Here is a 103,951-nt window from a genome sequence, read left to right on the forward strand (position 1 = left end):
CCTCCCTCCTGCGGTGCAGAGCTCAAGCCCTGCCCCTACATCCTCACCCAGGGCCCTACCTCTGAGACTCTCTCCAACACGCTGGGCCTAAACCCCACCCACACACCCTCAGGGCCCTACCTGCAAACTCGGGAACTCCACGCTCCACAGGCCTCCCTTTCCACGCGCTGCCTCTCCCCTTCTGTGCAGGTCCTAAGCAGAGGCCCCGCCACACGCTTGAACGTGCCCAGCCTAGGCTCCGCCCCCAGGGCCTTTCCCTGCTGCGTGGGTCCTGAGCCTAGGCCCCGCCCCATGCTCAAACATCACACCCCCACCAGCCTAGGTCCCACCCCACCCTAAACCCCGGCCCTACCTAAGTTCTACCCCCGCCTAAACTCCGCCCTCATAGCCAAGGCTTTTTCTTTCTTTTTTCTGCGGCGGTTTTGTTTTACCTTGTTGCAATTGTTTCCATTATAGTTTTATTTTTCCTAATATATTTTTTATCTTTCTAATTTTATTTTGTTTTTTATTCTTTGATATCATACTGCTCCTTTTTTTCTTCCTTTTTTTTTTTTTTTTTAACCATGCCACGAGCCACGAAACTTGTGGGATCTTGGTTCCCAGGCCAGAGGTCGGGCCCGAGCTCCTGTGGTGGAAGTTCTGAGTCCAAACTGCTGGACTAACAGAGAACCTCAGACCCCAGGGAATATCAATCGGAGTGAGGCCTCTGGGAAGTCCTCATCTCAGCACCAAGCCCCAGCTCTACCCAACTGCCTGCAAAGTCCAGTGCTGGACGTCTCAGGCCAAACAACCAGTAAGCCAGTACCACCCATCAAAAAAAAAAAAGAAATGACAAAAACATTGGTTATGGATGAAGGAGCAAGGTAAAACCTACAAGACCAGGTGAATGAAGACGAAATGGGCAACCTGCCTGAAAAAGAATTCAGAGAAATGATAGTAAAGATTATCCTTGGTCCTGGAGGGACAATGGAGAAAATACAAGAAACATCTGACAAGGATCTAGAGGAACTGAGAAGCAAACAAATTGATGAACAACACAATTACTGAAATGAAAAATGCTGTAGAGGGAATCAATGACAGCATAGCTGAGGCAGAAGACCGGATGAGTGAGCTGGAGGATAAAATGGTGGAAATAACTGCCAGGGAGCAGAATGAAGAAGGAAGAGTGAAAAGGGTTGAGGACAGTCTCAGAGACCTCTGGGACAACATTAAACGCACCAACATTCGAATTATAGGGGTCCCAGAGGAAGAAGAGAGGAAGAAACGGTCTGAGGAAATATTTGAAGAGACTGGAGTCAAAAACTTCCCTAACATGGGAAAGGAGACGGTTGGTCAAGTCCAGGAAGCGCAGAGAGTACCATACAGGATAAACCCAGGGAGAAACATGCGAGACACATACTTACCAAACTGTCAAAAATTAAATACAAAGAAAGAATATTGAAAGCAGCAACGGAAGGGCACCAGGTAACATTCACGGGAATCCCCAGAAGTTTAAAAGCTGATTTTTTGGCAGAAACTCTAAAGGCCAGAAGGGAGTGGCAGGTCATATTTAAAGTGTTGTGGGTGTGGGTGTGGGGGGCGGGGCAGAAACCTACAACCAGGATTGCTCTACCCAGCAAGGATCTCATTCAGATTCAATGGAGAAATTAAAACCTTTACAGATAAGCAAAAGTTAAGAGGGTTCACCAAACCAGCTTTACAAAAAATGCTGGGGGAGCTTCTCTAGGCAGGAAACACAAGAGAAGTAAAAGACCTACAATAACAAACCCAAAACAATTAGGAAAATGGTAATAGGAACATACATATCAATGATTACCTTAAATGTAGACGGATTAGATGCTCCACCAAGGGACACAGACTGGCTGGGTGGATGCAAAAATAAGACCCATACATACGCTGTCTACAAGAGACCCACTTCAGACCTAGGGACACATTCCGACTGAGAGTGAGGGGATGGAAAAAGATATTCCATGCAAGTGGAAATCGAAAGAAAGTTGGAGGGCTTCCCTGGTGGCACAGTGGTTGAGAGTCCGCCTGCCGATGCAGGGGACACGGGTTCGTGCCCCAGTCCGGGAAGATTCCCACATGCCACGGAGCGGCTAGGCCTGTGAGCCATGGCCGCTGAGCCTGCACGTCCAGAGCCTGTGCTCCACAACGGGAGAGGCCACAACAGTGAGAGGCCTGCATACCGCAAAAAAACTAAAACAAAAACAACAACAACAAAAAAAGCTGGAGTAGCAATTCTCATATCAGACAGAATAGACTTTAAAATAGGGACTGTTACAAGAGATGAGGAAGGACACTATACGGTGATCAGGGGATCAATCCAAGAAGAAGATATAACAATTGTAGATATTTGTTCACCCAACATAGTAGCACCTCAATGCATGGGGTGGATGCTAACAGCCATAGAAGGGGAAATCGACAGTAACACAATAATAGTAGGGGACTGGGCTTCCCTGGTGGTGCAGTGGTTGAGAGTCCGCCTGCAGATGCAGGGGACACAGGTTCGTGCCCCGGTCCGGGAAGATTCCACATGCCACGGAGCGGCTGGGCCCGTGAGCCATGGCCGCTGAGCCTGCACGTCCGGAGCCTGTGCTCCGCAACAGAGAGGCCACAACAGTGAGAGGCCCGCTTACTGCAAAAAAAAAAAAAAAAAAAAATAGTAGGGGACTTTAACACCCCACTTTCACCAATGTACAAATCAACCAAAATGAAAATAAATAAACACAAGCTTTAAATGACACATTAAACAAGATGGACTTATACTGTTTGGACTGATATTTATAGGACATTCCATCCCAAAACAGCAGAATACACTTTCTTCTCAAGTGCTCATGGAATATTTTCCAGGATAGACCCTATCTTGGGTCACAAATCTAGCCTTGGTAAATTTAAGAAAATTGAAATCGTATCAAGTATCTTTTCCGGCCACAACGCTATGAGACTAGATATCAATTACAGGGAAAAAACTGTAAAAGATACAAACACATGGAGGCTAAACAATACGCAACTAAATAACCAAGAGATCACTGAAGAAATCAAAGAGGAAATTAAAAAATACCCAGAAACAAATAACAATGAAAACATGATGATCCAAAAGTAGTTCTAAGAGGGATGTTTATAGCCATACAACTTACTTCAAGGAACAAGAAAAATCTCAAACAAACAACCTAACCTTACACCTAAAGTAATTAGAGAAAGAAGAACAAAAAAAAAAAAAAACCCCAAAGTCAGAAGAAGGAAAGAAATCATAAAGATCAGATCAGGAATAAATGAAAAAGAAATGAAAGAAACAGTAGCAAAGATCAATACAACTAAATGCTGGTCTTTGAGAAGATAAACAAAATTGATAAACCATTAGCCAGACCCATCAAGGAAAAAAGGGAAAAGACTCAAATCAACAGAATTAGAAATGAAAAAGAAGTAACAACTGACACTGCAGAAATACAAAGGATCATGAGAGATTACTACAAGCAACTCTATGCCAACAAAATGGACAACCTGGAAGAAATGGACACCTTCTTAGAAAAGCACAACCTTCCGAGACTGAACTAGGAAGAAACAGAAAATATAAACAGACCAATTACAAGCACTGAAATTGAAATTGTGATTAAAAATCTTCCAACAAACAAAAGCTCAGGACAAGATGGCTTCACAAGTGAATTCTATCAAACATTTAGAGAAGAGCTAACACATATCCTTCTCAAACTCTTCCAAAACATAGCAGAGGGAGGAACACTCCCAAACTCATTCTACGAGGCCACCATTACCCAGATACCAAACCAGACAAAGATGACACAAAAAAAGAAAGCTACAGCCAATGTCTCTGATGATCACAGATGCAAAAATCCTCAACAAAATACTAGCAAACAGATTCCAATAGCACATTAAAAGGATCATACACCATGATCAAGTGGGGTTTATCCCAGGAATGCAAGGATTCTTCAATATACGCAAATCAATGTGATAAACCATATTAACAAACTGAAGGAGAAAAACCATATGATCATCTCAATAGATGCAGAGAAAGCTTTGACAAAATTCAACACCCATTTATGATAAAAACTCTCCAGAAAGTAGGCATAGAGATAACCCACCTCAACATAATAAAGGCCACATATGACAAACCTACAGCCAACATCGTTCTCAATGGTGAAAAACTGAAACCATTTCTTCTAAGATCAGGAACAAGACAAGGTTGCCCACTCTCACCACTATTATTCAACATAGTTTTGGAAGTTTTAGCCACAGCAGTCAGAGAAGAAAAAGAAATAAAAGGAATCCAAATCGGAAAAGAAGAAGTAAAGCTGTCACTGTTTGCAGATGACATGATACTATACATACAGAATCCTAAAGATGCTACCAGAAAACTACTAGAGCTATTCAATGAATTTGGTAGAGTAGCAGGATACAAAATTAATGCAAAGAAATCTCTTGAATTCCTATACAATAATGATGAAAAATCTGAAAAGCAAATTAAGGAAACACTCCCATTTACCATTGCAACAAAAAGAATAAAATACCTAGGAATAAACCTACCTAAGGAGACAAAAGACCTGTATGCAGAAAACTATAAGACACAGATGAAAGAAATTAAAGATGATACAAACAGATGGAGAGATATACTATGTTCTTGGATTGGCAGAATCAACATTGTGAAATGACTCTACTACCCAAAGCAATCTACACATTCAATGCAATCCCTATCAAGCTACCAATGGCATTTTTCACAGAACTAGAACAAAAAATTGCACAATTTGTATGGAAACACAAAAGACTCTGAATATCCAAAGCCATCTTGAGAAAGAAAAACGGAGCTGGAGGAATCAGGCTCCCAGACTTCAGACTATAATACAAAGCTACAGTAATCAAGACAGTGTGGTGCTGGCATGAAGAAATATAGATTGGTGGAGTAGGATAGAGGGCCCAGAGATAAACCCATGCACCTATGGTCACTTTATCTTTGATAAAGGAGGCAAGAGTATACAATGGAGAGAGGAGAGTCTCTTCAATGAGTGGTGCTGGGAAAACTGGACAGCTACATGTAAAAGAATGAAATTAGAACACTTCCTAACAGAAATAAACTCAAAATGGATTAAAGACCTAAATGTAGGGCCAGACAGTATAAAATTCTTAGAGGAAAACATAGGCAGAACACTCTATGACATAAATCAGTGCAAGATCCTTTTTGACCCACCTCCTAGAGTAATGGAAATGAAAACAAAAATAAACAAATGGGACCTAATGAAACTTAAAAGCTTTTGCACAGCAAAAGCAACCATAGAAAAGATGAAAAGACAGCCCTCAGAATGGGAGATAATATTTGTAAACGAAGCAACTGACAAAGGATTAATCTCCAAAATATACAAGCAGCTCATGCAGCTCAGTATCAAAAAAACAAACAACCCAATCTAAAGATGGACAGAGGAAATGAATAGACGTTTCTCCAAAGAGGATATAGATTGCCAGCAGACACATGAGGGGATGCTCGGCATCACTAGTCATTAGAGAAATATGAATCAAAACTACAGTGGGGTATCACCTCACACTGGTCAGAATGGCCATCATCAAAAAATTTACAAACAGTAAATGCTGGAGAGGGTGTGGAGAAGGGGGAACCCTCTTGCACTGCTGGCGGGAATGTAGATTGGTGCAGCCACTATGGAGAACAGTATGGAGGTTCCTTAAAAAACTAAAAATGGAACTGCCATATGACCCAGCAGTCCCACTACTGGGCATATACCCTGAGAAAACCATAATTCAAAAAGAGTCATGTACCAAAATGTTCATTGCAGCTCTATTTACAATAGTCAGGATATGGAAGTAACCTAAGTGTCTTTCGACAATTGAATGGATAAAGAAGATGTGGCAGGTATATGCAGTGGAATATTACTCAGCCATAAAAAGAAATGAAATTGAGTTATTTGTAGTGAGGTGGATGGACTTAGAGTGTGTCATACAGAGTGAAGTAAGTCAGAAAGAGAAAAACAAATACCGTATGCTAACACATATATACGGAATCTAAAAAAAAAAAAAAAAAGGTTCTAATGAACCTAGTAGCAGGACAGGAATAAAGGCACAGATGTGGAGAATGGACCTGAGGACACGGACAGGGGAAAGGATAAGCTGGGACAAAGAGAGTAGCATGGACATATATACACTACCAAATGTAAAATAGATAGCTAGTGGGAAGCAGCTGCATGGCACAGGGAGATCAGCTTGGTGCTTTGCGACCACCTAGAGGGGTGGGATAAGGAGGGTGGGAGGGAGATGCAAGCGGGTGGGTATATGGGGATATACGTATACATATAGCTGATTCACTTTGTTATACAGCAGAAATTAACACAACACTCTAAAGCAATTATACTCCAATAAAGATGTTAAAAAAAGAGAGAGAGAAAAGAAAAAAAGAGAGAGAAGATGACTAGAGAATTACTTCCTAAAACCTGAGCAAGAGTATCAGAGAAGGAACTGAGTCAGGAGGGACTCAGAACGTCCCCTGAGTAGATTTCCCAGGGTTGGATGCCCTGGGAGACCCATTCACAGAAATTCTGTGGATGCCAAGTTAGGTTTCTGATGGTTACCAAGGACATATAAATTATCTGAATAAGTTTTCATCGACCAGAGGAACTAGAATTCAGTTTTGGCAAGGCTGGGATGCAAAAAGGCAGAACTAGGAAGTGGGATGAAGACAACTGACTTGGTGCTGTCTATGTGTCTCTGGAGAAACAGAGAAAAATCAAGACTCAACTTAAGATTCCCTCTCTCTTTTTTTTTTTTTAGTTTGTTTGTCTTTGGCTGCGTTGGGTCTTCGTTGCTGTGTATGGGCTTTCTCTAGTTGCGGCGAGCAGGGGCTGCTTTTTGTTGTGGTGCGCAGGCTTCTCATTGTGGTGGCTTCTCTTGTTGCGGAGCACGGGCTCTAGGCACGCAGGCTTCAGTAGTTGTGGCGCACGGGCTTAGTTGCTCGGTGGCATGTGGTATCTTCCCGGACCAGGGCCTGAACCCGTGTCCCCTGCATTGGCAGGCGGATTGTTAACCACTGCACCACCAGAGAAGTCCTGAGATGCTTAATTTAAAATGTGGAATTCCCTGGTGGCTCAGTAGTTAAGAATCCGCCTGCCAATGCAGGGGACACGGGTTCAGGCCCTGGTCCGGGAAGATACCACATGCCACCGAGCAACTAAGCCCGTGCGCCACAACTACTGAAGCCTGCGTGCCTAGAGCCCGCGAGCCACAACTACTGAAGCACACACGCCTAAAGCCTGTGCTCCGCCACAAGAGAAGCCACCGCAATAAGAAGCCCAAGCACCGCAACGAAGAGTAGCCCCCGCTCTCCACAACCAGAGAAAGCCCGTGCACAGCAACGAAGACCCAACACAACCAAAAAATAAAAAAACAAAGAACCCCCCAAACACCCCAACTCCATAGAGCATTAAAAAAAAAAAAAAAAATGGGGCTTCCCTGGTGGTGCAGTGGTTGAGAGTCCGCCTGCCGATGCAGGGGATATGGGTTCTTGCCCCGGTTCGGGAAGATCCCACATGCCGCAGAGCAGCTGGGCCCAAGGCCATGCACAGCACATGGCCGCTGAGCCTGTGCATCCAGAGCCTGTGCTCCGCAACGGGAGAGGCCACAACAGTGAGAGGCCCACATACCAAAAAAATAAAAAAATAAAAAAAATAAAAGGATGTGTGGGACCATGTTCCAATAAAACTTTATTTATAAAAAAATTATGTAAAGGTAGCTATAAACAACAATACAACAATGATAGTTATACTGTTCAAATGTGGTGAATATGACTATGGACACAGTTGCTTTCTGGAATTCTTTCTGAAAGTGGCAGGGCATAAATCAATAAATCAGTAAGTCAAAAAATTAAGTAGTTTCTACTTTTTTGGCATAGTAAATGCAACTGTAAGGTGGGTATTGTTTTTCCATATAAATAACATTGGAGAATTTGGCTGTGTTGTTTCCTGCTTGGCCTCAGATAAGTCATTGCTTTGCTTAATCACATGATGTAGTGGCATAAATGAAACATTTGTAAACATTTTAAAAAGCAAAATAATGATCCAAGTTCTATAAAATCTAAAATGAGCTTGAAAGCACTAAACATTCTGATTAACTGAGGAATTACAATGAACTATGAAATATACACAACACATAGAAAATATAACTGTCTTTTGTTCAAAATTTAAAACAAATGTCTTACCAATTATAAGGAGGTTTGAACAGATTCCTTTTCCTCTAGATACTTTTCCTTGTAGCAAGCATAGCCATTCAGAGTCATTCCACAGATACAAGAGCGGCCTCATGGCCATGGTTGCTTCACATTATACTTTTCTGGGTCATTGGCAATGCTTCAATGCTACATGAGGACTTCATTAAAAAACGTAATCAGATCCAGGGCATAGATTTCTTTTGAAGTCAACCAGCACATACTGAGTACCAGTCAGTTGAGCTGGGGCTACTGAGCGGGTTCACAGGCCAGCAGTGAAGACATACTCATCCAGCTACATCACTGCATGAGTCCTGTTGGAGGTGTGGACAAAGCAGGAGAGATAGAGGAAAAATAAATATTGATTCAAACGTAGGGAGGCACAGTCAGAGGAGGTCTAAAAAAGGAAGTGACTTTTGTTCTGGATTTTCTTCTGGTGGAAACCAGAGTGCAGAAACAAGCCCAGCAAAGGCATGGAAACATGAAATACACTGCATGTTGTTTTCAGGGAATGGGGACTAATTCATTGTGATGGAAGCTTAGGACAATAAAGGGCATAAGAGGATCTTTTAAAACCCAAATTCTGTGCTTACCTCTTTCTAGTGTTTGAGCGCTTGTACCTGGGGAAGATAAGGCACTGTCTGCAAGGACTGAGACCCCAATCCTTTCCTCTGGAAGCCTCAGGATTTTCCTTTGATCATCTCTCGAAGCATGTGATATCGTCTTCATGCTTTACTACAGGCCACCAGGAACAACTGGGAAGTCACTGCAGGCAGCTTCAGGTTTCACTCTCATGCCTAAAGGAAGCATCCTGTACTCTGAGAATCCCCAATGGCCAGCTCTTCTACAGTTTGGTTCTGGTGTGTAAAGCCTGGCTCAGTAAAGAGAACAGGAGGATGTTGGTAGAGCCGGTTCTGAGGTGAACTGACATCATGCTTCTCTCATAAACTACTGCTGCAGAGAATTCATAACACCAAAACTCCTTCCTTTCGGTGCCTGGAGAACACAGGGCCTTCGGGGAGTATTTCAAAATGCTAAGACCCCTAAGACAAACAAAAACTCTCTTTCTTTTAGCTCAGTAATACCAGTTCCTCAAACAGCATAAAATCATGGACAATCCTGGCATTTGGAACACGAAGCGAGGTATAGTAGTTTAGCTTTGTATACTTCTTTAGCGTATGTTAATCCACACGCATCTAAGTACTTAAACTCTGTTTCCTCACATAGGGCTAATCATTGCACCTACCTCACAGTGTTTCTGGAGAGACGAAACGAATTAATATATGTAAGCATTAGCGGTGCCTGACGCTATTATAATTATTGTCTCAAATTTTACTCAATTTTTCCCTCTCTACCACTATTTCATGAGCATAGAGGCTAGATGACTCATTAATTAGAAGCTTTTTTATGTGCACTCTGAAAATATTATGCTCAGATGGTACAGCCCCTGCATATTGCTCCCTAAGTGTCTGGGCTCATGTAGGTCCCCTATTGTTGCTTGCCTCATGAAAAGCAACACCCAAACCATGACCTGAAGAGCTTGAATGGCCTGTGTCTGTGTGACCAAAGGACAGAGTCTATCTTATTATTAGGTGTATGGTTTGTGAGGCAGGATTGACGAGGCAGGCCTAGTGTGTAAAGGAGACATAGTGATCTAACCTCAGTGAGAAAAGACAGTTTATAGGGAAGGAGCAAAACCACCATTAAGAACTGACTGGAGATACAACTCAACTCTAGAAGCACTGCTCTCCTCCAAGTTACTGGCACAGACCCACTTCTGGTGAAGGCTTTAGTCACCAGCCAGAGTTCTCACTGTGAGGTCAGAAACTTCATCTATCTTCTTCATCTGTATCCACAGTGTATATCCCAGGGCCTGGAACTGAATACATATATTCAGTAATAAATATGTGCAGAATGAACTAATTAATCAATTACAGGGTGAATGTTAAATAAGTCTGAAGACTTCAAGGAAAGGTTTGTACTTCGGGGCTGCAGGGTAGTGCTGAGTGAGTTCCATCATCTTTTTCAAACCGTAGTTTACTTAGAGGTCAGCAAAGAAATCCATCAAGTGATCTTTGGGACCCACTTTGGAAAGCCATGGGAAATGCCGAAACAGGCCTGTGGGCTCTCTTTTCCCTACGTAACCACTTCTTGGAATGTTTCAAGATTTGGTACACTTTGATCTCTAAAATGGAAATTAATACCAATCTGGCTTCTGTCCTTCAAACTTCCTTCCCTATTGTGCTTCCTTTTCAAAATCAGAGGAATGCCCTACATAATGAATGGAACCTTGATTTTCTTGTTGGGCGCTCCCAACAATAATTTGGGGCCAATAACTTTGGCTTCTCCCCCATGGACATATAGTACCTTCCAACCTCCAGACATACTAGTGAAGGACTTGAATTTTCCGGCTTCTTCCCTTTAATTTCAACCTTTAGGAATACGGCTACGGCCTTGTTCTAAACAATTCCCACCCTATGATGTGTGGAGCCCTGTGGATCAGCTACTAGGGCTGTGCTCCTGGCCCCCTCATCCCTCCCAGTGGATCCTCTTATCTTAAAGGTCCAACACACAATGGAAAGCAAATCCTTTGCTGAATTCTCAAAGGATGAGACAAAAGAGAAGGTGGCAATGGCAGGGATTTGGGATAGAACAGATAGCTCAAGAGTTTATTCTGAGCCAATGATGTTGGACTTTTAGGGGAACATATTACATACTTATTTCAAAGCTCTTGTTCTCCTAGTTTTCACATTTCTTAAGTGAAGGGGACATTTTTACTGATCATGTCATTCTTCACTTAAAATTCTATAAATGCCATCAACAGGGAATTGGTTAAATTATGGTACATCCTCTCCTCATCTTCCCAGACAGGATCAGTAACTTCTATTAGATGCTCTTATAGCACCCTGTTTTCTCCTACTTAGAAGTTAATTATATTCTTATTTTTATGATTATTAAATATCTGTCTCGCTCCCCAGACTGTAAGCCCAATGAAGGCAGGAACCATGAGGATGGGCATTGTGTACCCACTGCTTAGCACCACACTTAGTATACAGTAGATGTTTAACATCTAGATGTGTGATAAATGCAAACAATAGAATATTATGCAGCCATGTAAAAGTATCATAATGTGGAGCTGTTTATTGACTCATAATGTTAAACTAAAAAAATCAAACTATAAAGTAGTAGAGACAGCACAACCTTATTTTCATAAAAAGAATAGCTATGTATACAGATACCTTGATCAAAATGTTAATAGTGGTAGGATTATGGTTGATTTTATTTTCTTTGCAACTCTTCATATTATCTGAATTTAAAAAATAACATTCGTTAGATCCATTATTTTCTGAATTATACATCATTTCCATTTTGAAAAAAATCAAGTAGACATTAAAACAACTTTTTCTGTCACAAAACTTCACTTGAACATACAGTATTCAATTAGACAATATTGGAAACAACATGAATTTCTGATTCAAGTGGGCCTCTAACAAAATGATCACAAGGATACCTTTATTTCTGTGCAAAATTTAGTTTTTATTTTAATGTCCATAATTACCCATTAGTCTTCTCTCTCCCATTATTCATATTCCTTCTCAGGATATGAAGAATAGAATAGACCCTAACTTATTAATCTATCCTATTTTTTTAGCTGAAGACTAAGAAAGTAAAAAAAAAAAAGTTAAAAGGCAATGGACTTCTGAATGTAACACAATGTCAGTAGTTGCTACATTTAAAGTACCTTCCTTACATCGAAGCAAGGTTGTAAAGGTGAAGTTTTTCTCAATAAAACACTAAACCATTACCAAATTCTAAAAGTATATCCACTTTAAACAAATACTTTTAGTGGCCTTACTGGCTATAAAACTATAATTGGGCATTTTTAAGATTAGCTTATAATTTTCCCTTTTAAAAGATATTAATTTATACAAATAAGATATTTACAGATGATAATCTCTACAGAGCAACACACTCCAGGATATCTTAAAAGGTAAATACAATTGCACTTATTTTATACAATAATTTGCATTCTTGTGGGGAAATAGAAAATACTTTTGCATATAAATTCCTTTTCCCAACTAAGTATAATTGAAAAGTTTCATTAAGAATTAGTTTAGAGACTTCACTGATGGTCCAGTGGCAAAGAATCTGCCTTACAATGCAGGGGATGTGGGTTCAATCCCTGGTCAGGTAACTAAGATTCCACATGCCCAGGGCAACTAAGCCTGTGAGCCACAACTACTGAGCTCACGTACCTCAGCTAGAGCCCGTGCGCCGCAAACTACAGAGCCCACATGCCCTGGGGCCCGCACGCCACAACTAGAGAGAAGCCCGCATGCCACAATGAAGATCCCGTGCCGCAACAAAAGATCCCACATGCCTCAACGAGTATCCCACATGCCGCAACTAAGACCCGATGCAGCCAAAAGTAATAAATAAAATAAATTTTAAAAAGTTTATTAAAAAAAAAGTTAGTTTAAAAAAGAAAGAAAGAAATAGGGCAAATACTGTATATGGCGGCCTGTCTTTCAGTAATATTCATTTTGTTGTTCCTGCCAGTTTCAATCCATTGACACAAAGACCTCAGCACTATATTAAGAAGGCGTACTATGCCCAGGAGAACTATTATACCATTATTCCTTTCCAGTAAAATCTCTAACAGAATAGTGATACATATTGTGTCTCAGAACTGTAGTCATACGTTACAAATCATTTACAATACAAACTGCAATGAGGAACATGTGCTGCGCAGCTGGGCTCTGCATTTTCTTTTGAAGCTCAGAAAGTTCAAGGATGTCTTATCAATCTTCATTTCAGATCTAGTAGCATAAAAGCTGGGTTTTCTAAGTAGGATTTCCACAAATTGGAGAAGTGTGACATTGTAGCACCATCAATAATTCTGTGATCAGCTGACCAGCTCACATTCATTATCTGGGCCTTATAGACTTCCCCTTTCTCGTTAAATCGGGGAAGGGTCTACAAATAAGGAAAAGGACAGAGTCAGCCTTCACTTGCTCAAAGCAAGCTCTAGTAAAAACAATGGTGAAAGATTAGGCAAATCTCCCTTCCTATAATAGAGAAGAAATGGGCATCCCAAATGACTTTTGATAATGCTAACTACTACTCTTCCTATCTTTGTGAGTGTGTGCTTCAAGCTTTCAGAGTTTCCCCAAGATATTTCCTGTCGTCTGTATAATTTCCGTATGTACAGTGAACTTCGTTTCAGATTTCAATTATTTAACAGCTATTTATTGAGCATCTACCATGTACCAGGTACTCTGCTAGACTCTGGGGATAAAGCAATGAACAAAACAAATAACAATCCTTGCCCTCTTGGAGCTAACATTTTAATGGGGAGAGACAGATGATTAAGATAAATAAGTAAAATATATATAGTGTGTTAGACAGTGAAAAGTACAAATGAAAAAATAAGGCACTTTGGAATGGAGATAGAGATTATACACAGGAGGTGGAAATAGGGGAGAGGTTGCATTTTTTTTTTAACAGGTGGGCAGGCAGGGAAAGCCTCACCAAGAAGGTGTCCTCACTGAAGGCAGTGAGGAAGCAAGCCATATGGACACCTGGAGAAAGACGGGGGGAAGCATGGCTGGAGTGTTGGAGGACCAGCAAAGTTGGCAGGGAGGCTGTATTGAAGGGGCCGGGGTGAGAGGTGGGAGATGACACAGAAAGAGCAGGCTGAAGGGGGGCATGTTGCTAAGACAACAGTTATGCTTCCCAGTCTGCCTCTGACTTTTCCAAAAACAGATTTTAAAAAAAGTGAATTCATTGCAGGTTATTTTTTTAAAAATATATCAAAAGTGAATATATATCAAAAATATATTATCTTTTTATAATGATATAAAAAGATATACAAAATGCAAGATCCACCTCTTATTGTTAGGTTCAGTAGACATAAAATCACTCTGTCAAAGGGCAACGAAGGTTTCCGAGCCCTACTCTCCCCTTCTGTAGTTCTCCCCTCAGAGCCCGGATACAACAGTCACAGCCTGATGTGGGTCCCAGTCGCACTGAGTGGCACCAGTGTAGAGCCATGGTAGGCCGCTGCAGCTAGTTTGCCTTTGATTTGGAGTGAGGTGAGAAGCTATTGGAGGTTTCTGAACAGAATGGCCAGTCACTGAGAGGAGAAGACTTCAGGTGAGAGGGTGTGGTGGTGAGGGAAGGGGCAGGAAATTGGAGATGCCTAGTTAGACTTCTGAGTAGGAAATAAGAGTTTGGAGTTCAAAGGAGAGGTTTAGTCTGGTCTGGAGATATAAACTTGGGAGCCATCAGCATATAAATGGTATTTAAAGCCATGAGACTGGATCAGATAAAGAAAAGGGCCAGAACTGAGCCCTGGGGTCCTCCAATGTTTAGAGATCGGGAGATGAGGCAAAGGAGACTCAGAGGGAACAGGCACTAGGTAGGGGGGAAGCAGACTAGCGAGGTTTTCTGCAAGTCGCAGTGAAGAAGGTTTTCCAAAGAGGCAGTATTAATCAACTCAAGCGCAGCTAATAGGTCAAGAAAGATAAGGACTGAGAATGGAGGAATGTGGAGGTTTTAGTGACTTAAGACTATTTAGTGACAGTGTAAAATTTACAGTGAAAACAAAAGATAGCAAAGGAGAGATGACCCAAAGGGAGAAAGGAATGAAATACTGTCCCTACCCAACAAGGATTAACTACATTAAGTCACTATGCAGATTTATACTTTAAGAATTATGCTTCATAACCTGAAAAAACCATGAGTGAGATGATTCTGAAAAAATGCATCTCACACAGATAATTGTACACCAATGTTCATAGCAGCATTATTCACAATAGCCAAAAAATGGAAACAATCCAAATACTCATTAGAGATGCATAGATTAACAAAATGTGGTATATATTGTACACACAGAGTCTCAGTTTGGGATGATAAAAAAGTTCTGGAGATGGACGGTGGTGATTGTTGCAAACAGTGTGACTGTACCTACTGCTGCTGAACCATACACTTTGATTAAAATGGTAAACTTTGTCATGTATAGTTTACCACAATTATATACCTATATGTACAATTCAGAAGAAAACAAACTGCTTTCAGGAAAAGGGAAAACAAAACTTTGTTAAATAGGTATGATGGTTTGTTTGTAAGCTGCAAGAAGTCAGAATTCTGTGAGAATCAAATGCTGAATGCTTGCTGGGGGCGGACGAGTGATAGAGAAATTAATCCCTTAGAGAAACTTCTGATTTGGACAGAACAGTGTCATGCTATGTGTTCCTATTTTTCTTCCCTGTCTCTTCCGTGGGCCAGAAGGGAAAGTAGAGCTAGAAGTGGGAGTAACTTAGCAACCAAAGTACCAGCTGCTAGAAAGCAAATCAAAGGCTGAATGAAAGTATCTGTGAAGATTTTGGATGCCGACATGAAAGTAATAAACTCATGAAAAGCAAGTCTCAGAGATGTTCCATGTGGAAGCATTATAAATACAGAGAAGAAGAAAGGTTCTTCTGAAAACGTGAAGATCAAAATCAAGGTTAATGTAGTGACAATGACATTTAATAATGGTGGTATTGAAATAGTATCTATGAGCTTATTTCTTTAACTTGGGTGGTTCTCAACCCTGAGTTAATAGGGATGCCCAAGCCCCAGCCCCCCACAAATTCTGGTGCAGTTGGTATGGGGTGAGCTTGGGCACTTTTTTCACACTCTCCAGATGATTCTAATGTGTAGCCAGGGTTAAGAATCACTGCAACCCTTATTTTAAGTCAGTCTTCTATAACATGGCCACATGGGTTCTTGTTTAATATGTAAATTTTGGAGGTTCTGTCCCCAAGGCCAAGAAATCTGCATTTTTAACTGCACTCCCAATGATTCTTGAACAGAGCAAAGTTTAAGAAAAACTCTCTCAATGGTGTTTTACCGTTATAAATAATTTGGATTGGCTTACTATTCTTTGGTATACTGAAATAAAGATATTTTGATAGACTCAGATTGGCTATATTTGTGATTATTCATAAAGACTCACACCTGTGCCTGGCATAATCCACAATGGTTGATCCATACAGAAACAATCCAGATCACAAGTATTTACTCTACAGAGAGGCAGCCACTGGAGTTATAGACCTAGTTCTTAGGAAGAAATAATTGGCTTACTAAACCCAATACCATACTCAAACCTACAAAGTGAGGGGAAAAACCTCAGAAACGGTTACTCTTCTTTGTTTTTCCTACCCCAATTTGCTTAAACTCTTTTTTCAACTATGTAACAAACATACCTTAATTTTTCCCAGGGCCCCAATTGCCACTTCGGGTGGCAATATCACGGGTCTGGCGTAGGTACCACCAATCTAAAAAACAAAATAGAGTAGAAAAATTAAGCTTCTGAGGAACAAATGGCAAATTAAAGTTTATATTTTTAACTGAGCATATGGTCACAAATCTTAAGTTATGGTTTATGAACTTGAATATTACTATTACTCACTGATCCAATGTTGGAAAGAGTAAATGTTCCTCCTGTAAGGTCAGTGGTGCTGAGCTGACCTGCAGAGCCCAATTTCTGGAGGCGGTTCAATTCAGTGGCGATCTCAAATATGGAGCGGACCTGAATGTTTTTCACATTAGGTACAATCAAGCCCTGCTCTGTATCCATTGCTATCCCAATGTTATGAGAAGCCTAAAAATAAACAAACAAACAATTATACAGGAGCCTTTTCGTAAGCTAACAGAAAAGAAAGTCTCAACTTTTACTGCCTTATGAACTCAACTATAGAAAACTATTGTCACCATATTGGTGATGATTTAAAAGAAATAATTTTAAAAGATTTTTTTGAAAAAGATAAATTTTTTTTGGTAAGAATATAGGGCAATAGATTATTTCCATCCATTGTTAGTGGAAGTGTAAGCTGGTATATACTTTCTGGAGAACATTTAACAGTACATACCAACATTTACAAAAACGTGTGCTAAGGAGATAAATGCAAAAGTATGTAGAGATGAACAGAGATGCTGAGTCAGATTGTTTATAAGATTGAAAAAGTGCAAATGATCAAAATGCTTATCAATAAGTCACTGGCTAAACAAATGATAACAAAGCTATATTTATTGACATGCAATGATGTCTAAAACATATTAAATAGAAAATAGTTAAAAGAAAAACGTTTTAAATATAAAAAGATATATGATATTATATATATATAATATATATAATTCCTTTTTTCTTTTTCTTTGCGGTATGCGGGCCTCTCACTGTTGTGGCCTCTCCCGTTGCGAAGCACAGGCTCCGGACGCGCAGGCCCAGAGGCCATGGCTCACGGGCCCAGCTGTTCCGCGTCATGTGGGATTTTCCCGGACCGGGGCACGAACTCGTGTCCCCTGACATCAGCAGTCAGACTCTCAACCACTGCGCCACCAGGGAAGCCCCATATTTTTTAACTGTGTAAAAATAAAATCCTAGACAGATGTACATCTCAGCATAAAGTGAGTTATTTTAGGATTATGGGACTGAAGGTAAGTATCACTATTTTCTTGTCTGAATTGTTTGCAACAAGTATATACTTAATGAGGAAGTTGTATTAATAACACGGAAAGATTTTAGATCCAACCCCCCCAGAATGTAAAGCTCACTTCCTGGTTATATATTTCTAATAAGAAATATAAGTAAGGGCCGCATCCTCAAAAGAGTTCTCAGCCTTAATGAACTTTCACTCCAAACAGAAGAGTTCACTCAACGAATTCAAACTTTCAGTACTTTGCTCATTTAAATGATTCTTGTTTTATTTTATTTATTTTTAAAATTTTAAAAAATATTTACTTATTTTTGGCTGTACCAGGCCTCTAATTGTGGCACACGGGCTCCACAGCACTTGGGGCTTAGTTGTCCTGCGGCATGTGGTATCTTAGTTCCTCGACCAGGGATTGAACCCACATGCCCTGCATTGGAAGGCGGATTCTCAACCACTGGACCACAAGGGAAGTCCCTTTGTTTATTTTTTTAAATGGGTATCAATACACAAGCATGTGATTTTATTTTATTTTTTTTTTTAAATATTTATTTGGCTGTGCCGGGTCTTAGTTGCGGCACGTAGGATCTTCGTTGCTGTGTGCGGGATCTTCTTATGGCATGTGGGATCTAGTTCCCCGACCAGGAATCGAACCCGGGCCCCCTGCATTGGGAGCGCGAAGTCTTAACCACTGGACCACCAGGGAAGTCCCTAAATTATTCTTGTTTTAAAAACTGCAGGAATTCCATTTTGAGAGAGCTCTTCTGTTTGCGGAGAGGATATGTACGATGGGAAATGTAAACCATTGCCTCACAGCTGTATATTTCCATTATTTTAACCAGAAAACCAAAAGGCGTTAAAAATGGCAATCTGCATATCTGAATAGTATTATTAACCAGTAAAACCAACATCAATAGCAACAGATTTATCTTCAGTTTAATGTTTTACCCCATACTTTAATTTCCAGTTTGAAGAAGATCACCACTTGAGGTATAATAGAAGCTTCTTTAACCTACAAGCACATTTGCACTTTTATTTATCGCAGCACATAGCCAACCTTATATGTTATGTTCTGGCAGTTTTCATCCACAGAAGCATTAAGGATAGGAAACTGTAGTAATCCCAAGGAAGCAGCCTGTTTAGAGAGAGAAATACAATGTTAGCACTTTTAACTTGGAAAGGATAGGGGATTTGAAGCAATAAGATGGAAAGGATGGAAGGAAAGAACTCTTATTTAAGCTGAGTTTAATTGCAAGTCTACATGTACCAGGCATATTACTCCCTATGTTACCTCCCAGCAATGTGGAACTAGGTTACCCTTATCATTTAAGAATAAAAGATAAAGTAATCAGGGAGCTTGTAAACATCAAGGAGATTTTCAAACTATGCAGACTGACCAAAGTACCAAAAAAAGGTCTAAATTCTACATGTTTTCCTCACTTACATGTAGAGTCTTAAGGTTTCCGTGAGAAGCAAACCTGTAGTTCAAAGAAACATTGAATTAAACACAAAAAGGTAGGGCTTCCCTGGTGGCGCAGTGGTTGAGAGTCCGCCTGCCGATGCAGGAGACATGGGTTCGTGCCCGGGTCCGGCAAGATCCCACGTGCTGCGGGGCGGCGGGGCTCGTGAGCCACGGCCGCTGAGCTTGCGCGTCCGGAGCCTGAGGCCCGCGTACCGCAACAAAAACAAAAACAGAAAGGCAGTAAGCTATTTTCCTCTGTAGAAAGAACAAGTGATAAAGATTTGAGAGGCCAGTGTTCCACCTGGTGTCCTTGGCCAAGCGAAGGGCAGAGCTGGTGCAAATATTTACTTTAGAGCCCGTTTCCTACAATTGATGGCATTTGTGCCTTCTCCTGCCTTAATCTCTCCCTTTCCTTTTTCCTTTTTTCTCTTACTACCATTTCACTTCTGTCCATGTTCAGATTTACCTGTCTCCAATTCTTTATAGCTGTTTCTCTGCCCACCCAGGATCTAATCAAAGTTCACACACTGCATTTCGTTGTCATGCCTTATAGTCAGTTTAAAAAATAGGAAAATAGGGAATTCCATGGCAGTCCAGTGGTTAGGACTCCACGCTTTCACTGCTGTGGACCCGGGTCAATCCCTGGCTGGGGAACTAAGATCCTGTAAGCAGTGCCAAGTGGCACAGCCCCTAACCCACCCCCCACAAAAAAAGGGAAAATAAAAATGCTTAAAATTGTCCCTAAAAAGAATTCCCTCGGGCTTCCCTGGTGGCGCAGTGATTGAGAGTCTGCCTGCCGATGCAGGGGACACGGGTTCGTGCCCCGGTCCGGGAAGATCCCACATGCTGCGGAGCGGCTGGACCCGTGAGCCATGGCCACTGAGCCTGTGCGTCCGGAACCTGTGCTCCACAACGGGAGAAGCCACAACAGTGAGAGGCCCGCGTACCGCAAAAAAGAAAGAATTCCCTCTCCTACTGCCTTCATCTTGTCCAATTAAGAGTTCTTTATATGCATTGTGTTAAGTGTTATTTTTGTCTGTGGGTCAGTGGTCTTGACAGAAAAAAAGAAATATCCTTGAACTAGAGAGTTAAGGAAAGTTTTATTAAGCATTTGATTTGATAACTATAACTTTAATCTTCTTTATATAAAAATCCATAACTAAGATTAAAGTGTTATACATTAAAAACAGTATTTTGAGTATAATCCAAATTTTGTAAAAGGAAAAACAAGGTGTGTGTCCACAGATAAGAGGTCTTTTTTTCCCCCTGTACAATACTTTGTAGTATTTTCCAAATGTTCTAAAATTATATAGACTGGAAAAAATGTTATTTTAAAACAAAGCATATTAACTTTTATTTTCAAAATACAGATCAGATATTTCATTCAGACTGGAACAATAAAGAAAAACAATCATGAAATAAACTTAACATATTAAAAAGCTGGACTGTCCTTGCTGCAAAACAGACTTGTCAAAGGAAGCAGTAAGAGGAACTCAGTCTGAAACAAGAGGTGGCACTCTCTTCTCCTCCCCGTGAACTTCTCCACTGGGGTCTTCAACTCATTCTGCCCTCATGCTCAGGCATTGTTCTAACAGTGCTTCCCATTCACACTTTTTTTTTTTTGCGGTACGCGGGCCTTTCACTGTTGTGGCCTCTCCTGCTGCGGAGCACAGGCTCTGGACACGCAGGCTCAGCGGCCATGGCTCACAGGCCCAGCCGCTCCGCGGCATGTGGGATCTTCCCGGACTAGGGCACGAACCCATGTCCCCTGCATTGGCAGGCGGACTCTCAACCACTGCACCACCAGGGAAGCCCCCCATTCACACATTTTTAACTTTCCATTTTCCAGCTCTTTCCCTCAGCCTACAGACCTGCTCAATTTTTCCTTGCAGGAGAGGAGGGAGCAGATGGAACCTTTCTTCAATCTACTCCAACCACCGTATCTGTCACCTGCACCTATGCCCTGTCTGCCTATCTGCATATTTTTTCAGGTTTCTCCTCTTCCTTAATTTCTTTCATTCCCCAACTAACTGCAACTAAGCTTCTACCTCAACAATACTTTATTCAGTAAGTTCTGGCTGAGGCCACACATGACCTCTTCATTACCACTCCAATAGCCTGTTCCCATCCCTTATCCTATTTAACCTCTGTAATGCATATAACCATTATCTACTTTCCTCTTAAAACTTTTTTCTTGTCTCTCGGTGTGAGAGGCTGAATCAAAGGCCCCGATCTATAAGGAGCCTCCTTATCCAAGTCCCTTGGTAGCGCTCTTGCAAGCTGATGCTGAGCTTAGTCATGTGACTTGCCTTGGTCAATGAGTTAAAAACAAACTCAGTGCACACAGCTTGGGGAAAGTGCTAACATTCTGCTTCCTCTCTTCACCCCCGCAGTACTGAGACCAGGTGCAGGCTAGCATACTGGGTAGATGAGAGACATCCAGAAGAGAAATGAGTCATCCTCACTGAGGCCACCCTACACCAGCGGGCCCCTAGCCCATCTAGTACCTGTCTATAGACATATAAGTGAGCTCTGCTAAGATCAGCAGACAGGTCCTGCTCACCTGTAGATTCATGAGAAATAATACATGGTAATTGTTTCAAACCATGAAATTTGGGGGTGGTTTGTTATACAGCAATAGATACACTTGGCTACTAAGTGACTCTTTTCTGGTTCTCCTATTGTCAAACCACTGACCCCACTCAGCCTCTTCCATTGCCTTTGCCAACTCAGTTTCTACCTACCCCTTAAACACTGGTGTAAAACCCTTAGCCTTCTTTTCTTCTCCTTCACACATAATTTGGGTGATCTCATCCACGTGTTTCAATTGCTGTGTCTCTACAGATGACCCTCTATAGCTGTAATATAGTTCAGATCTCTCATTTACTGGCACCTACTACATCTCATGTTTATAGACCATCTCTTTCCCTGTGAGGGTAGTTGTTAAAAAGATGGACATATAGGAGAACAGCTTCTGCCTTACAAGACTCAGCATCAGTGAAGAGACAACTGAGTATAAACACGTTCAAAACATTGAGATAAACTGCAATGAGAAACACAAGGCCATTTAACTCAAACTGTGACCACCACTGGCTTCTGTAGGAGGAACCGGCTTCTGTACACTGGAGCAAAATTTGGTGTTTAGGATGCACATCAAGGGAGGAGGTGGCATTTCAGGTCAAGTTGTGTATTCCAGCAACTATGCGTAGCTTAATCTGACTATAGCGGAGAGAGTGACTGTGAGAGAGAAGACTGGAGAGGTGGGTGGTAGAGACGCATAGAACGCATAGAAATACTTTTTTATGCCACATTAACGCATTTAGAAACCATCCTGAAGGCAATCCTGAAGGGGAACCATTGAAAAGAACCATGGAAAGGGCTGGTAGGAAGCCACACTGGATTTAGAGACAACAGTATGCATTTTTGAGAAAAATGGACCAGAACCGAAAACTTAGCTTCTCCACTTGTTAGATGTAAATTCTTGACAAGTTTCTCAACTTCTCTAAGTGCTAATTTCCTTAAATGGAAAATGGGGATAGCAATATTTACATGTTAACATTATTCTGATCATTAAAAGGGATAATGTATACAGCACGCTTGGTATGGGGTCAGGCATATGGCGGCTGCTTTCTAAATCGTGGTTAGCGGGCTGCTCAAGGTCAGCTGACGGCCTTATTCTTTTGATACTGGCACCAAGGCCTAGTACTAGAAATGATTCCCAGAGGCCTCAATATAAGTTTGTTGAAAAGTGGAAGATCAATCCCAAGTCTCACTTTTCTTCAAATCAGGACTTTGCTGGAGTGATCCTTTCAGAATTAAAGGCTTTATCTACATGGCAGGACAATCCTCACCTAGGTCAGAGATAAGTAGATAAAAATCTGACACGGAAATTTCAATTTTATAAACTTCCATGAAACAAAGAGTGTACTTGTACATTTTTCTAACTATGTGATATTGTGAGAAATATATTTTTATTCAAATCCATAGTTAACACATTGCTCATTCACAAAACAAAATTTAAACGTCTTACTCAAGCCTTGTTTGAAATGACTAAAATCTTACCTTTAAGAAGAAGGGCATGAAGGAGAGTTTAATTCCACGAGCAAAAGCAATGGGTTTTAATTCTTCTCGCAGCTTAACCAGTTCAGTAAGGTCAACATCATCACAATACCCAAAATGAGGTATCTTCAGGGCTGCAGACATGGTCTTGACCATTGCTTTGTGAAAGCCTGGAAAACATTAAATATACATATATATATACGTATATATACATATATGCATATATATATGTACTTTATAAAAATTCTTTAATCCTTTAAGCCCTTTAAAAACTAAAATAGAAGGTTTTCTAATGTTACTTACTCTTAACTAATCTCTTCCTCTTGGAGCTACCATCTTCATTACATAACTTGAAAGCCAGTAATTTCAATGCTAAAGCATTGACTATAGCACAACACCCAGTGTCAATTGTAATAATATAACAGGTAACTGCTTTCAACACTGTGGTATATAAAAAATTCAAAAGGTGGCTTCCCTGGTGGCGCAGTGGTTAAGAATCCGCCTGCCAATGCAGGGGACACGGGTTTGAGCTCCCATCCGGGAAGATCCCACATGCCGCAGAGCAAATAAGCCCATGCGCCACAACTACAGAGCCTGTGCTCTGGAGCCTGTGAGCCACAACTACTGAGCCTGTGTGCCACAGCTACTGAAGCCTGCGCACCTAGAGCCTGTGCTCCGCAACAAGAGAAGACACTGCAATGAAAAGCCCTTACACCGTAACGAAGGATAGCCCCTGCTCACCGCAACTAGAGAAAGCCCGAGCACAGCAACGAATACCCAATGCAGCCAAACAAAAAATAATAATAATAATGCCAAAATAATAATAATAAATTCAAAAGGATGCAAGCCATGTATTTACACAATGGCTTCTTGCAAAGCCACTCTTCTGGAAGTTAATCATCCTAAGAATTTGTAAATAACAAATCAGAAGTAGTTGTTTTGAAAGCTAACAAAAAATAATATTTAAAATATACCGAGCAAGTCTTCAAACAGAAAAAATATCTTTACACAAATTTATACTCTAAGAAACCTGCTAACATGTTACTCTTCAAAAATTATCAGTATATATTAAAGCTTTTCCTAGAAAAACTGTAATTTCATCATGTTGAAGTAGCTTCCCCCCAAATAATTACTCTATTACCTTACATTACTATTATTATTACCTTTTATGGGTTCTGTTCTGTCTTTGCCTGTGAATACTGGAGGTTTTGATATTGGTATAGGAATAGTTCTCTCTTTTGGTTTTGGTGGAGGTGGCATACTTTCAGCTTTTGGTGAAGGAGGTAGTATAGCTCCTGTTTGCTTTTCCAGATAGCTGAGAATATCTTCTTTAAGTATTCTGCCATCTTTTCCAGAGCCAACAACTTCACTCAGCTTAATCTAAAAAATGACACATTTTAATGCTAAAAATAAAACTACCTAAAAATAAATAAACCCATCACTGAGGTCTTTAAGTGAAATTAAATGAACTGAAGGTAAAAAAGTATCTCTGCCCAATAAATTAGTATAAGGAAATAACATTTTAATTATCTTAATAGAACACTGCAAACTATAAATAACATTTTCATCTTCTCAATAGAATGCTATAAACTATAGCTACTCTTCATAAGTGATCATTTGTTACTTCTGTACTTACTGTTCATTTGCCCATGTGGTAACAATGTAATATCTACATTGTATATAGCTATTTATAAAAACACATTTTTAAACAGTCAACTATTTCTAAATTTCTTGCATAATTCTTATTTGATTTTTTTCTATTCTTGGAGACTACATAAGAAGAACTGAAAGTTTAAACAAGAGTTAAATACTGTAACAAATGTAGACCACTGTTTCTGACCTTGGCTACCAGTAAACATGTAATGGTTAAAATAATCATCCTATAAAAGCTCTCTTGAATTAGTTTTTTTTCTGATGGCTGTTTTAGAAAGATCAGTACAAAACACTGAAATTAACTTTATTGAGGCATACTTGGAATGTGAGTTCCTTGGTCCAAGTTAAGGGTCAAATAGTTAAGTTTTATTATTGCTTTCCACAGAAGAAACAATAGATGATATAATTCCACTTTCTACTGGGCACTCATGATACTTCTTAGAAACATTTGTGATCTGGCTTTACTTAATCACTTCCTATGTTTGGTAATAGAGATAAAATATTTCACTAAATTGAACTGTATTTAAATAAAAAGACACATTAGCTTGGATGATATCCTCACGCATAGTGTATATTAGTTAAACTCTCAAGGTTAAGTCCTATTTCATTTGTATTAATGCTTCTCTAATAATGACCACAAAAGAGTAAAGGACTTTATCACATCACATTTAGTTTATAACAAATGAACTCTAAGAATTTAAACATAATTTTTAGGTAATTACAAACAACTGTAAGTGCCACTGGTTTTTAATCTTAGACAAACTCAATAATTAATATACAAACTGCAAAAAAAGGGGGGAAAAGGTGATTTTACAATAATAAATCTGTTATTTAATTTCTAGTAATTCTAGTAATTCTAGTAATTATACAAATGCTCTAATTATACACATCTTTAGGGAAAGGAAAGCCACATCATATATTTCTACAGGTAGTCCTTTTATATAATTTTTTTAAAAATGGTAAAATGTTTATAGCTTTCAAAGCAATATATAAGATCGTTATTTCATCTGCTGCCCTTAACAGTGTAGTGTTCCATATTACTATTTCTATTTTTCTGTTAAGCTAAATCGTCTTCATGTTTGAACACATTCAATGGCTAATAAATTTTCATTAAGGGTTTATAACATAATTTTCCTAAGCATTTCCCTGATTTTGAACACGTGTGCCTTCTAATTTTTGGTTATATAAAACACTTTAATATATCCTAGATTATCTCCTTGGGATACTTCCCCAATGGTAGGATAACTAGCTGAAGGAGAATGAACATTTTAATGACTCTTATTACCTATTCCCAAAATGTAAACTTTTTCCCCCTCAACTGTAATTTAACTACTTCTCTCAAAAACAGACAAACAAAAGCCTGCATTGTGAGGCATAGTGGAAAGAACTCAGGCTTTGGAACCACACAGATTTGTGCTCAAATCCCCAGTTCAGCTACTTACTTGATTTTAGGCAACTTAATCAACTTCTCTACCTTTTCTCATCTGGGATAACCCAAACCAGTCTGCAAGGTTACTGTGCGGAATAGTGATAATGTATGTATACTGTCTGGCTCAGAAGTGCTCAAATAATGGAGGCATCAATTGTTGAGACACTATTAATGATTAAGAGCACTGGTTTTAGAGTCACAGAGACTCTCACAGAATCCTGGTTCCACCACTGGGTTAGCTGTGTGACCTTGGACCAGTTATTTGACCTCTCTAAGTCTTAGAAGGGCCCTTTGTCTCAGAGTTGTGAAGATTTAATGAGATAACATGTAAATTATTAGCACAATGCCTAGGAGCCATCTCACTTTGGAGGTAAAGCAGCAATGACTGCCAGGTTAAGAGGGAAAACAGAAGGCCAGGCTCCTTGATACAAGTCAGTATAGCTCTATGGTTTTCCCTACCTCCCTGGGATCAGGCAGATCCTTGGGACCACATCCTTGCCTGGCCCATTTCCCATCCCTTCCCTATACTGCTTCCTTCATTCCTAGTAAACATGATCACTGTCTCAATCAATCAATCATGTGTTCCCAAACCCCTGTCTCAGGCTATGCTTGTAGGGTACCTGATCTAAGACACTAGTATTTACCAGTGCTCAATAAATGGTAGCCCTTACTGTTATTAGGCTCTCAGGAAGAATAATAAATCCACACTTCTCAATTAACATGAATAATAAGTTCACAATTTTCTTTTCATTGTTCATGAGGACTTTTATGCAACTATCACTTTTTAGTAACAGACATTTTCATGTTTCCTTTAATCCCAACTTGAGCCATCTCATCATGGGATAGCTGGTAATTCTTCATAGATACACATGTATACCTTCTGTGTGATCTCACACTTAAATATTAAGAAAACTTACATTGTTTTCCATTGCAAGGCGACGAACTGCAGGAGTTGCCAGTGTTTTTTGGCCCTTTATCTCTTGGTGTGTGTGTTCATCATGGGACACAGCAGGAGTTTCAACAACATCTTCTTCTGAATCTGGTAACAAGGTAAAATTTTACTCTTTAGTAGAAAACTAAACAAGCTTAGTGTCTTATATAAATAAATTCAACTTAAAGTATTCAGTCAAAAAGCGTAATAGATGAGTTACTTCAGAATGGGAAAACACAACTGTAAAATGGAAAAACACACAAGGGTACTAGAGTGAGTGAGAGGGGTGTATGGGTACCAGGTACTGTTTAATGATTATTATTGCCTGCTGTTTACTTCATTTCTGTTAAAATTATGTAGCAGCTACAAGTTAAAAAATGCAAGTTTCTTTCATAAATTTTAAAACACATTGTATTGTAAACATTTTCCTAATAAATTTCTCAAATACATATGAAATGAGAATCAAATGTGAGGTAAATTACATGAATCATGTAAAATCTGTGACAATCTTAAATGCTTTCCTAAGACAATATAGCATTTAAATTTTTTCTTTGCTTTGAATATGGCTTAAGGAATGCTGTGGAAGGTTTTATTTTCATGGCTAATACTAATTTGGTTGTTTTATTCTCTAACTGTAGAGTAGTGATATAAGAAAAACTATCTTGGGCTATTACCATGTATTTTTACAACCAAAAAGAAAAAGGTTTTAAGAGCATTTAATTGTCAAAGTTGGATGCTAGGAAATCAGTGCTATAGTACAGCAGAATCTCTGTGGGAATAAGTAAACTAGAGCCAACCTCTGAAAATCAGCAGAAAACTGAGTTAGCTTTGACATTCTATTCTAAGCAAATAAAAATTTTCCACTGCTAGAAAACTATGGAAAGACATTCTATTCATTCATTCCTCCTCACTAGTCTATGAATTGGTCTGGTGGAGCTCTCAAATTTCCCCTACGGTTAAGGAAGAGAAAAAACAAACACTTTGTATTGAACATGAAGAGTAGTAGAATATTCCACCCCAAAATGTGATTGTAGGAGTTCAGGACATACCACCCCAAAATATGCCACTTTGGTGTACTGATTATTTTCAAGAGCTGTACGCACTTGAAAAACAACAAATGCAGGGAGAGGCTTACTCTGAACTCTCTTCATGTACCTAAAGACATCCAAAAGGAACTCAACTGTCAGAAACTCCCTCCCTAGGAGTTTCATCCAACCATGGAAGATTGACTCATCACAGGAGAAGAGACTAGAAATCAGCAACACATCCATATAAACTTTTGTCACAAACTATCATACCTCCCATATATTCTTCTAAGAGCCAATTCATCCTTCCTAAAAATCATCTACTCTCCCCTAAGAGGCCTACATCCCTCCTCCCCTTTCCCTATTAAGAAGGTATTTAAACCTGAATCCTAAAGCCACCTCTCTGAGTTATTCATTTTTCCTGGGTATCTCCCAGGTATACATGACGTCTACATATTAATAAATTTGTTTTTCTCTTGTTCATCTGTCTTTTATTACAGGGGTCTCAGCTAAGAACTCAGAAGGTACAGGGAAAATTATTCTTCCTTCCCACAATCACCTAGTATATATCGTATACTGCACTACATATGTAATATCTTAATCTTCACTCCAGTGTGTAAGATAGGTGTTATTATCCCCATTTTACAGATTAAAAAAAATGAGACTTGAGATGAAGAGACTGGCCCAAGGTCACACACCAAATAAACTGTGAAGAGCTGGGATTCAATCCTAGGGCTGACTCAGTTTGTGCTGTTTCCTTTAGTTCATGGCTGGCCCTAGTAGATTTTCTTTCTGGTCAAATAAGCTGGAATATAACTTCTACAGCTCCAGGCATAATTTTATTGCACTTTGAGAAGCCCTGTGCATTGTCCACATCTGTTGAAGTTACTGGAGAAACTAGTAAGAAAGATTAGCATTAGGAACTAAGATCCAAAGAAAACTAAGATCCAAAGAAAAATCAAGGGGGTTCAGTTGTAGGAATCCCATATGCATATGAATAATGCATATTTGCTACAGTTTGAGAAATGCATAAATGCCCAGACATATCATATACAAGTTATTATATAACAGTTCCAAAATATCATGTTATTTATTGCTACTTACCTTTCTGGAAAAAATTCTATATATCACCAAGTAGTACTGCCTTTTGGAATAACTTCGGTGTAAGTATTAAGTAATAAAACAAAGATTTGCAAGAAGTCACTCATATTATATATGAGTTGTAGCTGTCATGTAGTTGTGGGAAGAAAGCTCTCTTAATACTAAAATACTACCTTGCTAAGGACATTGGAAAGCCAGGGATGATTTAACAGAGATTTAACAGAGAATATCTACCAGAAAGCCATTTCCATGATCCAAGGGTTTCCAGTCTTTTTGTAACCTTGATCATAGAACTTATCTTAAAAGTGACCCAGTAGAGAAGAAGTAAATCATAAGGAATGGAGGGAATGTCATTTTCTAAATGGATGAGTGTTTGTGGCATGATGCCAAGATAAACGGAGTGATCAACATCAAATCACAATTTCGCACAGATACAAAAGGATATTTGGTTCAGAACCTAACAACTAGGAAGAAGATCTAGGAAGATGACCAGATCTTTCAGGCAGGAGAGAAAAGAACGGCTTCTAAATTCAACTTAGAGAGCTAGCGGCCACAATAACTTCTATTAGCATTTGATTCAATAACCTTAGCCCTGATAGAGATTGCACATTAGAAAAACAGTTACAGTTTTGGAGAAAGTTGCTGCTGGTTCAGTTTTGCTGATGCAACAATCTGTTCCTGTTACCGTGCCCTGTTACCTCGATGAAATAGAGATTGCAAGCTATGCAACTGGGAAACCAGCAAAGTCAAGCTGTCCTGGTTACTCCGGTTCAGCCTTTGAACTGTCAGCTTAGCTATAAACTGCGACATGTTTAACACAGGGGGAGGCCCATATTGCTACCCCCAAAATGTGGAATGCTTATTACTTTTTCCAGATTTAATTAAACATATGATTGTTCTATGCAATATGAAGAAAGTGTGGACAGTAAATCAGAGGATGACTAAAATAAAACCATGGTGATCTTGATGTAAAACCAGAGTTTGTGTAACAGAGTGGGACCTGGCAGTAACTCCTGTCGTTTTTCAACTTTTTGAAGAGTAAGTCCTAACATTTGACTCCTTCCTACTGTACTTCACATAGATGACTAAGATGAGGAAGAAATTATTAACAGTAAATTCTAGTTTGTACTTTCCCCTGAAGCTATTGGACATAGTTGTTTTCATATCATGAGCTTATAAACAGGAACCTAGTATTTTTATGATTGCAACCGATCAGACTTTGAAAAGCAGGAAGTTTTTTATTGTAAGAAAATATTCTTTTCAGGATTGTTTTTGGACATGTATATGGTAAAAATACAACTTAAAGTGTTTTAATATAAATGTTAAGTATTTGGCACAATATTTTGAGGAGCTTAGTTAAACGTAAAGGACTTCTGTGACTTTTCACATTAAAATGTCAAATTCTTTTCAAATGAGGCTTTGGGGAAAATGATCTTGATCATATTAGCTTTGGTTATAATTCCATTCATTCAATGTACTTTATTCCTTGCCTTTTAAAATAACTAAGTTTGATTCTGAGAAAATTAAGAATTCCAGTGTGATAAAGGCAATTTTTCTTTTATGCAAAAATGAAGTCTTAGTAATTTTCAACCTAGTTTCGTATTCCAGGTATGAAGTTGCCTTAAAAAATCATTTGAAACTTGTTTAAAACATAAATAAAAAAAAATAAAATACTACCTTGTTAAATAGCACTTGAAGAAATTTTCTAAGTTTTTTTATATGATTATACTTATATAGAGTATACTTTATATACTTATTTTCTCCTTTGATGTTCACAATAATGCTACAAGAATGCAGGGCACATTCTTGATTTTACCAATGTAGAAACAGACTCTAAGGGGGATGGAGTTAAGACTAAGCTAAAATTTCATGACTCTCCCCAGCTGATGTGATTTTCACTGTTCTTGCACTATACTCTAATATGTGGGATTTTATTCCTTCAGTAGTGGATTTAGATACAGTTTTTAAAACCTTAATTAAATTTTAAGAAAGAACAAAAGGACTCTGGTAAATAAGTTTTTATCATGAAGACTGTCAATTTAGTGTTGCTGGAATTCATCATGTGAAGAAAATTAATAATAAAATTATATTATTTCAGATTAAATAAGAGTAAGTTGAATTAGTAAAAATATTAAAACTGTGTGATTGCAATGGGAAATACTTTTTGAAATACCAAAGCACTCAAAGGTTTTTGAAAGAGTTGTTTTTGTAAGAAGCTTTAAACTTTTCCTCCCTGCAAAACTTCTTAGGAAGACTTTTCTTCATAGCACAAATCTAAACCTTAGTTTAGTTTCTGCTCAAACGATCATAAATTGAGAATTAATGATGTCTAAACCAATGAGATTGCATAGCATTTTCTTTCTCACTTCAAATTACTGAAACAGCTAATTCAATCAATTCAGTCTACAATTAGCTATACAAAATAAGGTTTTAGTTACGATGATAGGTGCTCATGTTAAAGGGTAAATGCAATATAACAGCAGAATAATATAAAAGTATTCTGCTACATCTTATGTCCCTTCTGCTATAAAGTATTCTGCTACATCTTATGTCCCTTCCTCTCTTCCCTTAATACTTCCCCATGGTGGCAAGACTCCTCAATTAGAGCTAATTAGGTATAGTAACTCTCCACTTGTCTGGTGGTCCAGCATTCTGGCAACTTAATGTTGTACACAGCTGTAGGTGCAGAACACCTAAAACCGTGCCACGCAGCCTCAGCATTAAAACCGTACACTTGCTCCAGAGAAAAGTCATTTATACTCTCAATCACAACCTATTTTCTCTTCTTAGCACATATTTCTTAACAACTTGGTTATCTGTATTGCCAGAAAGTTAAGAAGGAGAGTGATGGCCTGGCACAATGACAAGGCTAAGAGGTAGGCTGAAAAAACAAAAATCAGAGGCAGAATTGTGTTTTTCCCAGAAAAATGAATGTTCATTAACATGCCTTTGCATAATCAAAAAGATTTTAGGTTATACCCAATATCCTCCCTTTAAGAAGGCATAAAATATGTAGGTTTAAAAAATAAATAAATAAAACTACTGATTCCCATTAAATAAATGGTTTAGAAAAGTTCGGGTTCAAAAAGCTTTACTTGTTTAGAAAAGTGAGGAGTCATGCTACTTTTTAAAATAGAGGTTAGAGAAAGCCAGGTTAGCTGTAAAGAGAACTCATGGCAATATTCTTAAGACTGAGTTCACAGCAGACAACATACTGAGACATGAATCAGCTTTGACATAATCTTGATAATATTAATTAACTAAATTTCAATTTGTAATTTTTTTTTTTAAACAGCATAAATGAGTCTAGTGAGCTCTTTTCAAGTAGAGTCTACCTACAGTCAGAGCACTCAGAGATAGGAGTTGGAGGTCACAAATACTTTTTCCCTCATCAGAATTATCATGACACTCCAGTCTTGAAAAGCAGGCTGCAACACCATGTTACAAAGAGAGTACCATAGAATATTATTTAAACAAGCATTAAAAGACAGGATTTAATTTCCATTACTGCTATTAAGACGTCTACTCTTGATCCCTTACACTCTTGATGGTTCTATGCTACAATTATTTCCCACCTGTAAAATGGACATAATGTGTCTTATACTTCTAAAAGACTTTTCTTTAGGTAATTTTCTATTTATAGTATAATTGATTTTCTTGGCATTAAAATGAGGAACAGTATAGACAAATTCAGTATTACTACAAATTCTTGTTTAAGACAGGTACACAAAATATTTAGAAACTTTTCTTGTTTCCAGAATTTAAAAAGAGGCACATATAAATTTCTTAGTAAGTTGAACCTACTATTCTATAGGCTTGCTTATTTATTTTATGCTTCATAGTCATTCTTACAGTAAAAAAACAATAAAAATTACAAGAAAACATAAATATAAAAGCAAAAAGGTACACACACAAAATAAAATTAGCATGCAAGGCAATTATTCAGAATACACTTTGAATTGCAAATGAAATAGAATAGCTAACAATGATCAGTTCTCTGAGGAAAATTATCAGATAATTTTTACTCTGAACATAACCTATCCAATCCCATTAAGTTTTTACAGACATATAATAAACTGTACATACATAAAATATAAAATTTCATAAGTCTTGAAATATATATATACCCATAACTATCACCAAAATCAAGATAACGGACATATCACCCCCCAAAGTTTCCTTATACTCCTTGGTAATTCCTCCCTCCTAACCTTCTGCCTCCTTCCTACCCTATCAGCAGGCAACCACTAATGGGTTTGTTGTCAAAATATATTAGTTTGCATTTCTAAAACTTTATGTACATAGAATCATACAGCATGTTCTCTTTTATGTCTGGCTTCTCTGACTCAGCATAATTTTTCAAGATTCATCCATGTCATACAGGAAATTAATTTTTGTAAAAAATTATCTAGAAATAATATACCCCCTCCTGAAAAAGTTCTATGATTTTATAATTTGCTATATCAAGACTTATTAAGTTGGATTTCATTGGAGATACCAAAAGAAACTCTAAGAAATAAAAGGAAACAATAAAACCCCCCACAAATCCCAGCTGTTCACTTGTTCATATACAGTCAGCCCTGGGAATCCACAGGTTCTGTATTCATGGATTCAACCAACTGCTAATCGAAGATACACAGAAAAAAAATGTATGTAGGCTATATGCAAATACTACACCATTTTTTTTTTTTTTTTGCGGTACACAGACCTCTCACTGCTGTGGACTCTCCGTTGCAGAGCACAGGCTCCAGACGTGCAGGCTCAGCAGCCATGGCTCATGGGCCCAGCCGCTCCACAGCACGTGGGATCCTCCCGGACCGGGGCATGAACCCGTGTCCCTTGCATCGGCAGGCGGACTCTCAACCACTGCACCACCAGGGAAGCCCACTACACCATTTTATACAAAGGACTTGAGCATCCGCAGATTTTGGTGTCCCTGTGTGTGTGTGTGTGTGAGTGTGTGTGTGTGCTACAACCAATCCTTTGCAAATACCACAGGATGACTATAATTTGCTTTTGTGGATGGCCTAGATAGGTATCTAATCTGGTCTACAGCACTTGACAGGGTATTCTAATTTACTAACATCCACAATAATGTTCAGCATCTTTGGTTGTCTCAGTTTATGCCAAGAGTATAATTCTTTCCTTTCTAGGTCTTAACCGAATGAAAGAAAAATCTATACCTATTATCTTGTTGATCCATCAAAATAATTCTGTGTTTATTTCAGGTAATTTTTAAAGGTAAATTCTTTTTTGTTTTTAATATTCCTAAATCATGCCTTTCAGTAGAAATTTGGAGTCAAGATAATAGCACCCCTAGTACCCAGATTATGGTCTCTTATTTATTCCACATTAAAAGGAACAAGAGGCCCTCAAGGAATGGATAATTCCAGGACTGGGGTAGGAAAAGTATCAATATAAGGTGAGTCCCAGATCATCTTCTTGTGCCAAAAGCAAGGAAGGTTTTGAAAAGTAACAGCATCATGTTAAAAGAACACACAGAAGCCACCTTGAAATGGTCACCACTATTAATGATTTGAGCATTAAAAAGAATTATAATAAAAACATCAGGTCAAATGAAATATAAACAAAGAGAATGTTGGAAAAATTAATATCACCATTTGAAGGGCCTATTAAAGTAACTCCTTATTTTAATAATTGGTAAAGAAAGACTGGAATGTCTTTCCAGTAGGAACTGTATTTCATAGTAACAAATAGCCCCAATTGATGAAGGAAGGGATAGCTCCACTTTACAGAATAATGCCACCTAATAATGTTAAAGGAATCCAAAAATCATCATTCTACAACCACTAAAATAATTGTGGTATGGTTATGGCAAGGGTATGGTTATGGTTCCATGTTTAAACTTAGCATTATTACACCAGATCATCCAGACGTTATTTGTGTCCTGATACGGAGAAATATGAAATACATAATAGTTCCAGGATGTAGACTCTAGCCAAAATATTTAACTGCAACCTAGCCTTTAAAACTTACTTCTAGTTTACAGGAAATATAAAGAAGAGAGGAACAAGTCAAATACCACCATGAAGAAGCAACAAGTCCAAAAGATGTGACATTCTGCAAAACAAATTGCTACCATCTCTTCAGCAAGTCAGTGTCATGTGGGGAAGTAGGACCCAGATTAAAAGAGACCAGGTGCAATTTGTAGTCCTGTACTAGACTCTAGCTTGAACAAACCAATTGAAATTTCAAGGACATTTTGGTGGCAACTGGGGAAATTTAAATTTAAATATGGTGTGACTACCAGATAAAATGAAAATGTATTGTTATGAAAACATGTAGAGTCATTAACTAAGCAAACACATTAGAATGTACCAAATACAAGTCTGGTTAAAAAAATACCAAAATGCAAACAAAAATTCAAAGAAAAAACAGCAAAGAAAAAGCAAAAAATAACATACAAGGGAATCCCCATAAGGTTACAGCTGATTTCTCAGCAGAAACTCTACAGGTCAGAAGGGAGGGGCAGGATATACATAAAGTGATGAAAAGGAAAAACCTACAACCAAGATTACTCTACCCAGCAAGGGTCTCTTTCAGATTCTACGGAGAAATCAAAACCTTTACAGACAAGCAAAAGCTACAAGAATTCAGCACCACCAAACCAGCTTTACAACAAATGCTAAAGGAACTTCTCTAAGTGAGAAACACAAGAGAAGAAAAAGACCAAAAAAACAAACCCAAATCAATTAAGAAAATGGTAATAGGCACATATATATCGATAATCACCTTGACTGTAAATGGATTAAACGCGCCAACCAAGACACAGACTGGCTGAATGGATACAAAAACAAGACCCTTATATATGCTGTCTACAAGAAATCCACTTCATACCTAGGGACACGTACAGACCGAAAGTGAGGGGATGGAAAAAGATATTCCATGCAAATGGAAATCACAAGAAAGCTGGAGTAGCAATACTCATATCAGATAAAATAGAGTTTAAAATAAAGACTGTTACAAGAGATAAGGAGGACACTACATAATGATCAAGGGATCAATCCAAGAAGAAAACATAACAATTATAAATATATATGCACCCAACATAGGAGCACCTCAATACATAAGGCAAATGCTAACAGCCATAAAAGGGGAAATCGACAGTAACACAGTAATAGTGGGGGACTTCAACACACCACTTACACCAACAGACAGATCATCCAGACAGAAGATAAATAAGGAAACACAGGCTTTAAATGACACAACAGACCAGACAGACTTAATTGATATTTGTAGGACATTCCACCCATAAGCGGAAGAATACACTTTCTTCTCAAGTGCACATGGAATGTTCTTCAGAATACATCTCATGTTGGGTCATAAATCAAGCCTTGGAAAATTTAAGAAAACTGAAATTATATCAAACATCTTTTCCAACCACAATGCTGAGATTAGAAATCAATTACAAGAAGAAAACTGTAAAAAACACAAATACATGGAGGCTAAACAGGGCACTGCTAAATAACTTAGAGATCACTGAAGAAATCAAAGAAGAAATTTAAAAACACCTAGAAACAAATGACAACAAAAACACAACGATCCAAAGTCTATGGGATGCAGCAAAATCAGTTCTAAGAGGGAAGTTTATAGCAATTCAAGTTCACCTCAAGAAAACAAGAAAAATCTCAAATAAACAATCTAACCTTACACCTAAAGCAACTAGAAAAAGAACAAAGAAAACCCAAAATTAGTAGAAGGAAAGAAATCATAAAGATCGGAGCAGAAATAAATGAAAGAGAAATGAAGAAAACAATAGCAAAGATCAATAAAACTAAAAGTTGGTTCATTGAGAAGATATATAAAACTGATAAATTTTTAGCCAGACTCATCAAGAAAAAAAGGGAGAGGACTCAAATCAATAAAATGAGAAATGAGAAAGGAGAGATTACAGCTGACACTGCAGAAATACAAAGGATCATAAGAGACTACCACAAGCAACTATATGCCAATAAACTGGACTACCTGAAGTAATGGACAAATTCTTGGAAAGGTACAACTTTCCAAGATTGAACCAGGAAGAATTAGAAAATATAAACACACCAATCACAGGTAATGAAATTGAAACTGTAATTAAAATCTTCCAACAAACAAAAGTCCAGGACCAGATGGCTTCACAGGCAAATTCTATCAAACATCTAGAGAACAGTTAATTCCTATCCTTCTCAAACTCTTCCAAAAATTTGTGGAGGGAGGAACACTCCTGAACTCATTCTACGAGGCTACCATCACCCCAATAACAAAACCAGACAAATATCGCACACACAAAAAAATTACAGACCAATATCGCTCATGAATATAAGTGCAAAAATCCGCGACAAAATACTACCAAACAGAATCCAACAGCACATCAAAAGGATCATACACCATGATCAAGTGGGGTTTATCCCAGGGATGCAAGGATTCTTCAATGTATGCAAATCAATCAATGTGATACACCATATTAACAAATTGAAAAATAAAAACCATATGATCATCTCAATAGATGCAGAGAAAGCTTTTGAGAAAATGCAACACCCATTTGTGATAAAAACTCTCCAGAAAATGGGCATAGAGGGAAACTACCTCAGGATAATAAAGGCCACATATGACAAACCCACAGCCAACATCATTCTCAATGGTGAAAAACTGAAAGTATTTCCTCTAAGAAACAAGACAAGGACGTCCACTCTCACCACTATCATTCAACATAGTTTTGGAAGTCCTAGCCTCGGCAATCAGAGAAGAAAAAGAAATAAAAGGAATACAAATTGGAAAAGAAGAAGTAAAACTGTCACTGTTGCTGATGACATGATATTATAAATAGAAAATCCTAAAGATGCCACCAGGAAACTACTAGAACTAATCAATGAATTTGGTAAGGTTGCAGGATACAAAATTAATGCACAGAAATCTCTTGCATTCCTATACACTAACAATGAAAGTTCAGAAACAGAAATTAAGGAAACAATCCCATTTACCATTGCAACAAAAAGAATAAAATACCTAGGGATAAACCTACCTAAGGAGGCAAAAGACCTGTACTCAGAAAACTGTAAAACACTGATGAAAGAAATCAAAGATGACATAAACAGATGGAGTGATATACCATGCTCCTGGATTGGAAGAATCAATATTGTGAAAATGACTATACTACCCAAAGCAATCTACAGGTTCAATGCAACCCCTATCAAATTACCAATGGCATTTTTTACAGAACTAGAACAAGAAATTTTACAATTTGTATGGAAATACAAAAGACCCCAAATAGCCAAAGCAATCTTGAGAAAGAAAAATGGAGCTGGAGGAATCAGGCTCCCCGACTTCAAACTACATTAAAAAGCTACAGTAATCAAGACAGCATAGTACTGGCACAAAAAGAGAAATACAGATCCATAGAACAGGATAGAAAGCCCAGAGATAAACCCACACACATATGGTCACCTTATCTTTGACAAAGGAGGCAAGAATATACAATGGAAAAAAGACAGCCTCTTCAATAAATAGTGCTGGAAAAACTGGACAGCTACATGTAAAAGAATGAAATTAGAATGCTCCCTAACGCCATACCCAAAAATAAACTCAAAATGGATTAAAGACCTAAAGGGTAGGATAGGGAGGGTGGAAGGGAGACGCAAGAGGGAGGAGATATGGGGATATATGTATATGTATAGCTGATTCACTTTGTTATAAAGCAGAAACTAACACACCCTTGTAAAGCAATTATACTCCAATAAAGATGTTAAAAATAAAATAAAATAAAATAAATAAATATAGGGCCAGACACTATAAAACTCTTAGAGGAAAACATAGGCAGAACACTCTACGACATAAACCACAGCAAGATCCTTTTTGACCCACCTCCTAGAGTAATGAAAATAAAAACAAAAATAAACAAACGGGACCAATTAAACTTAAAAGCTTTTGCACAGCAAAGGGAACCATAAACAAGATGAAAAGACAACCCTCCGAATGGGAGAAAATATTTGCAAAAGAAGCAACTGACAAAGGATTAATCTCCAAAATATACAAGCAGCTCATGCAGCTCAATAGGAAAAAAAACAAACCACCCAATCCAAAAATGGGCAGAAGACCTAAATAGACATTTCTCCAAGAAGATATACAGATGGTCAAGAAGCACATGAAAAGCTGCTCAACATCACTAATTATTAGAGAAATGTAAATCAAAACTACAATGAGGTATCACCTCACACCTGTCAGAATGGCCATCACCAAAAAGTCTACAAACAATAAATGCTGGAGAGGGTGTGGAGAAAAGAGAACCTTCTTGCACTGTTAGTGGGAATGTAAATTGATACAGCCACTATGGAGAACAGTATGGAGGTTCCTTAAAGAACTAAAAATAGAACTACCTTATGACCCAGCAATCCCACTACTGGGCATATACCCTGAGAAAACTATAATTCAAAATGAATCATGTACCCCAATGTTCATTGCAGCACTATTTACAATAGCCAGTACATGGAAGCAACCTAAATGAATGGATAAAGAAGATGTGGCACATATATACAATGGAATACTACTCAGCCATTAAAAGGAATGAAATTGAGTTATGTGTAGTGAGGTGGATGGACCTAGAGTCTGTCATACAGAGTGAAGTAAGTCATAAAGAGAAAAACAAATACCGTATTGTTAACGCATATATGTGGAATATAAAAAAGTGGTACTGGGGCTTCCCTGGTGGCGCAGTGGTTGAGAGTCCGCCTGCCGATGCAGGGAACAAAGGTTCGTGCCCCGGTCCGGGAAGATCCCACATGCCGCGGAGCGGCTGGGCCCGTGAGCCATGGCCGCTGAGCCTGCGCGTCCGGAGCCTGTGCTCCGCAACGGGAGAGGCCACAACGGTGAGAGGCCCGCGTACCGCAAAAAAAAAAAAAAAAAAAGTGGTACTGATGAACCTAGTGGCAGGGCAGGAATAAAGACACTGACATAGAAAACGGACTTGAGGACACAGGAAGAGAAGGGGAAGCTGGGACGAAGTGAGAGAGTGGCATGGACATATATACACTACCAAATGTAAAATGGATGGCTGGTGGGAAGCTGCTGCATAGCACAGGGAGATCAAGTGGATGCTTTGTGACGACCTAGAGGGATGGGATAGGGAGGGTGGGAGGGAAGGCTTAAGAGGGAGGGGATATGGGGACGTATGTATACATATAGCCGATTCACTTTGTTGTACAGCAGAGACTAACACAACATTGTAAGGCAATTATACTCCAGTGAAGGTGGGGAGAAAAAAAAAATACCAAAATGCTTATGTACATGTGCCTAGAAAAATGTCTGGAATGACATACATTAATGTGTTAAGGGTGGTGATTAATGAGTTGTAGGAATGTGTTTTCATTTTCTTATTTTTGTTTTTCTGCATTTTGTAACTTTCTACAATGCACGCATCCTGTTTTTATAATAATAGAAATTAAATAAATAATAGGAAGGCTTTAATAAGTTACCTTCCAGCTTTTGGAGGCAACATGTTATAGCTGAAAATATTCTCGACAAAGACTCCGGACATCCGAGTTCTAAATTTGGCTTTGTCACAGCCATTGGGCAAATTACCCAGTGATTCTTCATTCATTAAACTGGAATACCTCACAAATAAGAATAAATAAAATACTAAGTGTGAAACATTTTATAAACTATAAAGTGTGACTATGATATTAGTTATTATATTATTGTACAGACTGCAGGACTAAGAGTCAGCCAGCCACTCTAATTCAGACTCCTTCTAGACTTCCAAATTACACTACTGAAATGTCTATCTCAGCACTTCTAGATAGATCGTGGGCTTAGGGTTGCATCACAGACTCTGCTCCCCCTGCCCCCACATCAAAGCTTCCTAGATGACATAACCTTGGTGTATCACAACAATGCCAAAGGGAACTTCTGATGTAGAGAGCCAGCTATCTGCTACCATAGGGACAGCGCACTGTTTTAATTTTCCAGGAACCTTCTCATAACGAATTCCCTTTTGTCAGGACATCTACTGCTTATAAGTTCTACGGTTGCTGCTGCTTCTGAATGCTAGTTTGCTTCTCATTCTGATTTTCCTCCTTTTGTCTTCTACTTCTCTTTAAGAAATTTGGCTTTCATAACCATCACCAATGAGTGTGTTTCGGTTTTCATATCAGCGGCAAACAGAGCAATCCCATTATGTGAGATTTAATCTTTGCATATTCCAAGTTTTACTAGTGACCAGTGTTTAAAGCTTGAATCTTTAATTCCCAAGAGAGCTTGTTGCTTCTTTGAACACCAAGGTTTCCAGAAGGTAGGCCTCCAGATAAATGAAGTATTACTGTACATGTTTTTAACATGGTAACTGGTCAAAAGATAATCATGCATCACGGAGTACCTTTCCTATTTTCCTGATTTCAGCTTCTAAACCCCCAAATCAAATCCTGTAAGTTGTTAAAAGTAAACTCCACTTACAATTGGTACCCAATGACAAAATGACAGCAGTAATCAATTTGGCAAAATAGATGAACATATATATACAGTACCTTTTAAAGCTTCCGTTTCTATGTCTACTAATGGCTTTCCCACGTAGGCAATATCATCTAGATTATAATATAGTTTTTTAATGACTCCGTCGTAACGACTAGTGATAGTAACAGAAGCTTTATCACTTTGAACTTCACAGATGCTATCAAACTGAGACACTGTATCTCCTTCTTTTACATACCTAAAAGAAAAAGATGTAAGACACTTTTACATGAGCAATGATAATACAGATCATCTTAACAATATAAATGCTACACTGAATTAGATCAGTATCCATCGAGCCCAGCATTTGGTCCCAGATAGTATACCAAAGAATGTTTTAGAAGAGACTACAGTGGCTTCCAGAGGCTCTTTGATGCCTCTTCAAGAAATATAAAAAATTTCAAAGTAATTAAAAATTCATAGATCTATAATCAAAAATTTTAATTAATTTGTCAGGTTTTCTGCCTCAAATATGAAAAATGTATTTTAAAAGTGTTATTTCCTTTTATTGTCTTAGGCTTTATCAAATTTTAATAATGCCTATTATTTCTAGAATTAATTTTTTTTTTTTTTTTTTTTTTTTTTGCGGTACGCAGGCCTCTCACTGTTGCGGCCTCTCCCGTTGCGGAGTGCAACCTCCGGACGCGCAGGCTCAGCGGCCATGGCACACGGGCCCAGCCGCTCCGCGGCATGTGGGATCCTCCCGGACTGGGGCACGAATCTGTGTCCCCTGCATCGGCAGGCGGACTCTCAACCACTGTGCCACCAGGGAAACCCTAGAATTAAATTTTAAAAATTGATATCCTCAATATAATTCCTTTTTAATTTCATGAATTTTAGTTTGAGTTCTTAGTCTTTGTTTCTAAGATGGCTAATAAGTTTCAGATTCAGGTTCTTCTGACCTGAGGTCATTGCTCTTTCCTTGATCCCACAATGCAATAGATACAAAATCATAAAGTACATTTATGTTATTATAGTCCTCTTCTAACCTACAAAGCAATTATAATGAGAACTGCAGGGAAAGAATGTTCAGGTGGCTGAATCAGATTTTTGAAAGGATCTTTAACAGTATACAATTGTGGGAGAGAATCTACTGACTCACCTTAACTGTTACTTCTAGAAATCTTTGAAAATTATTTCAGTACCCAGAGGTGTTTCCTTTTTTTCCAGAAAGGGAAAGAAAGAAAAGGGATAGAAGGATGACTAAGTAAAGAGCTTTTTTTGTTTCAAAAAAAATTTTGAAACAAAAAATTGTTTCAAAAAATTTTTGTTTCAAGCCTTTTTTTTTAACCTTTCGAAAATTATTTTTTGATTCATGTCTTTTGGTTTAATATTGTAACCTTTTCTAAAAATATAGGCAAACTCTCAGGTAATGGTGAGTCAAATGTACTTGCATTCTTACTGAAGTCATTTTCGGTAGAGAGACCTTAGACTACATGATTATTTTAAAATAGTTTGGAAAAAAGCTCTAAGTTCATACATTAAATGCTTTTCAAAACACATGGTCATATCAACTTAATATCTTTTAGAGGCAAATTTCTCTTTTTTAGCTGAAGTGAGGGGTGGGTAGTGAAAAAAAATTTTAAATGAGGAAAAAATAATCCTTAATAAATTACATTGAATAAAATGCCATACTGTAGGATGAATTGTGCCACCAGCATATTGGCAACACAAACTAGATTACCTTATTGCTTTAAAAAAATCATTATATGTTACAGAAAGAGATGTCTCAATTTAAATAGATTTCTACTTATTTTTACTCAAATTATTTTTATACTTAAAAAAACTTTCAGAATAACTTACCATTCTTTAACAGTTACTTCTCTAATCCCTTCACCAATGTCTGAGAGTTTGAACTGAACAATCTGTCCCTGTAGAGCTTCGAAGACAAATGAGAAATGATCTCATTAAATATGTAATGTATTGCTAATAGACAGATGCTTTGACATCTAAAATTAGAAAATATTCTCAAGCAGAGGCAGAAATTACTCCATTTTTATAGATTTTAAAAAGCATTTTATAATGTTTATAATCTCTTCATTATTCATAACTATCCAAGATTTATATAAATTATTCAGTGACACAGACCTATTGATATTGCCACTGAACTGACATTTTCCTATTTCCAAAATAGTGTTCTTTTACAAGGGTATAGGAGGCCCTTCCAACAAATGAGATTTTGCAATAATAGCAATGAACAGAAAATAGAACAAGATATTAGACAAAGGGAGGTTCAGCTGGATCTCCTTGTTTCATGTTATGAAACTATAATAAACATCAATGGCTTGCTCTTAAATCTCTTTTGACTTCATACAACTCTTCTCGTTCCCAGTGTCTAAAAATCAGGCAGATCCATACCTAGAAGGCTTGGAAAATTCTTATTCGCTCAAATGATGTTCTACCAATTTCTTAAATTTTAGTCTTCTATTTTCTCTTAGCATTTTTTTACTCCTTTTCAAATTTCTACACCCTCTTTATAACACTTAGATGCCAATGATAATTTATGGTAATTATTCCCAAGACAGAAAGTATATATGGATCCTCTCACTTTTCCAAATTAACAAATGGCTCCGAAGTGACTGAAGAGCGCTCCTCTATCTTTAAACTACTATTAATCAAAATTGCTTATAAAATATACAACAAGCTGATTAAGGTAGGAAATTTTTCTTTAATAAATATGAGATTAGTAGTTAAGAAATACGAAATACACTTTTGATATGGAGGTCTTAAGCACGTTTCCTCTCTAGTAAGTGGGGCCTCTCACAGCCTGCTGCTCAGAGTATAAACTGGAACCTTTCTGAAAAATAATTTGGCATTAAGAATCAAAAACCTTAAAAAAAAAAGAAAAAGTCTGTTTCTTTGACTCCGTAGGTAAGTTTACTTTTAAGATTTTTTTTTCCTTGAAGAAATACAGAGGTACACGAAGATTTCTGCTCAGGAAGAGTTATCATAGAGTTATAATAAAGAATTGGAAACCAACTGAAGTAATCAAAAATGGCAAGTAAGTACACCATGGCACCTCTATACAGAGCAATATTATGCAAGGAACAGCATGTGAAAGGGCATGGGAATATGATACTATGCAGCATGGTTAGGGAATGACAAACACTTCCGTACAGCTGAGGATAGGCTACGTGGCAAGAAATAAGCCCAGATTTAAGGCTTTGTGCCATGATGAGGTGAGGTGTTTGGAACATATCCTAGAGGTAATTAGGAACCAGTGGTAAATAATTATGGTCATTAATTCTTTGCAGCTGTTCCCATTAGAGGTACAGTTTATCTTACCACTAGTTAAATCTACACTGGCCTATGACTTGTTTTGACCAATAGAGTACAGCAGAAGTAAAGTTGTAGGTTCTGGATGGAGCGCAAGCCTCACAGGACCTCGCAGCCTCCACTTTCTCCCTCTTGGAATGTGCCTTGAGATCCCCATGTAAGGAAGCTGTTCTAGTCTACTGGAGGATGAGAGACACCACATGGAGGAGAAATCAGATGCCCCAGCTAAAAACCAGCACCAACTGTCAGACACATGTGTAAGACCATCTTGGACCTTCTGACCCAGATGACCTTGTAGCTGAATCCAGTCACATTAGTGAGCCCAGGTGAAACCAGCAGAGGAGCCACCTGACCAACTCACCCCCAGCATCCTGAGGAACAATAAATCATTGTTCCTTTAAGCCACTAAGTTGTGGGGAAGGTTATTATTCAGCAATAATTGGCTGATAGGAGTCCCATCTACAATTTCAGACCTATAACTTTATATCTAAAATTTTAGAGAAAAATATCTCTGGCAGGAGTGTGATGGAAAGGACTGGGGGAGGGGTGGCAGAGAAAGCAGTTAGGAGGCTATTGTAGGTAAGAAACTGAAGTATAGAACTTAATATATTTACATATTTTCAAAGCTATCTGAAAAGGCGAAGACAGATTTAAGAAACATTTAAGATGTAATATTACCATATCTTGGTAATCAACATGATGTGAGACAAGTATCGAGATGGCTTCAGGTTTCTAGCCTAACTGTTTACTGAGTTAGGGAAGAATTGGAAGAGGATGTATCCCAAGTATGTAGAACAGTGCCTTGGGATTTGCTCTCACAAGAATACAAAGTTGGATACTATGTTACTCCCATTTTCCAAATGATGAAACAGAAATTAAGTAACTTGGGTAAGGTTACACAGCTAATAACCCAAAGCTCCTTAAGTGTTTAGAGACTAGGGTAGGAAGTTGGAGTTTCTGCTTGAATGGCCTCTATTTTCTCTGAGAAGTAAAGAGAAAAGATCAACTTTTGAAAATAGAAATCTTTTTTTTTTTTTTAATGGTGAAGATAAGGTTTACATATCTTAGGGTGATGCGGAAGAAGACATATACAAGGCATGGAAGGACTAATTGATCTCAGGGGTTGGATCCGCCTGGAATTCCGTTATTTTTCATCAGTAGCACAGACTAAGGCACTATGTATCTGTCAAAAGCTTAACGTTGTAACGGAAGTCTAGGGTTCTTTACCAGGGTTCTAAATAGAACATCAGGGGAAAAAAATGTTTTAGTGCCTTTGCCAAATCTAATATTTAAGTCTCAAGTTCTTTGCAAGGTAGAAAAAGTTGGGGGAAAGGTAATTAAGTGGTAAAAGCCAGAGAACTTTGTATTTACACAAGCACCTCATCACACTATCTTAACATGACAGATTAAGTGCCTCATCCAAAAAACAGTAATACAGTGAGTACAAGGATACAATCTACTAAGTCAACAATTTAATCTAAGTCATATCAATGCTGACTGTTGCACTTAGGTAAGTCATATGATAAAGAACAGAGGACCCAAGAGAACCCAGTCCCAGCATTATGAAGACACAAGTATTAAGGGAAAGTATGTGAAAGGGGAGTGGGTGCAAAAAAAAAGAAAAGAAAATGAGAATTGGATAGATGTGGGGAGAGCAAGGAGGGCCAGGCTAGAAGTAAAAGGTCAACTTTTTTACTTTGATAAGTCTTCAGTTACTGAATAAATATAAAACACTATGCTGTACAGGCTATTCTGAGATTATACTTACCAGCAGTTGTTTTCAGCAGCTGATGTGGATGATTATACTTGAATGAAGGATAACCAAAGAAAGACACATAGTTTGGTTTCAAAACATGAATATTACCACATGTTTGAAAGTAGCGGACACAAATCTAGAGATGGGAAAACAAAACAGTAAAAGGTTTTATAAATGATCTTAATGGCGTATCTCTAAGTATATACTGAATTTCAAGTCTATCCTAAAAGTAGAACAATCATTATCACGATATAAACAATATGAAATTAGGCTGAAATCAGAACACTTGGCATCAGTGACAAGTTTCTGGTTAAGAAAACAAAGGAATTCAAACCCTAGCACACAGAATATTTTCTTGTTCTTTTGTTTATTTATTTATTTTGGCCATGCCACGAGGCATGAGGTATTTCCCCAACCAGGGATTGAACCTGTGCCCCCTGCAGTGGAAGCAGGGAGTCCTAACCACTGGATCGCCAGGGAATTCCCTTGTTTAGTAAAATTATATCCTGATTTGTCCACATGCTTATGATCCTTGCCTAAAATTCCCTACGGAAGTAAAAAAGTTTTAACAATGTTTTCTATATAAACACAACAGCCTGTAGGTGTATTTGAGTCATTAAAGGCTTCCTGAAATACAACAACTAAAGAATTCAAAAGTGACTGCTAGCAGGCTTCCCTGGTGGTGCAGTGGTTAAGAATCCACCCGCCAATGCAGGGGACACGGGTCTGGGAAGATCCCACATGCGGCGGAGCAACTAAGCCTGTGTGCCACACTACTGAAGCCCATGCTCTAGAGCCCACAAGCCACAACTACTGAAGCCCGCGTGCCTACAGCCTGTGCTCCGCAACAAGAGAAGCCACCGCAATGAGAAGCCCATGCACCACAATGAAGAGTAGACCCCGCTCGCCGTGAAAGCCTGAGTGCAGCAACGAAGACCCAACGCAGCCAAAAATAAATAAATAAATAATCACTTCTTTATTCTTAAAAAAAAGTGACTCCTTTAGCATCTAAAGACACTGAAAAACACACATAGTATTGTCCTCAAAGGTTTTCTTATCATAATTTATAGATGAGTCTTTAGATTTAACTATTGATATTTTATATAAAATCCTAATATAATAAAATACAATGTTACAGAAATAAGACTGAATGTATTTCATTTGATATATCAAAACCTAAGTGTGTGAAAGGTACAATATTTTATTTTGAAAGTTAACATTTCAATGTTATTAATACCTGATAAACTACATCACACTTTTTTTAAAAAAAATTATACAATTTTTAAAGGTTACAGTCCATTTACAGTTCTTACAAAATTTTGGCTATATTCCCCATGTTGTACAATACAACCTTGAGCCTATCTTACACCCATAAGTTTGTATCTCCCACACCGTCACCCCTATATTGCCCTCCCTCCTACTGGAAACCACTAGCTTGTTCTTTATATCTGTGAGTCTGCTTTTTTGTTCTATTCACTAGTTTGTTGTATTTTTTAGATTTCACACATAAGTGATTACATACAGTACTTTTCTTTCTCTGACTTACTTCACTTAGCATAATGCGTTTCAAGTCCATTCATGTTGCTGCAAATGGCAAAATTTCATTCTTTTTTATGACTGAAGAGTATTCCATTACATACATATAGATACATAAATATATGTATGTATATCACATCTTCTTGATCCATTCATCTGTTGATGGGCACTTACGTTGCTTCCATATCTTGGTAATTGTAAATAATGCTGCTATGAACATTATGGTGCATATATCTTTTCAAATTAGTGTTTTGTTTTTTTTGGATATGTACCCAGGAGCAGCATTGCTGGGTCATATGGTAGTTCTATTTTTAGTTTTTTGGAGAAACCTCCATACTGTTTTCCACAGTGGCTGCACCAATTTAATTTTCCACCAACAGTATACAAGGGTTCCCTTTTCTCCACAACCTTGCCAACGTTTGTTATTGGTGTTCTTTTTGATGATAGCCATTTTGACAGGTTTGAGGTGATATCTCATTGTGGTTTTAGTTTGCATTTGCCTGATGATAAGTGGTGTTGAGCACCTTTCATGTGCCTGTTGGCCATCTGCATTTCTTCTTTGAAAAAATGTCTATTCAATTCTGCCCATTTTTTAATGAGTTGTATGATTTGCCTTTATCAAATTTATCAAAGGGAGCAGTGGAAGGAGCTCAAGGACCAAACTGTTGATGACTGTAAATGTCAAATTAAGGAGTCTGAACTCATACATTATGGGTTATTGAAGAAAAGGGATAAATCGTCCAACAAACGAAAGTCCAGGACCAGATGGCTTCACAGGTGAATTCTATCAAACATTTAGAGAAGAGCTAACACTGATCCTTCTCAAACTCTTCCAAAAAATTGCAGAGGAAGGAACACTCCCAAACTCATTCTATGAGATCACTATTACCCTGATACCAAAACCAGACAAAGATACTACAAAAAAACAAAATTACAGACCAATATCACTGATGAAGATATAGGCAAAAATCCTCAACAAAATACTGGCAAACAGAATCCAACGACACATTAAAAGGATCATACACCATGATCAAGTGGGATTTATCCCAGGGATGCAAGGATTCTTCAATATACTCAAATCAATCATTGTGATACACCATATTAACAAATTGAAGATTAAAACCATATGATCATCTCAATAGATGTAGAAAAAGCTTTCGACAAAATTCAACACCAATTTATGATAAAAACTCTCCAGAAAGTGGGTATACAGGGAACCTACCTCAACATAATAAAGGCCATATATGACAAACCCATAGCAAACATCATTCTCAATGGTGAAAAACTGAAAGTATTTCCTCTAAGAAAAGGAACAAGACAAGGATGTCCACTCTCACCACTATTATTCAACAAAGCTTTGGAAGTCCTAGCCACGGCAATCAGAGAAGAAAAAGAAATAAAAGGAATACAAATTGGAAAAGAAGAAGTAAAACTGTCACTGTTTGCAGATGACATGATACTATACATAAAGAATCCTAAAGATGCCACCAGAAAACTACTAGAGCTAATCAATGAATTTGGTAAAGCAGCAGGATACAAAATTAATGCAAAGAAATCTCTTGCATTCCTATACACTAATGATGAAAAATCTGAAAGAGAAATTAAGGAAACACTCCCACTTACCACTGCAACAAAAATAATAAAATACCTAGGAATAAACCTGCCTAGGGAGACAAAAGACCTGTATGCAGAAAACTATAAGACACTGATGAAAGAAATTAAAGATGATACCAACAGACAGAGAGATATACCACGTTCTTGGATTGCAAGAATCAATATTGTGAAAATGACTATACTACCCAAAGCAATCTACGGATTCAATGCAATCCCTATCAAATTACCAATGGCATTTTTTACAGAACTAGAACAAAAAATCTTAAAATTTCTATGGAGACACAAAAGACCCCGAATAGCCAAAGCAGTCTTGAGGGATAAAAATGGAGCTGGAGGAATCAGACTCCCTGACTTCAGACTATACTACAAAGCTACAGTCATCAAGACAATATGCTACTGGCACAAAAACAGAAACATAGATCAATGGAACAAGATAGAAAGCCCAGAGATAAACCCACACACATACGGTCATCTTATCTTTGATAAAGGTAGCAAGAATATACAGTGGAGAAAAGACAGCATCTTCAATAAGTGGTGCTGGGGAAACTGGACAGCTACATGTAAAAGAATGAAATTAGAACACTCCCTAACACCATACACAAAAATAAACTCAAAATGGATTTGAGACCTTAATGTAAGACCGGACACTATAAAACTCTTAAAGGAAAACAAAGGAAGAGCACTCTGACATAAATCACAGCAAGATCTTTTTGGATCCACCTCCTAGAGTAATGGAAATAAAAACAAAAATAAACAAATGGGACCTAATGAAACTTAAAAGCTTTTGCACAGCAAAGGAAACCATAAACAAGACAAAAAGACAACCTTCAGAATGGGAGAAAATATTTGCCAATGAACCAACAGACAAAGGATTAATCTCCAAAATATATAAATAGCTCATACAGCTCAATATTAAAAAAATAAACAACCCAATCCAAAAATGGGCAGAAGACCTAAATAGACATTTCTCCAAAGAAGACATACAGATGGCCAAGAAGCACATGAAAAGCTGTTCAACACCACTAATTATTAGAGAAATGCAAATCAAAACTACAATGAGGTATCACCTCACACCAGTTAGAATGGGCACCATCAGAAAATCTACAAACAACAAATGCTGGAGAGAGTGTGGAGAAAACGGAACCCTATTGCACTGTTGGCAGGAATGTAAATTGATACAGCCACTATGGAGAACAGTATAGAAGTTCCTTAAAAAAGTAAAAATAGAATTACCATATGATCCAGCAATCCCACTACTGGGTATATACCCAGAGAAAACCATAATTCAACAAGACACATGCACCTCAATGTTCATTGCAGCACTATTTACAATAGCCAGGTCATGGAAGCAAACTAAGTGCCCAAAGATAAAGAAGTGTGGTACATATATACGATGGAATATTACTCAGCCATAAAAAGGAACGAAATTGGGACATTTGTTGAGACGTGGCTGGATCTAGAGATTGTCATACAGAGTGAAGTAAGTCAGAAAGAGAAAAACAAATATTGTATATTAACGCATATATGTGGAACGTAGAAAAATGGTACAGATGAACCAGTTTGCAGGGCAGAAATTGAGACACAGATGTAGCGAACAACCGTATGGACACCAAGGGGGGAAAGCAGCGGGGCGGTGGAGATGGTGGTGGGATGAATTGGGAGATTGGGATTGACATGTATACACTGATGTGTATAAAATGGATGACTAATAAGAACCTGCTGTATAAAAAAATTAATTAAATGAAAGCATAAAAAAAAGAAATTTATCTAGGGGTGTGGGTGTGTTAGATTATAACAGGTAAAGCTTGGAGAGAAAGGACAAAGTTAAGGAACAATTATTGTATTTGAGGCATGAAATGACAGGCTCCTGGCTGAGAAGATTTAAAGTAGAAAAAGAAAGCAAGCAACATAAGGGCAATAGGCATTATGTGATAAATAGCGATTGAGTGGCTATTAAGAGAAAGCTAAAACACATTAGTGAAGGTGCCGACTAAAGGTATAAAAAGGAAAACAGAAGGATAAAAATGGAAGGGAGGGGCTTTGCTTGTGGCACGGTGGTTAAGAATCTACACAGGTTCGAGCCCTGGTGCGGGAAGATCCCACATGCTGCAGAGCAACTAAGCCCGAGCGCCACAACTACTGAGCCTGTGCTCTAGAGCCTGTGAGCCACAACTACTAAGCCCACGTGCCTCGAGCCCGTGCTCCGCAACAAGAGAAGCCACCACAATGAGAAGCCTGCGCACCACAACTAAAGAGTAGCCCCCACTCTCCGCAACTAGAGAAAGCCCACGCACAGCAATGAAGACCCCACGCAGCCAAAAATAAATAGATAAATAAATTTATTTTAAAAAAATGGAAGGGAGAAGGAGAAAAAAATAATTTTTCAAGTATGAAAGACATTGTCTTCTACAAACAACACACAAAAAAATACAAAGTAATGAAAAGGTGGTTTAGCAGATTCACATAATAAGGAAATAAATTAGTAATAATTCAGCAGGCAGTTGTTGAGCATACCTAAAGACAGGATTGTTCTGTGCTCGAGAATTCAAAGCTAAATAAGATGTAGAATACAGTCTCTGAATTCAAATTGCTTACACTTTACTGCAGAAAGACAGACAAAATAGAAAAATTCAAGATAATACGGTAAGTTAATCAAGAATCAAATGCATGATTCCGTAGGGGAGTATAAACACAACATAATAAGGCTTTCTTAATAATTTACTATAGGTGATAAGACCTCTTGTTGCTTATGATTTTTTATAACATATGGAAAAAATAGACTTTTTTTTTTACTGAGTCGTTCAACAAATGTTTATTGAGTACCTACTATGTGCCAGGCATTTAGGATTAGAGAACAAAATTGATGTGATTCCTTCCCTTATGGAAGGTATAGTCCATACTGTGAAAGATAAAAGCAAGTAAACAGGTGATTACAACAGTGTTATAATGGGGGGGATAGTGTTAAGAAAACACAAAGGAGGGAACCTATCTGGAGAAAGTGAAGTAAGACCTAAGGATGAGTAGGAGTCACCCAGGGGGTGAGATGTGTTGCAGAAAAGTCTATAGGGGAGTAAGGCAAGAGTCTTTAAAGCAGAGGAAATAGATGTGCAAAGGTCTGGAGTCAAGAGAGAGAAAACAGCCTGCGTTCAATTAACTGAAATTGTTCAATATACTTCTAGTGTAGTTTAGTGTGAGCTAAGGTTGAAGTGTCAGAGTGGGGACTGGGTAGTTAGGTTTTAGCAAGGAATGAAGCTGGAGAGTTTGGAAGGATCCAGATCATATATTGCTTCATAGTCATTTGAATTCTGAACATTTTGCTGAGAGCAGTTTTAAGCAAGGAAATGACATTCTCAAATTTGTGTCCTACTTTATAAGATCACTCTGGCTACACTATGGAGAATGGGTTAGAGAGGCACAAGATTAGAGGCAGAAAGTCCAACTTAGAAGGTCTAGGATATTTGCAGCTGGAGACAGCTTGGAGAAAAATGACTAGATTTTTGAGATTTACAGGCTAGAATCAAGAGAAACAGGTTTGAGGGTTTAGTTCCAGAGCCTAGAGTCTGATGTTCCTCGGAGACATTATAACAGTCACTGTGAGGTGGCTAAAGGCTAGTCCTTCCAAGCTCCCCTGTGCTAGCAGTGGCCATGTAACACAGTTCTAGCCAGTGAGTCTGGATGGTACCACCACTTCCTCCTTACTGCCCTGAATACAAAGTTGTGGCAGCCCTCTTGTGACCCTGAGGGAAAGGCCAAAGGAATTGCTAAAATGACAACCCTGATAATGATGAGGGTTAATCAATCCCAGCTGCCATCTAACTTTCAGATGCTTTGTATACACAGATACTTGATTTCCTACTTATTGGTTGGGTTTACTATTTACAGCTGAAAAACACCTAAACTACATGCAATTTGAAGATTTCCAGGACAGTGAGATATATGGGTCTGCAGTAAAGCTGGCTGGAAGACTGGGGAACTTCAGGAATCAGCATATAAATGGCAACTAAATTTGAAGAAGTGGATGAGGTAATCCTGGAAGCGCAAGAAGCACACAGAGGGGCAAAGCCAGAACCCTTAAAAACACCAATATTTAAAAGTTAGGCAAGGAAAGAGGAGGAGGTTGGGATAAAGGGTTCAAAGATGTAGGCAAAAGAATACCAGGAAGCTGGTGTCGTAGAAGCCAAGCATGGAGAGCTTTCCAAAGAAGGGAGGCCAATACCCACTAAGGTGCTGCTGAGAAGAGCTTTCTTCTCTTGGTTACCTCCTACTTAGCTTTCACAAGTCTCAAATTATACAGTATCCTCTGGGAACTCTCTGACCCCCCAAGATCCCTCCTATGTGTCTCTGTAGCTCTAGGCACTTGTTCCATCTTCTCATGCTGTGCTGTAATTGCTTGTCTTGTCTATCTCTGCCTTTCTTCCCCGTGCCACACCACAAGGCTGTAATTAAACCCTGAGGGGGCAGAAATCAGTGTGTCTTATTCATATTTGCACCCCCAATTCCTAGCACAGTACCTGGTACATAGCCGGCTCTTGGAAGGTTTTGTAAGATCAGGGGCCCAACACTGTAGGAAAATTCTGAAGAGGGGACCCAGGAAGAAAAACGCTATGCAAATAGGATGAAACACTATGATTATTGGGATGTTAATCATTTGGTGCTAGAAGACTGTGTGAAAGGGGAGAAATGAAGGAAAAATGGTGGTGGGTCTTAGCTCTGGTGATTTAAAAGGTTTGAAAGATACTGGTGCAAATGTAGGAGATAGGTTTAAACCCAAAGAACAAAGCTCGAGCCTCTCAGCTGCTTGGAGGCAAGGACCTATGGTGTTACGCTTTCCTTGCCCAGTCTCTTTCTCTATACTGTAAATTCCTTGAGGGCAGGGGTCGTATTATCAGTGTCTGAAACTAAGGGGTGCTCAATAAATGTTTACTGAATATAGTATACCTGTTTCCCCAGTGCCTACCACAATGCCCGGCACCCGGATGGTGCTCATTGAAAGGCTACTGAACGAAAGGATAGCTGGGCTTCGGGTGCAGATGAAGCGGGAGGGCGACCGAGTCACGACATAAGTGCGCCCAGGTAAGGAGAGAGAGTGGGTTTCCAGACAGGTTGAGCGCCACCTTCGCTGCCCTTCGTTTTGCATATATCCCTCCACCTCTCCATCACGCGAGCCCTGTACGCGAAGCACTAGGAGGACAAAGTAACACACCTCTCCCGGGTGACTCCGAACAAATCACTCCTTCCCGACCTCATATCTGCCCAACCTGCTTACCAGACGCCCGGCAGTCCGGCTCCAGGTCCTCAGCACACACGCTGCAGCCATCTTACTCCGGAAATGACAATTGCTCTGAGGTTGGAGGAGTTGCCTGCGCGGGGGACCTATTGGGAGCCGGGAAACGAGCCTTCCCCTGAGGCCTGAGCGGCCAATGGAGAGCGAAGGAACGAGCCTCCCACCCAACAGCCAGTCAGGGAGCGGGGCGGGGCTGAGATAACCGTTGGGGTGGGGTGGGGAAGCCCTGCGGAGTGGGAGAAGAGACAAGTGGGGAGGAGGGCTGCCCAAATTTAGTTTCAGGGACAAAGTTGGGTAAGGCACAGCTGTGTAAGTACATGTGCGCCAACGATCATATTTTCAGTGCAAGTAATGGGGGAGATGGAGTATGTTAAGGAAACGAAGGGCACTCACCTGGAGAAATTTACGTTGAAGTAAGGTCTGAGGGGTAAGAGAAAGCAAAAACAAAAACAAAAACCTTCCTTCAGCTTGTATTGTAACTGCTTGATTACAGAAAATGGAACATTTCTATACTTTGTAGCAAGGATCTGTACCGCTAGTTGAGTCAAGTCTATACTGGAATACTTTCCAATGACGGGCATTTCTTACTCGCATTGTGTTCTTGGTTACCGAAACTGGCCTTTCGATTTTTTATTTTTTTCATGGAAGATAAACAAGGTTCCCATAATGTCTAAGACAAATGTCATCGCCACTATCTTTCCTTTTTAGGGAATCTGTCAGATGTAGCTGCCCAGCATATGCAAGAATGTCAGACATACTACCTGTATTTATTTGCCTCTTGGAGAAATGTCAAATTGAGGTCAGTGGAACTGGTAGAGAAAAGATCAGAGCTCTAATGGTCAATCCTCCTCACAGCAACTAAGAAACCAATTTCTAGAAATGTCCACGATGATATTTATCTGTTCTTCCTCTTATAAGGGAATGAAAATCTGTACAGATGTCTAAAGAATTACAGAGAACAAAACCGGAACAAAGACAAAATCATAAATTCTAAACACTGAAGATTAGTGGCCGTAAAACAAAATCTCAGGTACTTCACAAATTCACTGTCACACTTTTTATTTTGCTTTATTTGCCTTTCAGTGTATTTCACACACACACACACACACACACACACACACACACACACAAATGTAAGCAATAGATTTAAATCATAACCTTTATAAGAAAACCTGGGATAGTCAAAGAACTTTGATTTTTTTTAACTTTCCCACTAACAAAACATTTTATAGGCACAAATAATATATTTCATGATACTACATGCATGTGTTTGTATAAAAAGATTAAGTAGCTGTGCCTTTGAATTGAATTATTTTTCTTCCCAGAGCCCCTATACTACCTTCTTCCTCTTAACTTTCCCTTTGACTCTACCTTCTCTTAAGGAAATGTCTAATTTACTTCTTTTCTTTTATACTCTTTACCTCAACATGATTACTGCTTCCAAATTCAGTATGGTATGTTTCCTTATCCTTCCTTCCAACATCAAGAGATATGCCACATATTCACTAGTTAATCCTTTCACTTGAGCTCGAAAGAACCAAATAACCCATTTCTTCTCTTTTAAAAAATTTAATTGAGGGAATTCCCTGGTGGTCTAGTGGTTAGGATTCTGAGCTTCCACTGCAGGGGGCCTGGGTTTGATCTCTGGTGGGGGAACTAAGATCCCACAAGCTGCGCCGGTGCGGCCAAATAATAATAATAATAATAATTGAATGATTGATTGTCACCTGGAAATTCTACTCTTAGGTATCTACCCAAGAGAAATAAAAACATATGTCCACATAAAGACTAGTACAAGTATGTTCTTAACAGCCTTATTTATATTAGCCAAAACCTAGAAACAGCCCAAATGTCCTCCATACGTAAATGAATAAACAAACTGTGGTGTATTCATATAATGGAATATTATTCATCACTAGCAATGACTAAAGTAATGATACATGCTTTAACACGAATGAACCTCAAAAATATTATGCTAAGTAAAAGGAGCCAGATCCAGAAGGTCACATATTGCCTGATTCCATTTGTATGGAATGTCCAGAGAAGGCAAATCTGTAGAGACAGAAAGCAGATTAGTGGTTGCCTAGCACTGGGGGTGAGAATGGAGAATGACTGCAAAGGGGCAAGAGAAAGATTTTTGTGAACAATACGGAGATTTTTAATATATTTACAAAGTTGTAAAACCATTACCACCATCTAATTCCAGAACATTTTCATCACCTCCCGAAAGAAACCCCATGCCCATTAGCAATCAATTCCCATTCTGGAACTCCCTCCCACCCCTGAGTCCCTGATACTACTCATCTGCTTTCTGACTCTATAAATTTACCTGTTCTGGACATTTCATATAAAAGGAATCATACAATATGTGGCTTTTATGACTAGCTAATGTTCTCAGGGTTCATCTATTTTACACATGTATCGGTGCTTTACTCCTTTTTATGGCCGAATAATATTTCATTTTGCAGATATAAATATTTTTGTTTATCCACTCATCAGTCAATAGATATTTGGGTTGTTTCCACTTTTGGGCTATTGTGAATGCTGCTATGAATATTAATGTGCAAGTTTTTGTGTAGATATGTGTTTTATTTTTCTTGGGTGTATACCTAAGAGTTGAATTGCTGGGTTGCACGATAACCCTATGTTTAATTCTTTGAGGAACTGCCAGAATGTTTTCAAAGGTGGCTGCACCATTTCACATTCTCACTAGCAGTGTATGAAGGTCCTGGTTCCTTCACATCCTCATCAACTCTTGTTATTGTCTGTCTTTTTCATTATAACCATGCGAGTGGATATAAAGTGATACTGAAACGGAGCAGGACCCTACGGTCCTTGCCCCCCGCCCCCCCATATCCTCAACCTGCCTTTTGTCTGTGGAAACACTTTAGCCAAAGAATAAGTTTAATCAGAGAAGTGAGAAAATGCAGAAACAAAGGGAAACAGTCAAAGGAGACCAAATAATAATAGTTTAATCATTAAGCATAGTCAAGGACCTTTATTTCCTCCTTAAGGGCTATAGATAATATTCTGGGCCATATCCTGTGAGCTGTTTTGCAGCTACTGAAGCCCCCACCAGGTGAAGGAGGATGACTACATGATGACCAAACTGAAGCCATGACATAAGCTTCCACAGTTCTGAGAACTGGCCTCAAAGAAATGGGAACAAACCCTGGAACTAAAGATGAATCAGTAACCTTGAAACAACCAAGATGATGCTGATCAGACCACCACATTACTTATTTCAAGATGACTGTCAGAGCTGACCATGCTGTTCTGCTCCCTCCCTCTGCCTATACAGCCCTGAAACTCCCCTTTAAAAGCCCCTGTCCCCTGAGCAACAATCAGGAGCTGGTTCTCTTGCAGGAGTCCACCCCCCACCCCCACTCCCAGTTGCCGGCCTCCGAAATAAAGCAAACTTTCCTTTCCTACCAACACTTGCCTCTCGAGAATTGAGAGAATTGTCTTTGAATTGTCTTTCAAGTGGTGTTCAGTAATATTTCATTGTGATTTTGATTTGCGTTTCCCTAATGACGAATGATGCTGAACATCTTTTCATGTGCTTATTGGCCATTTGTATATCTTCTTTGGAGAAGTGTCTATTCAAATCCTTTGCCCATTTAAAAATTGGGTTGTCTTTTTATTTTGGCATTGTAATAGTTCTTTATATATTCTAGATACTAGACTCATCAGATATATGACTTACAAATATTTTCTCCCATTCTTTTTTTTTTTTTTTTTTGGCGGTACGCGGGCCTCTCACTGTTGTGGCCTCTCCCGTTGCAGAGCACAGGCTCCGGACGCGCAGGCTCAGCGGCCATGGCTCACGGGCCTAGCTGCTCCGCGGCATGTGGAATCTTCCTGGACTGGGGCACGAACCCGTGTCCCCTGCATCAGCAGGTGGACTCTCAACCACTGCGCCACCAGGGAAGCCATCTCCCATTCTTTAGTTTGTCTTTTCACTTTCCTGATAGAAACCTTTGAAGTACAAAAGTTTTTTTATTTTAATTAAATTGAAGTCCAATTTATTTTTAAAAAATTGTGCTTCGGGTGTCATAGCTCAGAAACCATCAACTAATCCAAGGTTATGAAGAGTTACATCTATATCGTCTTCTAAACGTTTTATAGTTTTAGCTCTTATATTTAGGGCTTTGACCCATTTTGAGTTAATTTTTAAAATATTATGGGAGATATTTAAGTCTTTAAATCATCTTGAAATGGTTTTTGTGTATGGTGTGAAATACAAATCCAATTTCATTTTTTCTTACAGTTAACCTGTTGTTTCCACACCATAAACTGAAGAGTTCTTCTTTTCCCACTGGTCTGCCATTTCATCTGTCAAAGAAATCAGTTTAAGGGCTCTAAGTAATCTATTTATCACTGTACCAATCTCACATTATCTTAATTAGTGTAGAGAAATAACTGAGGACATGGAAAGGAGACTTGACCCATGAGCCCCCCCCCCCCCCCCCCCCCCCCCCCCCCCCCCCCGGCAAACCGGGGGCGTGCGAATAAGCCAGAACTGCAAACAGTCCTGGATGCTTTGGCCGCTGATCCATGAAATGTCCTCGGTATAATCAGAATAATGGGAACACAAGGAAATGTCCTTGTGCTGCTTTTGAGCTCAAGGACGAAGCACGGCATGTCTTCAAGAAAGCCCACTGTTGCTTGTATAATCAATGAAAGCATATGTAGCTGCTTTGGCATTTCTGGAATGTTAAGAAAACAAATCTTAAGGTGTAAACATAGATAATGCTTAAATAAAAGTCACCACAGCAGGATGAGACGGCGCTGTATTGCCTGAGCGAGCAGCAGCCCTCTACTGTTGTGTTTCTGCACAATTCATCTCGTGTGATGAGCTTACTTTCAGCCCTGTCATAAGAAACTACAACATTTGGCGCCCGAACAGGGACCTGAAGGTAAGTCTCGAGGTCACGCGGGACCGAAGGGGATTTTTGTACGCTAAAGAGTAAAGCGAAACCTTCGGGAAGAGTAGAGTCATGGGGAATTCTCCCTCAGTGGAATGTCACTACATTAGACTCCTGAAACAGTTATTACGGAGTTCTGGAGTGAAAGTGAAACAAGAATCTTTTGATGAATTGTTTGCGGAGATTCGTAAACATTGTTACTGGTTTCAACCTACTGGTCATAACCAGTTGAATTTAAAAGTTTGGAAACAGGTTATGCGAGCATTAAGAAGAGCTCATCAGGGCTTCCCTGGTGGCGCAGTGGTTGAGAGCCCGCCTACCAATGCAGGGGACGTGGGTTCGAGCCCTGGTCCAGGAAGATCCCACATGCCGCGGAGCAGCTAAGCCCGTGCGCCACAGCTACTGAGCCTGTGCTCTAGAGCCCGTGAGCCGCAACTACTGAGCCCGAGTGCTACAGTTACTGAGGCCCGCGTGTCTAGAGCCCGTGCTCCGCAACAGGAGCAGCCACTGCAGTGAGAGGCCCACGCAACGCAAAGAAGAGTAGCTCCCACTCGCCGTAACTAGAGAGAGCCCACGAGCAGCAACAAAGACCCAACTCAGCCAAAAATAAATAAATAAAATAAATAAATTAAAAAAAAAAAAAAAAAAAAGAAGAGCTCATCAGTATGGAGACCCTATATCTGTCCGTGTGTGGTCTCTCTGTAATCTAATTTCTCTTGCCCTGGAATCATTACAATCTGAGACTGAAAGTGAAAATGGGGCGCGCCCTCAGCGTCCGAATTCTGCTCCCGATCACTCTGCTACTTTTCGTACTCTGTCCCGTGAATCTCCTATAGAGGACCTTCCTCCGCCTCCTCCTCTTATGTCTGAGACAGGAGAGGATTTTTCGGGCTCCAGTGATGAAAGGGCTTTTTCTGATGATGATAAAGGTCGGGAGCAAGCTAGTAAACAAAATGAGATGCCACTTTCTCAACAGAATGAGATTTCTGATATACTTTCAAAGTTGAAAAATTTGATGGCTAAATGGGAAGAAAATAAAAACAATGCTACCACCCCTTCATATCAGGAGCCATGTCCTACTATTCCTTCGGCTCCTCCTTTAGAATTAGCAGCTTATCCTGTTGGAGCCTCTCGTCAGTTTTGATTTCCTCTAAAACCTGAATGTAATAAACTTTTATTGGAAGAAGAGATGAATAAGGAAGAAAAGCAATATTCTGAACCATTTTTTGCTTTCCCTATTGTTAGACAAGCTATGCCTGCTAATGATCAATTCCCGAATGGATATATGAATGTGGAGTATAACCCTCATGATTTAAAAATTTTAAAAATGCTAAAAGAAGCCATTAATGCATATGGGATGCATTCTAATTATGTTCAAGGACTTTTGGCTGGGTATGCTTCCAAAAACATATTAATTCCTCAGGATTGGGAGGCACTTGCCAGGACTGCTCTTGAACCTGGACAATATATGCAGTTTAAGACTTGGTGGAAAGAAGAAGCTGAAAACATGGCAAGGACTAATGTGGCCCGTAATCCTCCAGGGCCACTTTTAGATGAATTAATAGGAGCAGGCTCATTTAGTAATGTACAAGCTCAAGCTCAATTTGACGATTTACGAATCATTCAAATATGTATGTGTTGTTTGCGAGCATGGCTACGAGTGGAACCCCCTGGAAAAACAGCACAATCTTTTACTAAGTTAATGCAAGGGCCTGGTGAGCCTTACACAGATTTCTTGTCTAGATTGCGTGCAGCCATTCAAAGAGCTGTAGCACAAATAGACGTGCAAGGTTTATTATTACAATCCTTGGCCTTTGAGAATGCAAATCCTGAATGCCAGAAGGCATTGCAGCCTTTACGAGCTGTAAACGCTCCACTTGAAGAGTATATAAAAGCTTGCCATGATATTGGATCTCCTACTTATCATGCCAATTTACTTGCAGCTGCCATAACTGGAGGGTTGAAAGATAATTGTACTAAATGTTACAATTGTGGAAAGTATGGACATATGAGGCGAGATTGTCGAAAAGGGCAAGGCCAAATATCAAAACAGGTTAAGAATGAACAGCCACCTGGTATGTCGCCAGTGTGGTAAAGGACAACACTGGACTAATGAATGCCGTTCCAAAAGGGATAAGTTAGGAAATCTTTTGGCTCCACGAGATAATGTCTCGGGAAACGGGAAGCCAGGTCCAACCCGGGGCCGCAACAACAATACGGGAAAAGCGACGGTAAATTCTCAACAGTATCCTGTAAGCGATGGCAGCTTTCATCAGACACTACAGGACAATCTCAACATCGGCTCTTAGTTACTGATCTCATGCGTGCTACCAGCGGCAGTGCTGCCGTTGACTCAATTGCTCCTCAAGATTGTATCCTTACGCCAGCAGGAGGAGTTCACAAATTAGATACAGGAGTTTATGGGCCTATACCTGCAGGAACCGTGGGACTATTATTAGGACGAAGTAGTTTGACTCTGCAGGGTGTAACAGTTCATACTGGAGTTATTGATGAGGATTATAATGGAGAAATTTCTATTATGATTTCTGTTACAAAACCTATAGAATTTAATAAAGGACAAAGAATTGCTCAATTGTTACTGTTACCATATATAAAACAAGCAGCCGCCCCGGTAAAGCGTACTGGGGGGTTCGGCAGCACGGGAAAAAATGTTTTTTGGCAATCCTTTATCGATGATCAACGTCCCCAATTAACGATTACCTTTAATAATAATGTGAAATTTATGGGGGGCCTTGTTGATACGGGAGCCGATGTGTCTATAATAAAACAGTCTGAATGGCCTTCACTTTAGCTTCATAGAAATTCTGGGTTTTGAGAGGACAAGTACCCTTCACCTCATTCTTTTTAAATTATTCTTGCACTTTTGTTCTTTCATATAAATTTTAGAATTGTCTTGTCAGGCTCCTTAAAAAAGTCCTGTGGGCATTTGATTGGAATTTTATTGAAACTATATTTTCAATAATATATCTAAAGATTCTTTGAGGTTTTCTTTTTTTAACTTTTTATTTTATATTGGAGTACATTTGATTAACAATGTTGTGTTAGTTGCAGGTGTATAACAAAGTGATTCAGTTATACACATACATGTATCTATTCTTTTTCAAATTCTTTTCCCAGTTAGGTTGTTACAGAATATTGAGCAGAGTTCTCTGTGCTATACAGTAGGTCCTTACTGGTTATCTATTTTAAATATAGCTGTGTGTACATATCAATCCCAAACTCCCTAACTATCCCCCCCACCATAAGTTCATTCTCTAAGTCTGTGAGTCTGTTTCTGTTCTGTAAATTTGTATCATTTTTTAAAGATTCCGCATATAAGCAATATCATATGATATTTCTCTGTCTGACTTACTTCACTCAGTATGACAATCTCTAGGTCCATCCATGTTGCTGCAAATGGCATTATTTCTATGTAGGTGATCATATCACCTGTGAATAATGACGGTGTTGTTTTTGTCTGTCCAGTCTTGTGTCTTTCATCTCTTTCTTGTAAAATCTGACTAGACTTCCATCATCTGTTGAAAAGAAGCCATAACTGTGGGTATTACTATCTTGTTTTGATTTTAAAAGGTCTCTTATGTTTTACCATTATTTACTGTTATTAAGAATGAACTTTGCTGTAGAGTTTTCCAGATGTCCTTAATCAAGGGAGTTTACATTTATTCCTAGGTTCATTTGCTTTTGTTTTATCATAAATAGATCTTGATTTTTTTTCAAATGCTTTTTCTTCATCTATTAATGGGATCTTAGGTTTTTGATATAACATCATAACATTTTTCTAACGTTAGAATGATATTCAGTCACAATTTGGTCATACTGTATAGTATTTCATAAACGTTGTTGGATTTATTTGTTAATATTTTGATTGATCCTGGTGCATCTGAATTTATAAAATTTATAAATTTTTCTTTTCCATGTCATCTTTGTCTGCTTTTGTATCAGAGATTGGGTAAAGTATATGCATTCCCAGGCTTTCTCTGTTACAAAAGTGGTGGAATGTTGGGATTAGGAGACAATTGTGTTCACATCAGAGCACCACGGTTCATATCACAGTATGCTAGTTAACTGTACGGCCTTGTAGCAAATTGTTTAACACATGCAGCTGTAAATCAGAGTAAAAACTGTAAGTACTTGAGCAGGTTGTAAATGCATGCAGTGGCTAAGTGCTCAATAAATGTTGACTATTTTTTTATGATTTATCATATTCTAATTGGTGCTCCCTCTTTACTTAACTGTAAGATAAGTACAGTACATTATTATCATTAAGAAGAATGACATTATAATTTATCACTTCTCAGTCTCTACCATATACTTCCAATAACTTCGAGGCAGAAAATACCTTACTCTTCTTTGCTTACCTAGAGGCTTGCATATGATTTGGTACTCAGTTAATGTAGGAACTGAACCACAAGCGGAATCAAGAAGCGGGTTGTCGTTCCTGCCCTCCTCTGAAGTGAATTACGTTAGTGGCACTGTTCATTGCAGTCATGAACTTGCACTCATTCTCGGACAAGGTGGCATAACTTTGGCTTTTTTGAGCATTATATTACTGATTCTGATTCTGTCCTTTTCTACTCATCCCCAAATAAATGGTGTCTAGCAGAAGAAAAAGAGATAATACTCTACACACACACACACACACACACACACACACACACACACACACACACACGAAGAACGAGAGGCTCATGGGTATCATCAATGCACCAGGGACACATTTCAAGGGACAGGCTGCAGAGAAGGCAAACCCGACCAGAGAGAAGGTGGTCGGTGCATTGCAGGGACCTTTCCTACATCTTCAGCTCTGAGAGTCTCCAGTTCTGGGTACGGCAGGATCCCCGAGAAAACAGAGATAAACACAGATGCTTGCACAAGCCTGCGAGACAACTGGAGATCCGACTAGAGTTGAAAGGTAGGCTTTCGGCAATCTGCGCGTTTTGCTGTGTTCAGGGGGCAAGTCTTCCAGGGACACATTTCCTTCCACGCTCCAGGGAACCTCCCCGGCCACCATCACTCCTGCTGGACAGCTTCCCATTTGCCGGAATTTTATGGGTCCCGCCTCTTTAAGCGCCGCGCGGCGCGCATGCGCCCTGGCTGTGGGCCTGGCGAACCCGGCTTCTGCACGCAGAGCGGCTTGGTTTGGGTGGGGCGTTCCCGGAGCCGGTGCGTCCTCCGCCTTTACGCGGAGCCCAGCGACCCCGAGCGAGGACAACGCCTCCGGAGCTGCGAGGCAGGGCCCTGCGTCTCCTCTTCCTCCCGCTCGGGCCGAGGCTGAGTCGCGGTTGGCCAGGCCCCAGGACGACCCCCATGGCGGGCCCGCGGGTCGAGGTGGACGGCAGCATCATGGAAGGGGTGAGTACCGAGCCCGAGGCCTGGCGGGTTGCGGCTGCCGTCCGGGCTCCGGCACAGAGCTTGCCCAGCTGATGTCCTCTCTCTTCTCTCCGCACCAGGGCGGGCAGATCTTGAGGGTGTCTACGGCTCTGAGCTGTCTCCTGGGCCTCCCCTTGCGGGTGCAGAAGATCCGAGCAGGCCGCAGCACGCCGGGCCTCAGGTAAGTCGGGGAGCCAGGCGGCGGGACTGGAGGTTGGAGAGCGGGCTGGGGGCTCGGGGCGGGGGACAGGCCATTGGGGGATGGGGGGCGGGTCTTGGGGCTGGGAATCTGGAGCCCGGCGGTGATGCTGGGAAGATCCGCCGGCCCCAGGGTTGAGGACTCTGCAGCCGGGCCTCAGGGGCGGCGGGACGGTGTTCCGGGCTGGGCGGTTAGGCGTAGCCGGGCTTGTGCGCCCTTGAAAGTTTCAAGGGGCAAGTTCAGAAAATAGGCCCATGTTTTCTCTATTTGGCTAGAGTTGTCTCGTTTCCTAATGAGTTATCTTTTAAACGGTTTTCCTGCCTCATCGGGCATTCCAAGTACCCGGAGAGCTCGTAGCAGCGGGCAAGGTAGATCAGGGCAGAACAGCCTCTAGGGCCGGAGGAAACCCCACTTTTTAACCAGTGCATTTTCTGCTGCCGCACGTTTTAGTCTCATGAGGACCCTGAGATGTGTCATTCCAGCTTTCATTCAGACCTCTAGGAAGCTGTGGATATGACCAGGATTATCAGTTGTAGGAGAGGGGAAAATGTTGACAGTTGACTTTGTTTCTTCTGTCTGGGAAGCTAGGCATGCCACTGTTTTTTAAGTGTCAGGTATATGCACCTGTTAGAAGAGGACCCAGGGGGAAGACAGACTGATTCCTTGTACTTTTTATATATTTCATTCTAATGGATCAACTAACTCTTAGTCTTTTATCCACACTCCGTGTTGAAATTATTAAAAGGCAATTACTGATACGTGTGAATAGTAATTCTCTATCACAGCAGTAGTTTGCAGTAACCCATTTCACCAATAGGGAAATTAATTCATTAAGGCTGTGTGAGGTATTTTATCAGTTTACTAGGGCTGCCATAACAAAATACCACAGACTAGGTGGCCTAAACAACAGAAATTTATTTTTGCACAATTCTAGAGGCTGGAAGTCCAAGATCGAGGTGCTGGTAGGGTTGGTTTCCTCTGAGGGCCATAAGGGAAGATTCTGTTTCAGGCCTCTCTCCTTGGCTTGGAGGTGACCACCCTCTTGCCCCCTCTTCCCATGCTCATCCCTCTGTGCGTGCGCACCCCTGGTATGTCCTAATCTTCTCTTTTTGTAAGGACACCAGTGAGAGTGGGTTACAGCTCACTCCTGACTGCCTTTTTTAATTTAATCATCTCTTCAGAGGCCTTATTTCTAAATACAGTCACATTGTGAGGTACTTCAACATATGAATTTTAGAGGAACAGAGTTCAGCCCATGCAGGTATCATAGATTATTCAGTGAAATGCAAGTGAGACTGGTGGCACTTAGTTTTATTAGTTTTCCTCTTTTGCATACTTACAATTTGCAACAATATTATCAGCATATATGTTTATAGTTAAAATAACTGGTCTGGAAGGAACCCTTAAAATAATGCCTACCAGCAGGTAGTCTACGTGCATAAAAAGCCAAAAGGAAGCTCTGGCACTTACTATGGTTAGAGCTTGCTGTTTTCTTGCCATTGAAGTTTTGTAAATGTATCATAAAAAGTGGGGATATAGGCAGTCTGAATGCACACGTTTTGATGCAGTATTATGACCTGAAGGCCTCAGCATTTATCTGGACTGGAAATGATTCGAGATTTCTGTGATGGGCAACTGGAGGGGGCAGAAATCGGCTCAACAGAAATAATGTTTACGCCAGAGAAGATCAAAGGTGGAGTCCACACAGCAGATACCAAGACAGCAGGGTATGTGTCACTTGCATTCCATTTAAGTATGGGTTTTGGAATTAGACCTGGATGCACATGCAGGTACTACCACTTACTGGACAAGTTGCTTAACCTCTTTGAAGCTTTAGTTTCCTCACTTTTAAAATGGAGATAAAACACTTACCTTTTAGGGTTAGAGACTGTGTAAAGTCTCAGATACCTAATTGCTTCCTAATTGTAGCTGTTGCTATACCTATCTAGAATTTTCTCACATGTGTAGTATAGCGTATTTGTTTCTTTAGTTTTATTACTTAGAAAATGAATATCTGAAAACAACTGTAGTTTCATGCTCTATAGTGATAGTAGTCTTTGTGGTGTAGCATATTTAGTTCTTGGCTTACAGCAAATTATGAGCCATCTTCTACTTTTAGTCTAGGTATTTTTATTATCTTTTAATAGATACTTATACAGCCCTATTTAGAAAGTTTTATATATGATCTTGGCTTTTTCTCCCCATTGAAAACTGGATATTTAACAATTAAATTGAGCGTTTATCCCTTTCCAAGAATCCCTCCTTTTATTGATAAAACATGGAGAGCAATTTTTGTGTTTTCTGTGTTATTGGCTGATTGTTATTGTAAGCAGCATCCTTTATCAACATCCTATCCATTTACTAGGAAATCTGGTAAAGTAAGAAATAGTACTGTAAACCCAATGCCAGTTTGTTTCAGAAATGACTGTTTCAAAAAATTATGATTTTTGTTTTAGCTTAAAATGTGTAGTGATGATTGAGATTTGAATTATGATGTGAATAGACTTCTGCTAAAAGGAGCTTGCTGCTAGGCCTAAAGTGAAGTTTGCCAAATGAGAACTTTCTTAAGGGGATTAAAGCATTTTGAGATATCTTTATAGTCAGCTTATTATTTTGGGCATTCTCTAGTACAAAAGGGGGGAAAGAGTTATAGTTAATCAGCTATCTAAAAATTAACACAGAATCATAGAATTTTGAAGCTACAGGAGAGAAGATAGAAACCATGTGTTCCAACCCTTCCTCCACTTTGTGAATGAGAGAGTGAAGACCCTCTGGTGTTAAGTGATTAACCAGAGGTCATAGAGTAAGGGTCAGAGCTAGAATTAGAATCTAGGCCTTCTGGCTTCTAATCCACTAGAATGTATGGGCAGTGAGTTTAAGGTTCATAATCCAGCTCCATTCAGTAGACTCAAACAAGCTTGTTCCTAGTCAGAAAACACATCTTATTTATTTGAATTCTAACATTTTCATCCCTAACTGTGATTACAGTACCATGTGTTTGCTCATGTCTACCTTTGTCTTCGCACTTCCTTACTCTTCTAATATTAAGGTTTTCTTTAGTCTTCTTAGAATCTGATTTTATTGAATGAAAGAGAGACACTTTAGCTGTGTTGGGTTTCTCAGGGAATAAACAGAAGTTCAGTAGTTGTAAACCTATGGTTTATAGTAAACTGAACATTTCCACGTTTTTTTCACTTGCTCCTAGGCTCAATTCCTGAGAACAGGGATTATATTGCATGCATTTTCTCTTATAATGCCTAACACATTATACAGTCAATAAATATTTACTGAATTAATGAAATGCATTATCAGTGATAGAGACTGTCTGACTCAGTACACCTGCATCATTGCTATAAGAAAGTTAAGTAAAGGCTATCTTTTGGTATGTAGAGGCTATGTTGCGCTCCTTTTCAAACTACAGTCTATGTATTAATATGATTGTTTTCCTTTGACTTTGGAGAAGAGATAACAGCTCATTTAGAAAATCTGACCGTTTCATTTTATAAAATGCTACATATTCTATAATTATTTCTTGTGATTTCTCACATTATTTGACTGTAAAGACCAAGCAGAGGTGAGTTATGGTAAGGATTATCTCCTTAACAGTTTTTTCCATGTAAAATATTTGGCTATCAGTCTTTGTAAAACATTATCATACCACAGATGCCAACATGGTAGGAACTGTATCTTTTTTTTTTTTTTTTAACATCTTTATTGGGGTATAATTGCTTTACAATGGTGTGTTAGTTTGTGCTTTATAACAAAGAGGAACTGTATCTTAATATCTGGAACGGTGCCTTGTGCATGGTGGAGACTCAGATACAATCATTAGAATATTTCTAGACCTTGATGGTTTTGAATGCATTTTCATAAACTGTTACTTTTAAGAATCCTTTTATAAAAACGTTGTAAAGATGCTTTAATTAATTTTTTTTTTTTTACTTCGTTGTACGATAAAGAAAAGTGTTAGGACTTAACCTAAGATCACACAGCTAATGTATTTAGTATTGGATTCAAACCCAGATTTGCTTATCATTTAAGGCCAGTTCCTTCTACTGCGAAATACTAATCGGATGTTATCATTCAGTCACTGGAGTGTTTTTTAACTTTAAACTTGAGGGCGTGTACCTGCCTTCTCGGTTGTCTGTGCTTCAGCTAATGGTGATACGTAGTTATGTCTCTCTCTTGAGACTTTAAAAAGAAAATGCAGCTAAGCCTGTTCTGCCTTCTCCTTAGGAGTGTATGCCTCTTGATGCAGGTCTCAATGCCCTGTGCTCTCTTTGCTGCTTGTCCATCAGAACTTCGTTTGAAAGGTGGAACTAATGCTGAAATGGCACCACAGATTGATTACACAGCCATGGTAAGGGCTTTTGTTGCTACTGATAAACTAAGATGATCTCACATAGTCTTCTGAATCTCCATTCTCTATTTAAATATATCCTGAGTGTTTTTGTGTACATAGCTGTTTAATTTCTTAATGGTGTCTCGTTCTGTTGTGGGAGAGGATAATTATTTTAGATTGTGTGTTGTATCTTAGAACTGTGCTCATAGTGAATTCTTTAAAAAGCCTCAGTTATTGTATACACTATATTACTTGTATGTGTATTATATTACTTATCATATAAGTCTGTTAGTTTCTGAATACAGGGATTATGATTTGGAAGAAAAACTCAAAGTAAGAATTAAATACTATGTTTGACAGGATTGGCGAGGATGTGGAGAAATTGGAACGCTTGCACACTGTTGATGGGAATGCAAAACGGTGCAACAACTATGGAAAACAGTATGGAGTTTCCTCAAAAAAATTAAAAATACAACTACGATATAATCCAGCAATCCCACTTCTCGGTATTATCCTAAAGAGTTGAAATCAGAATCTCCAAGAGAAATTAGCATTCCCATGTTCATTGCAACACTATTCGTAATAGCCAACATGTGGAAACAACCTAAATGTCCATTGATGGATGAAAGGATAAAGAAAATGTGGTATATACATACAGTGGATTACTATTTAGCCTTAAAAAAAATAAAAGTAATTCTAGAATATGTGACAACACAGTTGAACTTTGAGGACATTGTGCTAAGTGAAATGAGCCAGTCACATAAAGACAGTACTGGCATGATTCCACTTATATAAGATATCTAAAGTAGTCAAATTCATGGAATCAAAGAATGGAATGCTAGTTAGGGGAAGGGGGAAATTGGGGAGTTCATATTCATTGGACATAACTTTTCAATACAGTAAGATAAATGAGCTCTAGAGATTTGTTGTACACATTGTAACTATAATCAACAATATTGTGTTGTACTCTTAAAATAAATCTCATGTTAAATATTCTTACCACAATAAAATAAAATTTTAAAAAATAATTAAATACCATGATTTGACTCTAAATTTTTAGAATGATAAAATTCAGTATTGGCATGCTTATACAACTAGTGGGAGAGAAAAGTGGTATCATCTTTTTTTCTCCAGGTTTATTGAGGTGTGGTTATTTATACTAAAATTCACCCTTTGTAGTATACAGTTCTGTGATTTCTAATGTATGATTGTGAACCAGCCACCACAATCAAGATAGAGAATTACTGTAGAAAATTCCATTATCCCTCTTTGTAGTCAATCCCACCCCTCCACCCCTGGCAATCAGTGATCTGTTTTCTCTAATAGTTCTGCCTTTTTTTCAGAATGTCATATAAAAGAATAATACTGTATATAGCCTGTTGAGTCTTGTTTTTTTCCCTTAAAATACATCTGATTAGGGGGAGTAGGACGGGGGAGGGATGGATTGGTAGTTTGGAATTAGCAGTTGCAAACTATTATATAATAGAATGAATAAACAACAAGGTCCTACTGTGATAGACCATAATGGAAAAGAATATGAAAAAGAATGCATATATATGTATAACTGAACCATTTTTTAAAATAAATAAATAAATAAATTTATTTATTTATTTTATTCTTGCCTCCTTGGGTCTTTGTTGCTACACGCAGGCTTTTTCTAGTTGTGGTGAGCCGGGGCTACTTTTTGTTGTGGTGTGCAGGCTTCTCATTACGGTGGCTTCTCTCGTAGTGGAGCACAGGCTCTAGGCCTGCGGGCTTCAGTAGTTGTGGCACGTGGGCTCAGTAGTTGTGGCTCGCGGGCTCTAGAGCACAGGCGCAGTAGTTGTGGTGCATGGGCTTTGTTGCTCTGCGGCATGTGGGATCTTCCCAGACCACTGCGCCACCAGGGAAGTCCCATAACTGCATCATTTTGCTGTATACTAGAAATTAACACAACATTGTAAATCAACTATACTGTAATAAAATAAATTTAAAAAAATACATCTGAGGGTTTCCCTGGTGGCGCAGTGGTTGAGAGTCTGCCTGCCAATGCAGGGGACACGGGTTCAAGCCCTGGTCTGGGAAGATCCCACGTGCCACGGAGCAGCTAGGCCTGTGAGCCACAACTACTGAGCCTGCGTGTCTGGAGCCTGTGCTCTGCAACAAAAGAGGCCGTGACAGTGACAGGCCCACGCACCGCGATGAAGAGTGGCCCCCGCTTGCCGCAACTAGAGAAGGCTGTCGCACAGAAACGAAGACCCAACACAGCCAAAAAATAAATAAACTAAAAAAAAATACATCTGAGAGTCATCCATGTTGCTTGTATCAGCAATAAAAGCTAAGTAGTGTTCTATTATATGGATGTTTGTTTATCAGTACCAGTTTATCCATTCATCAGTTGAAGGACATTTGGACTGTTTCCAGTTTTTGGCAAGTATGAGTAAAGCCACTATAAACACATACAGGTTTTTCTGTCTGAACATAAGTTTTTATTTGTCTTGGGTAAATACCTACAGAGGGGTTGCTCAGTTGTAATCGTAAGTTTATGTCTAACTTTATTGAGAAACTGCCAAATTGTTTTGGCATGCAACGTGGCTGCATTGTTTCGCATTTTCACCAGCGCTGTAGGAGAGTTTCAGCTCTTCTTCATCCTCCCCAGCGCTTGATAGTCTCAGGTTTCAGTTAAAATTTTTTTTGCCATTTTAATAGGTGGCACAGTCTTTTAAAATTCAGTTTGATATAATGAAAGTTAAAGTTAATCTCTCTTCACCTAGTAATACCACTTCAAGGAAATGACCCTAATTAAATATTGCGAAATGCAGCAAAAGATAATGTTAAAGGTATTGGAGCAGAGCATTATATACTATAATTATTGTTATATAATATACATAATTATGTAATAATGAAAACTTGGACAATGGTTAGGTAAATTATGCTAGAATGCCATGAAGTCGTTCAAATATTTTTTAGGAGGAATTTTATAATGTTGGGAAAATGCTTTTGTTTATAATGTTAAATGGGGAAAGATGGATAAAATGTTGTGTATGCGGTGAGATTTCAACTATATAAAAAATAACTGAGAACGCAGAATGGAATGCTATTCAACACCCCCTGATTTCTTACGGTATACTATATTGAGAAGGTTAAGAAATGCTGGCCTCTGGAGTTAAAAACTGCTAGGATCAAGTTTCCTGTGTTCTGATTTTTTTTTTTCATTAGATAGACTTGCACAGCTCTGATTAATTAAATGTTAAACTTTTGATTTTAGCTACGTCAGTTATTTTATTTGAAAAATAGAACTAGCCTACACATTTTTTTTTTTTTTGCCTACACATTTTTATATCACTGTTTATCCATGGTGCTTCTTTACTACTTCAGTGCAGAGCACTTTTGTTTACTAAATATACTTGCTGACAATGAATATTGGTGATTAAAGTAACAGTAAACTGATTTTTTCAGGTTTTCAAGCCAATTGTTGAAAAATTTGGTTTCACATTTAATTGTGACATTAAAATGAGGTAAGTTACTTATTTCTTAACCCTTTGACCCACTACCTGTGCTAAAAGTAGTGGAAAAGTTAGATCTTAGAGAACTGTCATTCCGTAACCCACTTAATACATATCTTATAGGAAATAATAGTACTTCGTGGCTTAAAAACAGTAAGCAGCAGAGGCATGGGGACTTGAAAGAGAATTGCTACACTGAGGCACCTTCATATCTGGAATTATCCATGCTCACCACAGACAGAATGCTCACTGTGTGCAGACAACTGGAATGGGCACTGCAGGGTCATAAAAGGGATTCTCTTCCATAGAGCAACCAGAATTATTTTTCTAAGAGACATGTTGGGCATTCAGGTTATTTCTCTGTAAGGCTTCCCTTCCCTCTGTAAGGCCACGTAGTAAAAAGGCCATATTTCTTGTTGTGGCATTTAAGTGATTTGCAATCTTATTCCAATTTACTCTTCTAGCTTTATCCTCCCTCCCCTCCACATATTCTAACTACATGATTGCTGCCATTCCCTAAACATACATACTTTGTACCTTCAGACTTCCATATCTTTGTGCATGTTTTTCTTCCCCTGCTCTCCTAAAAATTGGAAATCCTACATTTTCTGAAAGTGAAACTTGTAATTTCTTATGTGAATTGTCAGTGACTGTGCCTCAGTTGGAGTTCCTATTTACATCTCTCTTGTAGTCCTCCTTACAACCTGGCTTGTGTCCTAGTAGATTATATGTGGAGCCCCATCTTGCCAGATGGGGAGTTCTTTGTGGATAAGAGCATTGTCATTCTCATCTGTGTGTTCTCAGCATCTCTTATAGAATAAGTGACACTAAATATTTGAGTTGAAATTTTATTAGTGGTTCAGCTACTAAGTATTCATCATATATTTATTGAGCACCTACTATGTGCCAGACATTGTTTTAGGCACTGGAATATAGCAGGAACAAAATAGACCAGGCTCCTACCATTAAGTAGCTTAAGTCTAAAACGGCACTGTTGAATAGAACTTTCTGTACTGAGGGAAATGTTCCTTATCTGTCCAGGATGGTAGTCACTTGATACATATGACTATTGAGCACTTGAAATGTGGCTAGTAGGATTGGGGAGTTAAGTTTTAAATTTTATTAAATTTAAATTTAAATAGAGAATTCCCAGGTGGTCCAGTGGTTAGGACTCTGCACTTTCACTGCTGAGGGTGTGGGTTCAATCCCTGGCTGGGGAACTAAGATCCTGCAAGCTGTGTGTCCTAAATAAATAAATAAATAGATTAATTAATTAATTAATATTCATTTATTCACATGTAGCTTGAGTCTACCATATTGGACAACACAGATCTAAAACATTATTTGGAAGTTTCAAACATGAATTATATAGTTGGATATCACTCACATGTTATTTTATTGTAAATATTGAGCTTTATTTTTGTCGTGCAATCAGTTTATGTAAGTATTCATGATACTTTTCATAGGGGCTACTACCCAAAAGGAGGTGGTGAAGTGATTATCCGAATGTCGCCAGTTAAACAGTTGAACCCAATAAATTTAACTGACCGTGGCTCTGTGACTAAGATATATGGAAGAGCTTTTGTTGCTGGTGTTTTGCCATTTAAAGTAAGCTATCTAATTCACTTTACTGTATACCTGAAACTAACACATTGTAAATCAACTATACTCCAATAAAATTAAAAAAAATAAAATACAGTAATAAAAAATAAAGTTGTCTAGATGATCTTAGAAGTGTATGCATGTCTTGATAAGTATTATATCATCTAAATTTTGAAATTATTGAAAGAACTTAATTTTTAAATAAATCTTTTCATTAAAAATTTTTCTTAAAATTCTGTGTTCTCTACTGTTGAAAATTGTGTTTTTATAAGATGCATGTAAAAGTTATTAATTATATGTCTTTGAAGGCTTGAAAGCAATTGTCAAAATAATCACTAATTTATTTTATTCTATTTTTTTGTCTTGCCAAAATAGGTAGCAAAAGATATGGCAGCGGCAGCCGTAAGATGCATCAGAAAGGAGATTAGGGATCTGTATGTTAACATCCAGCCTGTTCAGGAAACTAAAGACCAAGCTTTTGGCAATGGAAATGGAATAATGTGAGACAATATACTTTTTCCTAGATGTTGGTTGAGAGAGCTATGAAATAATTATTCTATTTTAATTAAAGATTTGTCATTTTTTTTGTTTGTTTAAATTTGTAGTTTTAAGAAGATATATTTTTAAGGGCATTCCTACCTAAAACAACAGCATGATGAATTATGATGATTATTTTATTCTGAATTTCTTTTCTGAGGATGGTTTACCTTTTATTACATTATAAGAGCCTTTTTGTTTATCTAGCAAACTTAAATGTTTAAGCTAATCAGAAGTTAGCCTTTGGGCTTCCCTGGTGGCGCAGTGGTTGAGTCTGCCTGCCGATGCAGGGGACACGGGTTCGTGTCCCCGTCCGGGAAGATCCCACATGCCACGGAGCGGCTAAGCCCGTGAGCCATGGCCGCTGAACCTGCGCATCTGGAGCCTGTGCTCCGCAACAGGAGAGGCCACAACAGTGAGAGGCCCGCGTACCGCAAAAAAAAAAAAAAGAAGTTAGCCTTTGAAGATGATCCTAAGAGAAATATTTCCAGTTGCTTTTCTATATCTCAAATGTGAAATCAGTTTACAAGTAAATATTAGATATGGCAAAGATCTATTTAAAAAAGAAATATAGTATATTAATCCATTTAGTAGTTATTGATTTATGTGTTATAAAAATGCTTTAATTAATATTTTTGAAGAATAAAGGTATCTTTTGTGGATATTTAAATTTAAGCTTTCTTTTTCAGATTTTCTATTAAAGGGTTTAAAGTAAATGCATTTTCTTTGTATGATAATACTATCTAAAAACTATAAAACAAAACCAGACATCTCTGTAGAAAGACCTTTTCATTTAAGATAATGAGTGCAGTATGCCTTTGAAATGGTACCCCTTAGTGCTGATGACAAGACTTCTGGGAGGGCCATTCCTTACCTATGAGTGGATTAGAATCTAGTGTGACTTCTTGTCCAAAGTGCTGAAAGATACTCATACCCTGATGAAGATGGAGAATGCTAATCATGCTGCTCCCTGTATGAAGACTTTCACTTTTGTAATATACTAGCCAGATCTAATTCTGCTTATTTAATAGTCACTGTTCTCCTGTGTTGTATTTGCATGTAATTTTGGAATATTTATAGCATAGATAGTAATACTTCTTTTTCCCTATATAGCATTATTGCTGAGACATCCACTGGCTGTTTGTTCGCTGGATCATCGCTTGGTAAACGAGGTATAGCTAAATGAAGGGGGTCCACTGTTCTCAGTGCTACTGTACAATTCTTTAATTATCTGTCAGGATTAGGATGTTGTAGAATGATGGATAACAAGTTTGAAAGGATATGGTTAACTGATTCTGTTTTAGAGTCAATTAAATTTTCAGTCTTTCCCCCAACTTTATGCTTTAAAAATTTTCAAACTTATAGAGAAGTTGAATGATTAGTGAATATCCATACACTAGATTCACTGGTTATGAACGTTTAGCTACGTGTTGTGTGTGTTTCTGAACCATCTCTATGCAAGTTGCAGGTACCAAGTCTCACCCCTGAATACTGCAGCGTGTCCATCCAAAGAATAATATCTGCATAATCACATTACCATTTTTATACCCAAGGAATCTATTATGTATGTATTTTTTTTAAGATTTTTTTTTTTGATGTGGACCATTTTTAAAGTCTCTATTGAATTTGTTACAATATTGCTTCTGTTTTTTTTTGGCTTTTTGGCAGTGAGGCATGTGGGATCTTAGCTCCCTGACCAGGGATTGATCCCGCACCCCCTGCATTGGAAGGTGAAGTCTTAACCACTGGACTGCCAGGGAAGTTCCCTGTTACATTCAGACATAACCAGATACCTCCAAAATATTCTTTAGAGCAGTATGGGGTTTTTTGTTTGCTTGTTTGTTTGTTTTTGAGCACACACAGCATTTGTTTGTCATGTCTGTTTAGTTTTTTTTTTTTTAACCACAGAATAGTCTCTTCACCTTTTTTTTCCTTTCATGATATTTACGTTTTGAAAAGTCCAGGCCATTTTCTCATAGGATTTTCCATAATTTGAATTTGTCTGATTATCTCATGATTAGATTTATTCAGGTTAAACATTTTTAGTGAGAATATTGCACAGGTGACTTTGTGTACATTCTATTGTATCACATCAGGGTGCATGTAAAGTCAGTATGCCCTTTATCAGTACAGCTCACTGATCACTTAGTTAAGGTGGTGTTCTCCAGGTATGTCTGCTATAAAGGTTCCTTATTTATTTATTTATCTACCTACCTATCTGTCTGTCTGCCTGCCTGTCTCTACCATGCTTTGCAGCATGTGGGATCTTAGTTCCTCGACCAGGGATTGAACCCGTGTCCCTTGCAGTAGAAGCATGGAGTCCTAACCACTGGACCACCAGGGAATTCCCCCTTTTCCCATTATAATTAATAAATACTCTGGGATAATACGTTGACACCATCTGATCATCCTGTCTCAATACAACATTCATCCAGTGGTTTTAGTATCTGTTGATGGTTCTTCCCTGCATCAGTTATTACAGTGTTGATTTCAAAATACGGAATGTTTTTGTAAAAGGGAAATTTCTGTAGTATTTGGTATACTTGGGAGAGTAGATGCATGTATGCATCTGTTGGTTAGTATTTAAAGTTACTTTTGCCATTGAGGCAACTTCTAATTGAACTTTTCACTGTGTGGCAGTTGATTGCTTTATTCCTACTTTGTAGCATCTTTAAAAGATGCTTACCCTCGCTGTGCCATTTAACCACATTATTACTGCTGAATACAAAAACTTCAAGTAATTTTAGTCTGCTCAGTTGGTTGATCTAGATACAGTTGGGTGTCAAATCTAACCAGTGTAATAGAATAGGTAAAATCAACACCTTCGGTTGACTGGACATAAATGAATTCTGTTTAAAACCGTGCTGTTCAATGTGTGGTTGGCAGACAGGTAGCATATGGGTATCATCTGAGAGTTTGCTGGAAATACCAATTTTGGGGCCCACCTCATGTATCAGATCAGAATCTTTGAGAGTGGGGTCCAGGAATCTGTTTGAACAAGCTCTCTAAGGTATTATAAAATTTGAGAAATAGTGATCAAAAACATATATTTAGTGTATACTCATTACTTGTTAGGTGCAGTGAGGAATCAGCATGGATCAGTGAGCCGCTACATGCAATATCTTTAAGCCTTGAGAGGGCAAAGATAATGCAAAATATAAAGCAGAGACTAGGACCCTATGTTACAAGTAGTAAGTGCTTGGCAGGCATTGGGTGGAATGTGAGTTTAGTTTGTTTGTATTATCGTTGGGTACCAAGATGTGCCAGGTACTATGTATGAAGGATTCAGAAGTAAGAGTCACAATTTCTGCCTCCTGGCTTAGTCTGGCAGAGGAGACAGACCAATGCTGTGATTGTTTTATCCCCAGGGCACCATAGGAACACAGGAGAAGAACAGCTTATTCTTTGGGGGCTGATTGACCCCAAATCTGTCTTGTGACATTCAGTGATCCTCCAGTGGGTTCTGTAGATAAGTAGAAGTTAGCCAGATAGAAAAGTGAGAGCTAAGGAAGAAGGACAAAGGGAAGTGCTGACATAAAAGTGTAGTTCTGTGTTTGGGCAACTAGAACCATATGTGATGAGTACAGGATCTGGGTCAATGCAGAGAATGAGGTTAGAGAGGTCAACAGATATTTGAAGGGCTTTATAGGCCTTATAAAGGAGTTTGGATTTCATCCTGAAAACATAAAGATTTTAAGGAGGAATGTAATTCCAGGTCTTTGGAATTTAGTCTGATAGCTGTGTAGAGGATTAGAGGAAAACCATAGTGGAGGCAGGAAGACAAGACTCTGTTAACAGCAATTCAGGTCAGAAATGGTGAGGACCTACACCAAGGAAATGCAGGGACTGAGTCTAGAGAGATGAGTACTGATATAAGGGTATTTAGGAGGGTGAATAGACAATTTGGTGATTAGCGGAAATGGGGGGTGAGGGATGCAGTGTAATGACCTTCTAGATTTCTAACTTGGGTAACTGGAAATACTTAAAACTTGTGAATATGGGAGGTAGAGTTAGTTTGCCAGGGTAGAAGATAGTTTTGGATATGTTGTATTGACATCATAAAGGGACCGTTACTCTGTTATGAGCAGTACTTGGAATTAACTTTACCGCCAGCCCTGAAAACGTTTCTTTCCTAATATTCCATAAACATTTTTTTTCACTTTGTCATATGAGAGTTTTTACTTTGGAGTTGTCTTTGGACAACACTTACTGAGGAGGGAATAGAGGATAGCTCAGCAACACTTACTGAGGTTGCCTGACTCCTTCTGGTGCCTGCCCTTGTTTCCTGTCAGACACATAAGTCAAAGGAGATGTCATTAGCAATTGCAAACACCTTGGGGTCTTCTCTCTTAGTCTAGGTAGTCTGTATATTAAGCATCTCAGAGAATGTCATGGATCCCAATATCCAGATCCCCTTTTTATTTCTGATTTAAATTAACTAGAAAATTACTAGACTCTGAATCCTAATGTTTAAGCGTTATTGTCAGAAGAACATTGGCTGGTTGTGCACACCACCGTATGTATTAGAAGCAGTAGGTTGTAACTAGTCATGTTTTTGTCATTGTCTCAGTTACTAAAACTATTTTGGCCTTAGTTTCCTTATCTATTGAGTGAGAGAGTTAGCCTGAAGAATCTCTGAAATCCTTCCAGTTATAACATTCTTTAATCCTGTTGCAAAGGTGAGGTTTGTTTGTGGGTTTTTTTTTTTTTTTTTTTTTTGAGGGAATCTTGCAGTTTTAGATGGAGGCAGTGTATTATAACAGAGAGCACTAAACTGAGAGCAAGAAGACCTAAGTTTTGGTCCTATGTCTGTCATTATCTTACATGGTGACTGGGCTTTCCTTATCTGAAAAATGAGATTGGACCATTATCTATGTATAAGAATCCCTTCCAACTTTATATGATTGCTATATGTACAGAATGTATTTGTCTTTACATAGTTGAATATCTGTGTATTCGTTGATTTCTCATCTTTCAGTTAGTGTTCTTTACTATGGGACAAATCAATTTGCTAAGATGAATTATGACTCTGGTTTATCAATCCTATTTCTTATGTATGGAAACTGCCTAGCTTGTAGTAAGCACTTTTTTTCCTCCTTCAGTATATGTGGTAATTCATGGCATCTCTCTGATGCTATAATCAGTCCTTTAGCTTTCTCTGTTCAGCCTGATAACTTTATAGTTTTGTCCTTTTAATAAGCTAGAAGAACCCCCAAATCATTGAATATTCATTTTAATTTGTTATAAGCCATCAAAATTGAGACCATTTTAAGAAACCTCTAGAATATCAGAAGAGTATTTGTCAGAAAAGCCTTAAGTTTTCAGAAGAAACTAGGATTTTGCTCTTTTGTTTAGAACATAATACTAATAAGAAAAATTCTCATAATTACTTCATTTTGTTCAGTTGCCACAGACCGCTAGTAATAGGTGGTAATTATGTTAGATCCATTCATACCATTATTTGCTCTCAAGGTGGCTGGGTAGGAAGGAATGTGAATGGCTCTGAGAAATACTTTGCCCCTACACAGAGAAACCTTGAGAAACCTTAGTGTGTCTACTGCTCTCTGATACTATTGTTACAAAGCCAGGAATTCCTTCCTTCTCCTTCACATCCTCCATGCAAATTTTAGCCATTCTTCAAGGTCTCACCTAAGTCCTTCATGTTCCATGAAACCTTCTCAAGTTATTCTAGAACCTATAATTTCCTTTTCTGAAATCGCATTGGATATATAGTTTATACCATAGAGCTTAGCACTTATCCTCAAATACTCTTATATATGAGTATTTTCTGATGTCTCCTTAGCAGAGGAACCAGTTTCTATCACTTAGTATGGTACACACATAGTAGGTACTCAATATTAACTATTTTTATTAATAGCTTATTATAAACCAGTCTTGGTAATAGAAGCTTTATAAATATTATCTCTAATTTTAGCAAGTTTGCAACTTAGGAATTATCATCTCCATCTCCATCTGGAAGAAGAAATGGAAAAGGCAAAGTGGTTTACCCAAGAAGTCAAGATTCATACATATTCCAAACCACTTCATTCAGTTATGTAAATACTTGCCTGATTGATGTTGTGAAGATAGTTTAATTTGTTATATTATTATAATAATTGCTGTAAGGGAAAAAATGGTTAAAATTTGATTTCCCCTATTCTGGTAAATTTTATCAAGACATACATATAGTCAAATGAATTTCCAAATATAAAATAAAATAAAAATAACTACATTCTCATTTTTCAAAGGACATTTTCATTTGTAGCCAAGGGTTCATTTAGTTTAAAGTAAATAAAGAGAATCATTTGACATTCCACTACTTCTGATGGACTTATTTTGTATTCAGCATTGTACCAAATACTTGTGGTATGTGTAGAGAAGTAGGAAGTAGAACATGGGAATAAATTTTCTGACTTACTTTCAAAGTTAGGTGATACCGGCAAGTTCCCTAGTGGTCCAGTGGTTAGGACTCCGTGCCCTCACTGCCAGGGGACAGGTTTAATCCCTGGTCGGGGAACTAAGTTGCTGTAAGCTGCATGGCACAGTAAATAAATAAATAAATAGTTCAAATCTTAAAGGAATAAAACGTTATGATATTTGATCTGAGAATTTTTATCTGTTCTTCCTTAGATGAAAATTATCTGACTTTAAAAAAAAATCCTTTAATTCTAATGGAATCAGCTGCCGACTAATTGTAGCATATATGAATTGCAAATTTAAAATTTTGAAATCAAGGTGTAGTGTTATAGGGTCATAACTTAGTTGTAAATTGGTTTTATAATTAGTACTTCTTTTTTTTTTTTGGCCGCGCCGTGTGGCATTCGGGATCTTACTTCTCTGACCAGGGGTAGAACCCGTGCCCCCTGCAGTGGAAGCACAGAGTCTTAACCACTGGACCTCCAGGGAAGTTCCCCTATAATTAGTACTTCTTAAACAGGGCCAAAGCAGCCTGTGTGTTCTTCCACTTGTGCATTTAATAAAATATTTGCATATGCTAAGCTCTCAGAAGATTAAATATACATGAAGATTTTATCCTAAAGGTTGCATTGGGTGAGTTCAGAGGCCTAAAAGATATTACAGCAGTGCTAACTGGGATATATTAAACTTTTTGCCTCTTAGTAATTAATTTAGTTTTTTTTACATTGTGCCTGTTGTAGGTGTTAATGCAGACAAGGTTGGAATTGAAGCTGCTGAAATGCTGTTAGCAAATCTTAGACATGGCGGTGCTGTGGATGAGTATCTGCAAGACCAGGTAATGACACTTTTAGGATAAAAACCATCAAGCCTATTAGATTCAAATATTGGGCAATTAGATTGAATATAAATTTTAGTCAATTGACTTTCAGACACTGATTGGTATGTCCTAGTTCAATCCATTTTTTAGGTATTTTTCTGGAATTTATATACCATAAATTTCAGTTCTCATCTTACTTGACCTGGCTACGGCATTTGGCACAATCGAGCACTCCTTCCTTCTTGAAATACTTTGTTCGCTTGCTTTCTGAAATACTGTTATTATCTTTGTATGTCGCTAACCTTACATTCTAGTCTCTTTGCAAGTTTGTTATTGTTGTTTGCCTCTTCTCAACTTGTAAGTTTTGGAGAGCCCTTGGCTTAGGCTCTTTTGTTTATCTGTATTCGGTCCCTCAGTTATTTTGTACAGTCTCATGGCTTTAGTACCATCTGTATGCTGACAGCTCCTAAATTTATATCACTAGCCCAGACCTTTCTCCTTAACTGCATGCTCATAATATTTCTTATGCCTGTCAACATCTCTGCTTGGATGTGTCATACACCTCTCAAACTTAATATATCTACTCACATTGAGAAGTGCTAGTGAATATTTCCAAATACAGTCTTTTTATGGTGCACTGTCTTGATAGATTTTCCTTTCTACCATAGTTTTTTCTCCTTAGTAGCAAATCAGATGTCTGTGTTTAGAAATGTATTACTCAAGATTTCTTGACCAGTTTCTTAAGACAGTTTTCCTTATTTCTAGTCTCTTCCTTCTTACTAGTCTGTACTCCAGTAATTCTGTATTAGTGTATTTATTTATGTGTTAAAATGTTGTAATTCTAGAGTATGGAAGAAACTTTCATATTATGTATAATAGCTTGCAAAGATAGTTGGTCTGATTAAATTTATTAACTTTCAACTCTATATTCTTAAACATTAATTTAAAAAATCTATATTGAGGTCTGCTACTAAGCATTTCTGTGCTACACCACAGACTTTTGGTAACACAGGTTTTGTATCATCTTAAGACTTTTGGAAACCTAAAGAAATAGAAATTCTTTTTTAGCTATGTTGATTTCTAGTATCAATAGTATTTTCATATGGAAAGCAGTAGAATTTTAACCCCAAATATTAGTAAATGTGTGAGAGTTTTCTTCTTGTTCTTTTTTTAACAGCTGATCATTTTCATGGCATTAGCCAGTGGAATTTCCAGAATAAAAACAGGACCAGTTACACTCCATACCCAAACGGCTATACATTTTGCTGAACAACTAGCAAAGGTGAGTATTCTATCAGAAAGAGTAATTGATTTTCACTTTGGCCAATTTGGAGTCACATTTTAATCAACAGAAAACTTAATAGTAATTGTAATTGCTGTCATTCGGTGAACACTTCCTATGTGGCAGACACTGAGCTCACTCAGCAGTGAAGCTGAGTTGTCTCACTCTGCATGACCATTTTAGGTGGCTATTTATTATTAATCCCATTTTACTTATGAGTCTAGTGAGGCAGAGGAATTAATTGCTCAAGATAGTTTCTTAGTGGCAGGACTGAGCTTTGAGCACACTGGGAGAGCATACATCTAAGCTCATGTGTGGTAGGTACTGCCTTCCAGTAAGTGAAGATGTTTTAATGGGAACTATAAAATCAAATCACAAGGGGTTTGCAGTGGGCTATAAACTTAAATTATTTATATAAAAATTTTAAATGTTTTATTTTATTTTCTTGTGATTTTATTGGGGTAGACTAGAGTATTTGCTGGACTTCTAACACTTACCAGTCCTTTCAGCTTCAGAAAAGTAGATTTATAATTTTTTTTTTTTTAAATTTGGCTGTACTGCATGGCTTGTGGGATCTTAGTTCCCCGACTAGGGATCGAACCCGGGCCCTCTCAGTGAAAGCACTGAGTCTTAACCGCTGGACCACCAGGGAATTCCCTAGATTTAGAATTTAGAAAATAGAGGAAAAAAGCTGTCCCTAACTCCCCCTTGCCAGTAAAACCACTCTTGACGTTTAGGTATTCTCCTCCTCTCTTAAAATTGTTTCTCTTTGCATTTGTTTGCAGTTAATGCATACAGCTTCATTTCTTGCTTTTTTCAGTAATGTGTGGCATATTTCCATTTTGCCATAGTCTTTATAATGTAATTTTATAAAATACTATGAAATTTATAACTCAGAATTTTATGAAGGAAGGTGCTGACCTTAAGCATTTAAAAAAGTTATAAAAATAATGTACAGTAGTATTAAGAAATTAAACATTACAGAGGTGTACCAAGCTCAAAGCCACGGTTGCCCTACTCCTAACATGTTATTTGTATGTACTTTTATAATAATAATATGTACTTTTTTTGTTGTTATTAGAAAGGATAGGTAGATTTTGGTTAAATTGTGGGAAAAGGCTTGATAGGAGGCAAAGGCAAATTATATTTGATGTCAAAAGATAGTTAATTGTATTTTTTATTATTCTACTTACGCTGTATTTTGTAACTACTATTTGTCTCCCCACGTAGACTGTGATCTTCTTGATAGCAGAGACAAGGCTGTATTCATTCTTTTCTTTTTTTTTTAATAAATTTATTTAATTAATTTATTTTTTGCTGCATTGGGTCTTCGTTGCTGCACGTGGGCTTTTTCTAGTTGGGGCGAGCGGGGCTACTCTTCATTGTGGTACACGGGCTTCTCATTGCGGTGGCTTCTCTTGTTGAGGAGCATGAGCTCTAGGCGTGTGGGCTTCGGTAGTTGTAGCATGCAGGCTCAGTAGTTGTGGCTTGTGAGCTCTAGAGCACAGGCTCAGTAGTTGTGGCACATGGGCTTAGTTGCTCCACGTCATGTGGGATCTTCTCGGACCAGGGATTGAACCTGTGTTCCCTACATTGGCAGGCAGATTCTTAACCACTGTGCCACCATGGAAGCCCTGTATTCATTCTTTCTACAGTACTTTGCTCATAGTAGACACTCACATGTTATTTGAAGTGAATACACAGTGGAAAGTGCCGTGAACTGGAATTTTTAGCTCTGGTTTCTTGTTCAGCTTTGTTGTGTTTTAACTCAGTGATTTGGGGCAAAGGTGCTTCATCATTCTGTGTCTCAGTGCAGATAATTCATCAGTAAGGTCAGAGAGTGTGCTGTAGTCCCTATGGCTCCTTCCAGCTGTAAATTTTTGTAGTTTTCAGTAGGTTTATATATAGGCTAGAAATGATTTCCATAATTGTTACCCATGTTTCATATTTATATAGTACTTATAATTTGAGAAAAATATATATACTATATAAATTGTTTGTCTAGCTCAGAATTCAGATTCAGTGTTTATTCATTCAACAGTAATTTTCAGTGTCCAGTGTGTCAGCGCACTGCCACATAATACTGAAACTGGAATAATTTGTAAATGTTACAGTTCAACAGGGCCTCGGAGTAGTGGTTTTCAAATTGTATTTCAGAGAATCAAAAGGTTTTAGGCATACTTGAAATCCCTTTGTCACAAATTCAGTCAGCCTACTCAGTTGTTTTGATTTTAATTCAGTTTTCTTAGAATGAATACATTTGCTTTTTAAAAAATCATGTTTCCACAATATAATGATAGAGGTCAAATGTTTCAAAGCCAAACTTGAATTAGTTAAGTGAAAAATACGTTAAGCCCAATAAAGATGAATGAAGATGTTAATTGTTACCTCCCTCTACCTTTCTACTCTGAACTAGGTATTTTAAATAGTATATTAAGGGAATTACCAAGAAAATTTGAGGGAATTAAAGGGTATTTTTTATACTTGACAAGATAAAAGAAGTATAAATGCTTCAGTGCCATGTTTTAGAAAAATTTTAGGAAGTAGGTAGTAGAGATGCATTATTATTAACAGTTGAGATTTAAAATTTTATATTTGCTTAAGCTGTACTCCTGGGAGGTTCTGATTCAGTGGGTATGGAGTAGGGCCCAGGCTGTATATTCTGACAGAACTCCACAGCTATGTATACCTCTGAACAAGGACCATCCTTCTGGAACAGAATATTTTATATATAGGCCATTGAATTTCTCATGAGTCATTTGATCTTTGTATCTCTAGCTTCAATAAAATGAGTTTGGTATTAACTACTGCCTGTTTAAGCTGGAGTTGTGGGCTCGTCCCTCTATCGCTTTTCATATTATTTATATACTAAATGCTCTTCTGGTTTCAGGCTAAATTTACTGTGAAGAAATCAGAAGATGAAGAAGATGCTTCTAAAGATACTTACATTATTGAGTGCCAAGGAATCGGGATGACAAATCCAAATCTATAGGGTATTTGCCTCTTAAATGATACCTCAATGATATATTGCACTAATCATTTCATAAATATTATATAGAACAATGAATAAGCAGTAACTTATTATAGGACCTGACTTAAATTTGGAGATGAAATACAGAAAGTTCTAGATTTGCTGACACGGCTTCGTCCTATTAATCTCACTTTGACTGTCTTCTGAGATAGATAGGGACAGCGAAATTTAAGAGTTGGTGAATATGTATGATAGCTGATTGCAGTATTAAAGTATTGAAATAAAATATTCTTTTCACCTGAAGTGTGTTTTTATTTTTGATATAGTATATTAAGTTATGGATGTAGATTTGATCTGTAATTTGTGTATGATTCTAATCACTACTAGAATCTCATGTAAAATTTAATGAGACAACTTTGTACACATGTACTTGCTGTGTCAACAATAACGTTTAATAAGCATTGTCTCATTATATGTATCTTCTTTCTAGTGGGTATTTGGTAGATATTGATTTTGAATCTGTTGAATATGTTGTGAAAGCTAAACAAAGAGAATTGCAAATTTTCAACCCTAGTAAATTTGGCCAAATCAGCCCCAGGTATGTTTTTGTTTGGCTTATAGTATTAAAAAAATAATTGCCTTTAGAACAGAATTCTTTTCATTACTCTCTATTATAGTCTTACACCTAGCCTGTTCCACATTTAGATTACTTCCTGGTCCCTGTAGGCAGTTGAGGTTGTGACTCAAATGAAACTAGTTTTATGTAACAGCTAAATATGCCATATTGTAATATAGTGAGGAATTCATTCAGACTTAGTTCTGTCTTGGACTTAATCTGGTAATGATTTAAACGTAGTACAAAATTGGGATTGACATATATACACTAATATGTATAAAATCGTTAACTAATAAGAACCTGATATATAAAAAAATAAATAAAATAAAATTCAAAAAAAACCCAAACAAACAAAAAAAACAGTACAAGATACAGATCCAGAAGATGATATTATAAAACATTCAGAAAGTGCAGAATTAGTCTGTATAAAAAGGTGTAATGAAAATAACTACTCCACGTACATAATCGCAATTCTTGTCAGTGATTTCTGTGGCCTTGGACAGTTGAGTTCAATTTGTTTTAAATATGATGATGATAGTATTGCTTGCTATTTGTATTTTCAGGGAGTAAATTTTATAAGTTAATTTCTATAACACATAAGGCATGAAATGTCTTTCTATTTTAGAGTCAAACTACACTTTTAGTATAGCTGTTGGAGGGGCTGTGATAAGTTTGGGGGTTTTAAGACTAGTGGTGATACCTGCTGCTTCTGATGAGGTGTGTGGCAGTGTTAACGAGGTAGGTTGGAATGCAGAGATTGGGAATTTTGGAGCAAGAGATTTAAGGTCAGCAGTGTACATGATGGGTTTATGATTAATCTTGGCTTGGGTGTGTCACTACTGTTAGTCTCAGCTTGGGTAAAATAAAGGTGGGACTACTGCAAAGAAATTTTTGTGAAGTTCTTGAAGAAGATGTTTATTTTCCTCAAACAAAATTGTACTTCTGTTCCTACTTCTATATCTGAAATTGTATTGATATTTCAGTATGCATCTTCATTTTTTAATAACGACCTAATCCAAGTAATTCCGTTGTTTGGACCCTGTGTGCACAATGGGTACATTTAATATTTTGATATTCTTTAAAAATATTCTTTAGTGACTTTCAAGCAAGGGTATTCATACCACTTGAGTTTCACAGAGCCTTCCCATGAACTTCAAGTTTTCAGATGTCAGTAGTTTTTAGAGAATATGTTTCCAAATTTCTCTACTTAAATATGTACTTCTTTCTAAAATAGAGTTGCTGGCAGTCAAAGTAGGACTTTGCAGTTTCTCCTTTTTAGCTTCTCTTTCACAATCTCCATTTTTCCTCTTTACAAAAGGAAAGTTTATTTTTTACCCAGCCTAATTTTCCTATGGTGTATTCCCCTGGAATATAAGAAAATCTCAAAGGCACCAAATAAAGGGACAATCTGAAATATTAGTCTCTGAAAATTCTTCTCAAACTAAGAGGTAAACCTGTACCTTATATATATTTGCATGATTTTAAGTAAGGAGATGAAAGCTCCAATGTTTACTTTCCAAAGATCAACATGACACCTTTAAATAAAGCTTATTTTTCTGATTATTAGGAGAAACATTTTCAGTAACTTTGCTGAAAGGCTACTAGAAAATATAAATCTTTTTTTAAAAATTAATTTCTTTTCTTTTCTTTTCTTTTTGACTGCGTTGGGTCTTCACTGCTGTGCACGGGCATTTTTCTGGTTGCAGCGAGCAGGGGCTACTCTTCGTTGTGGTGCGCGGGCTTCTCATTGCAGTGGCTTCTCTTGTTGCGGAGCACGGGCTTCTAGGCTTGCAGGTTTCAGCAGTTCAGCAGTTGTGGCTCACGGTCTCTAGAGTGCAGGCTCAGTAGTTGTGGTGCACGGGCTTAGCTGCTCCGCGGCACGTGGGATCTTCCTGGACCAGGGCTCGAACCCGTGTCCCCTGCATTGGCAGGTGGATTCTTAACCACTGTGCCACCAGGGAGGCCCTAAATCTATTTCTTTTTAAACTTTGGTAGATTACTGCTTAGTAAGAATTATGAGTTACTTCTCTGCTATCTGTTCACCCCTGCCATGTGGAGTGTGTTGTAGCTTCTATAATCTATATTATTAATATTTTGTAAATAATACACACAACAATTATATATTTTTAAGCCCCACACTTGATAACCTTTTTGTTATTGATTTCCATTGAGCTATATCTTACCCCAATAATTAACATTATCTGTCCATAGATACATGATCTAATTTTTTTAAAAAGAACATCGGTTTCATTAAGAGATATATTTCTTTTTTTTCTTTCCCTATTTTTTGGCCACAGTGCGTGGCATTCAGGATCTTAGTTCCCATACCAGGGATCAAACGCATGCCCCCTGCAATGGAAGTGTGGCATCTTAACCACCGCACCGCCAGGGAAGTCCCAAGAGATGTATTTCCATAAATTTTACTTTTATATTTAGTGGCATATCAAAACATGTTTGTTATGCTCCATTTTGTAATAATGCTGATAGTAATTAATCAAGCCAGAAGAAATTTTAAAAAATTTAAGTCTTGTGTTCACTGAAAATTTTAAAGCAATGTAAATTAAAATACATATTTTTATTGCAGAGAAATATAACGAGGTGAACTTTTAAGCATAAAACTATAAAATTGTGGGGGAAGGGAATGTATTTTTTTAATGGAGATGGTAGATATTAAACAGCTATGGTTTTTAGAGTCTAGTAGATAAGTTTGAGAGTGATGGAATAGTTTTATTTTAAAATGACAATATTTATAACATTGATTACCTTCTTTCCTAGAACTGTTGAAATTTATGATGAAAAATTTTGAATCCCAGATCTGTTTAAACAGTATTTTTTTGTGTGTCCGTGAGGATGTTTCCGGAAGAGATTAGCAGCTGAATTGGTGAACTGAGTAAAGTAGAGTGCCCTCCCAAATGCAGGTGTACTTCATATAATCCTTGGAGGGCCTGAATAGAACAAAAAGGTAGAGGAAGGTTGGATTTGCCCTTTGCCTGATTGCTGGAGCTGGGGCATCAGTTTTTCCCTGCCCTTTGTGCTCCCGATTCTCAGGCCTTCAGACTCAGACTAGAACCTACACCATTGGCTCTCTGGCTCTCAGGCTTTTGAGCAACACTTCTGGCCTTCCTGGGTCCCCAGTTTGCAGATGTGGGACTTCTCAGCCTCCGTAATCACGTGAGCAAATACCTTGTAAGTTGCTCTCTGTCTGTCTATATGTCTTTCTGTATATCTTTCTCCTATTGGTTCTATTTCTTTGGAGACCCCATGACTAATACAAGTGATTTTATCAGAACCTACAACTTTGAAGGAGGGGCTCTCTGGGACTGATCATGTCTCTCAAGGAAGGGTACTCTTTAGCTGGTTATCAGACCTCAGGAGCATTGTGGTTGGTACTCAGACTTTTAAAGGAGAGGGATGCAACCTGGCAGGTGCTTAGATGGTTCAGGTGGTACGGCCCAGCAGGTGAGGGAGCACAGCAGAACTAATATCCTTACTGCCAAGGGAGCGTAGCAAGGTATGTGGCAGGGCCAGCTGAAGAAAGCTTGGTTGGAGCCATAGCTGGCGGCTGCTGTTGTTGCTGCTGCTGGAGCATCCCTGACAGGAGCTGAAAGCAGGAAGAGTCCTTTCTTCTCTCCCCTTTCCAAGTTCCACCTTGGGCTTCCCTTTTGCAGAATCTAACCAGAAACAGGGAGTCTGGAAGTTTTAGTTTGTACACCCAAACATCATGGACAGAGTCTTGAAAGGTGTGCTTGGAGCTGAGAGACAGTGAATAGCTATAGCAGAATCTATTGTTTTTGGTCGTTCAATATCCATTTACATGTTTCTGTCTTACAACAATAACATTCTTTGCTTTTGCTTCACAAGATGCAACTGTCCTTTTTACAAAGATATTTCCGTCCTCTTCTTCAAAAGAAATCTGAAGTCCCAACAGTCACCATAGCCATCTCTGGGGGATGTTATTATCTGTTTTACTCAATCCCAACTAAATAAATATTCTGTAGCATACAGACCGAATTGTAAAGTTAATCACCAGTAATTGTCCTCATAGAAAATAAAGAGGGACAATGAAGGGCAAGGAAAAAATAAGTATATATATATTAATATATACATAAGGAGGAAGGAAGAAAATTTGCATAACTGCTGCAGTTGTGTGCACTCGTATCTGCTATAAATTCTCTGTTTTCTGTACCCTCAGCTGGCACCACAGCCAGTCAGCGTTCTTTTCCTGATGGAGGCAATCCAAAACTTCACTCCCAAAGGGTCTAAATCTTAGTGGTCTGTGTTTTTATTTTTAACATGGGCAAATAAAACAATGCTTTATTTCTAATACCTAAAAAAAGTATTCTAATATAACATTATTTCAGGAGGTAAACCCACATGTATTTTTCTATATTTTTATATCATTGTGTAATTTTAAAACACCTAAATACCCTAAATCTGTTCTTAGTGGTCTGTCTTTAATGTGTTGCTGTAGTTTTGCCTTAACTTGTACAACCAGATTTGAGAGAACTCAGAGAATGCCTTGGGCTCTAGACATAGTCCTCCTGGACTGTTGTAGCAGCTACTCAGTTTACCCTTAGTAATTGGGAGCAATTGCCCCAGGAAAAGCAATGATCTCTTCCTTGTTATTTCAATAGCATGAGAAGCTCAGCATAGGCAGTGGAAGTCTTATCTTCCAGTTCATTGGAGGTATTGTCAATGTTCTCTGGTGGGAGCATTCTGCCTTTGGGAATTAAAACCTCTAAACCAAGAGCAATCAAACTTGCAAGGAAGGAAAACAAAATTTGGGCGGGGTGGTTGTAATTAACTATTATATTGAAGGAGCCTCTCCCACTTCTACCCCTTGGTTCATGTATTCAGGCTATGGGAGAAAAGAATACCCTATATTAGTTTCTGATCCCAAGAATAGCCTACATCCTACAGGATAGTGCCCTAACCTTTCAGTGTGTTGTTTCTCAGCCTGCACTGTGACTGATTCACTAGGCTCTTTTATCAGCTCTCCTGCTTCTGAGGGATGTCCTTCCTACCTGGCAAGACCAATAAACCCAGTGGGCATGAGCTTACTGGCACACTTTTTTAGTTGAGAAATGAGTTCCTTGGTCAGAAGCAATATTGTGTAGAACAGCCGTAAGTCCACAGATAGTCATTATATTTATCCATTATTGCATAACAGATTGCTTCAAAATTTAGCAGCTTAAAACAGCAAACATTTATTATTTCACAGTTTCTGTTGGTCAGGTGTACAGGACCAGCTTAGCTCGGTGGTTCTGGCTCATGGCATCTCCTGAGGTTGCAATCTAGCCAAGCCACTGGGCGGAGTTACAGTCATCTTAAGGCTTGAGTAGGGTTGAAGGATCTACTTCCAACCTCACTCATAGTTGTTGGCAGGCTTCATTCAGTTCCTTCCAGGCTGATAAACTGTGGGCCTTTCCATAGGGCTTCTCACAGCAAGGCAGCTTGCTTGCTTTCCCTAGTGTGAGTGGAGAGAGAGACAGACAGACAGACAGGCAGAGACAGATATTGACCTGAAAATGGAAGCCACAGTCTTTTTATAACCTAATCTCAAGTTACATCCCATCATTTTGCATATTCAATTAAGTAGCAAGCCGCTAGTGCAGCTCATACCCAAGGGAATGGGATTAAGGGCATGAGTAACAGGAGGTGGGGATCATTGAGAACCATTTTAAAGGCTGGCTACAACAGTCATGCTAGCAACAGCACAGGCCACTAGGGTTTTGGAATAGATAACTATCCTTTTCAGAAACAGCTCTTGGTTTGCTACTGGATCCTGGTACCAACTGAACTTCTGATCTGGGACATCTAAGAGACCATATGACCTGAGCTTCCTATGATGAACTGGATGTTTTCTCATCCACCGAGATACAAGGTTGGCTGAAGGCATCAGCAATCCACCATCAAGTGGAAATGGTATAAATAAGATTAAGTACAAGCAGCTCCTGAAGACACAAGCATCTGATTTCCACAGTGTGTTGGCATCAACTGGAAGCAGATGGCTGCAGCATTACAACTCCATTCAGGGGTGTCCCTGCAAGACAGTTGTGGTGGAAAATGCCCTCAGTGAGTAGAACTTTGAGCAATACATTTGTCCACTGTGTCTGCGTTGAGAGATGGTCAAAAATGCAAATATACTGATTCATGGATACTGGCTGGCAGTTTGTCTAAAAGTTGGGGACTCAGAAAAAAGTTTTGGCAGGTTGGTGACAAAGAAGATGGGAAAGAGGTATGTGCATGAAACTTTCACAATGAATATAGAGTGTGAAAAAAAATTGGGTCCCGTAATGCTCAGCAAAGGGCATCCATGTAGAGGAGACTTTCAGTAAACAGGTGGACAAAACGACCTGCTCTGTGAGTGACAGGCAGCCTCCTTCTGCAGTTACCTCAGTGCTTGCTCACCAGACACAGTGGTGGGGGTAAAGGTTATGTGTGGGCCCGACAACATGTACCCACCCTGCTCCCCCAGGGCTGGTGTGGCTACTATCCTCATTGCTGAGTGCCTAACCTGCCAAAGGCGGAGACTGATGCTGTGCCCTTTACACAGCCCTTTCCCCAAGAAAGACCACAAGGATACCTCGTGGCAGGTCGATCACAATGGAGGGGGCAGCAGTTTGTCCTCACTGGAAAGAACTTCCTCAGGATATGGGTTTGCCACTCCTGACCACAATGGTTCTGCCAATATGACTATCCTTGTACTAATGGAGATTTGACACAATATTGCTTTTGACTAAGGAGTTCATTTTTAAGTCATCCTTATGTTACAAAAAGGCAGCTTTCTTGGAAGAAAAGAAAAAGAGAAGGTAGGAAGGTAATATATCAAAATATTAAAAGTAGCTGTCTAGTGGGAATTGCTGTTTCCATTTTTCCCTTTTTTCCAAATTAGCATGTATCTGGAGTAATATATTAAAATAAATTATGAAGGCAATTGAAGATAGTTTTTAAACTGCGCTCCTAAAAAAGTTCAGTTTCCTGACTCAGGACTTCCTGAAGGCTACTCTTTTTTTTTTTTTTAATTAATTTTTATTGGAGTATAGTTGCTTTACAATGTTGTGTTAGTTCCTACTGTACAGCAAAACGAATCAGCTCTACATATAAATATATACCCTCTTTTTTGGATTTCCTTCTCATTTAGGTCACCCCATTGCATTAAGTAGAGTTCTCTTGCTGTACACTATGTTCTCGTTAGTTATCTATTTTATACATAGTATCAATAGTGTATATGTGTCAATCCCAATCTCCCAATTCCTCCCACCCCCTTTCCCCCTTGGTATCCATACATTTGTTCTCTATGTCTGTGTCTCTATTTCTGCTTTGCAAATAAGATCATCTGTACCATTTTTCTAGATTCCACATATATGCGTTAATATGGGATGTTTGTTTTTCTGACTTACTTCACTCTGTATGACACTCTCTAAGTCCATCCACGTCTCTACAAATGACCCAGTTTCGTTCCTTTTTATGGCTGAGTAATATTCCAAGGCTACTCTATTTTAATCATGATTTCAGTTTGGTTATTTTCAGGCAAAGACTGTTGCAGTCTCAGTCAGTGGCATTTCTGTATAATCTCAGAACTTCAGTGTACATAAGCCTCCAGGGAGGCATAAACATGAAAACTCTCAGTCCACCTCTCTGTCCTGGAAATACTGACTGGGTGACTCTGGGTGGGATGTAGGAATCTGTATATTTTAAAAAGGAGTCCACCCTTGTTGAGGTGGTCCACATAACATCCTTAAAGGAACACTACTCCAGGAGGCTCCAGGGCTGGGGAAAAGCTAGGAAGAATTCAAATAAGACTCTGGGGAAAAAAACAGGTGTAAGTTGTTATTCTGTTTACAGTAGGATCAGATTCCAGAAATACAAGTAGAAAGACAACCCCAAATCCTTTTTCCTTTGCTTAGCATTGATTCAAAATGTAGCACGTCATTGCACTCACATTACCAATCTAGGTATGCAGAACAGTTCTCTATCTGCATGAGAAAGGCTACACAGCATAATGGGTGCTGGTATCCGATTGCTCTTTCACGACCATATCACAGCCGCCTCCAAAGCCAGTGGAGACATCTGAATTTGAATACGAGCTTCATCATTTATTAGTTGTTGATTTTGGGTGAATTAACTAAGCCCTTGGAACCTTGGATGTTTCATGGGAATAATATTTTTGAGCTCTTACAGAGTATGAGTTCTGTTGAAAGACTTAATCATTGTAGACCTCAGTTCTTCTATAAAATAAAGAGGACTAGAATCTGATATTCTTTCCAGCTGTAAAATCCTTTGTATATTTTACTAGGATCCTATTTTTATTATAAACTAAGTGAAAACATTCAGATACTTGCAGAAAACAAAAAATCACAATGTAGGGAGAGATGAAAGCTGTTAAAATCTGCTTCCTTGGGCAGATTTTTTTTTTTTTTTTTAATAATCAGTATACTCCTAAATAGAATAATGAAGGATAAGGCAGTGATTACTTCAGGTGAAACGAGACTACATGGTGAAGCCATAGGGTCTCCTGAATTACAGGCAGTCTTTGGACCTGCCCCCTAAGTGCTGCGTTATCAGACAAATCCTCTGAATGTCCTCAGTGGACTCTCTATCATGAAAAAGAGTGTCCACTGATGACAACCTGAAGTTCCATCACACTGATCCTGACGTTACCAGCTCCAAAGTGGAGTATATGGAGAGTAGATGATGCTAAATTCCTAAGGAGCCTTTGAGCTAAAATAGGGCATGGCATCTCATCTCACCTCTGATGTGTCTCAGATTTCCCCCCTCTCTGTCACCACCAGAGAATACAAAGGGGAAGGGTTTTCCTATCAAAGACCAGGATCCTGGAATCCTGCCTTTTCCCCACTTTCTCTCATTTTCCTGGCACCCACCTGTCTACTCCAACACACATTGTCTAGGTTTGTGTAGACAACTGACCTCTGCTTCACAGTGGGGCTTCTGAGACATGAGTACTCCCTAGTTGGGAGTTTTTTTCTCAAGTGCACTTCATATCATTCAGTTGGTTTACACAGTTACTAAATCTCCTAGGTAGGCATACTTGCCAAACAGTCTTGCAGGTTTAAAGTGCTGAGCAGATATTCTTCTTGGAATTCCACCTAGCTCTTAGGTCTCTATGGGGACCTCACCACTGGGAGTGTAGTTACTCTGATGGCTCTTTCTCCCTTTTCCATACTCTGGGTCTTTCTGTTCCCTGGAGGACTTTTCCTCACCCTGAGAGGGAGCAGGCAGCATCACTGAATCAAGGAGAAACAAGAGTAAGTAAATAAACCAGGTTCAAGAAAGCCAGTGAAAAGGCCAAGAGTGAAGCACAATAGAAAACAGAAGGGCTACTCTCAAGTCACCCTGCGAGAAAAATTTCATGAGAGTCCGGGGTCATGTAGAAGTTATAGGTCAAACCAGGGGAGCACTCAGGAAACCAGAAGCAGATATAGAGCAACGCAAATAAGACCTTGAAACTGAGCTGAGAAAGGAAGCACTATGTAGGGTTCTCTTTTTGCTGTCTTGCTGAATTCTTGTTGCATGACGAATGCAGGTGACTTACTTTCCCAGACAGGCTGGTCCAATGCAGGGTTGAAAAACTCACCTTGCCTTTGATGAAAGAACTTTATTCCATTCGGTGTGTAATCCAGATCTATACTCTGGCTTTTGGCAAAAGTGGCAATGATTTTTCTTTGTCAGTTTGGCTGGTGTAGCTTCTCTTCTGCCCCAGAGATGCTGATTTTTCTGTCACTCCTGTCTTATCCATAAAGATTCTAGATAATCTATTTTTGCCTGTCTCATTTTTTTGGTTTGTTTTTTTCTATCAGACAGTGATATTCTTTGGATTCTTCCTCTTGAGTTTCTCTCTCTTCTTATTTTCCTCCTTTGTCGATGATCTGCTGTCACATTCACTTTTATATCCTGTGCTTTTTTCTGGCAGGTATTTTGGTTATTCTCATAGAGTTTCCCCACCTTTCTCTTGCAGATATTTTTTAGCTCATCATAACTTCAGTCCCTGTTTCTCCTCATTGTCAATCATCTTAGATAAAGTAGAGATTATCTTGTAGGAATTCTCTTGCTGAAATACATCTTTAGCTTTTTCAGTGTGGCTACCAACTTGATAGAAGTTTTATTGTCTTGCACTGAAACAATGTATATCAAATAGGATGTTTTATACAAGAATTTAAACATTTTTGTTTTTTCAATTCAGTGATTATTTAAGAATTAATATAAGCATATTCAGGATCATCATAGCAGCCAAATAATGCTATGAAAGTTCAGTATTCACAGCAGCACATATAGACACCAAAGAGAACAGAAGTAGACTTAACATATAAGTGACATGTTTGAACAAAGTGAAGGCTGAATGAGATGAATATTTTTCAGTGATTGAAATACAGAGAACCAGTGAGAGAAGTGAGTTACCACAGCCAAACTAAAGCAAACCTATGCTTTGGCAATTAATACTATGCCTTGTTTAAACCAAATCACATCATTAATCACCTGAAATTAATGTTATTAATTCACTTCTGGATTTGATGATAATTAATTTGTAAAATTTTCACTTTTTAGTTGTATAAGAGTTATATGTATAAGGGGCTTATAACATTTTAATTTGAGGATATTTACATAACAATAAAAAACCCAATTTATCGGGCTTCCACCAAGGTGGAATAAATTTACCCTTCTGCCTGAGACAACTTAAAAAGTGAAAAAAATATATATGGAACAATAATTTTCAAGATATTAAGCATCAGTCAATGAAGGATAGTGTTCTTTGAGAGATAGAAAACAGCGCCCTGTAATTGCCCCAGCTGACTGCCAAGAGAAAGTTTTCAGGCCATGGCACAGGGAGGGAAAACCCAGGTGGAGCCTGGTGAACGCTCTGATTTGAAGATACTGGCTGAGATCTTGAGGTAACCTGGATGGCTAGAGTTTGCAGGACAGAGTACTGGGGGAGGAGCGAGAGTGAGCATCACAGAGAAGTCCAAAGACCTGCAGAGGGTTCCCCTCAAGTATTCAGCAGGGTACTGAAGAGTGTGTGCACATGAGGAAACTAACTGAGGCCGTGAAAGAGTCACCCAAGAGGATTAGAGGAACTAACACTTGGTGTCTCACAGGGCTAAGAAAAGTACCTGTCTGCTGCCCATTCCCGCCCTCCCCCCACCTCCTGCCAAACTAGAAAACCTCATAATTCATAGGACATTGTATAGAAAACTCAGAACAGTCATGGCTCAGAAGTGAGGAATAATTAGCCCTAGAATAAATGCTGAATTGGGCGCACCTAACAATCTTGAAAGATCTAAAAGGGCCAACTGTCTCCTACTAACTTATCTATGGCCCAGAACCAATCTCCAGGCTACTTGCAAGAATACAAAAATATCTAGCTTCTGACAAGGGAAAAAACAATGTTTGGCATCCAATCAAAAATTACCAGGCAGGGCTTCCCTGGTGGCGCAGTGGTTGAGAGTCTGCCTGTCGATGTGTGGGGGCACGGGTTCATGCCCCGGTCCGGGAGGATCCCACATGCCGCGGAGAGGCTGGGCCCGTGAGCCATGGCCGCTGAGCCTGCACGTCCGGAGACTGTGCTCCGCAACGGGAGAGGCCACAACAGTGAGAGGCCCGCATACCACAAAAAAAAAAAAAAAAAAAAAATTACCAGGCAATCAATGCTGCAGGAAATATGAACCATAACTATAGGAAAAATACATCAACAGAAACTCACCCAAAACTGACAAAGATGTAATTATACATGACAAATTTAAAATATTATGACTGTATTCCATATGTTCAAAAAGCTAGAGGAAAGATTAAATATGCTAATTAGAGACATAGAAGATATTTTAAAAGATACAATAGAACTTTGAGAGATGAAAACAATGATATCTGACATGTCACAGAGACATCCATCCAGTGTAATTCCCTTTATGAAAACTTCAAAAACATGCAAAACTATACGTTTATTTTATTGGGGTGCAATAAATCCCAAGATAATGCGAAAACTCAATATTTAGAAAAGTAATTACTCTAGAGTAGGGGGAGGGAGAGACAAACAGGCAACAAAAGGCACAAAGCAAGTTTCCAAAGTGCTGGTGATAGTCTATGACTCGAGCTGGTGGTAGGCATGTGGGATGTTATATTGTTCTAAGAAGCACACACATATATGCTATTTTGTATGTATATTTATATTGTGCATATGTGTAATATACACATTTCATAACATATTTAATAACAGAAAAGATTACTCTGGTAGCCATGTGGAAGAAGGGAGATTAACAGAGTCAGGGAGAAAATTAAAGCCACTCATGCAGTAGTGATAAAATGGGAAAGGACAACAAAGCTCACAAGTCTTTTGAAGTATAATTTAGGACTTGTTAATTAAGTGGATGCTGTAGGTTAAAAAAAAAAATGAGGTTTTTTTTCAGTTTCCTAGCTTGTGAGACTTGATTGATTTATTGATTGGCGGCTCCGCGCGGCAGGTGGGATCTTAGTTCCCCAACCAGGGATTGAACCTGTGCCCCCTGCAGTGGAAGCAGGGAGTCTTACACTGGACCGCTAGGGAAGTCCCTGAGACTATACATTTTTATGAATTAATAGAAAATTTCTGAAAGGCTAACTATAAACTGGCAACATTGTTGCTTTCATTGGAGAACAGAATGGTTCCAGGCCCAGGAGGCAGGGTGTCTCTTGAAATCTGAACCGTGTTTGTGTATTAATTACACAAAAAATGGAAAGCAAAATTAAAGAGTAGAGACTTTTGTTTAGCTCAGATATGGCTGCTCTAATTTAATGATGGGAAAATTTTGGTAGTAGCAATATGATTATGGAAATGACTTCACCTGTGTTTGGTGATCTGCTGCTAAATTAGGCTAAATAGCAAATCTTTTGTGTTTATCATAGGCTAGGATGGGAGTCAGGGTTGACTGTGCTCTGGTCAAGCGCTGACTCTTGCTGAGGTAAAATGCGGGTCCCAGGGTTGCCCCTTCAGTAGGGCAATGGGCGGGGCTGTCACCATGATTGACACGTTTAGCATAACAGCACAAAGAAACTATAAAATATTCCCAGGTGGATCCTTGTGGCTAGCAGCACCATTTAAAAGCTATGAGCTGAGGTTGAGCCTTGACACTATCTTTCTGTATCTTTTTCCTGGTCATGATCCTCTCCGGCATATAATCCTGCACACATGTTAGCTAGTCTTCAGTAAGCTGCTAACTTACTGATAAAGTCTTAAGGTATTAACCCCTCAAGAGGGTTCTGCATTTTTATCAGAAATCCTAAAAATAAAAAAACCCCATAAAACTAAAAAAAAAGAATGTTGTTGTACACTTTCTAATATTTATGCCTTTTCCTTTATACTATTTGACTAATTACTAAGGCTAATCTTGCCTCTCATTTTATAATGTCACTTACATAATATAAAAATTTTGATCATTGTTTAATTTTTATTCATACTTTACCTCATTTCACAAAATATTTTCAGAGACTTGTAATAAGCACATACCATAAAGTGGTGAGCTACAAATAAATTAAAAATCAGGCTCAGAAAAATAAAAACTAGAGTAGAAAGTCGTGCCCTGGTATATAAATAGAACACAAATGAACCACTAGAATTGAGTTTCAAGTATGGTCTAGGATTCCTGGCGAAAGTGAAAAAGGAGACGTGATATGTTACTAGTTATTCCCTCCCCCTCCCACTGCCATCCGCACCAAAGCCCACTATTTCCTTAAGGGAAGTATATAGCTTTTCCTACACATGACCCTAGAAGAAATTTCTCACCTGGGCTATAAGCTTTTATTATCACATTCAAATCCACATACCTTTGCAAAATAAAGGACACAAAACCAAAGAGAAAATAAATTTTAGCTGAGCACTGGACAATGAAGGGAAAGTAGGTATAGCTGACATGACTTCAGAGAGCTGTGTATTTGTTTACCAGTTTATATCTCAGTATCAAATAACCAGGGATTTAAGAATCCTCCTTCGTGTGCTTCAGAAATATCATGCGACCACCTGGTACAGTTGGATCATTTTGGGGGTTCATATGAAAACAGTTGAAGTGATGTTCACTTGAAAATTTTGTTTGCTGAACTTTGTGATACATGTCATTGTTTTATAGCATATTTAAGTTGTTCTCTACAGAATTAAATACCTTTATTTAATGGGCCACTGGGGAAATAATCGTAGTTTCTAAGGAAAAGTTTTGTCCAGCATGTTTATCGTTGACCTGGATGAAGAGAGAATATATTGATTAAAACTGTTCTGAGAAACAGACTCACAGAACAAACTTATGGTTGCCAGTGGGGGAAGGGAAGGAGGGAAAGGATAGGGAGTTTGGGATTGACATGTACACACTGTTATATTTAAAATGGATAACCAACAAAGACCTACTGTACAGCACAGGAAACTCTGCTCAATATTCTGTAACAACCTAACTGGGAAAAGAATTTGAAAAAGAATAGATTAAAAAGTGAAACAAAACTGTAGTTGACGTGAAGCTGGCAGGGTGAATTGGAACCATGAATGACAGAATCTGGGTCTCATTTCATCTTGGGTCCGTAAGTGACCATATCACAAGTTGTCTGAAACATGTTTACATCCAGCCAGAAACATTTCTGCCTGTCTGTGGGATTTTTCAGACCACTTCTCCTTCTGAGCTGTTCCCTGCTCTGCTCTGTGGCTCTGCTGGCTCAGCCTCTCTCATCCTAGGATTTTCTGCAGGTCTTTTGCTCATTGACCTATTTGGACCCACTTCTCCAGCTAGGCCCTTGGTGCTGTCTGCTGGAGATGGGCTGGTGTTCAGCCTTTGGCTCTGTGCCCTGAAGCTCTGTGGCAAGGCTGCCCCTGCCCTCCCCTGCTCCTGCAACCGTGACCTGGCTTGGCCCAGCTTACCATGCTTCCTCATGGTATGGGAGTGTGTCGGGGTATCTCCTTTGTGTGTTGACTAGAGTCAAGAGTGAGGAAACCTAAGTGCTGCTCTGAGTTGTTTAAAAAACAGAAAAGCTCAAGGGTATATTCGTTCATTCATTCATCTTTCATTCATTCATTGTCCTTTGTGTGCTGGGTACTGAGAACACTGAGGTAAAAATGACACGCTGTTCATCTTCACAGAGTTGAATTAATAGCAAAGGAGGAAGTAATTTTAAGGCAGCCTTCTACGTATGTGATTTATTTATCATTTAGTTACCTAGTAGACGTAGTTGACGGGACATTTAGGCAAGAGCGATAAGACAAAGATGGTAATGTCCTTAACAGCAGCTATTAATTGTTCTACCGCAGTGGTTCTCAGACTGAGGTGATTTTTGCTTTCCTTTCCTCCCCCAGAGACATTCAGCAATGTCTAGAGACATTATTGGATGTCACAACTGAGGCAGTGCCCCATAGTGGTTAGATGTCAAGGATGCTGCTAAACATCCTACAGTGCTTAGGACAGTCCCCCATAACAGAATTATCGAGTCTAAAATGCCAACAGTACTGATTGAGAATCCTTGACTAGTGTATGTGTCGATTGTGTGTTTCTGAGAGAGCAACTATCAGGGAAGCTTTCTTTAGCCTGATATTTATTCTTATTAGCTGTAGCTGACATTCGTTGAAAGCTTACTATATGCCAGGCATTTATGGTAAACACTTTAAATGGATTATCCCATTTCATCATCAAAAACTCTATTGAGTAGGTATTATTATTAGCTCTGTTTTACAAATGGAGAAACAGGTTTAGTGGTGTTAAGAAACTTGGCCAAGATCTCATTGCTAACAAGTGGTAGAGTGGGGAGTTGAATGCAGGATGCCTGGCTCTTCTTCACTCTTCACCACCACAAACAGTTAGCATCTCTAACTCAGAGGCCAGACCCTCCCTTCAGCTGGGACTTAGCTCCTGAGAAGTTGCTTTAATGACAGGCTGAGCTAGCTCAGTCCTTTATTGGCTCTAGGCTACTATTGGGGGCCTGAGGGGAAAGAGAGGTTAATTTAACAGTATAATTCAAACCAATTTGGGGAGAAGAGAATCTAATATTACTTTAGACATCAACATCTAGTTTATGACGAACGGTTCTCCCAC

General features: G+C 38.6%; 2 protein-coding genes across 3 annotated transcripts; one reads left to right on the forward strand and one right to left on the reverse strand.

Annotated features, from left to right (window-relative positions):
- Positions 1–13,024: 13,024 nt before the first annotated feature.
- Positions 13,025–55,348, reverse strand: DBT (dihydrolipoamide branched chain transacylase E2). The gene is made up of 11 exons (XM_065885446.1): positions 55,298–55,348; positions 46,894–47,017; positions 43,653–43,728; positions 41,867–42,048; positions 27,212–27,333; positions 24,376–24,592; positions 23,216–23,382; positions 18,749–18,826; positions 16,674–16,865; positions 16,468–16,539; positions 13,025–13,192 (listed from the first exon to the last, which is right to left on the reverse strand). Exons 1-11 carry the CDS (start codon positions 55,346–55,348, stop codon positions 13,025–13,027), a joined length of 1,449 nt encoding a protein of 482 aa, XP_065741518.1.
- A 10,016-nt stretch (positions 55,349–65,364) lies between these two features.
- Positions 65,365–87,586, forward strand: RTCA (RNA 3'-terminal phosphate cyclase). Of its 2 annotated transcripts, XM_065876162.1 has the most exons (13): positions 65,572–65,616; positions 65,715–65,815; positions 66,191–66,196; positions 66,768–66,800; positions 67,417–67,560; positions 70,070–70,193; positions 73,614–73,672; positions 75,127–75,268; positions 75,638–75,762; positions 76,913–76,971; positions 82,957–83,051; positions 84,211–84,315; positions 87,206–87,307. In XM_065876162.1, exons 1-13 carry the CDS (start codon positions 65,572–65,574, stop codon positions 87,305–87,307), a joined length of 1,140 nt encoding a protein of 379 aa, XP_065732234.1. The 2 variants fall into 2 exon arrangements, with proteins under 2 accessions (XP_065732242.1, XP_065732234.1); XM_065876170.1 differs by lacking the exons at positions 66,191–66,196; positions 66,768–66,800 and having other exon boundaries at positions 65,365–65,616; positions 87,206–87,586.
- The last annotated feature ends 16,365 nt before the right edge of the window (positions 87,587–103,951 follow it).

The sequence above is a fragment of the Phocoena phocoena genome, chromosome 1 (genome assembly GCF_963924675.1).
Source record: "Phocoena phocoena chromosome 1, mPhoPho1.1, whole genome shotgun sequence".
In the NCBI taxonomy this organism is placed as follows: domain Eukaryota; kingdom Metazoa; phylum Chordata; class Mammalia; order Artiodactyla; family Phocoenidae; genus Phocoena; species Phocoena phocoena.

Coding starts and splice junctions, on each gene's coding strand:
- DBT (XM_065885446.1), bottom strand. CDS start 55,348: ATGGCTGCAGCGTGTGTGCTGAGGACCTGGAGCCGGACTGCCGGGCGT. Junction 47,018..55,297: donor GCCGGACTGCCGGGCGTCTG/GTAAGCAGGTTG, acceptor TCCCATCTCTAG/ATTTGTGTCCGCTACTTTCA. Junction 24,593..27,211: donor GCCTTGCAATGGAAAACAAT/GTAAGTTTTCTT, acceptor GTCATTTTTTAG/ATTAAGCTGAGTGAAGTTGT.
- RTCA (XM_065876162.1), top strand. CDS start 65,572: ATGGCGGGCCCGCGGGTCGAGGTGGACGGCAGCATCATGGAAGGG. Junction 65,617..65,714: donor ACGGCAGCATCATGGAAGGG/GTGAGTACCGAG, acceptor TCTCCGCACCAG/GGCGGGCAGATCTTGAGGGT. Junction 76,972..82,956: donor ATCATCGCTTGGTAAACGAG/GTATAGCTAAAT, acceptor TGCCTGTTGTAG/GTGTTAATGCAGACAAGGTT.